The 144,179-nt window shown below is 37.5% G+C and overlaps 1 protein-coding gene and 1 pseudogene across 3 annotated transcripts; both read left to right on the top strand.

Moving 5' to 3' along the window:
* The first annotated feature begins 39,988 nt into the window (after positions 1 to 39,988).
* Calcr (calcitonin receptor) lies at positions 39,989 to 124,398 on the top strand. 3 transcript variants are annotated; one of them, XM_075953693.1, is made up of 16 exons: positions 39,989 to 40,402; positions 40,579 to 40,761; positions 50,644 to 50,751; positions 88,192 to 88,270; positions 92,432 to 92,585; positions 93,911 to 94,021; positions 96,323 to 96,435; positions 98,368 to 98,459; positions 101,602 to 101,728; positions 102,655 to 102,762; positions 112,602 to 112,755; positions 115,679 to 115,739; positions 115,822 to 115,888; positions 116,635 to 116,853; positions 118,183 to 118,224; positions 122,382 to 124,391. In XM_075953693.1, the coding sequence occupies exons 3-16, from the start codon at positions 50,729 to 50,731 to the stop codon at positions 122,649 to 122,651; spliced, it is 1,620 nt and encodes a 539-aa protein (XP_075809808.1). In that variant the 5' UTR covers positions 39,989 to 40,402; positions 40,579 to 40,761; positions 50,644 to 50,728; the 3' UTR covers positions 122,652 to 124,391. The 3 variants fall into 3 exon arrangements, with proteins under 3 accessions (XP_075809808.1, XP_075809810.1, XP_075809809.1); XM_075953695.1 differs by lacking the exon at positions 102,655 to 102,762 and having other exon boundaries at positions 40,298 to 40,402; XM_075953694.1 differs by lacking the exon at positions 39,989 to 40,402 and having other exon boundaries at positions 40,477 to 40,761; positions 122,382 to 124,398.
* An 18,932-nt stretch (positions 124,399 to 143,330) lies between these two features.
* LOC142838494 (nucleolar and spindle-associated protein 1 pseudogene) overlaps positions 143,331 to 144,179 on the top strand; it is a 6,581-nt pseudogene continuing 5,732 nt past the window's right edge.

Raw genomic sequence — 144,179 nt, 5'->3', positions numbered from 1 at the left:
TGGTATAAGTTTGTGTTGAGTTATATCCATTTAAAGGGTGTAACTGTGTGTTCCTATCCCTGTTAATTGGAAAGCTGAGACAGGCAGCACCTTCAGAAGCCACTTGCTTAAGAAAAGCATTAGATTGGTTAGGAGTTTATGAGATATTTTGGGTGACAAGACATTAGAGAAGTTTAAGGGAGTTATAAAGCCCTAGAAGCAAAGTGGTTGTTAGGAGTAACTTAAGAACACAGGAAAGATATCAGGCTATTTGCACGAGTAGAAAAATGATCACACAGACACCAGGATTGAGATCCACTTTTATTTTAAAGAGAGACATAATCCATACTTTTACTGAAGTTCCAGAAACTCTAACACCTCATCCCAAGTGAAATCCACAAGATCACCCTGAAGAAAGAGATCAAGAATGAAATCTCTAAGTTGGGTAACAGTGATCTCTTTTGTGTTGGAAGGAAAATATGAGGGGAGATTCCGGAGGACAATATCGAAAAAGTGGTGGGCATGATGGATCGAGCTTGATGATGGATTCATGAGCTCGAGACTTAGTGATCGGTTTCCGTAACAGCTGCTGCTCACAGGCAGGCTCAAGACTGCTGTAGGCTGGGGAATCTTGTAAGGGCGGAGACAAAATGAGTGCAATGGCAGGAAGTCTCTGAACACGCAAGGGAGTCGGAGAACTTGGTGGAAGTTGGTTCAGGTAGTCTTCAGAAGTCTCTCATCCTGTGAAAGAACCTTGAGATATTACTTAATCCTCTAATCACAGGAGAATTTTTCCTTTAGTGAAAAGGGATCTCGTTGAAGATTACCCTAGGTCTCTACTTGATCTTGTTCCTGCAAGTATTGTTGTAGTTCTCTGTCATCCTGAATTCACTACTAAATATCACTTCTAACAACTATATGGCTTATTGGGATAGGCCACACTTTTGTCACTAATGGCTTTGATGGTTAGTTCCAGAGATGTCCCATACAACACAAGTCAATATGTTCCACAGTTCAATTAAAAAAAATCTGTCTCAAGAAATGTCCTTTTATATGGGACCCTAAAAGGGCTGAGAGATATTTTTGGGGGGATAGATAGACTTGAGAAGTACTACTGTGAAAAAAAAACTGTTATCCAGGACCATTAAGACTATTATATTACCTGAATACAGAGCTCTCTAATATTTGTTACCCCAAGAAAGAACATGAAACTGTGGATACAAGGGACATCTAAACATGTAGAAAAGATTTTAAAGAACAGATCAAGCTGTAATGCAGCATTCAGTTGAGAGTATTGTTCATGGACCATGAATCTTCGTCCCATAGTTTGTACTACATTTAAATCACATCACACATGAACACAAGGCATTTCATTTCAGACGCTGTACTGTCTCCAAGGGACTTGAGACAAAAGGGACTTCTTGGTTCTAAAACCAACAATGAGAGAGTAAGAACATGGGATACAGAGACTAGATTTTCCAAGGAGAAACTTACCAATCTGTGACCTCAGATGAACAAACTCAGTCTCAGGAGGGCTGAGCAAAAGAGAAAAGACAGGTGAGTAAAGAACAAAGAAAAGCAACAGATGCAAATTTACTGAAGACAACTTAGCATGGTCTGCTGAGTTACATTTTGGGAACTGATATTGAAACGAGAAACAGAAACATTCCTTTTTCCCTTGTGTGCTAAGTAGTTAGGCCACTTTGACCTAGCCATATCTTATCAAAGAGTTGTCATATTTTTTCAGGAATTCTCAATGTCCAGGGAAAGAAGGTACTTCTACAAACAGGCCTATGATTGAAGGTCTGCCTTACTGTTTTGAGCTATCTCATGGTCCCAAGAAAGACATTAAAAAATGAAATGCCGTTGTTAACAATATGAACCCAGATGCCAGTTATGCATAGCAGTGTGCCCAATTGTTTAAGATAGATAATCTTTTAATATGCTTATAAAATACACATGAACAGAGGATAGATTATAAAATAAATTGTTAAGTATTTTAAGAATTAAAAATTTTATACTCCATTACCAAAGTGAAGTAAACTTCAAATGATCAAAAAATAAATATATCTAGAAAATCTCCCTATGTATCTAGACTTCATATTAGGTAATTCAAGAACCAATAAAGAAATAACATACACATAAAACTAGAAAAAATGGGTCTGGGTCACCTCACTAAAAATGATGTTTTGTAGCTCCATCCATTTGCCTGAAAAATTCAAGGTGTTGTTGTTGTTTTATTCTGCTGTGTAGTACTCCATTGTGTAAATGTACCACATTTTCCTTATCCATTCTTCAGTCAAGATGCATTTAGGTTGTTTCCAGGTTCTGACTATGACAAACAATGCTGCTATGAACATAATTGAGCACATGTTTTTGTGGCACGATTGAGCATTATTTGGATATATACCTAAAAGTGGTATTGCTGGGTCTTGAGGAAGGTCGTTTTCTAATTTTCTGAGAAAAGTCCACACTGACATCCAAAGGGTTTGTACTAGTTTGCACTCCCACCAGCAATGCAGGACTGTACCCTTTACCCTACAATGTCTCTAGCATAAGCTGTTATCAATGTTTTTGATCTTGGCCATTCTTACAGGTGTAAAATGGAATCTCAGAGTTGTTTTGATTTGCATTTCTCTGATGAATAAGGATGTTGAGCATTTCCTTAAGTGTCTTTCAGCCATTTAGATTCCTCTGTTGAGAGTTCTCTGTTTAGGTGAGCACTCCATTTTTTTTTTTTTGAGTCATTTGAGTTCTTTGTATATTTTGGATAACAGACCTCTGTTTGATGTGGGGTTAGTGAAATATCACATGTATCCACTCATAAGTAGTTTTTAAATATAAAAAAAGAAAACCAATCCACAAATCATAATCTCAGAGAACCTAGACAGCAATGACAATCCTAAGAGAGATATATGTAGATCTAACCTACACAAGAAGTAGAACAAAAGAAGATCTCCTAAGTAAATTAGGAGTATGGGGACCTTGGGAGAGAGTTGAAGGGTAGGGGAGAGATAGGAAGGGGAGCAGATAAAAATGTAGTGTTCAATAAGAATCAATAAAAAAAATTAGAAAATAATTTGAGCCAATAAAAAATGTAAACATCGTGTATTAGAGTGTAATTAAAGTGAAACAGAAATTTTAGTTTTGAATGAAGCTAAAAATAGAAAATCTTATATAGACAGAGAACATTTTAAATCAATGGTCTTTTTTTCATTAGAAACTAGAGATGGTAGCCAATTGTACTCAGAGCAATGGGAGAGAAGAGAATAGTAAATATGAAAACAGAAAGCAATGCCTTAAAAATAGAGGTTCACATGTGTCTCAGTCCTCAGAGCATGTGCCTAGCCTGCTTGAGGACCTGGGATGATGCCTGCCACTGAATGATCTGGGGACAAACTACACAAGTGTAATCTCCACTTTTGGGAGGTAGGGTACAGAAGATGGTCCTCAAGGTTATCTATGAATACACAGCAAGTTGGGGAAAAAACTTGATCTTGTTCTCCAAAGACCAGGATGAGACAAATAAAAAGAAAATTTCAGTACAAATGTATCCTTTTGCACACAGATCAAACTGTGCCTACACTTGAGGGGTTCTCCCACTTGGATGGTGATTCCACTCTGCTACCACTGCGAATCAAAGTGCAGTGAGTTGCAAGGACAGTCTGGCCAGACTCATGCCCACCAACCATGTCAGTTGCCACCTCAAACGGGTGGACCTGATAGCATGTGTCTTTCCACTTCTCACTGCATGCAGGGCAGCAGCTTGCTACTTTTCTGATGGCTCTGGGATTCGGATTGGATTTTCAAGCTAATGAGCTTCAGATGAGCTCTGGGCTTCAGCCAGTGTTATAATGGGGTGAAACTCTTGGAGCCGTTGGCAAGAGAGGGAATGAGCTGTGCTTTGGCAAGGACTTGAATCTTTAAGGGCCAGATGGTATCTTGTGGCAGATGATTTGCAAGCTAAACTCAAGGATCTTGACCACTCTGAGACATGTTCTGCATAATCCCTGCCATCTTCAATATGACAGATTTTACCCCAGTGGGTAACCTAGGTTATCGGTGAAGTTACCCTTAAAGTGGAAGTGTAGTTACTTGAATCTGATCAGATCACACGTACTTTTAGAAGTAGAGAATGCCCCCAAGGAGAAAAGAAACAGATTTTCCTCTACAGGGTCTGGTGTGGCACCGCTAGCCTGGGAGTTGTGAGGAGTGTCTGACAAGGAGTGAAGCTGGCCTCTATCTGCTAAGTGCAGCTCCACCCTGACCACCAACAAGGAAGAAAGGAACACAAGAGAACAAATTCTGCCACAAACCTGAATCATTCTGAGACTGATTTTCCTCTTGAGTTTCTAGTAAAAAATGTCATCTCACTGAAACTGGCCTGTCAGACCCGGAAACCCAGAGAATTCATCCACGCCATAAGTTCAGGTGCCTCAAAACTATGAAACACTTCCTGATCAATTAAGTTGGTGAAACTTTTAAAATTTTCCTATGGAAAACTAAGATAGAGCCCTAAAATATTAACAAACTAACTACAGAAAAAAAAGGAAAAAAATAATAATGCATTGCCAATAAATAAAGAATATAACACCATGGTCAAAAGAGGTTCAGTTTGCATTTGATAAGTTTGCATTAGAAAGGGAAAAATCAACACAATTTTTCATGTTAACAGACTAAAGAAAGTCTCAACACTGAGAATGAAAAGTAAACACAAACTTCTACCCTTACCAAGATGCTCTTTGCAGTTGGTTGCTGCTGGGAAAAGGAAAATTTGTTGTCTCCAATGCTTGTCAGGTGCATCAACCACAACCCTGGGAAGGCCCCATGCCCAGGAGAAGTTAGTCATCAGAAAATGGTTTCCATATGTGTGTGCTTTGCTTTGTTTGGGTGTTTTTTGTCTTGCTAGGTCTTTTCGTTTCTTTGAATTGTATGATATTGTTTTTGACAGAGAGAGACATGAAGTTGTATGTGTATGGAGATGAAGAGACTATGGGAGGAGTTGGGGAATGAGAAGAGATATGATCGAAATACACTGTCTAAAAAAATTAAACAAAGAAAAAAGCTATCAGATCATATCAATTAAAGTTTAAAATAACAAAATTTAACATTCATTCATATCACAACTCTGGAAGAACAAGACTAGAAGGGCATTTCTCATTGTAACCAAAAGCATGTGCACATACTTAAACTCAATTTGGTGCCTAATAACAAATACTGAATATTATCCCACTACCAGGGACACCTAGACAGTCTCAACTCTGAGGATAATGAAACCTTTGTGAAAGGTCACATCCACTGCAATGGACAGATAAAGGAGATGCAATGAGTAGAGCTAGCAAACTAGATTATTCCTAACTATAGTTATAGACATCATTGTTCATAGAGAAAACCCTAGAAATTCTCACCAAAAGGTAACTGTAATTGAAAATCTAGTTTAGCACACTTATGGAATATAAAGAAACATGCAGAAATTGTTACTTGATGCACAGCACTGAGATGGAAAATGGACTTTGGCAAATAATTCCACACAAAGCGATAAAGAATACTATAAATATTCTTAGAGGATGCTCTCAGAGAAGTAGTTATGAATTTATATGTAAGGATTATCTGCATACAAATATTAGAGTGCTTGAGGGAAGCAAAGGGTACCTGGGTAAGAGGGTTGATTCGGCTAAAGACTGAGTTAAGGCCTTTAAGAAAGTAAGTCTGTATCTTTCAAGTGGGTCTACATTGTCAAATCAATCCAGACAAAAATTCCAGCAAATTTTTCATACAGATTAATAAGCTGATAATGGTTTTGTTAACAGAAAAGATACCTATGATAATTTTGGAGTAAAAAAAAACTAGATTTGGAAATCTTTTTTATTTCTTTCAAGCAACCACAGATAAATAACATCACCAATTGGAACAAGGGTAAGCACATATATAGATCAAAACAGAAGAACATGGCTTAGAAACTGACACACACATGTATATAGTCAATTGATCTCTGACATAAATGTCAAGGAAATCAATGAAGAAAATACTTTCAATATTATATTCTATGTATAGAGAAACACTCAACTTTTAATTCACATTATTCTTGAGAGTCTAATTCAAAATTGCTCACTGAGTGACCTAAGGCTAAATACTAGAAGTAAAATACTATTGGAAGGAAATTTAAGAGTTAAGTTCCATGACTACAGATAAACCTTTAACACAAATAAATATTAAAAGTACCCACCATAAAGAAAAATGATTAACAAGACTTTATAAAAGTTGCTAACATCTGTTCCTAAATGACACCACAATTTTTTTAAAAAGCTTGATTAGATTATAAAAATGTTATTAATTCATGTGTTGATTATGAACTTAGAAATAGTTTACTATAGCTAAGTAATAAGAAGGCAAATGGCTCAATCTGAAATTAAGCATAATATGTGAATTGATCATTTACATTAGAAAATGCCCAGTTATCTAAGAGACCCCTACACCATGCACAACACCAGTATTCACGAAAAGAATGCAAATCAAATTACAGTGAATATGTCTCCTCGCTTGCAGAATGACTGAAAGGGGGATAATGGGGAAGAGTAGGGGTCAAAAAATGTTTTAAGTCATGATTTTGTTGATTGTTACATAAATAATTGCATTTTTAAAAACTCATCAAACTCTGCTATTAAATGAATATATTTTCTTTTAGGGATAACAGTGTTATAAATAAAAATAAAATATAAATGATATAATAATGTAGTAAGTATATTTAATACATAAAATTTAATTTAAAAGATCTTATTGGGCCATTTGGTACAAAAATGTATTGAAGCACGTATTTGATGTTATTCAGTTAACTTACTAAAATGATCAAAAATAGAAATAAACTGGTAAGGAAATGAAAGAGAAAATTGACTATGATATAATGCAATTATATGTCAAAACATGTGCATCTATGTGCACATTTTTCCAGGGGAAAGAATATAACTGAAATGTATTGTATGAAAAAATTGACAAAAATTGAGAACTTCCAATGAAATTTAAGTGGCAAGTATTAAGAGTTGAAAACTTCCTGATATTTAAATATATTAACATTTTGACACATTATTTACTTAATATTAAATATATAAAGTGCTTTTTTCTGTAGCAAAAAATAACTTTAAGTATATTCATGTTAGCAAGTAGCAAATATGGAACGGTACAAACAAATGAAGTGTGCATGCTATCAGGATGGAGGTCTTTACAGTGGGTCTATCTATCAATCGGTTCAAATTAAACAATCGATTAAAAACTAGCAAAGAATATGAACAACATTTTACAAAAATAAAAATCCCATAGAGCACAAGCACAGAAAGCACTCTGGCCATAGTATAAATGGAAGTGAACCGCTGTGTTATTTAATATTCCCAGACTGACAGATTAAGTAAAGACACATACTTCCGAGTTTGAAGATATTATACAAAAATAACAACTCTCTTATACATAGACAGAGAAAACATAAATTAAAAATAATTTAAGATACGTGAGGATTTTCAGAACGCATTTCCTGTAATCTGTTGGAAATAGTCTCATGCCATGCACATGCATATTTATCATGGCCTTGTTTGTAAGAGCAGCAAATTGACAACAAAGTGAACAGAGGATAAATAATGACCATCCGTCACGCTTGTGCCATGGATACAAATATAATTTAAAGTGAGTAAACCAAGTGTCACATTTTTTCATGTAGAGATAGATGATAGATAGATAGATAGATAGATAGATAGATAGATAGATAGATTGATAGATAGATACATAGATAGATACATAGATAGATACATAGATACATAGATAGATTAGATAGATGATAGATAGATAGATAGATAGATAGATAGATAGATAGATAGATGATAGATAGATAGATAGATAGATAGATAGATAGATAGATAGGCAGATAGATAGATAGGCAGATAGATAGATAGGCAGATAGATAGATAGGCAGATAGATAGGCAGATAAATAGATAGGCAGATAGATAGGCAGATAGATAGATAGATAGATAGATAGATAGATAGATAGATAGATAGATAGATAGATAGGCAGATAGATAGATAGATAGATAGATAGATAGATAGATAGATAGATAGATGACAGATAGATAGATGACAGATAGATAGATGACAGATAGATAGATGACAGATAGATAGATAGATAGATAGATAGATAGATAGATAGATAGATAGATAGATAGATAGATAGATAGATAGGCAGGCAGATAAGCAGATAGATAGATAGGCAGATAGATAGGCAGATAGATAGATAGGCAGATAGATAGATAGGCAGATAGATAGATAGGCAGATAGATAATAGAGCAAGCTCAAATTTTTCATAATATAAGCTTAAAACATAAAAATGTATTTTCTAAACTTTTGCTAATAGTAGTTTTTAAAATAGAAAGATATCTATTTTATTTATAAAATAGAAAGATATCTAAAATCACCTGATAAATATTGAACACTAAAGCTTCCTTTGTGTTATTGATTGAGAGAAATCTATTACCATACTGTCAATGTTCTGTTCTGTGTAATTAGTCTGATCATAATTTTATGAGGGATAGATTTTTTGAGATTGAATCCATATCTAAGAATTGATCAAACTACAGCATAGTTGAACTTGTCACGCCAACCGTCTTCAAGGTCAATACCGATCACTACATTATTGTCATGTATAGACTGTGAAAGTGGAACAAATTCTTGGCTCAACTCAATTCCACAGCCAGCCCAGCTCCTTTGAGGCTCATGAATAATGTTATTTCTGAAGCTTTCCTCTGACCAGCTTCCAAAGGTAAAACTATAGAGCTGGCAGAGCTTGCCCATAGTGAGTTAACAGCAAGAATGGAAAAATTCAGAGAGGGGAAATTGGTGGACTCTAACAGTCACAGGGGAAGAAACAATATAGCAACTGGAAAATTCTATGACAAATATTATATTCTTATCTATTATGCATCCGCTGACATTTGAACACTTTTATAATGAATGGATGCTTTTAAACAAACACTCTGTGGCAAATTTTCATTTCTTTCTATATGATTACAGTTAATTACTATAATTTGGATGAATCAGAAGTATGACTGTTAAGTGGCTGGAGGGGGCACTGTACTTGTGTGGGCATTTAAAACACGTAGACAAAAAAAAAATGAGATTTAGGTTTATTATTGTCCTTAGCCAGTTCCCACACTGTCACATGGAACTCAAGAATGCACCAATTGGTCATCAACACACTCCACATATTTAACAGAGCGGAATTCTGAATAGCCTCTAAACTTCTGCTTTTAAGTAGTGCCCTTTGGCTCCTGCTGCTAGAAAGAGAAGCAAACAGCCTCGTAATTGTGAAGGCAAGATGTTCTTCAAAGTAGGCTTTTCCAAATTAGACAGAAATTGTAAAGGATCCTTCTAGAACTTTTGAAATAGTGTCTAAGTCAGGGAACAGCAGTGTGAGAGAGGGGATCAAATGAGATCCAAAATGGAAGAGACTCAGATCATCTTACCCATGAATATCACCTGCTGGTGGATATGTAGTGAGCTACACAGTGAGAACACAGGGGAGAAGCTGCAAGTCAGAACCTACTGCAAAGAATGGCAATGCTGTTCAGGAATGGTTGGGTGAGGGTGAATAGACTTGAGAGCAAACTGGATACACTGTATGCCTTCAAGTACTCAAAGTACTGGGTTGGACATGAAGTAATTGTCATATCTGTTTTGACTTGGTTGAATTTATTTGTTGTATTTATTTATTAAGACAAGTCCTTTTTATTCTGAGGTATAGTTTAGGCTAACGTTAAAACCAAGATCTTTCTGCTCCAGGCTTTCAGCTGCTGGGAATACAGCTATGTGCCACTACATCATACCTCCTAAGTTCACTGTTCATACACTGATGGCAGCGCTTCTTAAAAAAAATATTGTTTTATGCCACCATCACTCTAGGCAACTCTTAGAAACTTTCATCTCCTTTAGAATTCTCTACAGATTTTTGAAAAAAGGCAATCTTATTAATGGCTAGCCCAAGTACTGTACTCACAATGGTTGCAGAAAAAAAAAGAAAGAAAGAAAGAAAGAAAGAAAGAAAGAAAGAAAGAAAGAAAGAAAGAAAGAAAGAGGGAGGGAAGGAGGGAGGAAGGAAGGAAGGAAGGAAGGAAGGAAGGAAGGAAGGAAGGAAGGAAGGAAGGAAGGAAGGAAGGAAGGAATTTTAAAAAATCCTATAGCATGGAGACCAAAGCTACACAGTAGACAAGGGTAGACCAGGATACACTTTCTAACCCAAAGAGATAAAAGTATAGCCACTTAGAAGGAAGTGTGTGTATGCATGTTATAGTCAATATAGTCAATACTCTTGCTACTCACTATGCTGTGTTCATAAGTATACGTTGAAGAAGTAAATGGCAATAATGAAGGAACACAATCCTCCCGATGCTCCATGGTGAGCAAATTAATTCTAGTGACTTCTGCCACTTCCTTCTCAAGTATCTAAACACCCTGTCTCCTATTCACCATCTCATGGTAGCACTGGAAATGACTGAGAATGACTAAAAACTTAGATAAGAATGTTAACATCTTAGGTGCTGGCAAAAAGAAGTAGTGATATGGAAGCTGTGCTCCTGATGATCAAAGCCAGAAGATAGAATCAAGGCGAGGGAGACGAACATGAACCTGGTGATGCATTCATCACCCTGTGGACCTGGGAAGAATACAAACTTCAAGGAGACTGCATGGGTATTCTGCAGAATATTTTTCATATCACCTCAACTGGTGTGCTTCTAACAACATTAGAATTTTCTCCTTCTGAATGTCATCTCCTAACAGTTTCACAACCTGACAAAAAAAAAAAAACTCCATGCTTGGAACAATGTGTTAGCATATAGGCCTTGAGAGACATGTACCCCTCCACAAAAGGCACACCGAAGGAAAAGACAAGTTAGCAGAGAGGTCCTAGGCATAGAGCCTTGTAAACTAAACAAAAGGAAAATAAAGTTCATGGGTCTTATTGTTTTAGAAAATAAGAAACTGAGAAGTTTTTAAATTAAGTATTTGAGCACTATAAAATAAAATAAAAAAGTTTTAAGGATGTGTTTAAAAACAAAACCAAAGATAAAGGAATCATTTTGAGGGTTCAATCATCTACTAAATCTACCTATCTTTATAAGCACCTGGGTATCAAATAAATAACCACAGGTTTACCCGTGAATTCAGTGAACACACTCTTACCTAGGTCTGAGCCAGATGTCTCTCTATAGCAACTAACTTTAATATACCTTCACTCTAACAAGAGGGTTCTCACAGCGTTGAAGTCTCTAAGACAAGGTCAATCACTAGTCTATTATAATGCAACAAGCTACTCCCAAATATTAATGATCGAAAATAACGAAATGCCTGAAGTCCAAATACAGTATAGATATGTGAATCTAGATTAGACCCTTCCATCAGCTTGTAGTCAATATGTTTGTGGATTAGTCATCTATGGACATGCAATAAATGGTGTTTGGCATGAAATCCAGTTTTCTTGCCAAATATACATGCACAGAATGTGACAGCTAGCTTTCTCTGGAGCAGGTGATCCAAGAAAAGTAGGAAGTGACCCATGATATCTCTTACTTTATACACAAACCATCATTTTCATGGTATCCTGTTACCTAGATTTAAGTCACAAAGTCTAGGTGCAATAAGGTAAGGAATATTTGGACATTGATGATTAACAGATAGTCACAACTACAACTTTTGAGAATGGACTCCATATCCCTGAACTGGGAAATCAATAATTTGTAATATACTCACAGTACACGAGAGTCCACTGGAGATATTCCTAAAAGAGAAAAGAGAGTAACGTAAGAACTTTTGGTTCATAGGACCTGATGGGAAAAAAAATAAACCTAAGTTTTTCCTATACCTCTGTTCCTTTACTGATGAATCTTAGGTTGCTTCATCTCATACCATTAGATTATCATTACTCTATCGCTTTCGTATTTCTCATATTGATAACCACAACAAACACAACGCACACACGCACACACATTTTTTCTCTCTGCCTGCACATAACTTTAAAAGAAACAAGGCCTAGAATTCTTCTTACCTGTCCACGAATATATCTATTTCCTACAACAGAGGCACATCACTGATATCGACTGAGGCAGAGTTTACGTGGAAACAGTCTCTATTCATTGCGCTTGAAAAAGCCTAGGCAGTACTAAAAACCAAAACCAAAATCAGTCTCCATTATTTACAACTCTTCTATCAGCAGATGTACCTGTACAATGGGTTTCTCTATTTTTCTCATCATGTTGCATGTATAAAAATGTGTTGTTTTAGCTTCCAAAGATTCCACTATTTCCCATCACTAACAATGGAAAAGATGAGATGTTTCCGGTAAATTGAAAGAAAGGAGAGAGAGAGAGAGAGTGCTCCATGACCATTTTCTATTCCATTACAAGTTTTATGAAATGGAAATGGCTAAAATTAGTGTCTCCTTTAATTAAAATTAAAGTAATTATAGTCTGTCCCAACCCCCTTTAAAATTTGAAATATCAAAGAGAAAACGATCAGTCTTCTGAAGCATTGTCCTACAATTTTGTGTGTTCTCAGAGATATTCTAAGTTTCTCAGTCACCAAATTTCAGAGAAGTCTTGACTTTTGATCAAGAAAACTAAGTGTGAAGCATCATATACGAGAAACCGCAATTAGAAGTGGTGTCAAACCGCACCAGTGTATTAGCATGGGGCTGTTATGTACACAGAAAGATGTTGTCTTCATCTATATTCTCACAAAATTACCACCCAAATCCAGAAAACGATAGCAAGATTCTCCACTGTAAGAGAGAGGAAATATTAGCCAAGACCTGGAAATTTAAGACTGATTTTCTGATAACAAAAACAGAACTGATTCTATAGAACCCAACATTGAGGCCAGACAAAAGCGGGTCAGTTTAAGTGACTATTGCGTGACTTGCCTCGAAGTTTACAGAACTTTTTCTAAGCAATGTTCATTACTGAGAAAAAAAAATGTTCCTTCCTCAATTATTCCTCACACGGTCATTTCATCTGTCAATATTATTAATTGCGGTTTATGAAAATATTCTATCCTAATTTGCTTCGTAGGTCATCCATTTGCGTGTTGTTTGCTGACACACTTGTCATTTCTTTTTGTTTCCTGTCAGCCATCCTGTTAGTTGAAGTGTAGAAATTTCTAAATTTTCTAAATTTCTAATTCACATTGCTGAAGTTTATTCCATCGTTGCGAAACTATGGAAATTAACCCTTTCATGGGTCGAGTTCTTTTCCAAATTCTTTGTAGTAAGAGTGGAAGGGTGATAGGCGATACAGAAAATATATAATAACACAACTCGGGCTCCATCTGTTACAATGGATAGATACCGTGAGTGACAAAGATGACAGACACAGATAATGCCCTGGCACCTGTGCCTACTAACGAACCGTATATCTTGGGCCTACTGACAAGCCGTAGATCTTGATATTGGCCATCACCAGAACTTGGAAATAATGAGGAAGGCACATGGTTTTTTGCCAGCTATGGTGATGCATGCACTTGTAATATCCTCATACTCCAGAGGATAAGGCGCAAGGCCAGTTTGAGGCCAGCCTAGTCTATAAAGGAAGATTCTGTTTCAAAAAATATTTTACCAAAGTTAAAATAATCTGGGCTGATGGTAATGGAACTCACCAACTTCCCTTTCTTCTCTTACCAAGAAAACAATTAAGACACAGTTAGGATACTGATACCCGATCCTGAGAACATAGAAAATGCTAAATAATTACAATGGGAAAATAGGAGTTTCTTCTTTTTCTTTAAGTTTGCATTAAAAGATTTTATTTTGGAGGTAATGCATATATCAATGAATTCACGTTCCACATCAATAATTACTCCTCCATCAGATAGCAGGATTTACATAGAGATGAATTTCATAAAAACTGGGGTGTATTTAATTGCTAGAAATAGATCGTTTGGAGCCATCACTAACTATGCAAAGGAGCCACCATGATGGAAAGGGTGCATTAATGCCCCTTACAGTGCATAGGGTGTTTAGTAGTTGTGAAAAACTGTTTATTTTTTAAAATAGAAAGGCACAGTGGCCCTGGAGAAAAGAGATATATTTGGAATTTGTTTCAGAAATAAAAATGCCCTAATCTTTCCTTTATGTACCCACAACAAAAAAAGAATTCTATACAATACTTAAGTTTTTTAAATTATAAGATAAGAGCTGATATTGTTTAGTCTGCTCATTGAGTAATCTTAACTTGATATAATTTTCATCTTAAACTTAATTGCTTGTCTTTTAAGAAGTTTGTATCAGAACCCATCTGTAGGTTCTATTCTTCAATTTAAGAAATTCTGTGCAATGAAACTCAAAATTCGGATACCAGGTTCAAGTAAGAGGAGAAGCCAAGAAAGAGAACCCTTCTCTAAAAATACCAAGTTCTTTCGTAAAAAGAAATATTCTGTTTCTTCTTGGACAAAACCTACCAAGCTGGGTAAAACCGGCAGCTATGTCAGACAGAAACACATGTGCCACCACTTGTCTGTAAGCCGCATGTAATGTTTGGTGCCAGAAGACCAACATGCCACACCGCTGCCCTTACACTTCCTGAGGTGTAGCTAGGAATTAAATGCAGGCTGAAGGAGTAATTGTGTCTTTGCCTGGAATAGGGCCTTGGGGGAGAACACAGGGACGTCTTTAATGTTGTAAGATGCCAGTGTGAGCCTGACGTTGTGACAATATCATTCACCTGATGATATCATTATCCGTATCAGCTAGGATGGGTGTCAGGTGATTGCTGAAGGAACAAGAGTCACAAAAGGTCCAAAGATGAATAAGCCGGTCAGGACATAATAGCTTTACACTAAAATTATAAAGAAATGTTTTATTACTAACTAAATGATTAGCATTTATTTCATTTGAATTTTGATTTTGTTTTGTGTGTTTTTTCTATAATTGTTTTGCTATCTTCTTTTGCCGTCAATTCCCAAATAATCTCCTTTGTTTTGCAGTGATATACAGATGTAGATATTCTTTTAAATGAAATTCTTTCCCCTGAAAGCTATCGGGAGAAAAAACACACAGCAGACAACATTATCCCTCTCTTACTAAAGAAAATGTAACAAAACACAACGAGGAGGAGATTTTTCTTCACTTAAAACATTTTTTCTGAGAAAAGCATTATGTGTAAGGTCAGTGCAAGGATTTATTGGCATGCCTTAGTTGATGTGATCCATTACCCAGCATTATGCATTATCTGTCTCCAGATTATATTCTAATAAAAGGGGAAATAGAATGATCACTTTTTAAGGCCACATTATCTTATTCAATCTTTGGAAGTGTTCATGCATATTGAAGAGAGAATTTAGAATCCCCAAAGTTTTAATGCACCCATATTAAATAAAGAATAATCTCCTTTTTCTGATGAGTTTAATGTGGGAAGAATAAACACTGAAATACAAAGAAAGAAAAACCAATAACATAAGCTGCACTGTCCTTAATATAGAACATGTCCACTTACTCTTAAAAAGCACATTTTGATACACCCTGAAAAATTATATCCAACAAAACACATATACAAATAGCAGGATCATTTTACTGCAGTCCTATTTTCTTTTTGATATAAAAAGAAGATGTATAAAAGGCATGTGTGTGTGTGTGTATATATATATATATATATATATATAAATTTTACATATATATGTAAAATGAATATGCCTTTATTCCCAAGTAAAAGATAATGACCTATTATTTGCTGTTTTTGTCTTTGTGCAGACTAAGATAGAAATATTACTTAAATCACATTTAAAATTTTATATTTCATCTTAATTTGGTTAATAAGAGCAATTTGGTTAAATCTTCTTACAACACATTTTACCTACTCTTTTGACAATTAATATATTTATATCATTTCTTACTCCATTTTTATCATGTATTATGAGAGCCACTTTAAGTTATAATAATACTAGGCAGACTTTTGTGTATAAGTAATTAGGGTAAACAATAGTTTAGCACAAACTGGACCTTACATGTCTGTACCACTGGAATATATGATGAAAGCTTTAGTAGCACTGGCTTGCTTTTTGTTTTGTTGTGTTTTAAAATAAAAAAAGAAAGAAAATTTAGTTAAAAACAGCATTAACAATTGTGATAGTGCTGAAGTTAAATATTCTTGAAAGCAAACCTGAGAGTAAGCTGGAAGCTGAAAAAGCTTAATTATTTCAGTTCTAAAGGACTCAGCATCATTTCTCACATAGGCACTCCAGTCATGTGTGACTGTGTTCCCAACATATAAATCTATATTATTAATCTTCGGATGCCTGAGATGAAATTAGGATTAAACACCTATCAACCACAAACCTTTCCTTAATCACTATCGGATGTTTATAAGATAAACTTTATGAAAACCCATTTGCTTTTACTCATCATTTTATTCTGTATAATTCAAGCTGTCATGAAGAGGTATCCACTTCGTGGACAGAAGTGTTCCCATGCTGCCGTTTGACCTGAGAGGGTGGTGGCCAAAGACTCTGAGCAGATACTGACTTCCACATGGCCTCCAGGAGGACTGTTTGAGGTTGAGAAAGAGCATAGGGAGAGACTGTATTTTGACTAATACTATTATGGTATTTACTCTAAACATGCATCCAATGTTGGGTGATAAACTTAGCAAGCAGGTACACACCTAGAAATAGACATTTACAGTAAAGTTACTATATTCACATAGTCTGATTAGGAGAGAGCTTTTTATTTTAAAACGTTAAAATGAAGTACAGCTTTTGACACTGGAAAGATTTGGGTATCCAAATGATTCTTCCAGATGAAATTTAGAAGACCACTTAAAATTTTGACAAACAGGGGCTGGAGAGTTGGCACAGAGGTTAAGAGAGCTTGCTTCTCCTGAGGAGGACCTGAGTTCTGATGCCAGGACCCACACTAGCAGTTTCAGAGCAATCCAGTATGGCCTTGGGGCCTCTGCATCATCTTCATGTTGTGCATACCCATACAGAAACAAACATAAGTAAAAATCAAAACATCTTTAAAATATACTGTTGAATAAATAAGCATCCCCTGCAGGAAAAGAAATCTAGCCACGTATAGCTGCAGTGTGTTTGGAAAACGATACAGAACTTATTCTTAAGCCATCAACCAAGTGCTCTGAATCCTACATGGAGTCAGAAAAGCTTCTGGAGGTTAAATTACTAGCAGGGATCAAAGGCTGGTGCTGTCCAGAGTCGGTAATTCTCAAGGGGTGGGGAGAGAAGGGGACAAAGCATGGCAAATCTGGAACAACTGGGACATGAACATTGATAACTTATTTCACTGTTTTTTTCTTATTTTTTTAAGTATCCCTGAGAAAGTTCATCTTTATGTTAGGAAAGATTTTAGCAGCAGAAGACTAATGTATTCTACTAAATAGTTTTTCATGTAATCCACAAATATTTATTCAGCATCTGTTATATTCTAAATTTGAGATTTTCATTCAAAACCCAGGAGCAGGAATAAGAGAGTTGAATAGCAGGGACACAGAAGGAGCCTTGCACAGGGTACTGTCTCTGGTTTGTCCCTAAGGAAATTTTTGGAGCCCAGATATTGGCATCAGACATATGACAGACTCTTTAGGATTCAAAGCTTTGTTAGGAAAACTAGAGGACAGTTTTTTTCCTTGCTGTGATTAAAGATCTGGCAGAAAGCAAGTGAAGAAGGAAGGCTTTCACTGTGTTCACAGATTGGAAAAGTGCAGTCCATCTCCCTGAAGAGCGCATGACAGTGTGTAATCCTGCTCGTACATCTGGGTATTCAGTCCGGGCCCTAGCCCCTGAGATGGTGCCACCAACTTCAGGAAGCGTTTTCCTTCTTCATTTAACCCTCCCTGGAAACATCTTCAGAGGCATGTCCAAATATGTATCTTCCTAAAGCTAAATTCAAGATTTATTTACCTAATTAAAATTAACCATCATAACAGCACAACTAGAAATTTTTCTCAACTGCCTATTAAAATCTATGTGATTGAGTGACAACCCCAGAAAGCTAAAACCATCACTGTGTCTCTGTCTTTCCCCTCCTCTCTCTCTCTTTCTTTCCTTCTTTAATTTTTTCTATGTTATTCTTTTCTATATTATTTCTCCAATATTATTACTGCTTGTTAGCTATTATTTTCAGTCTGGACCTCATTTTGCTGACAAAAAAACTTCCTTAACTTGTAAATTATTTGCACAAGACAAGCAACATTTATTTAGAGAGCAAGTTATTCTAGGGATATTTAGAGATAAGCTACATCACTTACATGGATATTCAGATACTCTTCTTTTATGTTTATGCCAACATCTGAAACCACGAAAATTAGAATACAGTGCAAAAACTCCAAGCATCTTTGAAGAGTCAGAACTAACTGGATGGCTTATTTCTATTCCATGTGGTCACATGTAGTCACATTTGGCTCTCCATGAGTGTGTGGTCAACTGTCAGGATGACCAGGGACTGTCCTGTCCCAAATGACTTCACTTATATAGATGTATCTGGTTGGAGCAGTTAGCAGAGGCACTAAGTTCAGCCCCATCCATGTGTTCATGGATGTGTGCACAGCCTACATCACATATTCTGATGCTCAATGGGATGAAGCAATGAAGACAATCCCAGAGTCACTATGAAAAGAAAGAAAGAGAGAGGGGGGGCACAGATGGTTAGGACCGTGGCTCTTTGGTGCCATTAATGTAAAATTGTGCCCCATTGTGATGAAAATAATCTTTTTGTGAAAGTGAAGAATCTACAACAATTCAGTGACTCTTAGCCAAAGACACATAAGACAGAACACAGTCACTTTGGTGAAGTTCTTATGGGTAGAGGAGAAAAAAATTCTAAAGGAAGAACACTTGAACTATAATTCTATCATAAGGAATGGTGCATTTATAAAGCCTATTCCTAAGAAAACTAATCTACCCTGTTCTGTGGAAATATGAACTTTCTTGATAATTAAAGGGGTACATTAATTGGTCTGTAGTACCGCCGATATCAGTGTATGACACTCACAGGTGCTTATAACTTGACAGGGAGAAGTACTGGTGAGGTAGAAGAGAGACAATATGGCAAATTCTTGACTTGCTGAAGTTTCTAGGGGGGTTATTAAAATAATGCCAAAGTATCATGATCAAAGTATGTCCACAAAATTTTTGATGGCATTTGTTTTACGTGGTAAAGTTCTACTTCCCTATCTTGAGAGTGAGCTGGATATACACACTCACTTCTGAGCAGTGTTACCCAGCAAGAGTGAAGGACTGTCTCCATGGGAGGCATCTTGTGTTAAGCATTGGCATCTCCTCTTGGGTTACTCACTCCAGCTGACATCATTGGAACTCTCAGGTTTCTGCAGCCAGCCAGCAAACAACAACTGATTGTCATGAAGTTCAGCCCTCCATCCAGCCAAAGTTCCCAGGGACTGTGGCACTAATTTAAGAATAACCTTATGAGCTGGACTGGGCGGTAGTGGCACCCATCTTTAATTCCAGCACTTGGGAGGCAGAGACAGGCAGATCTCCATGAGTTCAAGACCAGCCTACAAGAGCTAGTTCCCAGACAGGCCCCAAAGCTACAGAGAAACCCTGTTTTGGGTTTTGTAAAAAAAAAAAAAAAAAAAACAAACAAACAATAGCCATATGAAAAGCTCAGAACCACAACTATCCAGTCTTGCCATTCCAGCAAAAAGCTGTATGAGAATATAAACACTTCCGTTTGAAGTGTCTATGCTCTCTGATCATTTGTAACCCAATAACAGACAAAGAATATAGAGAATAGCTGCTAGTATCATTAATCACAAATTCACAAAGTAGAGTGGATCTTCTAAAAGTGCTGAAAATAAAGCTCCCTTAATGGTTCAGGTACAAACTGCAGATGTTGCTAACATCTTCCCCTAAGAGCAAGTCCACTGATCACAAAGGTAAGTTTTCACACCACAGAAGTAAGAGAAGAAAGACAGGCTGGGGCAGGAGCTCAGCGGTAGGGCACTTGCACCTGGCATGTCGGAAACCCTAAGGAGCTTTTCCATGAAGTTCATCCTAACTACCAGATCTTTGCTGGAAAAAAAGAAGGCATCACTTTTACTACAAATGTGTTTTTGATTCTGTGTGTGTGTGTGTGTGTGTGTGTGTGTTGTACACAAACATGTAGGAGTAGGTGTTTCATTTATATCTTGGTTTGTGCAAGTTTCAGGATTCCCTACAAATATCAAAATTTGAGGATGTTCAAGTTCCTTGAATAAGATGCACAGAATTTTCATACAACATATACATTATCCTCATGTACCCTTGTAGTTATTTTGTTACTTATAATACTTAACACAACAAAAATTATATATAAATCATTGTTATACTATACTACTTAGGAAAAATAGCAATAAAAATGTCTGTACATGTTCATAATAATGCAATTCTTTTCCAATACTTTTAATTGAAGTTTTGAGTGGGTACCTAATAAAGCAACCACAGGTATGGAGGGATTATCACATGCATGTGTCATGCAGAGAGAGAGAGACAGACACAGACATACAGACACACAGCACCACCACCACCACCAACACACCTTTATAGCTTCCAGAGAGGCTAAAACATTATTGAGATGATAGTTTGTTCTAAGTGTATTCTCATTTTATTGTAAGTAATATGCAAATATTATATAAAATACTAGAAATGTTTCTTTAAATTAATTGGCAGATCTAGTAAAGGATTGGATAAAATGCCAAGTCAAGCTAAGGCCCTGTAAAATGTGAAGCAACGAAACATTATTCCCAGAAAAGTTGGGTTCTAATAGCAGGAGAAATTCTTTGGGTTCAAAGTAAGGCACATTGGAACCGCCACTTATCATCCCTTGTTCCAGTTTTGTAGGTCTGAACCCTTCTTCCTTTATAGAAGAAGGAAGTTTTGCCAGAGTATGAAATGTGGAATTGGATAACAGCTGACAAACTGTGAAATAATTTCACCACTTGGAATATGAAAAATAAAAAAAAAAACATAGTTATCATTCCCATGACAGCTTAAGGAAGTCTAGTGTGTTTTGTGAAAATTACTTTAGAAGGTAAAATTGTAGCCAGTTTAATATAATGAGTATTACATAACAAAAACATGCAATGATTGTTGGTCTATGCCAAATTCATTATATGATATTATTTAATTTTCACTTTGAATATCTGAGGAGGCAGGTATTTAAAATATTGCTGTTAGCAAAGTTAAAATCATTACCACTAACTCTATTTTACGTATAAAGTAACTGAGGCTTAAAGAGCTTTAGTGTTCAGTCCTGATTATATGGGAACGTTCCCTTTTCACTGCCTCACTATTCACAAGACAGATCACTGGAAATGCTGAATTACTATTAAAAACCACTGCTAAATTCTTATGAAGGATTGAGAGATTTCACCCATAGAAATACTTAAGCCGCAATGATTTCAAATGAGAAAATCGGAGAATGTTGCTATTTTATTTGTATTTTCTGAGTGATTAGTAGTACTCATCATTTATTTTTTATGTTTCCCTTCCCCCCTCTCCTCCCCACACAAAATTTCCAGTACTCTCTTTGTCCCAAGTCTAGGGGTGTGGAAGACATTCTTTGTGTAACCTTGAAGTGCTATTATTTCCATCTGAAGTACTATTATTCCCATTCAAAGCACTGGGCCCCAGTGGTCTCATGTCTAAACAATAGTATTCAGCATCCTGGAGACTATAAACTGTGCCCCATCATGATTGCAAGGGATGTCATTGTACAGTCCTCGCTTTTACCTACCTCCCTAAACAGATGGCTTTCCCATCCACTTCAACTGCTCTGCTACACGTACACAAAGACAGCAATGCGCAGAGTCCTTGGTTCTGCACAGGAATATCAGCGACATCTGCTGTTTGCCTCTATGCAATCCCCTTTACGTAATGTTCACCGGTAGCCTGAGGGAGTTCCTCTAGCAATCTGAGCATCCTTTCACCTCGACAAAATGAAAGTGTGCTCTGCTCTCCTGGGACCATGAACAAAATGCCATTGAGAGAGCTCCTATCATGTTGTCATGATTATTAGGTTCAGGGAGCACGGCTGCTCCTCAGCCCCAGAAGGAGCCCCGTTCTCTCCCCCACTAGACACTACGGCTCTTGATGAAAATAGTTTTGGGTAGGTCTTCTTTCACAACGTATTATGGAATTTCTAAGGAGTCAGTAATTCTAAACTCACATTCAGATGGATATATATATATATATAAGAAATAAAGATCGAAAACCTCGTGTTTAAGGGGACCAGAAGCACATTAGAAATGGTGGTGAAAATTGAAGGGATAACGGCACAAGCTGTGGCCGAAGTCAGATGAAGTGAGACAAGTTCTCCTTAGTGAGAAATACAGATGTCTGTGAGAAGGGGCGAGGTACGTGCTCAGGGGAGTGAGAGCAACAAGCTTCAAAGGGTTTCCTAGTGAGTAAGGCTCACGGACAGAGGCATTCTTCTTCCCAACAAGGGGAGGAGTTTTGTCATATTTAAGTTCATCCCTGCTTTTATTTTAAATTAAATGGCCTTATAACTTATGCTACTCTGTGTTTCCGCCATTAGTAAACTGGGGTCTAGTTGGTTAGTAGATTTAAATCCAGAAGTAAGAAGCTGTAGAAATTCCCATCAATGGCTTGGCAAAGGACTTAACATATTGTTAAGCACTTGATATTAAAACAGCAGTGGAGTGGTATAGTGACTGGCAAGGTCAATGATTTTTCTCCCCGGCCCACCCCCACCCCCATCCACCCTCTCTAGTTGCTATAACAGGACACAGTTGTATTTAAGTGAACAGTTCTAGCTAAAAGACCATATTGTGCAATATTTTACAAAATGATCAAACTCCTGTAACATGAAATAAACAGAAGGTATGTGTGAGATTATGGGAAAGTATAGATCACCTCCAAGAACTCTAATGACATCAGAGTAGCAACAAAAGGGGAGATAGTGTTCCTAATAGCCCAGTAGGTCATCACAACAGCAAGGTCACCTTGCTTACCTCTGACTTCTCTAGGACTACATTAAGACTTGCCTTGCCTTGTGTATTATTTGTCTTTTTTGTTTTGTTTTGTTTTGTTTTGTTTTGAGATAAGGTTCTGTGTTGCTTTGGAGCCTGTCCTGGAACTAGCTCTATAAACCAGGTTGGCCTTAGACTCACAGAGATCCGCCAGCCTCTGTCTCTTTAGTGTTTGGATTAAAGGCGTGCGCCACCACTGCCTGGCACCCGCTATTCTTTACTTTGGAGTTTTCCCAGCTTGTGTATCAAACTCTTAACATGCCCAAAATAGGGATGTTACATTGAATAATTATTAGCTGGAGATATTGCTTAACATTCAATATTAAGTTGGAGGTGAAGTGAACAATGATGCAAAAAATTCAAATAACTTTAAAGTTATAAGTGAAGTTTATCATTAAATTTGGTCTATGAATATCAAGTACACTTATTTAAAAGCTGAACTAGGAAGAATGGACCAATATTAAGTGACAACAGATAAAAATTATCATGAATTTCTCCACGTTTCCAATATTTCATGTCAAAAAAGACAAGTGATGTTCTATAAAAATGTAAGTGCTCAAATGTAACAGAAATATAGGAAGCCATTTTAATTTACCATTTACACTAAAGTGTATATAATTTTCTTTAAAACATACTGCCAAGGAAATATGCTACTTCCAAAAGTAATATTCTTGAGAATAACTCTAATGGTAATATGATATACGTAATGTTAATATTAGGGAGTAAATTGTGGAAAAGCATATATGCTTGTAAGAAACAGTTTCTAAAATAATTCTACATTTGGTTTCAGCATCCCTGGTCTACTTTCCATGTGGGATACCATGTATCCTTTAGAAAAAGTCCTGTTAATGAGAAAAATGAAAATGGCATCAGTGGTAAGATGTAGGCACTGATGTAGGCACTGATGTAGGCAAGTTCAATTACTGTCACAGAGTGGAGAGAGGAGAAAGGAGCCTCACACAGAAACTCTCCTGGCCTCCAAAGGGAACAAATTCATACTGGAACATCTTTCTAGTCAGATTGCAACTCATGTTCACTTTAGTCTGTATTAGTAAGTGTTCACAATTTCCCTACACCTATAGTCTCTATCATTACCTGTCAAGAAAGAGTCTCTCAGGGCTAGAGATTCCTCAATAGTTTAGAGAACCTTCCAGACAACGTTCCTTCTGTTTTCAGCATCAACACGGGACTACTTAGAATTGCCTAAAACTCCAGTTTCAAGGCATCTGACACCCTCTTCTGGCAGCCTTGGACACATGCAGACATAGACACACCCAGACAAGATCCACACAATTACACATACAGACAAATATTTTTGAAGAGTTAATCACAAATGTCTGTCTTCAGGCCCCATGTTTGGCCTAAATTCCATTATCTCCACGTGGGTGTCAAGTAGATATCAATTAAATATGAAGCATAACTTTTATTCCCTGCCCAGTTCCCACCTCACAGACTGGTATGTACTCTGACATCATGGAAGTGCCATGGTCAGATGTCACCCTGATAACGGTTTGTTTTCTTCCTCTTTATTCTCTCTCTCTCTCTCTCTCTCTCTCTCTCTCTCTCTCTCTCTCTCTCTTCTCTTCTCTTCTCTTCTTTCTCTTTCTTCTCTTCTCCTGCTCCTCACCACCCTTTGCCATCCCTCATTATCAAATAGATTTATTTCTGCAAAGTAAGGAAAACAAAAATTCACCTCTTCCTTTTCATGGTCTTTGCCAACAACCACGATCAACCACCGCCACAAAGATTTGTGCCCCACCCACTGGATGTCCTTTACCTGGATTTCATTGTGCCAGCCTCACCCCCTTTCACCTGCAGATGACTAAAACCCAGAGCTGACAGAATGACCCTTTCCCTCCTTAGAAGTCCCTGATGATAATCCACTACAGACCGCCTTTGGATTTTCCCCTCTGCTTATTTATTTCAATGCTCCTATACTCTAACAACATGAAGGAATTCTTTTTTATTTTTTCAAACATGATATACATGGGGCTTTTGACTTATTGAGGACTGTGTACGGGGGTGCATCCTTTACTGTCTGTCTGACACCTCCCATGTCTTGCACATCTATTAGGGATCTTGTCTCTTTTGATAAACTTTACTTTTCTTCCTACCCCTACTAGCATGTCTGTTATTTAAGAGTTTGTTTTATGGATGTTTTCCCATCTTTCGTACATAATACCTGCATTTTACACAATAGGTGCTTGATTTTCAGAGTTTGGAAAAAATACAGACTATTTTTGTTTTATTCTCAAGATAATGACTTGGAATGTGTAAGTACTCAAACCTGGGAGCTATTGATAATACTGTGAGATTTTTATATCACATATTAAGCACACTATAGTCCTTAATAGTCACTATAAATTTTAATTAAAATGTAACCCTTTTCCAGTTAATTAAACTTGTAATTGGCAAAATAATCAAATTTCGACAGATAAACAGTTTTCATGCATATATATTATATGTTAAAAGACAATGATATAATTTTTACAGCAGTAGAGGTTTTGAAATTCCTTCTCTCATAAATATACAGTCACATTAGTTTTCTAAGATAGGAAAGCTGCTCTAAAGAAACAATGAGACTTTACTTACTGTCATTAAAGTGGTAAATCTTAAATAATTTAGCGAGTTACTTTCCCTTTGTATATCAAGTTGTTTATAGATTACAAGCACCCTTTTGAAAAAGTTTAAATATTAAAAAAGTCTATCACACGAATTTAGTCTTCCTAAATAATTCACTCCAGTATGAGAAAATAATCTGAAATTGTTGCCAAAAATAACAGCAAAAACTACAGAGCTCTTTTGAGTTCAGATTCCTCTCTGCTTCTGGATCCAGGAGCTGTCTTTGGAGTTAGGAGGACATGGCTGGATCTCCGGGGAGTTAAAAGGAAGAATAGGGGTTAATGTGATCAAATTACACTGCATGCATGCACGGAATTATCAAAGTCACGTTGTACAGTTGTGCAGTCTCTGGAACTGCTGATGTGCTCCTGAAGGGTCTTCCCCAATGACCTCACACTCCAACAGGAGCAGCCTGTTCAGCAGCAACTCCACACGGAGCCTCCTTCAGCATTCAAATTAGAATCGGCTTGGCTCTCTTTTGCCTTTGATTTTATTTTAATGTTTTTATTTTGAGAATTCCATGCAAGCATGCAGTGTAGTTTGATCACATCAGCCTCTATTCTTCCTTTTAACTTCTCCCAGATCCAGCCATATCCTTTTACCCCTCCTAACTTCTGGTCCTTTTTTCTTCTTTTTTAATGACTCTCTGCTTTGTGCTGCCTACTATTCATAGATATAGGACCATCAACTGGAGCATACCAGGTGCCACACCCTTAAAGAAAGGAAAGCCTGCATTTCCTCCCCTCCACAGCAAGGGATCGGGACTCCAGAACCTCTCATTCATCCCTGACGGAAGATGGAACAGCTGTATTCTGTGTAGGAGTCACAACCTCAGTGAAGGCTTTGTGCGTCAATCCTTTAATGCCCAGAAGGCACTGCTGCACTTTGCTCTGGCCCCTGAAATCTTGCTTTCTTCTCTTCTACGTGTGTGTATATATGTACATATGTGTGTGCCTTTCAGTCATGTATGTTTAATTATGTGGAGGCCAGAGGAAAACTGTGGGTGTCATTCTTCAGGGTCACTTATTAGACCGGAACTCACTAGATTAGGCTGGTCAGAAAGCCACAGGAGTTGGCCCATCTCAGCCTCCTGAGCACTGGAATTATAATATGTGAAGGGCAACAATCCAGGTTTTTTACATGAGTTCTCGGGATCGAACCTGTCTTCATCCTCTCATGGTGAGTACTGTACCAGCTGAGACGGCTCATCTCCCCAGTGTCATTTTTGGTTCTTGATTTCAGCTTTTTGCAATTATTTTTCAGAGAAGCCATGTACTCTTGTTTTAAATCCTTAAAAATTATTTAATTACAGAATATTTGTTTGAACTTTCCAGAGAAACAGAGAAAATAATAGGCTTCCGTAAACCCATGGCCGAAGTTTGAAAGGTCCTAATATTTTTTTCAAAACTCACTTCCAATTTTAATAATTCAAACTCCATTTCTATTTTTAGTCTTACGTATTGGCTTTTTATCATCTTCCACCTAAATAGTAATATACAAAATCCTAGAATGTCTTATTATAGATGCCTCTCAGTGTAATTACTAGTGATTCGGCATGCTTTAAAGGAAAAGCGAATAATTCAAGTTTGCGAAACTGCAGTGTCCAGAGCAGGGCTCCATGAACATTCTCTCTGAAGAGCGAGTCGGCTGTTTGAATCACAGCCGCAGCTGTCTTACTCTGCTTCTGTGATAGTGGAGCAGCCCCCAAACAACACATCAATGAGAGAGCGTGACCACATTCCCACATAACCTTATTTACTAAGCTGGGGGCAGCAGGATCTGGCCCACAGGTTGCAGTCTGCCGACGTCTACAGCAGGCATCGGATACTGCGCAGTTCAGTTCCACTAAACAGCTACTCAAAACACAGATACATACAAAATAAAAATATAAATACTATTTGCAATGGCTTTTAAAAATCTCTCTGGAAAAGATAAAAATTGTCCTTAGTAGCCATTGCATTTTTATTTAACGAAGTTATAATTTATATGCATAATAACACAGATAAAGATAAGATTCTTCCTATTCTTTTGCAAGTGAACATAACCATCTGACTATAGTTCAAGCATTTTTTATTATTTTGTTATGTGTGTGTGTGTGTGTGTGTGTGTGTGTGTGTGTGTGTTTGTATGTAACGACTGACAAACAAGGCCAGGAAAAGGTCTCATATCTCCTAAAACTGTAGTTACAGACATAAGTCAACCACTGCGTGGATCCTAAGAATCAAATATGGGTCCTCTGCAAGAGGGGCCAGTACTCTTAACCTCTGAGCCATGTATCCAGCTCCATCTAACATGTTTTTAGTAAGAGAGAAGTTAGGTAGCTTCTGGAACCTTCTATAAAAGAAAGTTACCATATACATATACCTGTTAATGCTTTTTCTTCTACGATCTATAGCCTTCAGCTTTTGGTACCAGAACTATCTTTTCACCCACCTGAACCTGTGACCCTAACAATGGAGACGGAAGCTGAAAGCAGCCCAGAGCTTTGGGGACTGTGTATAGGAGGACCCTACTAGCAATGTTTTCTCTTGAGCATCTATTTTCATATTATTCTTGAAGACAAATTAAACCCTAATATTATTAGCCACGCTTGGATCTTTGCTAGCCCTTCAGGTCTCGCAGAGTAGGCAATAAGGCAAAACAGTTCCAACCAGCCATCTTCAGCATCCTGGTCCTAACTGATTCCCTACCTTCTCACTAGAGTCTACATTCTCACTTTTTTTTTTATAAAGAACATTTTGGAAAAATCAACCATTATTTATGTACGTTAAGAAATGTATACAAAATTTAAGGAAATCTACGACTGCTCGCAGCAAAGCCTTGAAATAGTTCCGGAAATGAAATCGTTTCTAGTTTCCTAAACACGGTCAAAATTAATGTTTACAAGCAGACTCATGCAAATACCAAAACTCAGTGTTTTGCTCAAACTGTTCTGCTACTCTGGAGAATGCTTCTGTTTAGCTGTACTGGCAGAAGCTATCTGTACACAGGTGCCTGTGGTTGTTGTTCATGCTGCTGTGGTTCCAGCTGGAAAAGGAGACTGCAGCCTGAGAAAACCTGAAGAGTTACCAAGGCATGGAAACCGTGTATCCCAGACCTCTCTTGAGTTTCCTATCAAATACCCGGTTAGACAGAACTCCTGGGTTCCGAGGAGGTCATTTCACACCATTTTATATAAAGCGCTTTTATTTACTAGATCCTGGACTATGACCAGAGTTGCATTCTAAAGGGAATTGCAATCTCAATTTAAATGTGATTTAAGAAAAGAGAAAGATAAGCAGATACTATTAATATTTCTACAAGAAAAAGCTAATGGGTGAAATGAAACAGAATGTTAATATTGCTTATCACTGACTATTGAGGTTACAGGCAATTCATTTCTTCCTTTTATTTTCCAAATATCCTGCAATGTGTATCACCCAATTTCCTGAAATACTTTATTAAATAAACAAAATAGATATGAGAATTAAAAATATTAAGAAAATTATTATGGCCAAAAAAATATCCTCCAGCAATTCTCACTTATCTGTATTATAGGAAGACAGCCGAGCTACAGTTACCTTCCGAGGTCAAGTGAATGCATTCTACTCATTGTAACCTTGAGGCTCCTCTCAGCTTCCTCCTCTGAGCAGTGGTACCTGGCCCTCGGAGCTGAGAAGAAACTGCAGACTGAGTTGAGAACTCCTGGACATCAGTTTCTGCCTGATGAATAATCACTGCACATCATTGTGATAGCAGATATTCAACGCTCCGCGTGTGGTGTGGGGAGCAAAGATGAATAAGACAACCGAGTGGTAAGAATCATACACAATAGTGACAGTGTGATGTTCTCCACTAAAGAGGTGCAAGAAGTGCAGTGGCAAGTTTTTATGAGTTGTGCAAGGCAGAATATTCCAACGTAATGAAATAAAGAAATATTCTGATAAAGAAAATAAAAATGGCTGGGCGGTGGTGGCACATGCCCTTAATCCCAGCACTCAGGAGGCAGAACCAGGAGAATCTCTCTGAGTTCAAGGCCAGCCTGGTCTACAGGGAAAGTTCCACGATAAACTTCAAAGCTACACAGGGAAACTCTGTCTCAAAAACAATAATAATAATAATAATTAATAAAACATCAAATTCCAGAGCTCCTTACCCCAACTATGTGACCCAAGATACAAATTTTCTTTGTATTACAGGTTCAATATTTTTCAACTAGATATTCCTGTCTAAGAAATCTGCTTCTATAAATTGATGCAACACTTTGTCCATAAACTGATCTAATTTCTTCAATAGCTATAGATTGAAGTTTATAAGCATGCATGCACACTTATGTGCTTACACGAGTATGGAATAAAACATAAAAATACCATATTTAATCTTAGTTCATTTGCAGAATACAAAAACAGTTATTTTCTTTCCCATTTTTTTCTGTTGAGGAAATGAGTTACAAAATGAAGAAGGAAGTTTTCTAAAGTCATTTGACTATGTATTTGAATGACTTTGGATATTTTACATTAAACAATGGCGTATGAAGTGTGTTTCAGAATGAGCGCCAACCATGAGCAAGGTACAGAAGTAGATAAGCAAGAAAGCATGAGAGAAGCCACACATGACCCTAGAAATAGTAAACTCTAGATCCATGATTTGAAGTTTCTATGCATTCCACGACATTGATCAAAATTCTTAACTATTATAATTACCTACAAAATAAGACCGATAAAACGTTCCTTTCAGGGTTGATACAGAGACCAAATAGCATAATGCATGAGACCTGTTTCGCAGTGTCTGACAGGTGGTAGACCGATATTTTATCAATTGGTGCTATTATTGCTATGCAAATGGCATACACTGACCAGATCAAGTGCATGGGGAGATAAGAAACAGACAATAATCGACTACAATGCCATTTATAACCCAGTCTTGAAGAGTCCCAGGTACCTGGCCATGAAGTTTGGAATCCTATAAACAGTTTGAGAATTCATCTCCAGCCAGCATTAACTGTTGAAATTTCTGGAACATTCACTTGGTAATTAGGTAGAAAATGGTACTGCATGGGGACCAGGGGGTAAAATATAAAAACATATATAAACAAGTCCATATTCACAAGCACTGATACTAACTACCCAGTTATCACACTACTGAAAATTCTAGAAGGAAAAAAATTCATTATTAAATTCTAGAAGTGCCAGTCTCTATAGGACTGAAATTATGTATGAAAGAAATTTTAAGCATGAAATGTCTGAACTGCCTTTATTCCTTTAACATTCAAAGGTTAATAATCATATCAGTTACCCATATTGGCTGCAGGAATGTTCTGAGTTATTAAATGTTCTTAGGTATTAAAGATACAATCAGAAAAGAAAAAGACAGAAAAATACGAACTGAATTTTTAAGTTTGAAATCAACTCAATCGAACACTTACAAGCTAATAATACAAATCAAGCACATTTGCCAAGTAAACATATGTTGAACATGGAACGTGAATTTTCTGTTTTCTCAAGGGCTTTCTCTCTATAGTACAATCACATAATTATCATTTTGTGGCATTTTTAGTTGCATAAACAGAGGCTCTAAGAAATTAAGCAACTTGTCACCATACACAAAGGTTGTAAACAGCTCAAGACAAGAGTGGAAATTGATATTTCTCCCTGTATTGTTCGCTGAAAACTGATAACACTGTTACCAGTCCCACTGCAGCCCTCAGCACAGCTCAGGAACTGTCACCACCATTGCCGCCACTGAGCGGACACTATCTCCTATGGTACGCACAACCAGAGTCACAAACTCTGTTACCACGGATGCCCACCACCATCAAACCCTAGAAGTACCAAAACTACCCTATACCTCCACGACTGCCTTGTCAGCACCATCTATCTCCTTGCCAACAGGTGTTTCTTCCCTTAGAAAGACTAGCTTCTGGGGCTATGCGTAGGAGGCGGTCTCCTGTGCCCATGTGTTGCAGACTACTTCCCACTTTCTCTTAATCAGGTTCCGTGTGGTCAGATTTATATTGAGGTCTTTAATCCATTTGGACTTGAGTTTTGTGCATGGTGATAGATATGGATCTATTTTCATTCTTCTACTGGTTGACATCCAGTTATGCCAGCACCATTTTTTGAAGATTCTTTCTTTTTAGATCCCTTGTCAAAAATCAGGTGTTCATAGGTTTGTGGGCTAATAGCCTGGTCTTCGATTTGATTCCATTGGTCAACGTCTCTGTTTTTAATCCAATACCAAGCTGTTTTCATTACTGTAGCTCTGTAATATATAAAGAACTCAAGAAACTGGACATGAAATTCTAATTAATCCAATTAAAAAATGGGTACTGAACTGAAAAGAGAATTCTCAACAGACAAAGTTCTAATTGCCAAAAGACACTTAAGATCATGTTCAACCTCTTTAGCAATCAGGGAAATGCAAATCTAAACAACTTTGAGATACCATCTTACACGTGTCAGAATGGCTAAAATCAAAAACATCAATGATAGCCTATGCTGGAGAGGATGTGGAGCAACAAGAACATTCATCCATTGCTGGTGGGAATGTAATCTTGTGCAACCACTTTGGAAATCAGTGTGGTGGTTTCTCAGGAATTAGGAATTAATCTACCTCAGAATCCAGCAATACCACTCTTGGGAATATATACCCAAAGAGATACCCAATCATACTACAAAAACATTTGTTCAACTATGTTCAAAGCAGCATTATTTGTAATTGCCAGATCCTGGAAACAACCTAGATGCCCCTCAATGGAAGAATGGATAAAGAAAGTGTGGAACATATACACATACACATTAGAGTACTATTCAGTGGTAAAAAATAATGACATTTTTGAATTTTGCATGCAAATGGATGGAAATAGAAAACACTATCCTGAGTGAAATAACCCAGACCCAAAAAGATGAATATGGTATGTACTCACTCATTAGTGGACTCTAGCCCTAAACCAAGGACATTAAGCCTATAGTTCTCAAGCCTAGAGAAGCCAAATAACAAGGTGAACCCAAAGAAAAACATATATAGATCCTCCTGGAAATTGGAAGCAAACAAGATTGCGGGACAAAAGTTGGGAGCATGGGGTGGAGGTAGAGTTGGGGGAAGGGGAGAGGGGAAGAGAGGGGGGAAAAGGGAAAGACTGGAGAGTGCTTGGGGGAGTGGGAGGGTAGAGATGGAGGAAAGACAGATATAGGAGCCAGGAAGAAGATACCTACATTAAGGGAGCCATTTTAGGGTTGGCAAGAGACTTGGCTCTACAGGGAATCCCAGGTGTCCACGGGGATGTTCCCAGCTAGGTCCTTGGGCAGCAGAGTAGAGGGTGCCTGAATTCACTGGCCTTGCCCCACTATCACACTGATGATTATCTTGAATATCACCATAGAAACTTCGTCTGGCTACAGATGGAGATAGAGACAATGTCCCTCATCAGAGCAACGGACTGAGCCCCCAAGATTCAGTTGAAGAGCAGAAGGAGGGAAAAGACGAGCAAGGAAGTCTGGACTGCGAGGGGTTAGTCCACTCACTGAGACTCACTGTGCCTGTTCTAATGGGAGCTCGCTAAATCCAGCTGGACTGGGACTGAATGAGCATGCAATCAAACCAGACTCTCTGAATGTGGCTGAAAATGGGGGCTGACTGAGAAGCCATTGATAAAGGCACTGGGACTTGTTTCTACTGCATGTACTGGTTTTTGGGACCCTAGTCTATTTGTCTATTTGGATGCAAAGCTTCCTAGGACTGGATGGGAGGGGGCTTGGGCTTCCCACAGAGCGGGGTTCCCTCTCTTAAGGAGGGAGGAGGAGAGAGAAGGGTAAGTGGGGGAGCAGGAGGGGGAATGGGAGGAGGGGAGGAAGTGTAAATTTTTTGAATGGAAAAATTTAAAAAAAAAAGACTACCTTCTTTAAAGCCAAGGCTTTTTTCATGAAAATTAAATTCTGTTGATTAAACCCCCAAGAATAAATTTCTTTCCCAGCTTCCTGCAATTGTCCTCACTATATCTACCTATAGATCATTGCTAAATTATTATTAAGATTAAACAAAAAACAGAATCAATCTTATTTCATGTAGTCATACATCATTAAATCTTATAGAATAAAACATATTTACAAATCATTGAATCTTACAGAATAAAACATATTTACAAATTCATGCAGTGTATAAAGCAATGCGTATATCTGAGGGAAATAGGCGGACTGTGCTGCTGCTTTAAAGATAACTACAAATCAGCATGTAAAACATGCGACCTCTAGAGAAATTCTGAAGCTCATGTCTGTTGCACAGCATTAGTACCTGAGTTCGGGTTCCGTCCCCTGAACCATGTAAAAGCTTAGGCCTCTTTGTTTACAGTGGCCATTCCCCATGCATGGGAGGGATAAACCAGAAGAATCATAAGGCTTGCCAAGCAGTCAGTTTAGCAGATTCTGTGTTCCAGATTCATCGAGAGACAGAGACTATCTTAAATAATTAAGGTGAAGTACTAAAAATGCACTCAGTGTCACACATCGACCTCCATGAGCAAACACACACACACCACACACACACACACACACACACACACACACACACACTCTTAGGGTGGGGGGCACCCACATACACAAGAAAAAAACGCAGACAAAACACACACACACACAGGGTGGGGGCACACACATACACCACATAAAAACGCAGACAAAACACACACATGCTCACTCACACACAGGGTGGGGACACACACATACACCACATAAAAGCACAGACAAAACACAGACATACACACACATGAAGAAAGAAATGCAGCATCTCAGGGTCCACTCCTAAGGTATCAGGGCGAGACCGCATTGCATCAACATGTCCAAGTAGTTTACAGCACTTCAAACCTAATGTAGGATCAACGCTACCTCCCTTTGCTAAAGCAAACCTTCTGCCCATAGCAGCAGGTGGTTTTTGTACAGCTCCTCATGTGACACCTCAATTCAGATTCATAAGAAACATAAACATTTCCTTTTGAATAATACTTTTGGAATAGAGACAGTTTCAAGAAGGTGGGTATCTAGCTGGTCCATCCCTGAGGGATAAAATTATAAGGAATCTTGCTTTAAGAAAGGGGAAGGCAGAATCCATCAAATAGAAATTTTGAAACCCGGGGGTAAAAAAAAAATCATTTAAAAAGGTCTAGGTAACGAGGTGAAACAAGACAACAAGACACCAGATAGAATGTGTTCTTTAAGCAGAGCAGTACTGAAGAGGATGCTGGAAAATACTGCCCCTTTGAGGTGGAGAAGGCAAAGCTGGGAGAAAGCTGTGGCCGAAGTGTCAGCAGCAGGTAAAGAGGCTCTGAAGGCACAATTTCACTCTCTCTCCCGATAGCAACAGCCGTCTGTAATCAACTTATTTCCTGTAATCAGCTTTGAAGAATAGCAACCTGGGTGACCCGAGTAGTCCAGCATCACCCCAGGGATGAAATCCATGATCCTTCCTAGTCCCATCCCACCATACAACCCTCTCCTTAACACCGGAGGTTTCTCTGCTTTTTTGCAAGTTGTGCCTCTGAAAAAAATCTGTACACCTTTGGCACCTTCTCTGAAAACCTCTATAATTAAAATCTATTCCTGAAATATTTATAGATGCCTATCGTGGGCCTCTCCTGCTATTTAGAATCATAAAATTGTGTTATTTGTTTTTAATTAAGAAAGAGGGCCTATGGGAAATGAAGCAGGCAGTCTGACCCTGTACCTGCCCTTAAGTTCAGTGTGTTTCTTTCTCCCATGTGCTCTCCTACCAGTCAGCACTGGAATTGAGGGGACAGGTGATCCCCATTCTTGCCTTAATTGAAACACTGCCATCCAGTATGTGGACGAATTAATCAGCCTGCCGTCGCATCTTGGTTACTTTGTCAAAACATCTAACACATTCAGCAGCTGCCTGTGCACCTGTACAACCGTAATGAAATATGCCTGCACCGTAGAATTAAGATAAGGCAAGGCTATAGATGGCTTGGTAAAATGAAACAGTGCCGGGTAAGTTTTCAATAAAGAAAAGCTGATTGAACCCTGAGGTTTTTTTTCACTATAATACAGAAAGTTAAGAACTCTAGCTAGTAACGACAATTTAAGGTTTTACTGTAACTCTTCGGGAAGTTGTTTATTCCTCTTAGCACTCTGACAAGATACCGTGACAATATAAGCTAAAAGGTCAGTATCATGCAAGAGTTTTCACTACTAATATAACTTAATATGAAATATCCCCGGAAGTGCAGAAAATTGTGGCTACTCATCCCACACCTCCTATCGTCCAGATTCCCAAGAACAGACCAAATACAGCTAAATTACAGAAAACCTTTTACAGAGACACACATGCCCATACAGGCACAATCCCAAAATGAGTAGATCCCTGGCCAAATGGTATCTCTAAATCAGGGGTGGGTGACAAGCACATCATGAGGACTTTCCTAGGTGCGTGTGCGGGCTCAGCTCAGGGACAAGCTTCCCTGACACATAGAACAACATTGCCATGCTGACCTCTCAACTGTCTGTCAGCAAGCTCCGTGAACGCATCGGTGTCTGAAATTAAACACCGCTCCTTCCCCCTACTAGCATGTAAGCCCTAGCTGCTCAATTATTCATGTTTGTTTTAAATGAATGGACGCATGCATTTGTTTTCGCAGATTTTTCCCCCCTGGATCCTGGGTTTCTTTCTGGAATTCTCTTTATAAAACAGGAAGCATCTATTTCCCAACTTCATCAGACATGGACTAATTAGTTTCCATTACTGCTCAGAGTGGATGGTCTGCCTATGCCTCCTACTACCGTTATTTATTCACTGAGTTAACAGTTAACCCAAGGAAAGTTTATATTACGTATAATTAAGAAAGACATTTCCAGGTTCACGTGGAATGTGTTGTTGGGCTTTGCTTTAGTTTGGTGTTTTGCTTTCTGATGTCAGGGAATGCATTCTGCTGAGAAATATGACTGTGCAGCCCCCTGTGAGATTCGCCAGCTTCATTCAAAAAAAAAAAAAAAAGCCCGAAAATCAAAGCCGACTTTCTTCCAGAAAAAGCATGATCTATCAGGTCAAAGTTCAAATTATTTCAAGGGAAAAAATTATTTTTCACCAAGGTGAATTATTATTCTTGCTGTCATCTGAAGTCTGTAAATCTGAAGGGTAATTACATACAGGATAATCACCAGCTGCTGTGCGCGGAAGGAGGCTGGAAAGAAAACGCTACATGTCCTTATCGAGGCTGTGGGCTTCCCGAGGGTGGGAAGAGCATATTATACTATTTGTATCCCACAGGAGTGGCTGGCCCAGTATATGACAGACCCGAGAAATAATAAATATGCTTTTAATGTACGAAAGCTTTGCCTATTAGGAATCACTAAAACTACAGACTAGGTCTCTGAGAGGAACTTTTTGTCTAGATATCTTGTAAAAAAGAGAACAAACTCACAGAAAACAAGCTAGAAAACAGATTCAATGAGTGCAATACTCACTGTTGGAGGATTTAGTCCAGAGTCCCAGTGCCCACCTGCCCAGCAGCTCGTGCCTATACCCCCAGTGATGAAGAGCAGATTTGAGCAGATCCCAGGAGTTCACTCGTTAACTGACCGGCAAGCTCTTTTCCTTATGCGTGGCAAGACTCCACACTCCGGGAAATGAAAATTGGGAATTTTAAAGGCAGGTGGAGTTTGTCTCTAAAGCAGTTAGTTCTTCCGTCTCCAAACACGTAAGACAAGATTGATAGCTGACTCTCCCTAAACTCACAGCTGCCTAAAGGACAAAATGTTTAAAGAGGGGCAGGAGGAGGACGGAAACCTCCCATAAAGCTACAACATTTTTAAGTCAAAAGTAATCAGTGATAACTCCGGAAATGTAGGGTTATCAGTTGCAAGGTGCTATTCCAGAACAGCGCTTTGATAAACTTCTTTCATTCAAAGGTCTATTTACAAACAAATATAAGCCATCCGGTTTGAAAAGCAGCAGCTCGGCACACATTAAGCTTGGGCCACCTTAGATTCCGACCGTCAAGAAGAAATCTATTTTTCTCTGCAGTCCAGTTCAGACATACATAGAAGTGAGACTGAACTTTAAAGGAACCATACCCATGCTTTCCCCAAAACAACACCCCCATCCTGCTATGTTCTACTCTATTGCACTGCATCAGCTGTAGGAAAAAGCAGTAGCTCTCAGAAGGATCAGCAGCACTAGGCAAAGCCTTCTTAACTGTTTGTCCCACATCCACCTCTGCCCTCTGGGGACCACATAGAAAATAATTTGGAAGCATTAAGACAATAACAGACTTATACTTCTGTGATTTCAGGTGCATCCAACAGGTGCGTAGCAATTTTGGTATTAATAACGTAGCAGGAAAAGTCGGTTTAAACCCCTTGAGAGACCAAAGTCTCATCCCCGATCCCACTCCAACTATGTTGCCTTCCCTGAAATCTGGCTATAATGACTTCTTGCTTCTCCATGATTATTTCTGACACAATTATCACCCCAATTAGAGGAGGTACCTTTGCTTACATCACATGTGGTCTGAGGCTTTCTGACATACGTACGATGTTCCTTGCTAATTCTTAAACACTGTTTTATCTGAGTCATGTTAACGCCGTGGCTTTACTGAAACAAGTTCAATCTGCTCTCAGAATACTACTGTTTGTTACCAATAAGGTAACATGCCCAAGGATCAATCAATCACAACAACAACAACTAGCAACAACAACTAGCAACAACAACTAGCAATCTCTGTAGTTGTTGGATCACTCGGGTGCCAAGGCAGTGCCACTTCCTCTCACCAACGGCTTCCCTAATTCATTGATATTTTAGTGGTTTGGGCTATGAAAGGAGAATTCTCAACATTTGACCCCCAGCAGTTGTTATAGGAGATGCTTAAACAATTTTAATAATTCTGTGCTGTTTGTACCCAAAGAAGGCAAATAAGCTATCTATCAAAAAAGAATTCTTAAAAGAAGGTCTGATTAGATGTCGGCTGGCTAGCAGCAGCTAGGAAATCAGAGAGCCAGTGAGGACGGATGTTAAAACACGTAGTCAAGATTTGCATCTAAATTATGAATTTGGAGGGTCTCTTTTAATTTTTATATTAACACAAATTAATTAAAAAGAGAACGTTTCACGTACAGATTTTGTTTATGTCACTCCGTATGTTTCTTTGCAAACCTCCTTCTCAACCGAATATCCAGCCCCTTTCCTTGTCACATTTCATACTCTTAACAATATTATTACCACTTAGAGCCCGGAAATGAAGGTGAAGACTCTTCCCCTACAGTGGCATGGTGCTTTAGGTTTGAATGCAATGCGTGATGAGTCACACTCAGACCTCTAGGTCACCAGACTGATGTGGCAGGGAAAGGGAGGGGGCATATAGAAGCGGGAGCCTGCAAAGAGGACCCCCAAGGAAAAGCTGTTTGCCCCTGGACCCTGTCTTCCACTGGGACAATGAAAGTCCCAAACTATGCAAATTAAGGGCCCCTGTAGTCTCGCTGGGTTAAAGAGTCAGGGTTCGAATTAGGAAAGAAGCACACACACTCTTGACTAGAGTCACTGATCTCCCAGGATGGAGGAGCAGCAAGAGCTGTGGCCCTTTGCAAAGACACCTGCATCTCTGTTACCCAGAACTGACCAAGCTTAACCTCTGAGTGCCTAGGAAAGTGTTTTGTGCTGCTCTCTGCCTCCCCGTCCTCACCCCCATCCTATTATTACTATTCCTTTTGCTCAGGTGTGTTGGTAACCTCGACGGTTACAGCCACCTTACATTTCTGGGACACACAGGTAGCTGCTTTTTCTTGAACAGTCTGGGAAAAAGTGTCTGCTTCTGCCTGGCTGCACTCAGCTCCGGACATCAGGAGGTGGAGGGCAGCCCCCCATTGGAAGCAACTTGCCTGCCTCCCAGGGTGTGCCTGACAATTCCCGCTGAGCCCCACCTGGGATCTGGAATCGGGTTGTCCCGGGCTCCTGCTGGCTTTAGAGGAATTGTCCTCCACACCAAGTCAGGCACCTCAGACTCTTTTCTTCTCTGTCACCCATCCTAAGATACTTCACCAGCATCATCTTCTTCGGTGAAGAGAATGTGTCCCCCAAATCCAACCTGCACCCTAGATTGCGCCTGCCCAAATCCAGAGGGGTCCAGGGCTTGCTGGAACCTCTGGTCTTTTCTTACCCTCTGCCTCCGGGCTCCTTACTCAGCACTCCGGGTCTTGGTCAGCTGTTTTCTCACGCCCCCACCCCAATTTTACTACCGCGCCCCACTACATACCTCACTCTCTTCTGGGTCTCTGGTGTGGTGCCCTGAGTGACCACTCTCGGAACTACGGTGCCACTCTCTCTCTGGGATAGGGTTCTTTGGGAAACTCACCTCCCTATGGAATTTGCATCCGCCGGGGAAGGGGCTGGACTCCCAGAAAGCTGCCTCCAGGGACGGGTTACGATCTCTCTGCCCAATCTGTCGACCCCCTAGTTATTCCCTATTCAAGGTCTAACTGGGGTCCCTTCCCTGCTTTCCTGGGCTCCCAGCGCAGGGGTATCGGGAACTCTTGGGGGGTGGAGCAACAGCGGCGAGTGAAGCCCCTCTCCCGCCGGGGCGCGGGGGGGCTGGAGGAGCAGGAGCTGCTGCTAGCCCCTCCCTCCGAGGGCTGGAGGGACTGACGTGTAGGGAGGGTCCGGGCGGGGCCGGCTCTGCGAGCGTCCGTCCCCCTCCTCCGCGAGTGGGGAGGAAGGCGGGGGTGGCGCGCACCGAAAAGGACTTAAGTCGGAGAAGTTTGCGCACAGCCTCATCTCCGGGCGAGCAGAGGCAGGCTCCGCTAAGGTGAGCCTCCCGCGCTTTGGGGAGCAGAGAGCAATGGGGAAAAAACCCTTGCCTTGAGCCTAGCTTACAACCTTGGGCTTTGAACCTATCCCTTCAAGGGTTTAAAGTGCCTGGAAATTGGGAGGGGAGCAGGAGAGTGCTCAAGACTAACCCAATTTGCTCTCACATTAAACTAGGAAAGCCAGCCCCCCCAGGACCCTGGGTGGGCTGCACCTTGCAGCTTGCGGACCCTCCTGGTTGGACAGGTGCGCACTTCCGCACCTCACCCTGAGACTGGCATTCCCTGCCAGGGAATGCCCAGTGAAGCCTGAATTCCTGAGACGCCTGAGCTTCCCAGACACCCAGTGAGAGAATTTCTGGTAAGATGGGTTTGGGGCTGGAGTGAGTGGGATTTAAAGATTTGGGGGTCTCAGAAATAGCTAGAGGAGTTGTGAGATTGATACTTTGTTTTTTTTATTGCTAAATTGTAATTTGATTGTGATGTTAAGGTCTCTTGTAGCGTCTCTGTTGTTTGGGCTCGGCTGCTTCACTGTACCTTGATTAAAGAAAAAAACAGGTGTCTTGGAAGGTGTTATAGTTTACAATTTTGTGTTGAGAAGCTCTCTGATTCCAAGTGAGTTTTATAATATTGTTCATATGAATTTTCTTTCAAAAGTTTTAGTCTTCATTCTATTGAGTTTAACAATTTCTAGACTTAAAGTCGTGGTTTTTCCCTAAGAGGTGTTTAGTAACTAGTAGAGGACATCGGCATTAAGAAAATGTGTTTTTGCGTTGTTCTCAGTCTTGGAACAGTCTTGAAATTGACTACAGGAGTGAATGAGGTTGCTTGTTTGGTCATGTTTTTTTTTTTCTTTTTTACAAAGAATTACTTTCCAACAATCATTTATGCATAGCAGCCATTCTTCACAGCTATTAGGGAAATCTGCCGTGTACATAGTTTCCAGAAGAGCCCTCTTCTTCATGACGCTCTTTCCAAGCCGGGGTGAAAGACATCAAGAAACATTTCAACAAATTAATTCCTCTTCTCAAAACAGTCGCTTTCCTTGAGGTGCAAGGAAATGCGAAGTCAGAAATCAACAATGCAATTAGATTTGTCACTAATTGTGCCAGTTTTGTTTCGGGAATCTGCTTAAAAGTTCTGTAAGATAGCTTTAATCCAATAGGATACATAAACAGAAAAGGGGGGCAGGGTCTGCTGGAATCCACCACCACCTTTGTGGTGTAAGTGGCTCTGAGAAAACCCATCTAATCAAGAATATTTGTTGAAATTATTGGGCAACTAAGACTAAAATGTTCAAAATAAGCTAAAGGTTGACCACCTTCTTCCTGAAGCTCATGTTAAATGTCCGAGTGTCCAAGTTTCAGTGTTTGAAATGATTACAGAAGACAAGTATTTTACATAGTCAAGCCGATTGACTTGCCGTTCAAGACAAAGTGGGGATGCTTTTTATGCTTTGACATTTCTTAAAGACAATTTGTACGAGCTTGTTGCTGGCCTAATAATTTCAGTAGTTAAAGACTTCATCTTTAACAAGTTGGGATTGCTGGTTTCATACACTTTTGTTCTGAAAGGAACTAGGATACCCGGGTTCGCAAAGCCTTCCAGTTTGCCAGTAACCACATTCATTTCTATTCTAACAGTCCCATCTGGGATTTGTTTTGGTTCATTAATGACTCTAATCTACAGTTAATTTTTAGAACTAAAACTATGAGAATAACATTTACCATGTTGTAAAAATGTTTATTGCTTATTCACCACACCAACACATTGAAAACAGTAAACTGATCCACAAGAGCATATAACAGCCTTGGAATTGTACTGTTTCATGATGCTTAGATGTAAATTTAAATTTGTATAAGTATGGTTCCAATTTCCCATTATCTTGTAGTTTTGGAAGACAGCAGATGAATAAAGATAGCCTTTACGTCAAGCAATTATTAGTAAAAAAAAATGCTGTGGCATCTCTGTTCTTCATGAACACCTCACAGACTTTTTCAATGTTGGCTTGAATAAAAATGCTGTCTCTTGTTGGTGTTTATTACAGTAAAGGTAAAGCGATGATAAGGGGCCAGTGATGTCTCCCTGATAACTTGAACTGCTGTTCTCAACTTGAGCCACAAATTAGAATCCCTGAGAGAATTTTTGTTTAATAAAATAAAGGTGGGGGGGAAGCATGCCCGACCCTACCCAACCTAATTAAACTAGAATATCTGGGGAAGAGGTCTATCTATTGATATATATCTTTAGGTGATTATAACATGTAACCATGAATGATGAGAATCAGCCGATACAGTTTTCCATAAGATTTGATAGAATCTATTAATGTTGGAGGGTCTTAGAGACCATATATGCCACTTACTGAATTGCTGGTCTGATCTTGGATTTTATAGATTAATGAATGTTGAAAGATCTTGGTGAAAATAAAAATCATTTGTTATGGTGTCTGTCTATTCTTTCTTTCCATGTATGTGATGCATATAACTTGGTTTTCTAATCAGAAGAAAGATTTTATTCCTTGATGTTAGATGTTTAAATACTAACAGATCCCAGGAAAATATGTTTTCCCAGAAAATGAGCTATCTGCCCATCCAGAAAATGCTTTAGTGAACTGTAACGTGAACTCTATCTCCAGTAAATATTAAAAAATAATGCTTTTCAGTTTGATTTCCTTTTGCTAAGATTTATATGATGCACGGTGTGCAAATATATACCTTTTGAAAGGTGAGAAGGAAAAAATTAAAACCCATCCTCCCTGGCATACCAGGTAACATTCTGGGTGCCAATTGTGTTCCAGTATTTTCATACAAATTAATTTTGTAAAATTCATAATAAACTTTTGAGGTTAAAGAAAACCTCTGCCCTGATTTTATATATGAGAAAACTGAAGTTCTATTATGCCTATAAACTGTCTTAATGCCACAAGTTAAGTAAACTAAAGATGTGCTCAAATCCATACCTTCTTATTCTGAGTTCAACTGTATCACTAAAGCACACCTTAAATGAATATTTATATTGTTAAAAAATTTAAAGACAGCATCTATTTGCAAGTGACAAAAGGTAAGAGAAAGATTCCAGCACAGCTGTGCTCGGGCAGGACTCCTGGCTCCTCAGTGTTCGGCTGCACGGATCGGGCAAGTAATTCATCCTTTTTAGTTATAAAAGCTAAATCTATTTAAAAGATTTTTTTAATGTGGATTAAATGAATTAATAGTTGTAAAGCACTTAGGTAGTTGCTTTGTGCATAGTAGGTTCTATGTAAGTGTTATATTTTAAATGTAATTTATTCATAAACATTTTGATTATTTACTAAATGCTAAGTATTGATTCAAGTCTGACAGTACATTTAAAAAAATCATATCTTTGTCCTAAAGGAATTTTTTTCATCTATAGAAAATAAGCGTACATAAATAGAATGATTATGCCACTCAGAAATTGGCATTTCTTCTATAATAAGGATAATTAAAAGCATGGTTTGCTACGGCAATTACGTGATTTTCAATTGTTGATTTGATCTTCCAGTGCTTTAGCTGATGAAAAACCAAATGGTAATATTTTGTGTTGGTAAAAATGATCCTGGGTTGTTTTAGATTTCACCAATACACAAAAATCACATACTTCTGGCTTCCGTGTGTAAGGCTGGAAAACTGATCTATGATGAGTGTATGGATCTTGAAACTTTGCGTTTTTCAAGTATATCGTGGTGTTGGAGCATTCAGGAAGAATCAGTAGAAAATGACATTGCTTCGTATTCCTTAAGTGCAATTTTCTTAAGTCAGTCTCCTCGAAGCAATGTGTATGTGTGGATTTAGAATATAGTTCTCTTTTTATTCCTGAAGGGAAAAAAAATATTTTTTAGGAAAGGAAATATCCATCAAAGGGCACAGTAAATGTCCCTGGTACCAAGCTGGTTTGGAAGCCCCCTCTCCTCCGAATTTGCTTGCTAGTCTGTGCCTGCAGATCCACTCCACTGCTTGACACCTGTAGGCACCCGAGGGCACTTGCGGCATAAGACGTGGCCATAATTAAAGAAATAATGGGCACTCGTGTCCTGTGTATGAGAACAGTTTAGCATCTGTAAACACGAGTTAATTCTCAGGAAAAAAAATAAAGTACCTGATTCAGTGCAATGCAATCAATATTTCTGTAATCAATATTTAACTCTATTGTGGCACTAGAATTTCTTTTTGGCAGTGCATGCCTATTTCGCGTCCTATCAATTCTCAAGGGTACTTTGAACTTTTCTGACGGATGCTATGCTTTATCCCCAGCTCCACAGCCACCCCTTTTATGGCCATTATCAAAATATCTAACTATTCTCCCAATATTCAGCCACGTCTCAGTCCCCGTGTGTTGAATTCACAAGACAAGATTGCAAGCTTTCGTCCTGTCGTCCTCGGTTCATAATTATTCAGTGATTGCCGAGGATGTAGCCCCCTCTTCAGAATATTATTCAAGATACTTCATGACATCCCCCCATCTGACTTTTTTTTTTCTTTCCGTCAATGAGAGGGAGAAAATCTCAGCAGCTCCTTAATTCCAGTTCTGGAGCTGCAGTTTGACTAGAAAAGTTGACTCCAGGTTTAGAGACTATGCTTCTCCTTCAACCTTTTGCCCTTGTCTGTCAACCTTGGTTTATATTCTGTTTCTTCAAAGCTGCTGTGGTGGGGTATGTGTGTGTGTGTGTGTGTGTGTGTGTGTGTGTGTGTGTGTGTGTGTGTCCGTTTATATATTGGGTCAGTTGAAGACTCTTTTGCCTTGGTTTGTTTCCTCCTGACAGTTCTTGTCTTAGAGCTCTGCGTGATTTGTCTGGAGCTTCGAAATCCAGCATTTCAGATCTAACCTGTTCATCCTTCTGTTAATTCTCCACCCCAATAACACAACAAATTTTTGCCGTGATAGGATCACTCATATTTCAACACTCATTAAATAGTTAGTAAATTCTTATTATGTTTTAGTCAGAGACTACTATGATAAATCACAGTCCCTGATTTGAGGGAACTAGACAGACAAACTAACAAATGCACCGCCACAGGTGACCTTGGTGCTCTGCAGTGGGAAGCAGGGATGCTTCTTAGGGTAGTGATCCTCTTAAAGAGGACACGAGTTGGTACTGAAATGATCACACACAAAAAGCCGGAAAAAGGAAGGGACGACATTAGTTGTGTTGCACAAAAGAGATTATATATACACACATATATAATACACATGTATATATACATATATATGTATATATAATATATATATTAAAAACAAAAAGCTTGAAACAGCATGTTATTTGGGAAGATGCAGATATGTGGTTTGCAGGCCACCGATAACATACCAAGCAGCTAATGTGCCTGCTGAACTAAAGGGATTGCATTTTATCCTAAAGACAAGGGGTTAAAAAAAAATAATGTAAGGGACAACAATGGTCAAACTTCCCATTTGAATGAATCACTCTGTTGAAAAAAATGGGAGAAAAATTAGGTGGAAAGTGGGATGGATACAAATTAATGGAAAGTCTGGAGCCTTATTGCCGTTAACAGAAAGAGAAATAATTAGGGCCACGTGGAGATACAATAGTACAAAGCAGTATGGAAATTATTTTAAAGGTAGCATTTTAAGTATTTAGTCAATGATAAATTTGGAGGTGAGACGGATGAAAGCCCTGCCTCGTTGTATGAGGAAATCTAGCGTTCCTTCACAGATAACAACAGACCTACGGCGTCAACCACCTAGCATAGACGAGAAGTATTTGGAAACAAAAGGATATAGAGTTGAATTTGCAGGGGGAGGAAGAAACATGATATATTTTGTTTTATGTACATGGTGGTGTCCCATAGAAGTAAATATGGACGTTCATGCCTCAAAAGACTATGATACTAAATTTAAAAAAATAGAATAACTTCAGTGCAGTTTTAGCAGCTAACAGTAGAAAGGAGTTAAAAGAAAGAGGAAAGAAAAACATCAAACATAGGAAATTAAAATGAAAAGCTAAACATTTAAGGCATAGCCTTTGGGGACACCAAATTTTCAGGGACAAATGGAAATCAAGCCTTCCAAAGACACGGGAGGCTAGATGCGCAGGAAAGCACAGAGCCAGTGGCTCCATGGCAGACAGAAAGAAAACCAACAGGAGACAGAGGAGGAAAAACGCCATCACAGGCTGCAGCCTGGGGTGCCTGCTTCAAGGGATGGAAAAGGAGGCATGAGCTGTACAGTCATTTCAGTTAGTTTGAAAAGCACTTATCTCTCATTTTTAAAAACTGTACAACCTCAAGTTTCGCTTAAGTGCTGCTTCGTTCTTCGAGTCTTCTCTGACAGCCACTGACCCCTCAAACAAAATGTAGTATTACGGCCATCTGTCAGTCTTTCAGAGACTCCACAAACTCTGCGTGTTGGGGACAACGTGTATGTGTGTGTGTGTGTGTGTGGTGTGTGTGTGTCCACACATACAATATGTGTATAGCATGTTTCCTTTTATTCAATATATTCTCTTTTGACATTAATTCTCTGAAACAAACTTTCTAAATCTCTTTATTCCAGTAGCACACTGGGGGAAAGACCAATAAGGGCTTTATAAATTCTAGTCCTCTAGGAACTCTAGCATTTCAGCGTGCACAAACTCTTCTCAGACTGTTTATATACTTAGAAGTTGTATAACTAAGTTTTTAGGATAAATGTGTCAATTTTCGGATGATAAGACGAATCTATTCTAACTGCTTTGTGACTTGTTTCTTTTTTTGTTATGAATGCATGTTAACTTTCCTTCCTTCCATTCAGATTATGCAGGACAGTCCTCCATTTGTTTCATCTCCCCAGCAAATCCAGAGAGCTATCTATGTTCGTTCTGGGATACGTTAAAATTTATTTAAACTTAGCTATCATGATGCTGGGATTTATTTTTTCCTGAAGTGATTTTTGTCACAGTGAAGTTTGAAGTTTTATTTTAAAGAATTAATTTGTGATTGTCCTGGAACTTTCAGATACTTCCTCCAAATCAATAATCTGTTTTCGTTTTGGGGCTTATTACACACATTTTCCTTGTTCTTCAGGGAATAGGTCGAGCATCACGACAGACAGCCAAACATACAGAACCATATCCAATGCCCCTTACCCCTCTACATCACAAAGAGAAGAGGACGGCTATTGCATATGGGGTCTGCAGACTTCGATTACTGCACCCACACTGAAGATAGCTTTTGAAAATTAAATCTATACCAAATATGGGCAAGCTGCTTTTTCCAGTCACTATTCTGTAAACAATCCAGCCAAGCACATATTTAAATAGCATGTATAGTAGCTGGGCTGATGGCTCAACAGTTAAGAGCACATACTGCTCCTTCAGAGAACTGAGTTCAATTCTGAGCACACATGTCAGATGACTCACAGCTGCCCATAACTCTAGCTCTCGGGGGATCTGATGCGACTGGCCTCTACAGGAACCTGGTCTCACATGTGCATACTACTGACATATACACGTACACATAATTAAAAATAAAAAGAATTCTTAAAATAACATTTATATTATAGTTGTTATTACATGTAGTCCAGAATGACAGGAAGGTGTTTGGATTACAATTAAATACTATGCTATTTTATATATGGAAACTAATTGTCCACAATTTTTGGTCCTGAAACCAATCTATCATGAATTCTGAAGGACAATTATAGCTCTGCTTCTTGTCGTAGGATGAAGCTAATTGGGTGCTATTTATACCTTTTGTGGGCAAGGGTGTTCTTATTTTTCCAGTACAGACCAGAACCAGAAACAACTCCCACTAAACAGAAGATTTATCTTCTTTAATCTAAGTCCTCCAAGTTTGGGAGATACAACAAAATGGTAACTACAGTTCATGGTGGCCCACTGAGTACTGGATGCAACACTATTCAGTCACTTCTCAGGACACCCTTATATATCCTGTGTCCTTAAAGAATATAATAAAGCCCAGCCCGTTGATGAGGAAGCAGGATTAGAAACTTGCCAAAATTCATGGATCCCTGAATATGGCAGAGCTACAACTCAAAACGAATGTTGACTAACCAACTCCAACTAATGGCAATTTATGGTGACTTTGAGACCTTAAAAAAACTATAATTAGAATATTAATCATTGCAATGGTCAAGCTTTTGCAAGAGATGGAATGAGGAGCCCACCTCCACAGGCATGACTACTGGTCTACCTGCAGACTGTAATCCCAGCACTCCACCCAATGGGATTACAGGCATACTATGACTGTATTTACCCCAAATCCCAGCTTGGAATAGTCCAAGTTCTGCCTATATTTATGGAATGTTCTAGATGCCTAAATATATTAGCAGGGCATTCCTTCACAGCAACGAAAATATGAAATGTAATATTGATTTTGAATTCCAGGCTTTTATTATTTAACCAAGTCCCTTTTTAAGTAGTCATCAAAATGAATTTACTAATTATTAACAGCAATTTGATGGCCACAAAAGATGAAAACTCTTTACACTTCCCTGGAGCTCAAAATAACAAATGCTTATCCTGTTTATACAATGGGGGAAATGGCCACTTTATAACAATTAGTAGTGATTCCTAAAGAAAAGCTTGGCTATTTGAGGAGCTTTTCTCTCTAGAGTACTCCTCGTGAAGTCATCACGGTCAACAAGGGCAAAAGAAAAGACAAATTGTACAGCTGCCAAATTTAATTGTAAATTGACTCAATTCATATACTAATTAACCCAACTATTTAGCCCAATGTTAATAATTTTTCTATTCTTATGTGGGACAGGTGGAAGTCTGGCCAGTGTAAGGGTGTCCTGAAGAAAATATTGATGTTTATGAACATTTGGATGGAATCTCTTTAGTCTGAGATTCAAAGACGTTCATGGCACAGAGCACACAGTAAGGCAAATGGCTTCAGCACCTTGCCTGGGCCTACCACAAGGCTACAAGGTCAGGACAATATTAGAACACTTTTTCATCCCTAACATCACATAGACTGCAAAAATGGCATTAAGGCAAAACCCCAATGAAGCAAATGATCATAGCTCGGGGGCCAATTCAGGAAACATAAGAATTTACTAGGTTGCTTTTTTTTTCCCCATTGAAAATAAAAATAATTTTATTGCATCCCACGAGGAAAATACATATTCTTACAAATTAGATATGTTATCTTAGTGAATATAAGGTCAATGAGAAACTTGGCTTTTCTTTTTTTGCTACTAAAATATTAATATCTAGGCACATTTGAGGAGTAGCAGCTTGATGTCCAATTTTAATGTTATGATCACATTGAGCTGCATTTTAATATGTTAAAACGACACTTCTGCCTTTAAGGTGGAGCCAATATGTTTTTCTTGGTAATTAATATTTGACCTTTATTAAATTAGGAATCCAATGCTTTCATTGGGGAAAAACGACAGCAGAAGTGTCATAGCCCCCCCCCCCCCAGCAGAAGATAGTATTTCTGTCGGGAGAATCCCATCCTTTGAATCCATGTCCAGTACTCTCTGAGGGACTGATAGAGTAACTGGAAGGCATAAGCACTTGCGGGAATCCTCCTGCTCCACTGCACGCCCAGATGAGCAGAGAATGAAGCACGTGACCTCTCTTGGTTGTTCCATTTAGTCTCCTGGTAGGTCCCGTCCTTTCAACTCACACAGTAAGCCTGTGTGGCCCAGATGTAAAACTACCCAAAGAAAAGCCTTCCCGTGTCTCTCTTTTAGTCTCTTTTTATACTTTTCCACGCTCAAATCAGCTACTTTTTAGAATTCATTTTACAGATCGACAACAGTTCCCCCTCCCTTCCCTGCTCCCGCTCTCCCCTATCGCTATAAACCTACCAACTACTATTTTTTTTAACCTTGTTCCCACAAATCTTGCTTTCTTCATGTAGGGAAAACTGTACTTAACTCTCTTCAGGAAAAAAAAATATATATAGTCATCCATAATGATGTTTTCTTTGTGTTGTAAGTCTGAGTGTTAATTTCAAATGTTAATCTTTATACTATAGCTAAAAATATTAAAGACTTAATAGCCAATGTAAAACTAACTGAAAGGAAAAAGTATTCTATCACTATAACCAACTTTTAAATGATAGGTTTTCAAACTTAAGGATGAGTTTAGAGCAGTTAAGAACTTGTAAGACACGACGTACACAGAATGGGGATATTAATTAAAGTATCTCAATAAAACCATAATGATAACGATATCTACCACTTACATAGAGCTCTCTACGAGCCGCTAACATTCTGTGCTTTTTATTGATTTTAATGCATTTGATATTTACAGTGTCCACCTAAGGTAAGTGCCATTAGCGCACATTCCCCACAAGAAGAAACCGAGGGAACAGGACGGCGGCACATAGGATCTGAAAATGGTTCCAAGGAAATTCAAAGCGTAAGTAAATCAGAAAATAAAAATGTACTTACTATTAAGTTTATAACAGCCAAAGTTTATTATTTTAATGTAAAATGTCTTTTACTTTTGCATTCTGTTTGTCTTTAAACAACAGATCCATGAATTTCTGTCTTGGAAAATATACAGAAATAATACAATTTTTCCTTATTTTCCATATTTTCCTCTCCAGCTCTCATGCTTAGACCCAGGCCTGTTGCATCCCACTGTGCACTGTGCTTTACCCAAAGTGGAAACTGTCCTTTCCCAGCTTGGCAATTCCATTCATAAAAAGCAAAATCAAATGGAAACAAGTTGATTTAATTATTTCAAAGATGCAACTTCTATCAAAAATATAAAGCACAACTCGATATAACACGATTTTTTAAAAGAACCTTAAAACTACATTTTACTTATTTCCGTGAAAACTAGTCAGAAACCCATGGTATCTGTGGTTTTAATGATGTGGAGGGGGAAATAAATGTGTGGGCACAAAATAGCAAATGAAAATACATTGAATTTTAATTGGTCTAAAAATGGTCAATTTTCCTATTCACTCAGAGATGATAAACTTTCCAAGTTCTATTTTGGAGAGTGACAACTCTTTTCCATGTTCCCTGAACAGTCTCATTTCCCTATCTGATGACTGCCTAGGCACTTTGTGTTCTTGGGCAAAACAGGGGTTGGGGTAGCAATAGAATGGGGACGGTCCACTCTGAAACTCAAAGGAAACTGTATGTCCTTCACCCATGCTCAGGCTACTGTCTCGTGCAAGTGATTTTGTTTACTATGCTATTTTTTTTTGTTTCCTTACCATACTTGCATTTATACTGATTTCAACTCTTGGACATTTAGCTCTCTTACACATTTCTTGTATTCTCTATTGTAAAATGGGCTTAATTTGAGATTTTCCCCTAGTGTGACAGCTCAATTATAGAATAGTAAAATAAAAACTATTGAAGTAGAACATACCTATTTTACACCAAATTATTCAGTTTCCTCAAGAATTAGGAAATTATTGGGTGATTGTTAAGAAATTATTAAGATTCCAATAGTGCAGGAGGGTTCACCTCTCAGTCTTACTCCATCATCAGAAGCTGCTAATTTGCAAGAGATAGTCTTAAAATGAAAAGGATGTGGTTTCAGACTTAACCACAAGTGCTGGTGGGTAGGAAGGGGGTTTGAGAGACAAAGCACCTTGAGGAGGCTAACCGGGCAGCTGGCAAGGCAAACATGGTGGGAGAGAAGTTGGAGGCTTGCATTTCATACATTAAATCGTTCATTAGTGTGATTTCTCCTTCCTGTCATGGGGTTTCTAAGCAGAGATCCAGAATAGATACTGTGTATTACAATTCAGTTTCAGATATATGTTTGCCAACAATATATGGGCACACATTGTCTCATTTTAATTGTACAATAGCCTGGAATGGATATATTTTTTATCTCCAGTTCACAGATACTACGACTGAAATTTAAAGAAGCCAATAGGAATAAGTTAAAATTAAGAGGTTAATTCTCATCATTAGTAATGTGCCAATGCAATCATTTTTGACTGATATAAGTGCTTACTACAACAGTTCTTGGAAGAATTATACCGTTTAATTCATGCAGTAGGCACAGGTGGTCTCACTTTTCCCAATTAAGGTCAGAGGGTTATAAAGATTTCAGATGAGAAGAAAGGTCATATAACAAAAGCAGAGGCAGGATTTGAACCCAGACTCAACACATCACACTATAGTCTGAATCCCTACCCTGCACTCCTAGGAAAAATCAGAGCTTATATGCTTGATCATATCTACTTGGTGCTGAGTTTGTGGCTATTCAGGGTCCCATGTGGCTTTTAATTGAAAATAGTTGTTCTCAAATGTGGTCTTTAACCCCTGGCAGAATTTCACTGTCTGGTAGAAAATAAAAAGAAGTTCAAAGACAACGTCAAGAACTTCCCTAACTACTAAAGCCTTTCCCTACAAAGGACTGCCCTTTGTTCTGCGAACATAAGCTTCCTTTTGCAGAGCAATCATGTCCCTTTTTAATCTAATGAGTTTCGGAATGGCTGATAATTATTTTTAAACATACTAATTAAAAATTTGTCAGTCCCCTGCCTCATACTTGGGACAATTGGAGAGAATGGTATAACTCATATACTATAAGATTCTTACCTCTAAGAAACAGTAGAAAACATGTAAGAATGAAAAGAGTTATCAAAATATATTTCACAGGTTTCCCTAAGACTTAAGCTTTATGCTTAAAGTCCATATGCTTTCTGGTTTTGGAAGGCAGTTAAGGGAACCAGTATATAGCTGGAAAAGAAATGACACTATCCATGTCCAATAGACTGTCATAGAATATACATATACAAAACACCTGAACTCCAGCTGAGTACTATACACACAGCCATGCAGTGTCTCACACTCTCCTTTGATAGGCACTTACCACTGTGGAAAGAAATGCTACTTCAACAGCCATGGTGGTGTCTTCTTGAGAATACATAATGATAATTATATATATACACACACACTGCTTGTCAGCAGTGTTTGGCCTTTCTTATGCACAGATTTCTGAATATTTGATCTCTCTCTCTCTCTCTGTGTGTGTGTGTGTGTGTGTGTGTATGAATGCGTGCATGTATGTGTGTGTGTGTGTGTTTTTCTTTTCTATTGTGCTAGATATCAAACCTAGAGATAAATACATATCAGAATAGCACCCCTTATATATTCTTGTTATTATCTTGATCCTCATCTTACAATTAAGAAATGTATAGCTCAGATTAAAAGGTGAGCTGAAACACCTCCTCTAGTTAGTTGAGGGAGTAAAGGCTTTACTCTTTGTTGTCCTATTCCCATTCTCTTAATCCTCTTCTCACAGTTCTGCAGGCATCACAACCTTTGTTTCCACGGTAGCCCTGTCATAGTCCTGCTGATGGTGATCTCGGATTCACATGGTTTGAGTTTGCCTCCAGCATTCTGAAAATGTACACCTTATATGTCCTTGTACATATGGGCCCACCATGAGAGCTTCTCAGTAGAAAAACAGAAGAAATCTAAAATGACTAATTATACATATCAGGATAGTCAGGGGAGCTTTAAAGCAAACTCACAGAAATTATACGAGCTCATCAGACGACATAAGGAAGACTCTTCAGTGCATAAAGAACGTTGTAGCTGGAGGGCATAGCTTTAGTTAGAAAATAGAACTCAAACGTGAACAATGGCTTGATATCTGTAAAAGAAGGTTCAGTGGATGACCAGGGCAAACCAGATACGTTTGCCTAAAGTGCAGATCCTAAGTTTTCTCATGAATCTTTGGTTTGTGGTTAAGTTACCTATACCGTGACCTGATATATCAGGAGTACAGCACCATTTTAATTGTTGATAGGAGATTTAAAAAGTTGCATACACTGATTCCTTAAGTCAAACACACTTTTTTCCACCCTAGTACTAAAGAATACAAGGCTTCTGTCTTTTTAAAAAGAAAGCAGAAGTGTGCTGTAGCTCAGTCCTCAGAAGAAACAAATGAGGAAGGAAACCAATTCCTTTTCCTTTCTTCCATGGGGCTTGTTTTTCTCTTAATGTAGCAATCTAGTTCTTGTTCAAGTTCTTTGGACATCTGGAATTTAAATAGTGACTTCTAATATATTCAAATACAGATTCATATAGAGTATACACTGTGTTGTGAGAATGAGTATCTTAAGCTTAAATTTTTCAGCATATGAATTATGTTTCATACCTTCTTGTGATCTGAATGCAAAATGCAGCAAAGAAATTGTCACATGGTGTGTCAACCACCAGATATAATAGCAAGACTGGGTCCCCAGGGACAGTCAGCATTATACTAGAGAAAGAGACCAGTGTAAAGTGTGAACCAGGCAAAGGGAGAGAACTTGGAAATTTTCAGCCATTATACTAATTTATGAAAATGGCTTTGAAATATTTATGCTAAAAGACAAAAATATTTCTTCAAAGATTAACTTTGTTCCATTTAAAGTAGTGAGTAGCCATTTTCAAAATGCTTTTTCAAGTGCCTGGGTACTTTGCCAATACCTCCTACCGGCACTAAAAAATGAAATAGAAGAGACATTATGGCCTCTGTCTTTGTGACTACAGGTCCATTGCAGAGAGTGGAAATAATGTGGATCAGATAATAGTTTATATTTTTAATATAAATCCTTTTGCTAAACCACAAAAGGGCAAAGGCCTTAGCCTGTCTACCAAAAGACTGTGGAAGACACTTCCTGATAGACATCTGAGAAAATAGAAGCAGCCCAGTTGCTGGAAGGGACTGGTGAGCAGATGACTTAGTCTTTAGCAGACAGGGTGGGAATAGAAGAGATTGCCTCATCAGCATCCAATAATTAGAACATTATTCACTTTGGTCCTGGTAAAAGATTCTATGGAAACTTGCCTAACTTTCACTAAATTTTAAAGTTTTAATTTGTTAACAGTCTTGTGATGCTTTCAACAACTTCCTTTTTATCCTTTTTACATGGAGGTTGATGTTTCAGGCAAGGATTTTAGTACACATCTGATGTTTTAACCTCCCAAATAATCTCAAACTACCAATCTCATTGCACCAAAGCAACATTTCTAAATCTTAAATCCAGAACAGAGTTTGTCAAATATCAGAATGGGAGCCCCATTCCCAGGGTATCTGATCTTGGCTAAGGTAGGCTGACAATTACAGTTTTAATATCTGGTATGTTACTATGTCTTCTCAGTGTTCCTGGTCAAGCTATGACATTCACAACCCCCAGGCATGTGTGTGTTTGAACCTGAATTTCTCCCTGCCTTCCAATAGCTCTAGAGATTTTAGGTTGACTGCTAGACCCACTTCTCCAGGCCTAGTTTTTCCCTTGACAGTGAGAAGGTCAGAAAAATACTGATACAATGTAGTTGCCTCTGAGGGAAGCCTGCCTGAGGTAGGTTGCTTTGTCATTACTCAAGCTTCTAGCATTTCCTTTTCTTCCAGAATTTCCATTACTTCTTTTCCATGTGTCTAAATTCATACCAGGAACAAATAAGTTAACTTAAGAAGAAATTGCCACTTGTTCTACTTAAATATTGATTAATATAATTTAGAAGCTATATTTAAAAGACTGCAAAGTACAACCAGATACAGGAAACTGAACTGCTCACGGTCTATGTCTTTCCTGAGCTTCAGGGAGGTACAGAAGGAAGAAAAAACAGTTCTATTTACTTCAAATGAGCATTCATCTAGATCTTGAAAGATGAAATTTTCAAGGAATAGTCATATTCTCTCTCTAAAACAAATAGGAGTGTAAATGATTTTCTTTTAAGTGGCAAAGACAAATAGGCAGTACCCAGCCATGGCTTGAGAAATGGGAGCACAGCATAGCAACATGACTTCCTTTGAAACTGCTGCTGTTGACGGAATCCTTATGTGAAAAGCAAGAAATACTTTATTTTTTTACTAAAATTAGATGTAGGGCAATTGTTACAGGAGTTCCTGTGCCTTTTGCTCTGTTTCTTCTCTTTGTAATGGTTTAATAATTGAAATAGCTGAAGTGATAGCAGAAAAGTCCAGGTCTAAATAATCTAAGGTTTCCGTTGGCTTATTCAGGTTATCCACTGTCTTAGGCAGTGTGGTACAGTGACAGAAGAAAGACAGACCACATATCCCGGCAAATGTATGAAACTGAAGGCAGGCAGAAAGTACACACATAAACACATACATAAATAAATAATCATTGAAATAAAATGTTGAAAAGTGAGGGATTTATTTTATGAAGGGTCAACATGCCATGAAGCTGAGGATAGAAAACCAATGGGATTTGTGCAGAAAGGGGGAAGTTAATAAGACAGAATAAGTGTCTAGATACATATTGGAGTTTAGCATATTATCAAATAAAACCATTAGGAAAATAACAATTATCAAAAAATACCTTCTACAATATTACAAATGAATGCTTTTTGTAGGAGAAATATAAGAGAATATTTTTATAAGCCAAGATCATAGCATTCTAAGCAAAACACAAAAATGATGATGGTATTCTAATGATGATTATGGCTTAAAGAGTATTTCCTATGCATCAAGCAGACAGATTTCATTTTAAATCACATACAAACACACACACACACACACACACACACACACACACACACACACACACACACATACCATTCTAAGACCTTACAATCTTTGCCTTAATTTTAGCACTCAAGAAACAAAAAACTGTTCCTTTCTTCTTATGTTTTCATTAGCTCCACTTAACCGTTCTGTAACACATGCACACATCTGAACACTTCTCTGTAAAACACAGGCATATGCAAGTCTTACTTGCCAACTGTAAAAAGTATACTAGTAAGTATTGCTTTTATCTTCACTTGTATATACACAATCTGAGAATTAGCAACATCAGGGAACTCCCAAAATCATTCTCAGAAATGAAGCAAAACAGAAATTTGAACTCAGATCTGCTTGAATGAGATAAATTATCAAACATAGGGAGGGGGTAAGAAGAGTTCCTATAAACTTAAAACAAAGGAAAAATATTTTAAATGGAAAACTTGTAAGCAGGGAATTGCAAAAGATGAGAGAAATAGTCAAAGTTATTATAGTAAAGGACCTAACCTCCTTAGTTATTAGGGAGACCCAGAAAATATTGTTGCTGACCCAATATTTCTACTTATTTTCTCCTTAAGAAAATTGTGAATCTTTTGCCCCTGCCTTTTAGTGTCTCTAGAATGTTCTTTCTATTATTATCTGTAATTCTTCAAAAGTGAATGTTGCCTACACACAAAGAGAGGACCCTGAAATGTATTATGAAGATACTGAACAGCACTAGAAAGATGTCCCTTGCATATTAAGAAAAGAAATTCCAAGAATTATATATCTAAATGGAGAAATTATTCTGCTTACAGTGTTATACACTATATGTGCAAAAGTACACGGGATGTTGGAGTTGCTAATTAGCTGTACTCCTAAGAAGTTATATTTATGAACTTGTGTCAGCCTACTTAATGTGTTCAAGTACAAGGTAAAGTTCCCCTTAACTTACATTGGAAATATAAATTTTTAAAATTTTGTTAGAAGAATTGTAAACAAGATATTTTAAAATAAAACCCATTTTTAAAATGATGAGCACATAGCCAGGTCTTGGGGTGCAATGAGATCATGCTCTGCAGATCTAGACTCTGACAGCAAGCGCCGAGCATAAAATCCCATTTCTATGTTCACCATCCATGCCTGCTTTGCTATATTAAAGCGGCCTTGCCCTATTCTTGACAAACTCAAATATCTGCTAAGTACATAGTTAACTTCCAGATAACTAGTGGATTTAGGAAGTCATCCGTGCCATGCCCAAGCCCTTTTCTCTGTATGTTTCCTCTCTGTTAAAGGTAAATTTTATCCTTTTCACACAGTTGAAAAAGACCCCAGGGAATACATCATGTTTTAACTAAAATGGAGCACAAATAAGATTTAAAAATAAAACAGAAAGCAAAAACAAAAACAAACAAAAAAAAGAAACCCTATGTCTGCCAGCCAGCCCAAGTCTAGTTTGCTTGTCATTAAATTCTTGTTTACCAAAGCTCTTTTTCAAAGATATGACTATGGAATATATATTAGTTTGTCATTTCTGTTTGTTTGAATAGACTTGATAAGCACTATGCTGTGCTTGATCTGTGATTCTCTGATATTATTACTTGCCTACATCAATAAACATTTTACAAAGTCTTGGATTCAATATCTTTCCTTGGACAACTGCCTGAAAGGTTTTGCAAAGAACCGGAAGACAGGCATCACCCAAACTATTGCCTTGAATGCTATTCCATAAATGGCTTTTCTCACATGTAAAACTCATTGATTCTGAGGTACCAACCTTGTTCTATCCCACTACTCCAAATGACCCCAGGAGTGTGCGGCCTACCATTCCCTCAGTCACTTTAAGGATAATGAGTTCACCTTCCGCTTGCTTCCCCACAGCTCCTCAGAGGCCTGAGTTAACTGGGCTTGCTCTGTTTTGTAGCACGAACATGGTGGGGCATAGCTGAAACCTGGTCACATCAAAATCCTCTTCTGACAGCTTGGACTCCCGACCACTTACTATTTCCCTAGGGGATTTCCCAGCTCGATGTAGCATTCTGACAAAGGAGCAGTCTGTACTGTTTATACAGAAAATCCTATCACCCATCCTAGGGAGGTGGAGCCTTGACATTTCCCATAGCCAGCACCTCCAGACTGCTTGGTACAGTAGTTAACAGTAGGGACTGTGATGGCGAGATTCTCAGGTCTAACATTCCGCCCTATTTACTGGCAAAGTGGCCTGCAGGAAGCAGTAGTTTCCTCATTAAGTAGGGCTATTAGTTCCTGCCTCTCTGGATCACTGTGCCACTGCAGCAGGCTCTGGGTGCGTTGACAGTGTAGAGTAAATGACCAAACATTCCGGAGAAGTGAGTAATACATAACAGTGTCCCACATGTCCGTATGTTACACGTATGACTTGACAAACGGGATATCCACCGACTCTGCTTTTATAATTTTGATGTGTCCTATTCCTGAAGAGGAGACCTCCATTTGTATAACACAGGCATATATATATACTTGGCTTAAACTAGGAACAATATGGCCGATTGGTCTCAAAGTTTCTTGCCAACCGGCAATTGATGCATTCTGTGCCCTGTTATCCTGCAGTACCGCCCCACACACACTTCCTTAGGTCTGAGATTCTGCTTCGTCAGCTAAAAGTGGACTATTACATTAGCAGGGTCACCTTTCATCATGAGCCGCCTGTACTCTCTCACGTCTGTCTCATTTACCTTCCTCCAGCCTGGACCCCCCTTCTCTTAGAAAGGCATGTATACCCAGCATGCTTCTACATCTTCAAAATAAAGCACAGATTGCCTTAAAGTGTTGAACACTTCAGTCAGTTTCTAAGGAGTGGGAGTTCATGATAAATAGACTGTTGAGTAAACAAAGCTTCAAACAAAGGTTATTTTACAATCAAACATAATCTGTGCACCAACTTTCATAGTTATTTATTAAAATACACACCGTCTTATAAATGAAAACCTACATGAAGCATTGAAGCAAAGTCTCATGGGAATTCATCCAACCCCATTGAAAACACACACTACGTAAAACGTAAATTACCGTATCAAGGTTTATCGTTTGACCCTGGCAAGTTTCAAAGTTGATATTAAGGTCCAAATTTTTTGAACAAGCTAACATAACAAAAACAAAAAATGGTTGGCTCATTTTCTTAGGATTTTGATGTTACAGCTGTTTCGAGAAAGACACCAATGCCTCATCTAGGTACAGGAAGAATAAGTGCTACACTAAAAGCTTGGTTGTGGCCACACTCAGCCCTGCATCTCCCGAGTTGACCCTGGATCACAAAAATGTCTCCTTGAGCCATCATCCATAATGTAGATGTTGTTAAAGGGCTCTGCCAACCCTGTTGGAGGTCCCACTTTATTCTTCATTACCATTACATTAATCTTCTTCTAAGCTTCTAGGGAAAATAAGAACCCACAAGAGTAGCTTTTTTCCTTTCTGCAACATGAATTTATAAACTTAGCACCATAAAATGCTAAGGAACCCTGCTGACAATCTTACTCAAACCTCCACCTGCCCAGGGATCCTCCTCAGAGCTTCCAGGTCATTCCCTTACCGAACAACTCTCTAACAAACTCACACTGCGGCCCTTCAGAGACCGACCTTCACTCTCCTCCCAGGGTACCAGTGAACATCTTGTCAATGATGTACCTCCACCAGGAATGAAATTTGATAAGAAAGGAGATACCAGATTTAAGAGGGAAAATAAACCTTAGTTTTGTAGAAAGTACATTTTGCTTTAAAACTTTCGCCTTCTGAAATAATACCATACTTGTCAAAAGCAAAAGCAAACCAAGGTTCTGGGTTCTATCAGGCAAACAGAAAAGCATATTCCTCTGTTGTCTCTGTTCCATAGAACAAATGTGTGTGCATCTTCTCTAGTGAGAATGAACTTCAGGGGTTGTCAGACATCCAAACTGAACATGGTCTATCCTGTGCAGCTTCCGTGTCTAATGTATCAGAGGTGGATTGCATAAAAAATGATAAAAGACTTCTATTCAAGCTCCTTCCTCATCATATTTTCTAATCACCTGTTTAATGAAATTTACATTTTTATTCAATAAAGCACACTAGTAATATAATACAGCAATACTTCGTGTACTGAGATAATGACAAAAGATAAATAAATGCAATTATCATTAGTACAAAAACTGTAAAACAAACATAATTAAACTATGTTTCAAGCCAGGGAGTTAGAAAGAAATATACCAGATCAGTTCACAAAGATTGCCTTTTAACCTTGGTTTGTTTTAAGGCATGCGTATGTGCATACCAGAGAAGTTTAATTGTATAGGTGCATACTAATGGAGTTTAATTGTGTATGTGCATACCAGTAGAGTTTAATCTGTGCCACTCATAATCTCTACTGAGTACCTGCTAGATCTGAGGTCTTGAGAGGGTGTGTTATCTATTTTAATTCCACGGCCGCTCTGTAAGTTAGATAACTCACCTTGTAGAGGAAATTAAAAGTTTGGGAGGCAAATTAACAATGGCCAAGATCACTTAGCCTTAGCTTATGTCTTCACAGAAGTCAAGTCTTCGTATTCTCTCTGACTTTCTTTGTTTTGGGTATAAATACTTAAATTTAGTGGCCTTTTTTATTGGCACTAATGACTATTTTACTAACTGCTAGTTGAATTTTTCCTCACTTGTGTTGTTTATATGCACAGACTGTTTGTAACTTTCTATTCCATCTGTCCAGGAAATATACCACCCCCAGACCACCCCCAAAAATAAATAAAATAAAATTTTCTAAGATGTGTTTTCCCAAAACGACAGGTGATAGTATCTAAGACATCCCTACAACCTTTGAGAAAATGCTCTTCATGTTTACCCCAATACTTATAAATGAACTTGTTATTGTGGCCATGGAATAGATCTAAACAACTGGCTCTGAAAAGCCCCATGAAAGAAGGTTGTGCTGTTAATATTCTTGTTTGACCATTTTAGTAGTGTTCTGAATATGTAACTCTCATTGCCACAACATAAGAAACCTTTAATAGTAAAAGGAGCACAATTTGTTATCAAAGAGTCCAGAGGGTTTTGACTCTGTAGTTGATTGCCAGGGAGAAGCAGACAAGATGTCCAGCAGGTGGCACAGCGTCAACACTCAGTGTCCGTTGTGTTCAGAGACAGATCCTTAAACTTGGCTGGAAGTCTCAGAACAGATTTGCCTCATAATAGAGTATTTAAATATTTACCCAAGGTATTTAGTTTATTTTTATATTTTATTTTATGATCCAATAATTATGAATTCAAGTATCTTCTTTGGGGCTTAAATGTTAATTTGTGATCCCCTTATGTCTGCCTGCTATAGATTTATACTATGTATATATATATATATATATATTTACCTTTTTCCCTCTTTTTTAAATAAAAAAATAGCATATAAAACTTGAAAATATGACTTAAATACTACAGAATTTTTAGTAAACATCTTGTAAATTTGCAGAACCGAGAACTGGGGGTAACTAGTACCACTGGTATCTCCTCTGCATCTGAATTGTACTCACAGCTAGGCGGACAACAGAAGCTCAGATCCACCAGTCATCCAGACAATTCAGATGAAAGCCACCAGCGCAATGTAACTATTTGAATGTGTTATATAGGTACTTTGTTACCCTCCCCACACCAGTGTGTGTGTGTGTGTGTGTGTGTGTGTGTGTTTAATCTAAATAGAAACCCTGTTTAATTCTAAAGGTAGTCCCTCAGCTTTGATTACATTGGCAGCTTTACAAATCTTTTTGTCTCCAGATTTACGTGTAAAAGAAAAATAGCATCATATGGTAGTGAACTGCAAAGGACTAAATGTCCAATATTGAGAAAAATAGAAAGAATCTCAGCTCACATTTTGACATTTGTGGTATTTACTGAGAACAGGGCAAAGGATAACTGTCACTGCTGTGGAGCAAACCACTGCACTCAACTATGTTGCTAACGTGACCTCTTCAAAAGATAAGACATAGAGTGACTGACGATATATCACTCAGTTTAAAGACCTTTGCTGTAGCAACATATGGCCATGGCAGAGAATGTAACTGCCTTGAAATTTGTGTCCAAGTACTGATTACTGCCTATAAATCAGAGTCAGTGACAACACGGGGCTGCAGTGTCTTTGGTTTTTATAAGCTCTACATTGTAAGGACTTCATCATGTCTTTGAGCTACACTTGGTTTCTATAGCCCGCTGGACTGGGCTGGTTCTCCGATCAGGCCTTTAGTTCTCATTTTAGTTTTTAACCTTGATTATAATTCTTATCCTAATATTTTTCTCTCAGGGAACTTTCTATGAAAAATGATACCCCCATTCTTAGCCTCAAGAGAAGCCTTAGGATCTGGGATCATCTTCTAAAACTGGATAGTTACAAACTAAGCAGCTAACAAATTAATAATGCTCAAAAAAAAAAGAGTTAGAAAACTCTGGAGAGCAGATCTTATCCTCTCTTTTCTATCCAATACACACACTCTATTTTCCTAGGTATTGTGGGCAAACGTTTCGGGCACATAGTGTTTTCTTCAGGGTTTACTGTCTGTGTCTATGCACTTACAGTCTCTCATTCGATATAACTGGAAGTGAAATCAAACTTGCAAGTTTAGTGATGTGTGTTGCCATTTTACATGCTTTAGCTGATGAGGAAAAACTCACAGGAGTGTACTGAGGAGGATTCTTGTTTGCACTCCCGTCCTCAACGTTGTAAGCACTGAGTGCGCGGTCATGTGAGGTCAGTCTCCGAACAGCAGCAAAACTCCAGTGTAACTTTAGGGAGTGGACGGTTATTACTGTTTAAACTTTTTAAAAGTTAAAAACACTGTGTCAGAAAAAAAATCCAGCAAAAATAATTGGAAATAAAAGCAAAGCAATCCTAGACTCAGAAGTCCCATGAAGTCATCTCTATCCCTTTTGCCAGCAAAAGGTCTTTTTTAAAACATGTTCTCAGGATCCTTGCCAGTCTCAGCATCAGCTGCCCCAACAATGGGGCATCCGTCATTTCCCTGGCAAAACCCCATCCAAGTCCAGCAAGACGATGGCCTTTGACCTGAATTTCTCAGGAAATATAATCCCAGCAGTAGGAATACACCACATTTGATTTCTGTTAAATTCAGTCGCTTATAACAAATTTACTTTGTTGGATCTTCTGAATCTGGAGGCAGAATTTGCATAGGTTAGTTTAAATTCTTTTAATACGCACCCTTTTTTTTAGTCATTTTTCCTTCCTAAATCTTAATTTAACAAAACCAGCCCTCTCCAGTGAGCAGGAGGCTGAAAACGCTTCCCAAAGATAGCCACATAAGGGTCGTGTTTTATTAAAGAACCGCTGAGGTTTCTTTAGTCCTGGTAAAAGTATCAACGGGAATGGCCTCTGTACAGACTGGATCTCCGAGTTGCAGAGACACTATGAATTTCCTGCGTGATTTATTTTATTTTTTTCCATTTTACCAATTTAACACATAGCGGATCCAACTGTGTCCAGTACAGCATCATAAGGGGGAAAGTCAGGCAGCAGGGCTCTGCCGCGTGTTCTCTGCCCTCCTTGAAGTCTGAGGGGAGTGTAGGACAGCTAGCAGGAAAAATGAGCTCATATTCAGCCTGGGAAAGCTGCAACAGAGCCCTTCCTCTTGCTCTGCATGAAATGAGCCCCAAGCAGCGTGAAATCCCTGACCGCAGGTGTGGAGACGCGCTGTGACATAAATATCTTTGCTGCTTAGCAGTTGGAGGACGGCTGTGGGAAGATTTGTCACGAGCTTCCCTAGCCAAGTGTGGCTTTCTAAAGAAATGGTCAGTTTGGGTCCATGGCTGCCAAGGCTTGAATCCCACTCCAACTCCCAAATAAAGGACTCATAAAGCAGAGATAGAGCAAGGTGCAGGTAAGGAGGGCTCAGGCCTTCTTATCCAGAGAAGAAAAGGAAGGGGAAAGAGCAGACAGCAAACTGGTGTGGTTGAAAGTAAGCATTTAAACTCTTTTGTGGGCTAAAATAACACTTCCATCAACAAATGGATAGCCAAAGGCTAAATTATATGTATAGGACAAAATTAATAAAAAAATACAAATACACACTATAAAGCAATTGAGAATGTAAAAAGAAGTCTGAATAAAAAATTTCCCACTCCCCTCCCAATGAATGGGACACATAAATTAATGTAGTAAATATACTATAATTGCTTATTGATCCAGAAAACTTACTTTATTTCATCCTATTATTTTTTTTTGGTTGTAACAGCCAACCTTACCTTAGGTTATGGCACACCGTTTCAATTTTTTAACATTTTCTTCATTTTGGTTGGTATTGGGTAATTTTTCTTACTTTACTCATTTCTGGATCATTTTGTGTTTACTTTATTATGAGTGTAAGCAGGATTCTATATTAGTTTTTTTTTTTTTTGGATTTTTTGAGACAGGGTTTCTCTGAAGTTTTTGGTGCCTGTCCTGGAACTAGCTCTTGTAGACCAGGCTGGCCTCGAACTCACAGAGATCCACCTGCCTCTGCCTCCCGAGTGCTGGGATTAAAGGCGTGCGCCACCACCGCCCGGCTTCTATACTAGTTTCAATAAAATTAAAATTACTGTGTATTGAAAGGAGAATAGATCCCAAGAATGTTTATTGTTAAAATTGACATTTTCTTTTAAAATTTTCTTGTAGATTTTCTGATTTCCATTTATTTGTTATTCCACATATTCCATTGTTTATTTTTAATTTTCCCAAAATATTAAAGGCAGAAAACCCTCCAGCAATTATTTAGTACTATACGTGTAAATAGATCTTTAACAGGGAAAACCACAAATAATAACAACAAATGTGGGAACAAGCCATCCCCCTCCACCTTCAGACCCTCAGTTTCAATTCTCATGCTCTTTGATCCATATATATATATATATATATATATATATATATATATATATAGTACTCATGTTGATGTTTCATTCACAAAGCTAGAATTTGGTTTTGTCCCTCTGGAGCCTATAATCCAATCTGTATCTATTGTTCAGCCCATTGCAGTAACTTTGCATGGCAGCCACGTGTAACAAGTTATAAACTGAGAACACATCTGATTCCTTTCAGTTTTCAGAAGACAACAGTGAGTTTTAATGCCAACATACTTCTCAGCTTTCTTAATGAAAGTGGGTTTTTGATGCCAATATCGAGGAAGTTTCTATTAAATCTTTCCTGATCAGTGATGAACAAAAAAAGTGATGCTTGCATTAAGCTGACCTGAGAAGAATCCGAAGGCTTGTGATTCTGATTCTCTTAGACCACTTCGGTATAATACAGAAGCACCTTTCCTTAGTGCTCTCTTCACATTTGTTTATTTTTTTAATTTTGAACGCAAATTGAGTTATTTTAAAATCTAAATGAACAGGAGAACAGAGTTTAATACATATTAAATTGCTGGTAGACAATAAAATTGCCTTCGATTTTGCTTTAAGCCAATGATAAGAAAGAAATATATTGAGCTATAGTAAGATGAAAACAGGGGCACCAGTATATGGCGAGGAAGGCTTTGCACTGGAGCTTAGTGGACACCCCCAGTGTCATCCTTATCACAGCCGTGACTTCAGCTACAGTGAAGGTGAAGCGGCTGCTCCTGGCCAGGGGCATTGCCTGCTGTGCACCCAGGAGGCTGCGAAGCCACCTCTGCTCACCTCTGGATTCCTACTCCACCGACCTTTATGTTGCTGCAGTGAACTGAAAACTCACCAACTCCAAAGTTGAACTACATGCCCCTCGAAGTCTGTTAAACGAATTATGTTCTTGATCTACACCAACAAAAACTAAATTTCACTTGCCGTAGCAATTAAGGTTTTTGCTCATATGACCCTAGGGGGGCAGCTTATTGAAACTGAAGGCAACAACTCTATTGCCTCTCCCAACCCCCATTCTCCAAATCATGGCATTTAATGTTGCGATACTATCATTTAATTCATGGTCCATGTTGAAAATCCCCGAATACTTTCTCACATCAGAAGAAAATAATTGCAAAAGAACGTGCTTAGCACCAAGGACAATAAAGGGTCAAGATTTAAGGAATGTAAGCAGACATAAAAATGTGTCCTCCTAGTTGAAAATTGTTTAATGTGAAGAATAAAATTTCACCTTGTTTGAGATACACTCATGATGTAAAATACTTTTTAGTTGTCAACACTTGGGTCTAAAGTAAACTATGTGTTGATATTGCAGGAAATATTGATTATACTTGAAGAGATAGAAGTTAAGTACAAAATGAAGAACCTTAACTCATAAAATTTTAATAATAGTGAAATTTGCATTCATTTTTTACATATTCACAGAAAAATTATGGATGAATTATTAATGGCATATAAATAATATTGGGAATAGAAAGTTAGGATTTTATCACTCAGTAATTTAATAAGAGGGATCAAGTGTTTAGTTTTCCAAACTTCAGTCTTCCTCTCTGCAAGATGGAAATAGCCATCAGCCTCTTGTGGTTTTTACATAGATTGAGGCATTCCATGAAACAGCAGTACAGATTTTTTCTTTATATGAATATTGGATAGTGCTCTATGGAATCTCCTGTATCACAGCACTGCAGGTTCTTCGGAATTGGGAAGGCTAGATGTGTTAGATGTTTCTTACAGTTGCTATGCATTTCTTCAGTATATAATTTTTCCAAAAAAAATGGAGGAAGAGAAAAAAAACACAATAAATCTATTGCTTCACCAGATCAGTTTTCTCACAGGAATAATGCTTACTTCTCTTTGGCTCCTGGGCATACTGGAGTCAAATGAAAGAAAGTCAAAGTTTCCTCAATGATTTGACAGTACTTCTAAGGCAATTAGGCCAAGTGAGTTTAGTTCATGGGTAGCTTGCCAAACTTTACTGCTTTAGCCAGGATCTGAGAACATATCTTTCACCCCAAAGATAGAAATACTCATGAATTTTTGAGATTAGGGCTTTGGACGTGAGCAATCAATGCTCTGTGATATAGGTTTGTATTGGATTTCTACAGATAATGATTTGGGTCTTTTGATGAAGTCACCTCTGCATTTACATCGTGAAGAATTATATCCATAGACAACCTGTCCTGCCTTCCAAACTCCAGCCATATGGATCTGTTCTAACTTAGGGAACATTCCAGTGTCCGAAATCAAATGCTTTAATAATTCTCTTCCATGCTTATCAGCCACTGACTGAGATTTTGGCTCAGCAGACAGAGCAATTATACAACTCGCTCATTTTAGTACCACCAACCCATCGGCAATGACTCCTTCAAGTAACCGACACTCCCTGGCAGTGGCAGTTTCTTTCATTCGCAGCTCCTGAAAGTTACCTTACTGTTATAAGGCAATAACAGAGGTTCAGCAAGCATCAGACCAAACAACAGGACTTCTCGTGTTGAATTAGGGATTAATGGAGAGTGAACAAGACCAGACAAGCTGGGCAGAGCTCTCGTCATGTCCTCAGCACTACTACGTTCCTGCGGCTGGACCCTGTCAGGCTTAGGAGCTCTTAGAGACCTGTGGGCGTGGCCTTTGATTTGGCCTTGGGAGGAAACAGTTTGGTGCTAATTCCTCTGTGATGATTAGCACGTTGTTAAACCTAGCTTCACAATGAGTTTTGGTTGGGAGCTTGTTAAGTACCTCTTTGAGGAATCTCAGCTATTCTAGGATAGAGAATTTCTCCTTTTTTCTGTTTCTAAGTTGCCATATGAGTGGTATTCACCTTTGACATTGTTGAACTGGAAACTGGCATGAGAATTGAATAAAATTAAAGGAATAGGAGGCTAAATATAAATAAAGACCATGTATATTTGTACTCCTGTGGAGTTCTGGGGTTGGTCTGATGAGTATGAAAAGATAAATTCAAAGGAGATTTTAAAAATTGTATATTGTCTGTCTAAATTGAATGTTTGCTCATTTCACCTTGTCTTAAGGTGGTTTATGACTTTCTGTACTATTTGGTGTGATAGTTAAGGTAATATGCAATTGAATGAAACATTCCTGAAATCTTAAGGCATAAAAGGCATAAAAGATGGAGGTGGAAAAATCAAAATAGTAATTTGTGCATAGATAAAAAACTTCAAACCACACTCAGCCCACCCCCCCACTCTTTTTTTTTTTATTTTTATTGAGTTCTACATTTTTCTCTGCTCCTCTCCGTGCCTCTCGCTTCCCCTTCAGCCCTCTCCCAAGGTCCCCATGCTCCCAATTTACTCAGGAGATCTTGTCTTTATCTACTTCCCATGTAGATTAGATCTATATAAGTCTCTCTTAGGGTCCTCATTGTTGTCTAAGTTCTCTGGGGTTGTGGTTTGTAGGCTGGTTTTCTTTGCTTTATGTTTAAAAACCACTTATGAGTGAGTACATGTGATAATTGTCTTTCTGGGTCTGGGTTACTTCACTCAAAATGGTGTTTTCTAGCTCCATCCATTTTCCTGCAAAATTCAAGATGTCATTTTTTTCTGCTGTGTAGTACTCCATTGTTTAAATGTACCACATTTTCCTTATCCATTCTTTGGTCGAAAGGCATTTAGGTTGCTTCCAGGTTCTGTCTATGACAAACAATGCTGCTATGAACATAGTTGAGCACATATCTTCGTGGCACAATTGAGCATCCTTTAGATATATACTCAAAAGCAGTATTACTGGGTCTTGAGGAAGGTTGTTTCCTAATTTTCTGAGAAATCGTCACACTGACATCCAAAGGGGTTGTACCAGCTTGCACTCCCACCAGCAATGCAGGAGTGTTCCCTTTACCCCACAACTTCTGCAGTATAAGTTGTCATAGTGTTTTTGATCTTGGCCATTCTTACAGCTGTAAGATAGAATCTCAGAGTTGTTTTGATTTGCATTTCTCTTATAACTAAGGATGTTGAATAGGAAAAGATCTTCACTAATCACATCAGACAGAGGTCTGATCTCGAAAATATACAAGGAACTCAAGAAATTGGTCAGCAAAAGAACAAATAATCTAATAAAAAATGGAGTACAGACCTAAACAGAGAACTCTTAACAGAGGAATCTAAAGTGGAAAGACACTTAAGGAAATGTTCAACACTCCCCAAATCTTAATTACCCCAACCTTTTAAGAAATTCTTCTTTACAGAATAAAATTTCACTTAAAATCCTGATAATGCCATGTAAATGAGTTCTTAATTACACCTATGTCAATTCTAATCAATTCAAAAATAAATACATTAAAGGTAAGAGTTAAGCATCCCACCTGTAACCACACAATGCTAACTTAAATATAAATGTAAAAATAATAAATCAATTTGTACATTTCCACTTTATTTTCAGGAGAAACTTTTCTCCAATGACATCCAAATAACTTTCAGGAAATTCGTGAGTTTTCTTTGATGAGACTCATATGGGGACCTATGGCCTTACTTCACAATTTCAAGGTCAGCAGATCCTAAGCAAAGAATGCTTACTTCTAAGAGGTTCATGAGGGTTGTCCAGTGGCTGTCTATGCTAGGGACCACCGAAGAATCACTAGTCTAACTAAAGAATCGATTATTCTTCTAGAATTGGATTTTCCAGCAACCAGACATTTAGGAAGTTTAAAATCATCCAAGGGATGTATGCAAAGTATAGGAGGTTGTATAAGATGCTTTTAGTAGCATCAGTAATCCCATTTGTCTCCGTAGATTGAGAGGCTGTGTCCCCGATGCCCATGGACAGTCCTAATTTTCTCAATCAGAAACTTTGCTCTGCAGCACCTGTGTGACTAATCGCCATCTGGGCTCTCTGGAGCCTTTGCTAAGAGCAGAGCATGTCACACATCTCTAGTGAATTTTAAAATGCGGCACTTGTGGATGATCTTCAACATTCTGTATTTTAAAGAAATTATAGACCTCCTGTCCAATATGTTACATTAATCCACCAAAATAAATTTGACCCAGCACTTTTGTATGCTGGGGCATTAAAGTTAAATTAAAAGGTGGAAATAATCATGTAGTGAATGTAGTTTCCAACAACGAAGACAAAATGCTGGTCAGCCCTGCTGAGTGTTCAGATAACCTGGCAGTCAGGAAAGAAGATGTAGTCTTGACTATTTTTAGTTGTAAAAACAATAAAGTGGAGTGTTTTGATTTTATAAATTCAAAATCTCCGTTTGCTCAGGCTTCCTATTGGGAATCCCTTCGCCTCTCTGTGTGCTTCCTTGCTTCCATAATGCAGCATGATTGTGTTACCCTACCTCCTAATTGAGGATAATATAAAAGAGTCGTTGTCCGAACTTAACTTTTAAAATAAAAATAACAGTCAAAAGGCCTTTTAGTATACACGTGTTCAGTTTGGCTACCCAACTTGCTGAGAGAACCTACTGTAAAGGGGGACACTGATAAAGAGCCTTGGAAACAAGGCCTGTGTTTACCCTGTAAAGATACAGAAATGCTTATTTATGAGTCAAAGGGTAGCACAAATTGAACTGTTATTTGAAATACGAAGGGGAAATTTGCACTTTATTGTGCCAGCTTCCCAGGGTCTATTCAAAATGCAATGGCAATCACTGATGTGCTCAGACCTATGTCTACTTTCTATTACCCCATTTATGCATTGTGCAAAAACTAACACCTAACGTTTTACTTTCTTAAAACTGTGCCTTGGATCTATATTTTAATAAGCATTATATGACTCCCAGATATAGGAAATTAAAGCATGAAATTAGAAAACAAATTAAAACATCCCTGATACACATCAGATAAGTGTTTTAAAATTGAATGAGGCAAAAAAATTTCTATTTTATTTAAAAAGGGATTATTAACTCTACAATAAAAAATTGACTATGTTAACTAGAAATATAATGTGTTAGATCCCTAGAGTCATAAATACACCGTATAATAAATATTTTTAAAATATGAGAACCCATTATGAAAATTTTTACTTGTTAGATTTTTAGTATCAGAATATTGCTGCTTCAAAAGGCACTAATCACATTATCAAACTATCAAATTAGATTAGAAACTGGCTTTCTACCAGCTATTAATTGGGAATTTTTCCTAAATTCTACTTTGATATTGTGGCTCAGATTTACAAAAATAAAATCAATTTTTAGGTTTTAAAAAGTAATCTGTAGGGGTTATGCTCCGTGATGGAGCGCTTTTCCTGCAAGGGCCACGCACTCTGTTCAGTTTTCAGCCTTGACAAATAGATAGATTGATGATAGATAGATAGATAGATAGATAGATAGATAGATAGATAGATAGTAGATAGAGAGATAGAGAGATGATAGATAGATGATTGATAGATAGATGATAGATAGATAGATAGATAGATAGATAGATAGATAGATAGATGATAGATAGATAGATAGATAGATAGATAGATAGATAGATAGATAGATGATAGTCACTGTTAGAAAGAAATGAAAAAAGAAATCTAATTTTTTTCTGAAAGTGTTGCCATCGACATAGATAATAAAATTTTTTTTAAAAAAGTCAATTATTTAAATACTTGACTCTTTACTTAATTGCATACATTTTCCGTAACAACATGGGGAGATTTATAGAAAACAAGACAAGGTGAATGAGTTGAAGACATCCCAAATTGTTCTTGGCTATGCTTTAAATGAACTTAGTTCTCTGTATAAACTTCTTAAGTCCTTTGTGATCTGCTTTATTTGCTCAAAGGGAAAATTTGGAAGGAATTGTACAAGTAATTACCTTTAGCTATAAAAATATAAAATGTTCACCATTTTAAGAGAATTTCTTTACACTTTAAAGTTTCTGCAAATGGGCCAGTCAGCAAGTGAATGCCCCTGCAGCTAAGCCTGAGACGTGAGATCTGTGTCCAGGGCCACATAGTAGATTTCACTACAGTAAACAACCTAAGGTCCAAATCTATGCCTACATATGATAACCTTGCAGTATGTTCTGAGCAGTTAATTCTTGAATTATTACATATACAAAACTTTAAACTCTGTAAATGGATGTCAACCACAAAACACAGAGCTCTTTAGTGGAAGATCCTAATGAGTTCACAGTGGAGTTGTGGGTCACATAAAAACCACGCAAATGTGCTACCTACTTATTTTTATTACAAACTTGGAATTCACATTTTAAAGGATTAAATTAAAGCCATTTTACGTTGTAACAAGGGGCAATGTTCCATATATCAAATTGATTTCAGCAAAAATTTTAAGACTAATAAGTAAAAATGTTAGGCAGACCGCTACTCTAACTCTCACTAATGATGGAAATTATAAGCACCCCCATATTCGCGTGCCATTACTTTGCGGAAATAAGAACTTTCAATTATAGTACAACCCCACAGTCTTATTTTAGAGGTTTTATGAATACTGAAATAATTCTTTCAGACTCATTTAGATAGAATTTTATGACATGCTAATCTGTGGTTAAATTGAAATAAAAAATAAACAAAATAAAATGTTTTAATGCACCCTAAAACATCATATTCAGACCGACATTTTCTGAGTTGCTTTTAAACTCAAAGCTGTCCGTGGTCATTTTTTCCACTTAACATTGAACTCAGATTGCAAAATATATCTATACTTTAGAGATTTCTTTCTTTAATTCTAATTTGTATGTTTTAAAAGAAAACTATTTTTTTCATTTTACATACCAATCCCAGTTCCCACACCCTCCCGCTCCCATTCTCTCCACCGACACCCCCAACCCTCATCTACTACTCAGAGAGGGTAAGGCACATTGTTCTGGGGAAGGTCTAAGACCCTCCCTACTATACCTGAGCAAAGTATCCATCTAAAGAGAAAAGGTTCCCAAAAAACAAGTACAAACAGTATGGATAAATCCTGATACCACTGACAGCAGCCCCTCAGTCTGCCCCAATCAGACTAGAGCAACTGTCAACCACATTCAGAGGGACTAGTTTGGTCCTATGCTTGTTCCTTCCCAGTCCAGCTGGAGTTGGTGAGCTCCCATTAGCTCAGGTAGATTGTTTCAGTGGATGAACCCATCATGGTCTTGACCTCTTTTCATATTCTCATTTCTTCCACTCGTCAGCTGGACTTTGGGAGCTCAGTCCAGTACTCCAATGAGGGTCTCTGCCTCTATTTGCATCACTAGCTAAATGAAGATTCTATGGTGATATTAAAGATATTCATCAGTCTGACTACAGGACAAGGCCAGTGCAGCCCCCTCTCTTCTATTGCTTAAAGTGTTTGCTGGGGTCTTCTTTGTGGATTCCTGGAAATTTCTCTAGAGCCAGGTTTCTTGCTAACCCCATAATGTCTCCCTCAATCAAGATATCTCTTTGCTTGCTCTCCCTCTCTGTTCATTCTATGAAAAATGTCTGTAGTTGTTAATTTTTTACTCCTTTGGCTCTTTTGGGGGCCAGATACTCATTTCCCAAATAAATACACAGAGGCTTATTCTTACTTATGAATGACCTTAGCTTGGCTTGTTTCTAGCCAGCTTTTCTTATCTTAAATTATCCTATCTTTTGCTTCTGGGCTTTTGTCTTTTCTATGTCTGTATATTTTTCTTTACTTATTTCTCTATGACTTGCTGTGTAGCAGGGTGGCTGGCCCCTGATGTCCACCTCTCCTTGTTCTATTTTGCTCCTTCTCCCAAATTTCTCCTTCTATTTATTCTCACTTCCTGCCAGCCCTACCCATCTTTTTTCCTGCCTTGTTATTGGCTGTTCTGCTCATTATTAAACCATCAAGTGTCTTAAACAGACAACGTAACACAGTTTCACAGAGTTAAACAAATGCAGCATAAAAGTGTAGGCGGAGGCTGCTCATTCCTTTCTGGGAACTCAGACTCAAAATAATGACATAGAAATCTGTATTAATTGAAATATTGTTTAGCCAGTAACTTATGTGTATTTCTGGCTAACTCTTATATCTTAAATTAACCTATTTCTATTAATCTGTGTATTGCCCATGGCTGTGGTTTACCCATTAAAGCTCCATCCAGCTTCTGTCTCCAGTGGGACTACAGGGCTTCTCACTGACTCCGCCTTCGTTCTCCCAGCATTCAGTTTAGCTTCCCCCACCTAGCTCTATTCTGCCCTATCATAAGCCATAGCAGTTTCTTTATTCATTAACCAGTAAAAGCAACACATATACAGGACTTCCCACACCATTTTGCCTTTTCTCTTTAAATAAAAAAGGAGTGTTTTAAATTTAACATAGTAAAAATTACATATAACAAAACAGGTATCAAGCAAGAATTACAGTTACAATATTTATATCTCCTTATCTTTTATCATAACTAAGAAAAACGATAACTATCTATTCTTCAACTCCATCAAAGACTCCAAAAGGATATAATATTACCTAAGTAAACGGGAAGTGCACTGTAAGCAACTCTAAAATTCTAGAATTGACAGAGAGAGATCACTGCTTGGACAGTCACCCAAAGGGCTTCTGTAACTTTGCGGGCACCTATCTTCAGTCTACTGGCTGATCTTTCTATGAAGTAGGAAATTTCAAAGACAGTTCCACCTATTTTGGCAGTTTTTCAGTTACTTTGTTCTGTGTCCTGCAGACTCTTTCGTGAAGCAGGAACCCTGAAGGACAGTCTCACCTTTAGGCAAGTTCAGCAGTCATTTCTCTGTGGGTCCTGCATGTCCAGTTCATACAACGTAACATCATGCAGTTCAGGCAAGAGCAGTTTCTTGCCTAAATGGCTAACAAACTTCATGAGGAATCTCTTCAATACACGTCATCCTCTTGAAGTAGATTGGTACTGCCAGGAGCAGATATGTCTCATGTCATAAAAAGTCCTAAATTATTAAAACATTTTAAATGCCATATTCTTTTAGTCTTTGAAAGATCTAAAGACTATCTATCCATCTGAAATATAACTCTGTACATCTTATAAAACCTAACTAACCCGTCTACAAGCTTGACTATTATAGATGATTCTATTAATCTATATTTCTTAATTATACATTTTTAAATGAGCTGTACAAACACAATACCTTAATCAAGAGCAGAAATATATACATGTAACAAAATTGACCTTAAATTTGTATCAATAAAGCAAGATCCATGCCAATGCAAATCTCTATAGCATAAAAGAATGCAACACATCTTTGCATCATTAAAACAAATATTCCCCAGCATAAACAAATCTAACACAACGTAAATTAATATTCTATAACACATGTCAATAGTATGTATATATATTATTTTATCAGAATCAAACACTTTAATCAATGTATGAAAAGAATATATGCAAATAAGGCATGCACACCTAAGCAGATGCTGGACATGTACCAATGTAATGACAGCTATACATAATTGCCCCTGTAGTGTATTGTATAGGTTTCATCCATCATTACTAATCAAGTGACATTTTGCAACTTGGCTCTTAGATTTCTATCTAGCCTTAAACATATGGTAAGCCATGAGAAAGCTTTTTTTCTGATGAAATTTTCTTTTCCTATAAACAGGTCCATATCTGCTGCCTCCCATTAATGGTTCTCATGATGTACATCTGAGATCACACATGTGAAGTCCATTACAAAACATAATAAAAATGCAAAGTTTAAAATAGTTCATTAGTGAGAATGCTAGTCTTCATATAAACCCTACTTTGCCCTTTTGAGTCTCTACCTATATAAGTCATCTGCCCTTGTCGTGTAAGGGACTCAGACAAGTGGGAATGAGCATGGTGTCTGCTCTGGAAAAGTACTGGGACTCTACACTTGAAATTTCAATATGTTGTAATAACAAGAAAGTCATCCACTCACACAGAGAGTTAACGGCTTTTTCTCATTGTGTGGAATCTGGATATGTTACTACTAAAAAGTGGATCTTCTTTGTCTTGGCCACAACTAGAATAGCAAATTCTTTTATTAGAACGAAATCTCATCTTAAACAAATAATTCAATTAGCAAAATCAATGGAGATTAGATCCCCACATTGTCAGTCTCATTTACCCTGTTTTTGAGACAAAATAAAGTATCTCATGCTTTATTTTTAATGACTAAACAAGAAACTGGCTTATGGGTAGAGGTCAAGTGCAACTTCATAAAAAACCTTGATCTCTGAGTCTATTAAAGATCATAACACCACATAAAAGATTAGGAAGTGGTTGCTTGAGCAGTTACAAGATCTGGGGAATGGCGAGTTTCAAGGGTCTTAGATATCGGCTAATAAAACCCTTTCATTTCATAGATGAGAAGTGGAGGGTTGTGTTAGCTAGCCTAAGATGACAGATCACAGAGGACAGGAAAACCTCAACAAGACTATGAGTCAATATCATTATGAATATCGTTATATGTGATTCTCAAATCATATACAATCTTTAAATCTTCATCTAATTTCACTTACAAATCCTGCTGAATGGATTTTCAGAACACTAAACTGCTTTCCCCACGTCCTCAGACACAGAATTGGTGATAAGACTCCATGAATGATTCCCACAGATCTGAAAGAGAAGAGTGGGAAAACTGCGAGGTTATTTATTTCCCTTTTAATCTGCCAATGGGAAATTCTTTGTTCAGTTGCATCCAGAATGTATAATGCTCCCAGGACAGGTCATTGTAGTTCTCATTCATCTCTTTTAAACCCCTCTGTGCTTCATTTTCTTTGTTTGTAAAACGGATGCTAACAGGACCTACTGCATCTTTGCTGTGAAGGTTAAATAGGATTGCAAATCTAAAGTGTTCAAACATTAAGTACCCATAATGTAAGATACTATTATTCCCTGGTTATCATTGTTGTTTTATTCTAAACCATATCCTCAATGTCAGTTATTGTCTTAGTTCTATAAGATCTCATTTATTATTTGTTTTTTCTTCTTCTATAAGATTTTAAAAGCTTTCCATATCTCTGGCTATTATGGGACCTCTCTCTGAATCATTACATTCTTACTCCAAAAGAGAAACGGGAGTAGGCTCCAGTCATAGCAGATGCCAGTGTCTAAATATGTCTAAATATGTATTGGCATGCCAAGTGTTTCATCGAGCTATCTTCTTGAAGTTTACATTTACAGCACAAGATTGTCATTATGATGCCCATTTTTCAGATGAGAAAATAAAGCTCCATCTAACTGATGCTACCTCAGCTACACAGATGGTTAGCCCTGTGGCCCTGTAGCAGGGATTCAGAATTGTTCATTCTAGGCTGACATCTGACAAGTGTTACTGGGTTTTTTTTGGGGGGGGGACCAACATAATTCAATATAGTATTTTATAATAATTGTAGAATTGTTAAGAATAAAACTCCATATTTCTGATATATGTAAATATAAAAACAGAAGAAATAACCAATTGTCCTGTATTGTGACTTTTAGGAGTGGATGCTATGCCAAAACCTTAATTACTTTAAACACTTATTAACATAAATCATCACATTGCCCTTTCTTGAAAATAGAAATTGTTTTCACATCGCCAGAACATTTGACTATATTAAGTGCCATTTGGTATTTCTTACATACCAATTTTCTTTGAAGTGTCTTGGGAGAAGTTGGGTTCATCTACAAGTGACAGGCAATGTATCAGAAGAGCATTAACAGTCAATTCTGGTGTTCCCACAGTCTCCAGTTTGTGTGTGATATTTTGTTATGCTATATAGCCGGCTCTACTTTGTCAGTGAGAGAGCAGAGATAGCAACTCCTAGGGACAGCAACCATTGCTGGGATGGGGAAGGAGCTTGTAAACCATTTGTGTTGCTGTTCATGAGGAAAAAGATTTCATGAGAATGATTTAGGACCATGTAATCCTCTTCAGAATCCTATGATATTCTTGAGTGTGCAAAAGGCAGGTGTGGGAAAACTGTGTGAGGCCCTTCAATAACAGCCCAAGAGTATTTGCTTTGCAGACACAATTACCTTTTAATTAGACATTTTAGGTTGTCAACACAAGTCATAATAATTCATGCCATCAAAAAAACTATAATTATCTTAAGTATTGTAAGATCTCCTACTAAATTTAATTCAGGAAGAGTGTATCCCCCATGTGTGTACCCACCACATGGTTGCTGATCCCATGTAATTTTACGAAGGTCTCATGAAAGTTTCTAAGCTTCTGAATCACTTGTATTTCATATAGTAACAATCAAATGGAAGACTTTCCTAACAATAAACTAATGTGAGGCACTGGGGAAAATAAAAACATGGGCTTGGACGTTCTCAGATGAGCACCTTCATCTCTCTGGAATGCAAGTGACTTCCTCTAAAACTGGGTACCTGACATCATGGTGGCTAGAAAGCAACTAGCATGAGACCTGGTTGCACTAACTCTCCAAGCAAGCTCTACTTCCTTCGCATAATCCCTGCGAGGCATACTCAGCTGTGCCTGTAGAAAGAAGAGTGATCAATACTCAGCCTGTATCCTACTCATCCCCAAAATGGTTGCAATTCATGGGTCTACAGAATATTGAACATGACTGGTTTTAAGATAAAGGACTATTTCAACCAGAAGACATTTAAAATAGGGACATATACACTTATTCTCAATTAGGGAGATCTGTTTGCGCCCCTTCCTACATGCTTTTATATAAGCAGTGCATGACTGTCCCCCAGACAGATCGTTTTCTTTGCTGAGTTCAATCTGTTGTTTATCCTATTTCGTTTCATTGCAGATATTTGATATTCATCCCTAGAACTTTCCTTTAGTACTTCATTAAATTTTCCCATGTATCCTGAAATTCCTTATCATTTTATTTGCAATAGCTACCATTCATCACCATGCTACTAGCTCATTTGTGTTTAATAATGACTTTAGAGTATTGACCGGTGAAGTCCAGCAATTGCTCTGCCATTGGGTCTGCCTCTAATTGTTCTTCAAAACTGTAAAGTATGAATTATAGTTTCCCACCTCCTAACATTTAGTGATTATTTATTGTGATTGATTCTATATCAGTATGATCAGTAGATTCTTGGTGAATTACTCGTTATCAAAATACTTGCAAACCTAAAAACAGAAGCTATCCATTTCCAAGGATTGGAAATTTAATTAAAAATCTTCTAAATAGTAATTTATCCTACTCTCTTAAGGACTATCTTAAGGAATTGATATTACGCCTTGAGTGTACTGAACATTTGTCAAGTATATATAAGCTATAGAAATGGTTGTGAAAGAAGCACTCATGAGCCCAGCCCTGCAGTAAGACCCTCAACCATGCAGGCAAATCCCTCCCCAGTCTCAGAAGCAGCTACTGTTTGTTATTCTAAACTCTCTAGTTACCATTGTGATTTTTAAACTCATTTGCCACACAGAGAGAGAGCTTTTGCTCTATCTGCAGTGTTTCATACTTAACCTTTGGTCTCTCTCAGACTTCAGGTGCCACCTCTTAAGTAGCCTCTCCCTCCTCCAGGCTTCCTCTTCCCCAACTCATCCTCCAAGGTTGTCATGCCGTTCCATTTCTTCAGAGGCTCCCAGATGTTCTGATCCAGACTTAGGGATGAAGAATTTGACTATGTAAGCCACACAATATTCAGACATATTTTTACTAATATGTCTTAAACGATTAAACAAAATGCCGTTAGGAAAGCCTTCTGTCTCACTAGAAGATGTCCCTTTGCCCAAGCAGACCAAGGTTGAGTCTTCAAAGAACTGCGGCAGAGATCCTTAGGTGGTACTGGGGGATGAGCTCCATTAAGGAACAGACAGACACTTAGTATTCCCCGGGAAACTTTACCCCAGGAATTTGGGACAGACAAAGCTACTTCAAACCAGGACAATATGAAGCAGAAACATGCTATGTCATGTTCCCTAGGAACGTGTGTAATACCCACTGAGCCAATACCTTGAGTTTGGGCCTAGAAACCAATGGACCCATAAAGTTTTCACCCACACTTGAGAACCCCTTGTTTCCACTCATGAAGCAGAATTTAAATCCTCTGTTCCTGACTTGCATTCAGATCTTCTTGTTTCCTGGGCAACTTTTAAGAGTTTCTATAATGTTTTTGTGTCTATAAAGTAGAGCAGATATGTTGGTACAATTTCCTTATTCTTTTTTTCTTCCCCATGAAAATTACAAACTAAACTGTTTGCCTTCCATGTCAGAATGCTGTTACTATGCAAATGTAACTATGATTATCAAATTATCATTAATATCCCACTCACCATCTTGTAATTAAAGCTTCCAGTGAAACAGAGATGGTTATTTAGTTACATTGCCTCGTTTAGAGCACCCCGTTGGAGAATCATGGAACTCTTAACATGGCCTAATCGCTTGTCAAATCTCAAAGTTCCAGTAGTTTATCTGGGGGTAAGGGATACTTTTATAATTAAGTGTAAGATCCTTGATTTTTTTTTTTTTTTTGGTTTTTCGAAACAGGGTTTCTCTGTAGCTTTGGTGCCTGTCCTGGAACTAGCTCTTGTAGACCAGGCTGGCCTCGAACTCCCAGAGATCCGCCTGCCTCTGCCTCCTGAGTGCTGGGATTAAAGGCGTGCACCACCACCACCCGGCATGATCCTTGATATTATATTATATCTTAAATATTATAAATTAAGTAACACCCAAGTCAACCCCAAACTGATTTCTTAAAAATGAACATGAATTCTAAAATATATTTCTTAAAGATATTTGTCATTAAAAACTTTAATCTTGTATTAAAATAGCACTAAACACAATGATAAGTGATTCATATGTCATAAATTACTCAATTGTAAAATTTTTGTATGTATTTCTTACTGCTTACCTATTGCAATGGTTTAATCTATAAATGAAGATCAAACCTTTTTACATGATGTATGACCTTTATCTGTTGGTGCCAATATGCATTTTCTGTTTGCCTATGATCATCGTTTATACTTTTAAGTACCAAATATAAACAATGTGGTCTTCTCCATTTCTGTCATTATTAGACTTCATCGGGTAGATGAGCTGAATGAGTTCCCTTAGAAGATCTCAGGAGAAACAACAGACATGTTCTGTTCTTTCCTAACAGTGTGAAGTTATTTTGTTTTCGGAAATTTAAATTAGTTTGTTGTGCTAAATGGGGAAACAATAAAGTTTTCCCTAATGATGAAAGAAAGGGAATGACAGTTGAGGACACTGAACCCTTAGAACATGTAACTCTTGGGTTTTAAAACGTGGAGGTATGATATAAAAGTAGGACAGAGAGTAGGGCATTAGAACATCATGAAGACAGACATAAGTTACCATAGACACCATGAGTGTCTGCCCAATATGGCAGAGTGGAGAGAAAAGACAATGTTTAATAAAGGAAGTATTTGATTAAAAAAATTCTATTATCAACTGAGTACCAAATATTGCTGACATTTGATAGTACAACTATCTTGCGACCTGTTAGAGGTTCTTTATTTCATAGTCATGGGTTTCTTTATTTCCAGTATGCATATTACAAAATGTTATTATTTTGAACTATAATTAAATCTTGTAATAGTAACATATATATTAAGTGAGGCAAATATGAGGTGGGAGGGGATTTTTGTTTTGTTGTGTTTGTTTGTTTTTATTTTTCCCCATTATAGAAAATTTCTAATGGATTCAACTAGTGGTAAGAATTAAAATGGGAACGTTGGACCGTTTTCTGTAATATTACTGATTGTGATTTGACTTCATTCATGCTTTGTTGAGAGATATTTTTAGGTATCAAAATTATCTTTCATTGGCCACTGAGATTCATTCTCCTTTATACTTTTGTAATGACAATTCTGAACTACATTTTAACACCTAATCACCATCAGGGCTCTTTTAAGGAATGCAATTAAAAAGCCAATTCAACATTCCTTCTTAAATATTGATAATTAATCCTAATTCATCTTTTAGAGCAGCATGCTCATGATAGCAGCAATTAACCTTTTGCTGTAGAGTATGGTTCACACTAAAATGGATTCCCATTGGCTAAGGTGTTTTCTTTTAATGTATGAGTTATCCTTACAAAGGACTGCTCTCAGTTAGGTTATAAAAATAATTCCAATAACCCCAATTAAAATCAAATAAGTTCAACTTTCTCTGTTCTCATCTTCAGTTTCCTTTTTCTTAGTTTAATTTCTTAAATACTTTCTTATTTATGAATAATAATTTCATATAAGATACTATATGTATTTACATCATTTCCACTCCCCTACTCCCCTTCCAGTTTCTAGTGTGTCCCCTCCCCTACTCACTCTCAAATTATTAACTTCTTTACTTACTATTTTTATACACACATGACATCCTTTCTTATTCTGAGCTCTATAGATCTAACACAGGGAACCTTCCTTCAAGGAACACTAAAGAAAATAGTGCAAGGCAATATAGTTCATAATCTCATCTCTTCTGTTTTAGAAAGCAATTTCTATTGAGAATTCTCTGTTTAGTTCAGTACCCCATCACTCATAAGTGGATATTAGTCATAAAAAAGGACATTGAGCCTATTGTTCATGATCCTAGAGAAGCTAAGTAATAAAAGTGAACCCAAAGAAAAGCATATATAGACCCACCTAGAAACTGGAAGCAGGCAATATCGCCTGACAAAATTGGAAGCATGGGGGCAGGGGTAGAAGGAAGGGGAGAAGGGGAAGAAGAGGGGACAAGGGGAGGGCTGAGGAGAACTTAAGGGAATAGGATAGTCGAGATGGAGGAAGGACAGATATAAGAGCAAGGAAAGAGATACCTTGATTAAGGGAGCCATTATGGCGTTAGCAAGAAACCTGGCTCTAGAAAAATTCCAAGTAATCCACAAGGATGACCCCAGCTAAGACCTTAAGCAATAGAGGAGAGGGGGCCTGAACTGGCCTTGTCCTGTAGTCAGACAGATGATTATCTTAAATATCACCATAGAACCTTCATCCAACAACAAGTGAAAACAGAGGCAGAGACCCACATAGGAGCACTGGATTGAGCTCCCAATGTCCAGTTGAAGAGTAGAAGGAATGAGAATATGAGCAAAGAGGTCAAGACCATGAGGGGTTGGTTAATCCACTGAGACAGTTTGTCTAAGCTAATGGGAGCTCACCAGCTCCAACTGGACTGAGAATGAACAAGCGTAGGACCAAACTAGTCCCTCTGAATATGGTTGACAGGTGGGGCCGACTGACGATCACTAACAGTGGCACTGGCATTTGTCTCTGCTACATGTACTAGCTTTTTGGGATGCTATTCTCTTTGGATGTAAACCTTACTCAGCCTAGATGTAGTGGGGAGGGCATTGGACTTTCCACAAGGAAAAGTGCCTTACCCTTTCTTAGGATTAGAGGTGGGTGGGATGGGAGGGTGCGTGGAGGGAATGGGAAGAGGGGAGGAAGTGGGAACTTGAATTGGTTTTTGTTAAATAATAAATAATAAAAAATTTCTAGCTTTATGAAAATTTGAAAATAAAACTGGTTACAATCTTACCACCTGAAGAAGTTACAATATTGTTTTCACAGTCCTACTGTGAAATCCTATGTGATATATTCTCTCTGTCCTCCCTCTCTCTGTGTATGTGTGGTTCTGCCTTTCTAGCTCCCTTGATTGTTATTCATTACTTCTTTGCTTTTCCCCACCTTCTCCCTCCTGCTCATCCTCCCTCTCTTCCCAGTTCTCTTTCTTCCTCTGATGAAAGTACCAATAGATATGTGGATATAAGGAAAATATATTACATGAGCAAGTTATTACCATCTTTCTTCCTAAACATGTGCAGTAGCATTTTGTATTTTTGGTACTATTGCATAAGAAAAGTAGACCTCACCTTACAATAGACTCATTTAGGACAATCACCCTTCTATTAATCTCTTTTTAAATAAATATTGAGTCTCATTTTAAAGGTAAAGACATCTCTTTAGGACTGATTTAAATATTCTCTTCTATAATTTTATGAGGGAACTAATTTCTAAGTAGAACTTCAAAATGTGCCTTTGGGTGTTGTAAGAGCTTACATTTTTGTTCCCAGCTGCCCAGACTCAAAATAACCACGTGGAAACTGTATTATTTAAATTGCTGCTTGATCAACAGCCTAAGTACATTGCTAGCTAGCGCTTATATCTTTGGTTAACCCATTTCCATTATTTTATATTTTACCATGAGACTTGTGGCCTACCTACCAACAAAGTTCTGGCTGGCAGCTTGAGTCTTCCTCCTTTCGTGGATTCATGGCTTCTGGCGACTCTGCCTTCTTTCTCCCAGCATTCATTTTGGTTTTTCTGCCTAACTCCGCTCTGTCCTATTACAGGCCAAGGCAGCTACTTTATTCATTAGTCAATAAAAGCAACACATAGACAGAAGGACATCCCATACCAGTTGGGGGCAGAGGAAGTGACTCAAGTAATGAAGTACAAGCATAGGGGCTTTAATTAACATGTCTAGAATCCACGTTAAGATCTTAGAAGTGCAGGTATGGCAGAGTGCACTGGAAACCCCACTGACAGGGAGGTGGACAGAGGTAACTCCCTTGGTTCACAACCCAGCTAACTGAGCCTATCTGGCAAGTTCCAGGCCAGAAACAGTAATAGACCTTGTGTGACCTCTGGCCTCCAAAAACATGTCATTGGTTTTGTTTCCCGTTTTTGAAATAAACCATGAGACTAAGTGGTTTATCTTTCTGTAATTGGTGATTATCTGTGCATTGGTGGGTGGGTAAATAGCACAGGATACTTTACAGTCAGATTTTCTGTTCCTTATAAATACCAAATTTGCTATGTAATAGAGAGCTCCTTGAAAACCATTCTTCTATTGTTAAAAGACACACTGTAACTGAACTGCAATTAACCTGCAGACATGACAGAGAACCTCCACAGCATTTAACAACGCATTAATTAATGACAAGATAAGGAAATCACTCAAAATTTTTTTTTATATTTGAAAATTCCTCTAAGTTATGAATTCATTGGAAAGGGATTCTGCCCTTATGCCTTTCTAAATTATTTCAATATTCATTTTGCCAGCGTTTATTTAAATTGAATCAAAATTTATAATTCACGTAGTCTCTGTGGAAGTATTTGGCTGGCTCTATTTCCCACATGAGAAATCAGGGAGTAGGCATGAATCTTACTACTCATTCTTTAATAAAAACAGCTTGGTCACTTCAGCTAAAAAGTTCAATCGCAATATGGAAATTGACTAAAACCATTGCTTTAGATCGAAGCCCCTCCGATCAGAACTTCAGATATTAGCTGTTTAGATAAAGGGAGGAAAGAACTGATTTGGTGGAAACTGTTCGCATCACCATGTTTAATATTTAGAGGTCCAACTTGATCAGCCGTCCCTGTGCCATTATTCTCACTTAATCTCTTGGTTTGTTAAAGCAACCCAGTTAACTTCACGAAATCTTTGGAAGTGTTTGACCAATCAGGCAAAAAAAAAAAAAAAATTCAAGTGGTTTAAATTTCTAGAAAATGAGTCATTAAATAAAAAGAAAGTTTAGGTTGGTCCCAAGTTTGTCATTCAGAGAATTTATGGATAATTGAACAAGCCTCTGGTATGGAAAATACAAAAGGGTGGAGGAAAATAGCAATTCTGACTTACTACCATTGTGGTATGGCGAAGACAGTTTAAAAACTCACAATCATAGGTCTCTCTTATTTTGTTAGCCCACAAAAAACACCATTATGAATAATGGGAATAATCACACTTAAATGATCAGGAGGGGTGCCGGACATATATTAAAAAGCAATTATCTGAGTGGAGCTCGAATCAAGAAAAACGGCCAGGGTATATGGCACATATGCAAAATGGCAAAGATTGTATAGTTAAATAAGTTTCCTACATACTCAGAAGCCTGCTTCTATAGACTTGTTTGCATCATATGAGAGGCTTTCTGCTCAGGCAAAGTTAGTCTCTTCAACTTAGTATTCTTCAATTAGCCTCTCTCTTATCTCCAGATCCTGTCTGTAGTTTCCCTTCCTTGTAGGTCTTTGCTTTCCACAACCCTGCTTAGTTTTCCTATTATATGTCAAAACATAAACCCTACTCTGGTCCTCTTAATCAGAAATTACCTGGATCTGTATTTTCAGTGCTGATGAATGTTTAGTTCAGTCTATATATTTTAGTTATTGTTCACATCATAATTTAAAATGCATACCACCTCCTTAATTCTCCAAAGTGTCTCGCCCAGCTCACCCACGTTCATCACAATGCCTTAGAATATAAGCATGTATGTGTCTACTTTACTAAGTGGATCAATCAATACTAATGACCAATAGCCAGAATATAAGGCGGCATTTCAAAATGATACTTTGTAGTTCCCCTTTATTGTTGCACTATTATGTAAATTGAGTAAAACTTACTCTTTTAGAGAAGCAAGTACATGATACTCACTTTTTAGACTCCAATTTAAATATGTAAGCAAAACAATGGGTGGAGTGTTAGAGGTAATTATACCATTTAAGACGCAATCATAATCTCTCACCCCTAATAAAAATACAGTTTCCACTCAAGTACTAATAATGAAAATGTAGCATCTATTAAAATTATCACCTCTTTATCATCTTTATAGGTATCTGCAAGTTCATGAGAATCTGTTGGATATTTGTGACAGAGCAATCTGTTCTAACTCTTGGGCTCTTGAGCAGGGGCAGTGAGCTCTTGAATGATGTACTCATTCTTTGCCGTGGAAGAACTTTACTCTCAATAGAAACTTGAAGTTTAAAAGAAACATATTTATAAAAAAAATACTTGTCATTCTCAAATTACTTTAGGAGTTAACCTAATGTTATTTATCTTTCACAAACCACAGATTTTGTTTACTGATGGCCAGAGAAATGAGTTCTTCCTGATGGCCCCATTGCAATATTCACCAGTTCCCACTATTGACACATACTCTCCAACTCAGCTGATGGTTCTTGATTTCTTAGAATTCCTGTATTTCAGTTATGAAATGCAAAGTTGTTAATATAAGTTTAATCTTCATATTTATTGTTATGTTTAAGCTTCAAAAATACATTGTATATGTATTATTTGTTTTATGCGTATACCAACTGTAATAATTAGCCTTTTAGATTAGTAATAAAAAATATTGAAATTATCTCAGTGAAAAAAGTTTTAATGGCCTGATTTGAATATCTGGTGAACATTCTAGTAAGTATTGTATTTTGTTTCCTATTGCTTGTTTTATAGCATAATACACATGGTTTGCTAAACTTGAGAAATAATAATAAATTATACTAGTTAGTGCTATTATAAAGTTAGTGCTAAAATTGTACCTATATACTTCTTGATATTCTAAAATGTATTTCATGACCTGGTTATCTTATTCATACACATTTCCCCTGGCTCCCTGCCCCCATATGGTCAGTTATATATCTTTCCTTCTTTCTTATAACCTGTATTAAACTGTTCATTCAACTTAAAACATTTTAAATCCAGGAAATCTCATTTGAGCTGAAAAAAATGTTAATAAATATGATCAGAAATTTTTTAATAGTGTCTTAAGGACACCAGTCTGGTTAAAAGAAGGGCCAAATGTAACATGTACCTGCAAGTATGTCATGGGCATAATAGTCTTGTTTCCATATGTTATATTTAGTGTGTCTAAAGAGGGAATGATGTAAAGATATCTGATCAGTACATATTTTTAAATCTTTGTTACTTTTATATATCTCCAGGAGAAGGGGGAACCTTCGCAAACCGAGGTTGAGGTTCCATTTGGTGAACCGGTTCACTCTGCTGCTCCTGCTTCTTCTCGTAAGTGGAGAAAAGTATTCCACTTGTGTTAGTAAGTGTGCACAGTAGAGAAGAGTGTCTGAGTGTTGAAAAGTATTCCACTTGTGTTAGTAAGTGTGCACAGTAGAGAAGCGTGTCTGAGTGTTGGTGAACTGACAATTGCAAGGAATCCAAAACTTGGTTTCTTCAAACTGTCATTTTTCCTCACATTTGTTAACAAGTCTTTCCTTTGAACCTTTGGTCATTTTAAATATCATCATAGTTTATCTAGACAGTTGAGTTCCACTTGTCTTGGAAAAGTCAGTAAGAAACTGAGTCACCTCCATAGTAAAGAAAGTTGAGAATTTTCCTGAATCTTTGCGTGGTTTTCAAATGTGAGTTTGAATTGTGGCTTCTGAACTCTTCTATACTTTTAAAACATCCAAATTCCGCTGAGTAGTTGTGGTGCGTGCCACAAAAAGAAAAGAAAAAAAAAAGAAAGAAAAAAAAAGAAAAAAATCTAAATTCCATCAGTCTAGTGACTGATTTCCGATATATTTCTGATCAAAACTAAGACTCTTCAGTATTTGAGGAACCACTGGCACATTATATAACTTCATGTTGCTTTATTCATAAAGATTTAGCTAGTTAGAAGTTTAATTACTTTAGAAGGCACTATCAGTGTCTGTTTGTATCAACATGCCATCACATGACCTTCAGTATTATCTAAAAGGGAGAGGAGCAAATGAAGGTCATATTAGAACAACATTGAAGGCTGAATCACAGTTGCCAATAAATATCATTTAAAATCTCATACTCTGTACCCAAGCAGGGATTGAAATGGGTTCCAGAACATCATTTATCTATTCCTTACCATATAGTGTCAGGTTTGCAAGTCCACCTAGACTCCTTCACCTGTATAAGTAAAGAAAAAAATACTGCCTTTTGGTAAAGATGAATCTAATTTGAGAGGGAATGTTTGTAGATCAAATAAATGTTTATGGGAATGTCTAGCCATCATTTTGTACCTCTTAGTTTAATAATCTGCCAAAGTAGCACATTATTTAAAACTAGTGAAAATTTCTTTAGCAAAATATAATTTTATAAAATTAACCCAATACTTGTACATTCAGGTTACTTCATATCATAAATCTAAACAAGTCCCTCAATGAGAGTGTTGGAAGGTAGACAGTTTTATTTTGTTTATAAATGCCTAACCCTTACATAACATTTATGAATGTAGAAGTATGATATTTATTGATCATAAAGCACATGATTTGGGGCATAATTTTATTTCTTAGTATTTTCATTATTTAAAGCAACTTTTAAATTTAAATATGTTTTGAAAATATTCTTTCCCTCCCTGGAAGGACTTGGGGAAGAAATAGGTATAATTTTTAAAAATTTGATACACCAATTCCTTTCAAACAGCTTATTTATTATTGATATATTTCAGAAATAAATTTAAGTAAAATACTCTTAATTATCCTAAACCATCACTTTTTACATAACTTTCACAGATTAATGTGAAAAACTACTCACACTATATTTATTAAATTCTACCAACTCATTTCCCAGTTTGTCCTTCAAATAGATTTTTTTTTGTCTTTGGCCAAGCACCTTCCTGTGGTCTCTTCTGCATCAATCACACAGTGATTGCCACTCCCTATGGGCATAGGACTGTGCTGGTCAGCAGGGAGCACTCAGACAATGCTGGGAGGATCACACTGGCAACAGTGACGATACCGAGGAAAACACAGACAGAAACAAGATTCTTGCAGAAGTATTTTAATTTTTGTTATTCTTTGTCTGCGTAGTTATGCCCCCCCCCCCCCAGAAAACAGAACACAAACAGGCATCTGATCACAGTTGAAAAACAGGGTTAACACACTAGAGCACTGCGCCTCATTTTCAGTTATACAGAAAAACATAACTCAAAACCACAAGTAATTGTAACATATACATTCAGTGGTAAGGATATTGGCATGGAAATCTTATTAATTATGCCAATTTCTAAACCTGGCTAATATTCTTTCTTACAATTACTACTTTAATTGTTCTAACTTATGGGTTATAATGGGATCATTTCATATGTTAAAGTTAGTAATGGCTCAAATAGGCTGTTTAACACTTTCCTCTCAATTAAATGTTTAGAAAGTCAATGAATGCATAGTCTTTTGTGAGCAATTGTGCCTGATACAATTACATGCAGTGCTGTCTTCAGCACAGTAGCACGGATCCAGAGCAAAAACTAAGCAGAAGTGAACTGTTTTGAACATTCTAGGCTGAACACACTCTGTTACAATCGTTCTAGAAACCACTGGTAACCACTCAAAAAAAAAAAAAAACCTGATTGTCCCACATCAAATTAGGAGTTACCTTAACATGTAGTCGTTTTATTTGAGATATTTTCTTTCGTCCTTCATGTTCAGTATGAATTAAACCTTCTAGAATGTACGCTCCATGGGGGCAGAAACCATGCTAGTGAATTTGCTGCTGAGTTTTGAGAGCCTACTAAAGGACCTGGCGTAAGGGAGACGTTTAGAGTATTTACTGCAAAAATACAAAAGTGTAATGCCTCACCTGCTGACTGCTCTGTGGCAGCTTGGTTGTGATATGTGTGATGATACCTTCTGCAATCCTCTGGAATGACACCACATATATGACAGCTGAACTGCTACCTAGAACAACAATTAAGGTGTTGGTAGGCAGATCGGTAGGCGGGTTATGTAACATGCTCATGTCTCCTTGCCACCTTTGTAAGCACGGCATCGTGATAGCATAAGCACAATATTTAAAATTAGTAGAATCTCTTCACATCTTCCATACTGTCTGATTGTTTCATGGTATCACTGCTGGCTTTATTTTTCCTTCTTACTGTTGAAAATAATGCTATCTCATTAGTAATTTATTTGCATGCAATTATTAGAAAAGTTTAATTAACAATATGAAAGTTGTAAATATATTGTTTTAAGCAGTACTAATTTCATGTTTAGAAATATGTCATATATTTCTCTATCTGCATTTACACATTTCTATCTGCCTATCTATCCATTCATCCATCTGTCAATGGAGTACCCAAGGTGCGTGTAATTTTAGGAAGAAAGTCATTGAGAGATTCAGGAACCACTGGGAACATCCCACCTTCAGTGTTCAAGCAAGGACCAGACCAGGAGCAGGTCCAGAATGCCGTGGTTCATCTGACAACAGAGGTTCTGATTTTATTCTTTCAGTGTTGAAACAACCTCTACTGAACCAAGCTCCAAACCAAGTTCACTGGAGTTTGTTTCAGTATTGGAAGAATGGTGAGTGTGAGTCGACGCCAATCAGCACAACCCCTCCGGGCTCCTGCTTCCATGCCATCCCCGCGCCTCCTGACCCGCGTCAGGAGCATGCGCAGCACTTGTGTTTTAGACTGTGCGCTCCACGGGAGCAGGATCCACACCTGTTTGCTTCAACACTGCATCCTCAGTAATGCTTGGCTTGTCGTTTTCAGTAAATAGTCACACATACACACATGTTCAAAAGCACAACTTGTAAGAAGCTAAGACCTGAGGCAGTGATGAAGTGGAAAACAAAGTCAACTTGTTCTGAAACCTGGTGTACCAATATAAACATTCAAGTATTACCTTTGCTTTCCTCACTGAACATGAATGACCGGGTGCAGGTCAAGTGCTCGTGGAGCCAATATGAAGAGCTTAAAGACTATTATTTGGATTGTTCTGAAGGATAAATGAGGCAAATTTTGGCAGAGCATATAATCTAAACCTGAGCAAAATATTTACAAAAGGGAAGCATATTTATTCCACCATTTCTACGTTTTTTGAATATGTGAGCTATGATTCTTAAGGTTCCAAAAGATGGAAAAGTTGGCTTAATAATGGAGATGTTTCAGAAATAAAATTATTTGCCTTGTTTATGTGTAAACTTTCCAAAGACAATGAAATTAAAATAGGAGATGGTCAAGGTGTGTGTGAGTGTGTGTGGTTGCCTTATATTCTTAATAGCAAATAGATATTGGTACGAATATAAATGGATAAAATATGAATGTGAAATGTAACACATTTAGTATAGAATATTTCTGTGGAATTATGCATAAATGTTGCTTATAGAATAAAAAAGTTTTTATACTTTCAAAATCACTTTTTTTTACGGGTTACTTTATAACCTACTTTTTAAGTAATGATTTTACCTTTTACACAGAACCCAACTCCAGCTGTTCAGGCCCCTACCAATCTCAGCGAACCCAGCCCTACCAATGAGGCATTTCTGCGCACCCTTGGGCGCAAGAAGCTGCTGGAAGCCCAGTACGGCTGCTATGACAGATTACAGGAGCTGCCCCCTTATGAAGGAGAAGGTAAGAGAAGTCACGTGAACCTATATGTGAAACATTTAAGAGCGTTTCTTCCTAAGGTCTACGGTGATGGATAGCTGGAACTGAACAGATTCTCAGTCCCTGCGTTATGACGTGCTTGTCTCTTTTGTGCAGCAGAAATGATTTCCCCCTACTTCGTCTAACATCATTTTGGCTGTCATTTGCCCTTCCGACAGAATTACAACAATAACACAGCACTCACACCTAATAAGCAGGAACAATACAGGACTGAATAATGGCGGGGAAATGGGAAGAGATGAGCAGAGACTGCCTGAGGCAGAACCTGGTCAACCCCTGTCTTGTTTGGATTAATTAGGCACATCTTTCCTTCGATGTCAATTCATTGACAACCTCTGCTATCTTTTCTCTCTTGCTCCCCCACCCCCAGTCCCATGGGGAATAAGAAGAGGAAAGAGTTTGCCTCCGGGAGCATTGTTAATCTATGTCCTTCTTCTTTGAAACAGCCTAAATATTTTCAGGGCTAAGGGTAGTCTACTGCTGTGGAAATTCCAGAGAAAAATAAAAATGAAGAATGTTTGTTAGCCAAACTTAAAATGGCCTTTTAATTCTCTTCCTTGTCTCTGAAACACTTAAAAAATTCAATTAAGACTTTTGCATAACTTTAAACACTCTAAAACAAAGCTACTTAGAAAGGGAGAAATGATTAAGTATACTCTACTAATGTACAGTTTTTTAAGTAATAACTAAACAAAAAGTTTATTAGATGCGTCATACTGATGTATTTTACTAAATTAGAAAATATCCTCATCTCTATGTAAATTTATTTCAGATGTTTGTGGAATTAATTTGTGTCATGAATTTTGATAAATAATGCCCTCACCGAGTTTTTCTTCAAACTGCAATGCTGAACGTTCCTTGACTTGCATGTTACAATTTAAATCCAGCTTCTTGGGTAAACACTTTTTAAAAGGTTAATTTTCTATAAGTAAAAACTTATAAACATACCTCAGATCCCATTTGACGATTTCTGAGCAACACGTTCTATTTCCTCATCAATTAAATAAATGGACAGAAACGCAATATTTAGGGTTCCTTCTTTTATAAGAAACCAACCTCAGAACTTCTTACAAAGCAAAACAAGAACCTGCCTGTCATCCAGTGAGATATTTCTCCACATATACTAAAATCATCTGAAAGTTTATTTCCAAAGTAAGAACGGCCCATTTGAAGTCTGGTTAGTCCTGATTGCAGGGGTAGGGTCAGCCCTCCTTATGAAGACAGCTCCCTCTACACAGTCCTGTCGTTAGGTCGCATCTTCCAATGTCAACTTCTCTCTACACTCCCAGGCCTGTATTGCAACCGTACCTGGGACGGGTGGCTTTGCTGGGACGACACACCAGCCGGAGTGACGGCCTTTCAGAACTGCCCAGACTACTTTCCGGACTTTGACGTGACTGGTAAGGTCTTAGTTTCATTTACGATTTTTGTTATGACTAAAAATGTGTTACGTGGACATGTAGAACCAAATGCACCTCTGAACTATGAAAGTTACATACAATATTTCACGTTGACATCACCTTTCACGTTGTAACGTCTTTTCATACTATGATTATCCTTTTATACTTACAGTATCTAACACAAAACTGCGTCGACTCTGACTCAGCATATGATCTTGACATCCCTCAATTAAGAATTAAATATTTCTTAATCTTCGTGCAAACTTGTACAGATTGTATATTCATAACTTTTAAGAGAAGACACGTTGATTTTTCAGGTCTTGATCCTGTCACATACATATTGTAGATGCCAACACAGAATGCTCAAGCAGAATGACAGTCTAGGAGGATCAGGTTCTAAATGACATGGGAGGTTAAAGGGTTAATGTCACTTATTTTAATACTGTCATGCATAGAGATCTGAAATTTAGGTAGTTCCATAATCAATACTTAGAAATAGTACAGTGGCATATGGGTAGATTCTCACAGCCTCAGTCCGGAACTATACAGAAAAAAAAAATGTGAGTAGAAAATGGCATTGGGCAAATTGAATCTAATAAAAGATGAAGAAAATCCAGGCCTAGAAGTGATTAGGGGCTTGGCAGGCCAATTAACTATACCGAACAGCTTGCTTTAGGAAGCATCGTACAGCAGATGAGTTTAAGAAGGCAGACACCAAAGGGTTGTGGGGGTAGTTACTTACTACGGGAACTGCCTGGTGAGAGCCAGAAAAATCACACCCAGCCACCAAAGAAAAAGAAACATCTGTCCCACTGAATTAAATCTAGAAGACGCTGAGAAGGATACATAAACTTCAGTTATAAAAAAGGTCCAGATGAGAAAACGAATCTAGATGGGATCAGCTAGAGACACAACATATCAGTTTCTAGAAAAAGATGAGATATTTTTGCAAAAGTCAAACCATTCTGATCCAGCCAAAGGGGTTTAAGTTTCTCTAGATCTCCATAAAAGCAGATATGAACTTTTCTCTGAGGCAATATTTGGAAAATACTTTAGGGGCTTTCTTCAAGGAAAGATCTCACTTATTAAAGCCAAAATCCTATCCCAGAACAATAGATATAATCAAAGTATAATTACAAGGGCTTCTTTTAAAAATAATGTGAAACGAAATAAAAAAAAAACCAGTGTAGGCCAGACACTTCCAGGAATCTTGTTCTGGAAGGTGCTGTATGACGGAGGATTCTGAGCTGCATGCCTGTAACTGAAACCACAATGCTGCGGGATGAGAATCCTTCAAGCCCTTATTATCTCTGTCCAACACATGGCGATTCATTTATCTTGATCTGCAACTTCATTTAAGGTGACTTGACTGGAAGAAGAAAGCTGTTCTGCAATTGAGAGTAGTAAGCCGGCTCAAAACTAGCAAAGAGCTCTTGCCAAAGTAGCTATAAATATTAACTTAAAGGCAAGGTTTTGATAAGCAAAGTGGAGATTTCCAGTCATAGGTCTGTCTTTTCAGTCTAGTTTTTAGATGGATCCATATTAGCTAAGAGTCAAAATCACTTCTAAAGAAAAAGACATTTGTCTTCAACGCATTTCAACTCCTTATGATTTTTTGTTGACATAAGGCTCCATCTTAGTATCACAAAAACACTCCAGGGAAATGTCAAGAGGTTTCGTGTTTGAAGAAGTGCTTGGTATAAGACAGATGGGGGTGGGCTGAGGAGTCTCAATCAGCAAGTTTGTAAAGGCAGGAAGATGTGAGTTTGTTCCCCAACACCCACATTAAAATCTCATCACAGAGGCACACCCTCATATCCCAGTGCTGGGAAAGCAGAGGCAGAAAGATACGTCCACGTTATCCAAATTGGCAAGCTCCAGGTTCATTAGGAGATCATGTCTCAAAGCATAAGAGGGAAAACAATTGAGAAAATTTACAGCACACCTACCTCTGTGCTCTGCACACACCGCACACACACACAAGAACATACACACACACACATATACAGCACAAAAGCAAATAGTGAACAAGTAAGTTCAGTATTGGATTCTGAAGAGGACATAGTTTACAGTAATATGGTAGAGAGTAAACAGGAGCATTTACCAAGGGGGCTTCTGAGACCCTGTACCTAGACTCACTCTATTACAGTAAATGCCAAAGTGGCAAGATGTCCCATGTTATCTCTATGTTTGTGTTCTACAATTTGATTCACTCTTAGGAATGGCTTGTGAGCTTTAGGCTATTACTTTTCTTCTTTAGATTTGAGATATTAATGCTCTACCATTCTGTTCCATTAACAGAAAAGGCTTCAAAATACTGTGATGAAAATGGAGAATGGTTCAGACACCCCGACAGCAATCGAACCTGGTCCAACTATACTCTGTGTAATGCTTTCACTTCTGAGAAACTGCATGTAAGCTCTACTTAAAATTTTAGTCTTGGATGAGAGTGCCATTGTTTGTACTTAGAAATGCATGCAAAACTATGAAATATCTGTTACCAAAAACCAACAAACAAAAGACCAACAGATTGCTATGTAAGGAAATAGGGTTTCTTAAAGACATTAGAGAAAATAGCATTTCCCTTCTTGTTGGTACTCAGTAGCAATACTTCTGCTTGAATGTAAAATTAGGCCAGTGATGATAAAGATAATTCTTTATACACAGCTCATAATGGGATTTCCTTTGGTGCCAAAAATTAGGCAGCATTTTTAAGGGACTCACTAATATCTTCCTCCTCCTGAGAGAGTTCCATAACCTCCAGTTTTCAGAAATCAACAAGTTAAAGTTACACCCTCTTAACACACATGTTGGATATGATCTCAATTTTACTATTGCATATGGCGAAGCTTCCCATTGATCCACTGATATATTGACGGCAGTACAGATAATTTCCAGAGGTGTTTACTCCAATTTGATAATACTTGTGCCTTACAGGCTGTGAAATACTTTTAATAATATCTTGGCTTTAAAACTCTTATTTAAGTCCCTTGAGGAGGGAAACATATGCTATTTTGTCTTTAGCTACATTAAAAATCTGAAGATATTACTAAATCTACCACTAGCTCCTTTACTGTGAGGGCTGGGAGAAATGACATTGATATTCAGCTGTAAAGAAAATCTCTGAAGGATCCTGCTAGCTACCACATGGACCAATCATTTCCTTCAAAGAGAGACCTGTGCATTAAGTCAGAAACTAAAAGCACTTCATGCTTTGTTTAGCTTTTGAAAAGTTCAGAAGCATATAAATGTTTTCATTTATTAAAACTGAAAAAAAATAACAACAACAAAACCAAAGTAAGCAAAGACCAGTTGACTAGTGGGTCACCTTCAAGATCAGATGAGGTCACCAAAGTTTTTTGGCCCCTTTACAAAACATTTAACTATTCCACATCATAGATATATGTTTATTCTCTAATGGAGAACTAGTCACCTAATGAAGTTTGATGGAAGTGATATAACCATGTCGGGAATTTCATGAGTGCATGTTAATTAGGTTCATATGACTATGTTAGTTAGGGTGTTAGGAGCAATACAAATCAATAAAAGACTCTCGCTGCTGCTGTTTGACCTCCTCAAACACTTGACCACATGTAAGAAAGATATGGCTGGGAGAAGAAATACTCTCTTTCAGGTACCAGATGTGAAAAAAGAAACTATAATGTTCTGAATTTACTAAGGAAAATATTCGTTTGAGTAAGCTAACATAACAGCAAGAGAACAGAAATCAATTAATTGTGGCCATCAAAAGGATAGAATTAGCAAATTGCTTACAAGGAGAACGTTGGCTTCTTCAGCCAAGAAAACACTCATGGAAATTTTTCATTTTACTTAAATTGATATAGAAAGGTATTATCTCCTTGAATTTAGAGTAAAATAAAAGTGAAAAGCTCTGCCACCAACCTCCCTAATCTCTCTGAGTTGTTCTAAGTTTCAGGGTTCAGAGGAATCTGGAAAGGTTATTCATCTACACTTAAGTGAATTTGACAAACCTGTTGCTGAATACAAGACCTTAGGAGTTAAAATCCACCTAGATTGCTTACTAAGATTAGGGATAATAGCTTTTAATTTATTAAAAAATCACTTCTGCAATATTTTAAATGATTTTGTGTCAAGAAGTTTTGTTTTTTGAAAGTGAAAGTGGTCCTTTGAAAGTTTGTTTCTATGTACACCATTAATATAGAATAAATAATTTCATCCTCTGAAATATTTGTTATAATTTTAAGATGCATTTTAAGGTGTAAACATTTATTGATTTATGCCTACATTTAGAAATAGAAACTACTCTTTCTCTTCAATTCACGGTTTATCTTGTTAAATGATTTTCCCAACTCTTTCTGCTCTAGAATGCATATGCCCTGTACTACCTGGCTCTTGTGGGTCATTCTTTGTCGATTGCTGCTTTGATTACTTCCCTGGGGATCTACCTGTTTTTCAAGTAAGCACATTTAAAATACCGCTTTGCTTTTGTTTTAGGGTCAACTTTATTTTGCATCTTTATTCTCAGCAAGACAATATCATAAGAAAGTTCTTGAAGTGCCACCCTTCATTACTTATTATTATTATCATCGTCATTTTTCACTTACATAAATAACAGTAACTCTTGAAAGAGTAGAGTTATGGGGATTGTGGGAGCATGATAAATTAGCGAGAAAACTGAAATGAACTAAACATACTTTGATCTCTACTCTAAAGAGAGCAAGATCTATTCCTTATCATCCTCAAAGGCAATGTGTCTCCTTCCCATATTAATTTTGCAAACCCATAAGGGCCCTGTGATCATACAATAAAAATTCCTTTGACACAGCTAAGGTTCTACCGTGGACAGATGAGAAAAGATCCTCTCTTTTCTTTTACTCACACATCCTCAAGTTCAAATGCAGCTAACCTAATTATGAGTTGTATGATAAGTGAATTTAACCAGAACGTAAGTAGGACCAGCAATATATGAGAGCATCCCACTGAGAAGGAAGAGTGCATTCTGACTTTCTCTGTGACTTTGACTCAATCAAGTAAGGTCAAAGAAAGCTTCTGAAAGAACTTAGTTCATTGCCCAGTGCCAATTTATTGACCTTCTTAGTTGTTGTTCAAACAATAACTTTCTAAGATAATTGGGAACAAAATTCCAGTGAAGGATTTAACCTAAAGTTGTATCTATATACTTGGTTGTATTACTTATGATGAAGTTATTAACTTGGAAGAGAGAAAGTTTCACCATAGTGGGGAAATTTAGTATGATAATTTTGTATTTTATAGCATGCATCCATAGGATATGTAAGACATTAACATGTGGTAAGATTGTTACATGATAAATATTAGAAAATAATTCTCTAGAATAAAGGCAGGAGGTACTGCATTACCCTTTTATAAAAGTTTTATATTCTGGCATAGTATCTTTCACCTAAATGTTTACACTAGCTTCAGTATAAAATTTAAGTTCTTCTATATTTTGTTGCATCAAATAAGACTGCTGAGGAAAAATGAGAAGTCTGCTTGTTCTCTGTGAGGAAATAAGAGCTAAATACCTAAACAGCAGCTAAAATTCTGACATGGACATAAATAGGTGCTGTGGAAATTCTGTAGAATTCCCAGCTTGTGGAGAGTTATTATTTATTTTGTTCATGTAAATATTTCCTCCTTAGATATGCCTATCACCAATAGTTGACAAATACAAAAGCCAAAATAGGTGAAATAGCCTAAGGATATTGTCTGGCAATATACATCTGCTATGACTTCACCGATAGGAGTCCAGAAAGATGAGATTTGAAGACACAATGGTTTTATTATAAAAAAAAATAAGCCATCACAGCATGATGTCTCTGCCTAACCTAATTCAAATGGTGTACTTGTTCCTTTAATACATGAACAATTAAAGCAGAAACAAATATGAGAAAAACACTGCAAAAATAATCTTACTATTTAAGGCATCATATCCTCTTTAAATGAATGTATGTAAAAATCTTTTAAATAACTATATTTTGTATTATGAACTCTTGGAACTGGAAACATGGCTCATGAGTAAAGAGCTTAGTGTGAAAGCAAGAGGACCTGAGCAGAGGTTCCCAGCGCCCATGTAAAAATCCAGGTACAGCTCGTCTGTAGCCCCAGCACTAAGGCATCAGGAGAGAGATATGGTTGCTAGAGGCTCAGTGTCCTCAGTGTCCACCCAATCTAGCTGAAATGGCAAGCTCCAGACTCAATGGGAGACTATGTCCCAAAAAGTAAAGAGCAATCAGAGAAGACTCAAATATTAACCTCTGATCTCCACACTCATATACACACAATTGCATCCCCAACCCCTCCAGACTCAGGAATACACCTACATATATTTCAAATCAAAATAAATTCGAAATGCTGTAAATTGAGGTTTCTCTGTCCCTCCCCATCCCACAGTCGCTTCTAACTAATCACTCAGAGGCTTTGTATTAATTACAAACTGTTTGTCCTAAAGTTCAGGCTAATTACTAACTAGCCTTTACATTTAAATTAACAAATTTCTATTAATCTATGTATGGCTATGTTTCCCTGGCTTTAATCAGTCTTCTGGCATCATGCTTCTTAGGCTGCTGGTTCATTTCTATTCAAGCTCCGCCCTTCTCTCTACCTATATTCAGTTTGGCTTTCCCGCCTAGCTATATTCTGCTTTGCTATAGGCCAAAGTAGCCTCTTTGTTAACCAATAAGAGCAACATATACTCACAGAGTAGAGAAGGTTATCCCACAGTAAAAGCTTATATACACAATGAACCTTTATTAAAATAAAACATCCATAATTTATGCCTCATCTCCTGCGTTACAAGTGTAAATTTAAAGTAATCCACATGTGCGTTCTTTATTGTAACACCACAGTAACACAGAAACTGAAAAAGTATCAGTATGGATAATCTGGTATCTAAATTATTGACTGACACAAAATAAATGCAATATAAGTGTTTGGTATAATTATCATTGCTATCATCATTATTGTGTTTGGTACTAATAATGACTGTAGAATAACACAAATTCTGGAGAGCTTTCCTTGAGTTCCAAATCCAAATAATTCTCTATGTTTAAGGTATGTTACATGCATTTGAATATATAGTGACTTATAGATAGAATAATAGAATGCTAATATGATTTTCATTAAAATATTACCCTGATAATACTAGAGATAATTAGCCCAAGGGGAGAGCACATCCTTAGCAAGATACTAATCCTCTACCGAAACAAGGATTCAAAAAAAATGGCCCCTAGCACTTTGAGCCATGGCTACATTTATTATTTTGTGTGATTATAATTTTGAATATTTTTTATTCTTTCACTTTTCTTGTGGTTTTATTTTAAAAAAAATTCAAAGGTGGGGTTTTAGCATCATGCCTTTTAATGAAAACTGTTGTGAGTCATGATGATTTATTTGTTTGCCATGGTGAAGGGCAACTGAGAAATAAAGAGACATCCCCAAATTAATCTCATGGTGTGATTGCTCTGCTGTGTTCTGATCATTATAATTGAAAATACACTTTTAATGCTAGCAATTGATTCTCTGTGTCTTGTTGCTTTATCAGTCCTCTTCTGTTTAATCTCTTATTGTTTTTCTCCCAGGAGCCTGAGATGCCAAAGGGTGACGGTGCACAAGAACATGTTTCTCACTTACATTCTAAACTCTATCATTATCATCATCCACCTGGTTGAGGTAGTGCCCAACGGTGATCTGGTGCGACGGGATCCAGTAAGCACTATTGGGTTTTGATTTTAATTTTATAAATATTAAGTACCTATGAATATTAAGCATAATGCCAAAGCATGACTTAGTTAGTTAAAGTATAATCATAATTAATTCTGAAGTTGAGTTTTACATTAAGAAAGCCTATCAGTGATTCATGAAAGTAATTGTTACACGTTAAATGGGTGGGGATCTTTGAAACATAGGTAAGTAAGAATTATGCACTGAATCATATGTTTTATGACAACCCAATAATTTATCAGTGACAATGATCTACTAATATCTATGGAAATAATACTGAGCACTTCTTGGGAATACAAATAATGCTAGACATGCCATATCAGTGGTTTTCAGTAAATCCCAGTTTGCCACTGATTATTATATATGGACAAAAAAAAGCGATTGTTATGCTCTTAGGGTGTGCTTTTGCAGTCACCTCAGCTGTAAGCCCTTGTGCATGGACTCAAATAAATCACACAAATATGGTCAAGTTCTATGCCTACACACTTGGAAAAGATCCATATTGACATAAAGAAATAAAAAAAAACTTAAGGTCTACCAGACAGACATTCATGAAACTCATGTCATGTGCACCATTATTCTATGTATTATTGAGAACTTGTCATTTGGCTCTATCGCCTAGAACTGCCATGGATTCCTTTTGCCAAAATTTTCCTGAGGGTTGCTTATGAAATTCACACCTGTCTTTAACATTCTTTCTTCTTTCTCTTAGACTGTGCTCCTCATAATACTTTCTAAATGTGTCTACACTTTAGTCAACTGGGGAAATAGAAATATTAGCTAGTTACTATTCGCATGATGCTGAAATTCAGTTGCTATAAAGTCAATTACAAAACAGTTTAATGATATAATGATTACATTGCATATGAAATTGCCAATATTTGATCCTTTCTGTTCTGAAACATTGACAGATGCAAATATTTCATCATAACACACATATGTGGACAATGCAGTGGGAACTGTCACCACTCTTGCCCCAGAGTGCAGAGGGAAAGATGGACCCTAATAACAGTGAAGTGGTATGATGAGGACTGGCCTTCAAAAACTCGTGACTCTGTCTCCAGACACAACCAACCTGGGACAAAACCACAAGGGGGGAGGGGGTGGGGGTTTGCTTTCTCCTATTTCATTCTCATCTACTAGTTTGTGTAGAGGGTCTCGTTCACTGAGCTGAATCCAGAAACTGGCGATCAAGGAAACTTTAGTAGATGTAGATAGATGTCTATATGTTTCCAGAACAGTGGGAATGGGGAGGAGAGGGAACCAAAAAGCAGAAACTGGAACTATCTAGCATAAAGAACTGGCCAGGGCATATTTTAACTTTTGTTTCTCTGCTTAACTGTATTATACGAGCATCTGTAGATAGCCTCATTTTTCAAATCTGGCATTTGACAGTTATGCCAACCCAATGACAAAAATGCGTGAAATCTGCCCAGAGCATGCATCCTGCATAACAGTGCATAGCATGGGAAAGAAGCTTAATTTGGCTTCTAACGAAACCTACAGTGCTAATCACTTGCCATTTGGATATATTCAGAAATGCATTGTGATTCTTCTTTAAAACCCCTGCCATCTGCTAATGGACACAAAGTCTTATCTTACCTGATTGTGTAATCAAATGGATTTTCCTTGATGACTTTTCTTTTTAAATTCCAACGGATTGAAATAAAATTAATCTCATTTATTTTAATGCTAACATTTCCAGTGAGAAGTGGATATTACTCTATATTTAAAGTTAGAAAACTAAAGTTCTGTGAAGGCAAATTTCTTTCCTGTTATGACTACTTGGAGATAGGATTCAAAACTAGCCTAATCTCATTCAATCCTATCTCTCTTTTCTATACTCTTGACGGTCTGTTATTTTCTTATGTTCTTGAAAAAAAAAAGCAGTCTCATCCATTGCAATGATTCTCGTCATTAGCCATGCATAGTATGGTTAATTAATGAGCCAACTCCATCAAAGTAGAAGCAATGCACTAAGCATCTCTCAGGACTGTCTGAGTTTTGGCTTTTTCATTTCTCATTAAAGGGTGGCACTTCAGTTATTGAATAACCGACCACACTGCCCTGGGACTGGTGCTCTGTCACACTGTGAAGTACTTAAGCTCACAAAGAGATTTTCTCCCATCTGCTTAGCTTTCTCCCCTGCTGTTCTTAGCAAAGAGGACCCTCACAGTTTGTAGGATCTTGCTGACCTTATTATCATCTTGAAATAGTCCAAAAAAAGCTAGTCTCTACCCCATTACCAAGTTTACTATGAAACTGTAGAAGCTAGTGCAAACTTAGCCATCTAATGAGAATAAAAAAACCAATAAACCAACAAAAAGCCTTGCTTGTTCTTAAGGAGTTGCCCTAGACCAAAAGAAGGATAATACTTTTAGGATTCCCCAAGAGCATAATATTGTTGTAAGCTCACAAGGTTTCTGCTAACTCTTACCAAGTGGCTAAGTCCTTGCATCTCCATGCTTGTCATTTCCAATGACTTTATTACACAACTTCTTGTTCATAATAGTCTCATTAACTGTCTTTGCTAAATGATTTCCCTTTCATAAGCTGTCTTAGTGGAAGACATGCCAAGGCATTCTTCCAGTCAAGCTGTTCTTAGCCATCACAAAATCATCTGTGTCTATCCTGCGGCTCCTCCATTGCCTAGAACCTTTATTGAAGCTGGTGAGCAGATGTCTGGAGGGCTGGCCTGGCCACTGCGCTGCTGACTTCCTGGGAAAATGTCAACGAGATCTTAGGAGAGCCAGAGAAATAAACAGGACACTTTCCAGTAGCATGTAGATAAGAGGTTGAGTCTCTCACATGCCTTAGAGCAAAGGAAAAGAAGTTTATCCTGGAGGCATGAAAAACAAAAAGCTGGTTCTCACATCAGTACCTTTTTAATCTAACAAACTCATTAGTTTAGATATATAGGAATAAATAAAGAAAACACATGGTCCACTATAACAAAGAATTAAGTGTTTACTGAACACTCAAGATTCGAATGCTAGTCTTCAGCCTGGGCAGAAATGATACTATTAGGTGACAATATGTCCTTCTGCTGTCTACTCCTTTGTCTCTAGGAATGAACCCGGGCACACACAGCATAACTGTGTTTTGCAGCCACACTTTGTAAGAGTCTGTAATACTTTAGCCTGTTTTGAAATGTGGCTGTTTTGATCATGAAAAAAGAAAAGAACACAAATCTGAATATATTTCTCCATGGATCTAAAAGTGAAACTTCCTTTTGTCTAAGTCTAGACAAAATGAGAATGGGCTGCCAGTATCAGCTCAATTACATGGTGAATAGTAATACCACAGTGTGTTTTCTTTCACAATCCCAAATGTCTATCTTATCCCTGAGAGAAAGCATGGAAACCCAAACCTCTCACCAAATCATTTAAATAGTATAGGCCAAAAGTCAATGATTTTAATCTAAAGGTGAACTCACATCCATAAAGTGCACAGCCTACCCCTCTCCTAGAAGAAATAAATGAGGGGATTTGCTTCAGTACTTTTCCTATTTGAATACTTGCTGCTTTTCAGTGAGAATTGGCTAAATCAAACCCTCCATAAACAAGCAGCATAGCACCACTCGAAGAAGGAAGCAAAAATTGCTTCAGGAATTTTCTTAAACAGGCATATTTGAAAATTTTCTGGTCCTTGAAGCTATCTCTGGAAGACACAAGGTGAAATTCTATTATCTCACCTTGCAAATGTAGTTTATTACAAGTATATTTATCAAAGTCCAATTTCTTGGAAATCATTTTTCATCCAGAAAATTGTTTCTGTGGTTCTAGTAGACCCCATTTAAGTATGAGTAAAGAAGACATGTCCCTATTGCCAGAGATTGAGGATAATAAAATAGATGGTAACATGGAAGGTTCATCTGTTTTTCCCAAACTCCATTTTTCTTGGCAGTAAATTTGCCCTGTCCGATGAGACAGCCATGCCACCATATAAAGCCTAGGGACTATGTTCTCAATCGTACTAAGCTGTAGTAAGAAGGAGCCGGCTGTGTCCCGCCTGGCTCCCAGCTGCCCAGCACAGCCCACCATCCAGATTCCGTCTGCCCGGCTAGCTTAAACCCCGAAATAACAACACAGAAATTGTATTAATTATATTACTGCCTGACCCATTAGTTCTAGCCTCTTATTGGCTAACTTCCACATCTTGATTAACCCATTTCTATTAAATCTGTGTAGCACCATAAGGTCGTGGCTTACGGGGAAAGATTCTAACCTAAGTCCATCTCGGGCAGAAGAATCATGGCGTCTGCCACACTAAGCCATATGCAGAATCATGTATTTAAAGTTACTTTAAGGTACTGATTTGAACTATCTCTCTTTAAAAAAACAACAACAACAATCCAAATAGTAGAAAATGAAGGTTTTCCCTCACCATAAAAAATAGAGACAAGGAGGGGAAAAGGGTGCAAATAAATAGGAAAGAATATGCAACAGAATGTTATTGACATTGTCAATCTACAAATATTTATTGAAATATCAGGTGAACATTATATAAATAGTCATAAACTGAAGAAAAGCTAATTCACCAGTACACTTTCCATTTCAAATAATAGGGATATCTGTCTCCTTTTAAGAAGAACACAGTACTTAATTTTCAAAGACATTTTTCTCTCCTAAGCAAACTAAACCAGTAAAGGGACATATTTTCCATCTTTGTCCCTGTTCTCAAGCCAATGACTCAGTACCCAAAAGTTTTTCTATCCAATAACTAAAGTAATATATTAAAAAGAAGAATTTCATTCTTGATGAGAGAGGTCAGCTCATCTCATATGTCCCAAATGTGGTGGTACCCCTTCAATAAGATCTTTGACGTAGTTGTGAAGGAAAGAACATAGAACATCCCACTCAACAGTGGTGAATCTCTGTGGCTCTGTACCACCTTTTCCGTCAAGGTAGTCACTTTCTCCCTCCAAAGTTTTTGATAGGTTTATTATTTCCTGTATTACTAAAGATAAGATTCTTATTCCTTCACTTCTTCTATTTTGTTTTTTTTTCAAGTTAAATTCAAAATAACTCATGCCATAAATAAGGGCTGAATAGATCCTCAGTTTACTGAGTGATGTGAAAATTGCCCATTGTCATTAAGCATTTCATTCCCATAATATCTAAATTTTCACTTTTCTTGTTCTATCTGTTCATTCAATGATCTCTATGTAGAGTCAAGAGGCAGCTTTTAAAGCATTGTTCCTTTTGCATCTGAACAAAGCTGCCAGGATACTTGTCATTTTCTAGAAAGAAATATCTGTCTGAACTTTCTGTCTGATTCTAAAGCGGACAATACAGGGAGATTGGTTCTTACTGGAAACCCTTTGCACCTCAAAAGCTGAGACAATCAGATTATATTTTTTATAGCATCTTATCTAAGTAAAGGCAAAAGAGTCCCAAGCTCAAAAATGGCATGATTTTCTTCTGACATTCACTTGTCCACAACAGTTGAACCATCAGACCATACCAAAGCATCATCCTAAGAGGTTACAGAAAGGTCAAACTGAAAGAATTCTCTGCATCTAGACATTGGGTATTGGAAAGTCCATGGTGAAAAAGACTGCTCCTTCCCAGCCAAAAGCTGCTGGTACAAGGCAGAACATATAAACGATGGAGAGATAACTGAAAAAAGAGACAGGAATGGCAAGTCCACATAGATTAAACTAAATGGGGTTACCTATTTCAATATCCTCTGGGAATGTAGACTGGAAACAAACAGATGTGATACATTTGCTTGTATGCTATTATGGGCAATCTACTCTGGCCTACTATTCTTCAGTTTACTTAAACAGCAAAACCGGTTCTGTGGTGAAAAATATGTTGTTAAAATTTGGTTTATTCTTATCCAGCCATTATAATCATCATAAAGTGTTATAGATTATATGTCTAATATAAGAGAAAATGGTTATGGCTGAGTAGTTTCTATATTGCATAATATTTGAACAGAGCAATTACAGGGCCCTAAAAGTAAAGGATATTCTTCTCAGAAAAGTGAGGAACTCAGGTGCTCTCTCTCTCTATCTCTCTCAAGATAGATAGATAGATAGATAGATAGATAGATAGATAGATAGATAGATAGATATAGATATATTTTATCCGACCATATATGTTCAAAGGAATCCAAGAGTATTAGTAGATCTAAAATAACTCAACTGATATTTAAGTTACCAACAGTCCAACTGGGAATTTATGCTTTGGATTTAACTATGTAAAGTACCTATTCAAACAAACAAAATGAGAAAACTTCAAAGGAATATAACAGAATCTAGACTCTAAACCAGAATCTACAACATCCCAATATTTATGATATCTAGAAATAGTTCAGAGGTACCAGATAAAAATACAATTTTAGAAAATGTGGTGTACTGTCAAGAGAAAGGACAGCTGGGTTTGAGTATTCACACCTGAGATCCTAACACTCGAGAGGCTGCAACAGAAAAGTTTCCATGTGTGTCAGGCCTGGCTGGCCTACAACAAGAAAGAAGTAGAATTAAGGTCAACTGTTATTTAACCCAGATGTTAAATTATCAGACTATGTGCTGGTCACATGACTATGCTAAAATTGTGAGTGAATAATGAAAAGACAAGAAATCTTAACCAGAAAAGTTGAAATTACTAAAAATGAACTACATGGAAATCCTAGAACCAAAAAGCAGAGGAACTGAACTTTAAATATATGACATAGATTAGCTTATGTGCAGGACAGAGACCACAGAGGAAAGACTCAGCGAAATCAATGCTTAATCAAGAGTAACTATCCAATCTGAAGAATATACATAAAATACCAGGGGAATGAGGAGTTTTCGAGAGCATGTAAGTCACATACATAAAAATTCAAAGTGCAGATATCATGCATACGATGAAGAGACAACAAAGAACTGGCTGGAAACGAAATGAAGCTAAAAATGCCAAAAAAATTCTAAACTTTATGAAAGATAAATTCTCTTAAACAAAATTCACTTCCTGAACAAGGAATTCAGATTATTAGATAAAAAAGCCATAATTCTTGCTGCACATACCCTAATTTTAGAAGATACCAAATACTGAAAATACACCACATCCAATTTCTTTAGTTTAGAAAGTCAATGCATGTAACAGGAAAAAACCAGAACATTCTAAATCAAGTTCAAGACACCTTTATTAATTTAGTCATAAATATTTTAAATTGTCCATTTGACACCTGAAAGTTGTTTTGTAAGTTTGTGGAAAAACAAGCCATAGTGGAACCATAGTATATGTTTACTTAGTAAAGGAAACTAGAAAATTGGGCTAATGGAAGTTAAGTGTGGACCACTAGAGAGTGTCTGTGTACAGTCAATGGAACATATGCAGACCTTTTTTTTTTTTTTTTTGCAAATTGCTTTACAGTCAAGCAACTCTTCTAGCATGGACACAGGAGAAGATAACAGGATTTATTTGGGTGTTTTATTTAGGGAGTGCCATCATCAGAGGGTACCTTTTTCGGATACTTAGAAAACATGACAAACATCCAAATGCAACCAACATAAAAGTTCAGGTCTGGAGAGTTTACCCCAGCATTGTACATTTTCTATGGATGTCAGCAGCCTGTTCCCTTCAGATACGTCCTGATCTTTACAAAGATTGCCAAGATTTTCAGTACTATTTTATTAAAATTAAAGGCCCTGAACATTGTGTCCACTCTTGATAGACAATTCTGGTTTATGTATTAAATAATTATATTAATTAAGGGTTGAACAGTCAGCTGAGCTACTCGATGAGCCATATACAAAGTCATATTCATTTAAATTGAATAAGCATCTGTTGCTCACCTATATTTGAATATTATTGGATGTAAGTAGTGGAGGAGTCAGACATATAAAGATGACTCAGTTGCATATGTAACAACGACTGCAGGCTCACTCAATGTGTTAAATTAAATTTTAAAATTAACCTAAAAATTGAATCAACATAGATCGCAGATCTTTGATATTTTCACACATCAAGTTAAATGTTTAGAAATTGAATTATTTATTCATCTTTGTGGATCAAGTAAACATAGCTTCACCCTCCTGTTTTGGTATTAAAGTGAACTAATGAAATGACATCTTCAGAAACTCCAAGGAGATGCAAATAAACATCCTGAATGACTGGAGATCGCTCAAATGAGCAACAAAGTCTGTTTCTGTTTTAAATACAAGGCTTGGAAGAAGTAAAATTTGAATTTTTAGATCAGGAAAAGGCATTTTGGAGTTAGCACACTAGCCCATTTAAAATTTATTTTGAAATGAATTTTATGTAATAAGCCATTTAGTCTTAAATGTTTGCCATATTTCCCTAGGAACTTGTTTGTCCCTCAATAACTAAAGAAAGAGGAAAGAGATTCTTTGTATCACTCTATTTTGTTTTAATATTTTCATAAGGAATTGAAAAGTAAATTTATAGACAGCCACCTTTTTTAGTATAAAATAGTCCGTATTGCATCCCTCCCCCCTCACCATACCCTCAAAAGTTCAAAGGCTAAAGTGTGAGCAGAGTGCTTTACAGTACCAACCAATGTGTTCAGCTTTGACACAATCTAATACTCCACTCCTTGCTGGTTGTCCACAAATTGAGTAGAGAATTTAATGTTCTTAAAAACAAGCCCCTCTAGTTGGCTTTATTGATTCTTCTAAATGCCAGACTTTGTTATGTACCTGAGAAAACAACTGTTAAAATAATTTAATAGTCAGATTAACTAGAAAATATATATATTTCTAGAAGTCATTGTGCATGATTACATTTATTTGTTTACTTGTCTGTCTTGCCACCAGAAGGTCACTCCCCTGACCATAAGCATTGAACTCTGCAAGAATAGAACCTTTAAGGAATATATGACTATTATTTTTAATTTTCCTTTGATACATTTGTTATAAGACAAAACAAAAAAGTCTTGATATACTTATGAAGAAAGTAAGTATTAAATACATTTCTCCGAAGTAGTGGCTTTTGTGCTGTGGGCCAAGCCTTCAGTATTAATAAATCAATAACATATGTATCAAAAAAGATGTCTGTACATAAAACATATAAAACAAAAGTAATGTAGTGGTTGACCAGGGTCTCAAAGAGCCCTCACCTTGTATTATGCCTAGGTGAACAACTTAATGCTTGCTAATTCAGTATTTATAATGACTTTCAGAAGGTAAATACTAAAAATAATGAAAATGAGGTTGGTTAAACATGAAACCTCAGCTACTCTGAATCATGTAGGCAAAAGGCCATCTCCACCTACTTATCTCTTCCCCTACAAGAGAAAAGTCACCACAGCCTCTAGGAATCCAGGAGAAGCTGGGATTTCAAAGAGTAATCTTCAAAAGCAATCTAGAATCTCAACTGAATTTCTCGTTTTACTGATATGAATGTCAGTGCCATCGTAGCAAGTACTTACTTAGTAAATACAAAACTGATGTACAAGTCAATCAACTAATCTTGGTAAGGAAGAGAATCTGATGGCAAGCACTGCAAGGTCAGAAGTGTTCTTTCCCAAACCATATATAGGTATTGCTTTAGATTTCCTGACATAGTCTATTTTCAACATTTTTATTCCTCCTGGTCTGAACCAGAGGTTGATACTACCTTTGAAAGCTTAGTAGCTACTTTTTTATGAACCAACCCGGTCTTCTCCTATGAATCCTGAAGGGAAATGAAACATAGTAGAATACATATTGGCTCAACATATCGCTTCTCACCAACCAAATGAATTATAACTCTTATGCATTCAATAGAAATTTACAAGCCCAGAAAGGTGCTTTGGATGAAAGTCACTTCATTTCATTGCTTTATGAAAAAAAGATTGAAATCCAACTAGACTCAAAGGTACCCCCAGGAGGAGCAATGTAATAGAATACATATCATTCGATAAAATAATCGCTGAGCAAACAGCCACATCCTTTTATCTAAAATCAGAATGCTGAGTCTAGTTGTCATTGTCTTGTGGTTATTAGAAGGTAATCAATGCTAGGTGCCCTCAGGTAGGGGTTCTTACCTAGACACATTTTGCTCCACAAAGAACACGTGGAACCATCTGGAGCCATGATGCGATAGACATCAGTTAGTTAAAGGGCAGAAAGACTGTTAACTGCCAACAAACCTAGGACAACCCTTCACAACAGTAACCAGTTGTCTAGCTCAAAATATCAATGTTGCCAAGAAAAGGAACCCCACTCTAGAAATGACTAGGAAATAACAGGATATTCTGTTATGTGGTTTGTGGTTTTCTTATACAGATGGTTAAGAGATTTAAGTCTATACTGGTATGCTTCCTAAGTCTTCTCTGAATAGTCATTGATCCTAATGTACAGAGAGGATTTGACAAACACTTGGTTCCTAATATAAAACACAGGATTACCTCTGAAACAAAAGCTGAGGTCAGCATGGGCTCCAGGTCTATACAAGATAACTTTCTCCCTGGCCATCTCCTCTTTATGGTTAAGAAGGCATGGCTGACAGACCCATCAGCTTCAGAAGCAGCACTTAAAATGTCTCGGGTTATTTACCTCGTGGATCACAGGATGAGAAAATAGTACAGAAGTTTAATGTCAAACATTTGGATGAAACTCATTAGTTTCAGACACCTTGTAGGAAAATGAACTGCTCTAGTCTAGGTAAGTCTCCAGAATTTAATGGAGAAAAGAATATTCTGTGGCCTCAGCTTCATTGCCCAATGTGGCTATTTTCATACAGTATTTGTTACTAACATTCTGTCCCTTTTATTTCTAAATATAGAAGGCATATGTTAACAAATACTCAGGGTAATTCTTGAGAGTTCAATGCAGATACGTTGGCTCATAATTGCACTCCTCCCTTTATCACCAGATTTATAACCATGCCTTCCTCTAAGTTTCTTCATTTCTTTCTAACAGATAAGTTGCAAGGTTCTGCACTTCTTTCACCAATACATGATGGCTTGCAACTATTTCTGGATGCTCTGTGAGGGGATCTATCTTCACACTCTCATCGTCGTGGCTATGTTCGCAGAGGAGCAACGCCTGTGCTGGTATTACCTTCTTGGCTGGGGTATGTATTTCATACAATTGACTTTTGAGCTAGATCCAACTGGATTCGCATGTTTATAGCCTTCTTCTGGTCTTGATTTCAGAAGACACAGTCAGCATTCTCGTCTTTAACACGGCCTCTCTCACATATTTCTGTCAGGTCTAGTTGACTTATTTATTTGAAATAAAATTGATGGAATTTTCTCCATAAGTGTGTTTCAGAAGTATCTCTCTGTCAAACTCAGAAAATATCCCATGAAAACAATCACTAGCTATAAATTTATTCTCACCTATGACGGTCAGACAGAGACACGGAAGGAACATTTACATTTTTCTTTCCATACTGGTGCTCTGTAAATTAATTATAAAGCTTGTTGGAAACTTTGGCTCAATAGAGATCTCTACTTAGCACATTACTAACACAAAGAAAAAAGAAATGAGTTGTTTACCTGTATCAATAAGGAAGGAATGATAAGTAAGTATTTATACAATACCTTAACCTTCCTTGATAAGTCAATATTTAAAACTTCTTTAGCATGAGCCAAGTAGAATCAAAGAATATTACACTCACAGTAGCCACAGAGAAGAGCACTGCTAATCAGTGCTGGCTAAGGCAGTAGATCTCTTGTTCAGTATTCTCACCACAGAAAATAAAAAGTTTCAAAAGGAAGGATTTGCTTCTTATAGATAGGTATTTGGAAAAACAGAAAGTCAACTATTGGGGCCTGCCAAAGTCTGTTCTCAAATTCTACCCAACACACACACCAAAAAATAATAAATAAATAGATAAATAAATAAATAAATAAAAATAAAGAAAGAAAGAAAAAAACTAAACTAAAATCTACCACATTCCTTACCATTAAGAAACTCAGAAAGCCAAATACAACTCCCCGAAATAAATATGAGGCCACAGAGTAGCACATTTTTAAAGCAGTAGCCTTCATTTATATCCTGACACAGTTTTGTCTCTGCATGAGAGGAAGACAAGTGAAGGGAAGCCCAAACAACTTCTCAAGAAAAACATTTCACAGGAATGTTAGATGTAATGGAACAGAGAAAACTGTGTTGGGCAATATACGACTTCCTTTGGAAAATACTAAAACAGTAGCATAGGTTCTAGGATTTACAATTTCAATAAAATAACGCACAATTCATATCTGAAAATTCTCTTCAAAGTTGGGATACAGAAACTGTGCACCCCTCCAAAGCTAATTTCTGGGAACTAAATTGTCCTTAGAGGACATCAGAGCCATCTGTGTGTAAAGTGTTTCCAAATCCAGAATCTAAAATGGAATAGAACTCCAAGATTTGTGAGAGACATAATAAACCTATCCTGTGGCTGAACAACCACAAAATCAAAGCAGGATTCTTCCTGGATGCCTTTTTCCTCATCCGTGTTGCATCACGAGATATTCGGCATCTCAGATATCTAAGCAGCACCATGCCTTCAGGTCGTTTCCTGCTCTGACTGATTCCCCTTTCTATAAAATGAAGAAAATCTTTCTAGTGGATTTCCATACTGAACAAATAGAATTTCTTTGATTTCCTTGTTTTAGGAAAGGAATCCATTAGAATAAGTATTGCTCTTATTTTCACTGTCATTGGTAAAAGAGAAAAGGTTGCTATAAGTCTTGGGGACTAGAGAAGCAGGAACAGAGGAAAAAAAAACCAAAACTTTGTATTGAAAAAGCCACACTAGCCATAGGATGGTGTCTGGCCACAAAAGTTAGATGTAGTGTCTCCCCCAATCACTAGGAAACATGCTTTTCTTTAAGTGGAGTGGGCGCGTAGTCTCTAATTCCCAAATACCTATTTTTTTGCTGTCTTAACCTAAGATATGTACTTCAAAATAAATCCAGAGAATAATTTTGAGTCTTTGAATTCAAATGAGGAAATGGTCTGTTAGAAGCACTGTGAGCAGCACAATCATATGTTGTACTAATAGTCCAGCTTAAAATTATTTTTAAGCCCAACATGTAATCAGTGGTATGAATTATTTCATTTAAGCATTTAGAAACCAATATTATTTTATTTGAAAACCTTTTCACATAAGGTTTGAGACCTTTTCTTTTTGTATCTCATTTACTAAAATTTGAAGGGTACCAGCTTAATTCTTTTCTGAGACATATTTCATAACCTGACTATAACAACAAACCTCTTTTTACAGATGCTTCAATCAAATCAAATAGTATTATCATGTACTAGGTACATCTGAGTATAAAAACAATCTTTTCCAAAGGAAAATTATTGCATTGAAATACATTCTTGGAAAAAAAACATACTTTAACAATATGTAATTTCGCTGGCTGAATAGATAGTATCTGAATTTTTCTAAAAATAAAGCTAAAGGGAGTTTTGTTTATCTTTACTAGTACTTTGATTTAGTCAAGGAAGAGGATACTACACTTCCTCTATTAGCCACAACCAGAACTTAGAGAGGTAGAAATACACTGGCTTCTCTGAAACACTTGCTTAAAAGGAAACAGGATCAATGTGCACAAAGTAAATAAAAAATAAAATACCCAAAAGAAATCATATGAATATTAAAGATTTCATAGCAATTAGCATCCCACGATACATCCCTTAAGGATGACCCAAAATCTCACTATATGAGAACATAATTCACACAGTGAAAGACTTGCTTGTTCCAGTCCACAGCAAAAACATCTTCAAAAACTTAACAGTGTTAGGAAGGATCATAATACAAGTTACAAGGTACCTGCTGTGCCTAGGAAATGGCAAAAAGCTTTTAATTGGATGTTCTTAGCCAAACTCCACAAGTCTGACTTGACCAAATAATCTGAATACAAACATATCAGGGGAAATATCTTGACAGGCAGCTCAATTTGCCACTGTCTTTGTGACAATGCTACCATTATCCATACAATTGTAGGTAAGCTCTTGGCATAGGATCCAAGTTTGATTTGTGCTTTTCCCAATTTTAGGGTTCCCAGTGATACCCACCACCATCCACGCCGTTACCCGTGCTCTCTACTACAACGACAAGTAAGTGCACACCAGCTTTGAAGTTAACGTATCCCACAGTGAAAGCATGTTTGTACTGATGTGCGCCCTCGCTTCCCTGCAGTTGCTGGCTGAGCGTCGAGACCCACCTGCTCTACATCGTCCATGGACCCATCATGGTAGCTCTGGTGGTAAGGACCGGTTTCTCAAGATATGGTTATCAGTGCCGTCACTCAGCTTTGTGACTATATTTCTATGTAGCACATGTACTATAACTGCAAAATAAAGTTAATTGAATGCCGTTCTATCACATAGGAACAGATTATATTACTCAAAACAATGTTAATTTTAATCCCTAAGATAGTTTTCTTTTCTCATAGTAAGAAAAATTAAAAAAAACCACTCTCCAGTTTCTAAACCACACTCTGCACCTGCACTAAGGAGTCGCCCGTTAGTAACTGGGCCGCTTGGATTGCCATCCAGGCTGCGTCTCGGTCTCTCACTTAAGAAAAATTTGATCGGCTCTGGGTTTGAGCTGACAAAGGCCTTTGTGACAGCAAGTACGGGACAGATTAGGCGCTGTCACATCATCGTGCCCACAGCAGGAGACGGGGGCTGAATGCTTATTCTCATCTCCTTTTATTCCTTTATTCAGTTGAGGACTCAGGTCTAGATAATTCAATTACTATCAAAGCTCTCATTCCTGTCTACATGTTTTACACAATGGCAATTTCTATGCTAGGAATTTAAAAATTCACTCTGAGCACTTACAATTAAATTATTTTAAAACTTTATTTTCAAAACTAATCTTCAGAGCCAGAAAATCTGAGGTTCGGAAGATGTCGACTTGCTTTATTTTAAAAGTTCTCTAGTCTCTGATCTGGCAGCCTATCTCGAATGACAATAATGGATTATTTGCTCATACGAATCTTTGCAGGTCAATTTCTTCTTTCTGCTCAACATCGTCCGTGTTCTTGTGACCAAGCTGAGGCAAACTCATCAGGCAGAAACCTACATGTACCTGAAAGCTGTGAAGGCTACCATGGTCCTTGTGCCCCTGCTGGGGATCCAGTTTGTTGTGTTTCCCTGGAGGCCCTCCAACAAGATTCTTGGGAAGATCTACGATTATTTCATGCACTTTCTGATTCATTTCCAGGTAAGGAAACCAACATGCATGTTTACTCCGTTCTTTATTTTCCTACTAGGTTCATCTGATGAAAACCCATGATTGCCTTTGTAAGATTATGTTCTTAAAAGTCAAAACTCACAGCCTTCAACTCAGCAGACGCAACCAAAACTTTTGAAGGAAAAGAGATTGTATATGACATTTGTTTCCCCTTTATTGATATCATAACCCTCTACTGGTCCCACCCAGGCAACTAATTGTATATCTAGAAGGTACTAAGCATGTCTTTCCTAAACCAATGTGGTTCTGGAGTGATGAGAGGAACACATTTACACAGAGCTGCCCATGCCTCCTGCTCCTTTAGCTCTCCTTGTCAGAATCTATCCAGGACAGTTCTGGGACTGGACAGGAACAGTGGACCTGGGTTTCTCATAGAGGAGAGCACTGAGTGAACCACCAGAGCAGTCCTGGGCTGCACAGTTAGCCAACCTAGACAAGTGAATTTCATTTCCACTCACTCCGGAGCTTTGGGCCAGCTCACAGACTCTACTAAAGGCAACCGCTCGGCGCTTTGAGAGTCAAGTCAGTCTGGCATGAAGAGATTCTCAGGGAGAGGTTCTAAACCAGGATCTGAGGCAAGAGTTTTTCTCGCTCAGTTGTAAATTTCAAATCCACTACCTTTTCTCCAACTGCCAAGGCCTAATGTGAGGAGAAGGTCAACGTTAATTAGGTTAAAAATAAATCCTGGGTGTTTCTTTAATAACCTAAGCTATTGAGATCATACTTAAACCTCAGCACAAGGCATCTTACGAGGATTAAGCAAGGCCCCAAATGAGTTTGGGTTTCTTAAAGACATGTTCAGGACTAATTCCCAGCTTCATACTCAGACATGCAAAAGGTTTCTCTGATGGCCACAGCTTTTAATTCTTAAGGTACAAAACTTTCCAAATCCACCAAAGCCAGCACACTCACCAAAACTCTCCATGTTAAACAGAGCAATAGATTAAGCAAATCCACTAGAGCCCTTCTAGTTGTGAATCTTTACAAGAAACACGTTTCTCTACCGAGAGAAGGATTTTTAAATTTCTTGTGCTGAAGATTCGCCCCTGGTGTCATACGTGGTAGGTAAATGATCTACCACTGGGCAGAAAATAGTCTTCTCGTGGAAATGCTTTTGTGACTTATCACTGAGTGAAAGAGGTAGATCATTATTTTCTCTGCCTTTCTGTTTCATCAAACCATGACATGCTGTTGCAATGGTGGAATATTCCTCTCTAGACAGTCTATGTGTGTTGATTTCAGGAAATGGCATCAGGCAAATATAGAGAACTTCAAATACATTGTTTCTTTTCCTTTTAGGGATTCTTTGTTGCAACTATCTACTGCTTCTTCAACCATGAGGTAAGCATGCATTTCCTGTAATGCTATCACTCATTTATGTAAAGTCAGCGTTTTACAGTTTCCTAAAGACCACAGTGCAATTTCTCTAGATCTCCTTTCTGCGTAATCTCATAAGGGTTTGTGAGTAACGGGATAGTGGGTTTTTTCTACCTCTTCAAGCTGAGTCTCGGCTACAGGTGCAATTACACATAGGACACAAGGAGCGTGCTCTGTTCACACGTTCTTTAGTTGCATGCTGAGTGGGTCACCATGCTCCACAGCAATGGCAAAAGCCATTCTGACTTCCCACAGAATGAGAAGCCATACACCTATTCTTTCTGGAAACTCACGCCTGGGCTGCAACAGTCAGTGTGTTTTCCTATTTTCCAGTTGCTTTATGCCATTTTAGACCATGTATTCAAATGTTTTGCAAAATGACCCTGAAGTTGAGGCTGAAAAAGGATTCTCAAAACACACGCAGTGATTGCTGTCGTGGAGTAAAGCCTTATAGGAATATCTGGTTCAGTGTACTGCAGAAACTGCACAACCGGGTTACTCAAATAGTTTCAGCCAGAGTCCACTGTCCTCCAACAGAATATTGACTGACAGGTCAATTATAAAATATGAAAGGAGAGCTGCCGGAGCCCCAGAGGTTCTTCAGTGAGCCTCTGTGATCGCAAGGAGTACAATTCGAAAGTTCCACTCAAATTACACGTGATCAGTCTAAGCTCCAGAAAAAAAAAATGTTGTTACTGAGCCAATATCACAAATACAGTTGTGACAGCCATAACCAGAGTCCAGACTTTCCGACTCCCAGTTAAATTAATTAAATTTAAATAAATTATCTCTATATATGTGATCCTTCCCTAGAAAATGTACTCTACTTTCCCAACACCACATAGTTCTAATGCACAGGTTTCTGTCATTGTAAATTAATTCCTGCCAAAAGTAATTCTACTAAAAGTAACTATGACAAATCATAGTTTGGTAAGATTTGACCAAATACTATCCTGTTAATATTTAGAAACATTTTCTAATCAATTGATAGCTAATACATGCTGTATTATTTATTTAGATAATATATAATGAGTATCAAAATACTTGCCTTCTTTGTTACCTGATGCCCATTTCCAAGTCCAACTTAGAAAGAAATTTATTTTTCATTTTTCACTGGTACATCTTCCTCTTTTACCCAAAAGTTTGTTCCCCTATTTGGCAAAATGTAGTTGTGTACTCATGATTGCTAAGGGATGCACTAGGAGTCTAGAATAAAAATGAGATGGCCTTCTGTTTTTTGCTGATAGAGGAACCTCTAGCCCTCTTTTCATCCTTTGATAGTAAATACTGAAACATGAACATGGCTTCTATCATCCCATGGAGAATACTGCACCATGAGAATACTCTGTGAAAGGAGACTCCTGCATTTTGAGTTGTTTTTTAGTACACAAAATAAACTTTTTCATCTAAAACATTATAAAAAAAAACAGGGCTAATAGAAAAGTCAGTCAGAAGGGCCAGGCCTTATAAAGCACAAGAGGATTGCACTCATCTATAAAAATGCTATAATATTTATTGCGTCTTAACTACAATGTCACTGGGAGTCTCAGACATAGAAAGTAAACCCAAGGGGTATTCTTGACGGTTGAAATAGCTGGAATTTATTGCATATGTTTTCTCTGTTTTTGAAACATTTCTATTTTCATTAAGATCATGTAGCTAGAGGAAGGTATAAGCGTGACATTTCTAATAATACGAAGATGGTATGCTAGGCCAAATATAGTATCACAGTCCCCAAATATCAGGCATTGGGTCTCAGCTGGACATTTCTGCATTCATTTTCCCCTTCTGTCATTGACCTCAAGCAAGGCATTCACACACACTCATCGGAAGTTATTTCTACCCACATCTGGGACAGGTATGTCATGAGATTTTTGCCTGGCTGAATATTGAGTTTTGGCAAAGATCCAAGGGAATAATAGGTCCACAGTGCAATGGCACAAATTGAAATTTTAATTCTGACTTAATATGAACATGTTGCTTCAGTGATTACCATCATGGAAACAAAGCCTTCTATAGAGGGTGCATGGGCAGACTAAGAGCGGCAAGTAGATAAGGCTGTGACAGAGTGACAGCGAAGGGGGAGACTGAACTCTTTCTTTCCATTGCTGGAGGGAAATCCCACCTTTCATGCTTCCGCACATGAGTACATGTGCTTATAATAAGCTTAACAAGGAAAAAGAGAGGCATCCCAAGCATGCAAATCTAACCAAGAATATTTCAGTATAATGTGTGTCTCCCCAAGTACGGGAACCAAGCGAGGACAACCATGTCTTTAGACCAACAGACCAAACTCTCATTCCTCAAGTTCAACAATAAATAAAGTGATAAGAATCAATGAGAAAAAATTAAAGTTATTTGTGCTTGTTGCTTGTTCACAATGAGCAATAAACATATATATAATCCAGAATGTGATGTGTTATACTCCTTACACATTTCTCCTGCTTTCCAGAAGTGACAAAAGTTTCTGGATTGGGTTGGTTTTGCTTTTTGTTCAAGATCACAGGGTTAGTGCCCTTATTCTTACCATCAAAGTACATTCAGTCCATGTACCAGATCCATCTGCTACTGTAAGAGATAATTACTCTTATTAGACTATAGCCATTGCAGTGTCTGTTGCATGCTACTCAGGGCCTGTTTCTTATGTATACTTTATAAATGGAGGCAGATTGTCATCACTACACAAAAGAATAGCTAATAAACTTGGAATGCAGCTAGAGAAGGTGGCTGACTTCCTGTAATAACAATTTTTAAAATTAAAATTGGCGTCAAATCTTTCGGCCTAATGTTGAACTGGGTAATTCAGTATATGTGGATGTTCTAGTGGGGATTGTGAAATGGCAGGTAAGGCGAAAGCAAGAGGGGTTTTTATTTCCCCCTCTTGGGGCACTTATGCCAACTATCACTACATTTGTAGCCATCTGCAATAGTGCCTCTAAAACTTCAAGTAAGGTTTGGCTGTAAGACAAGCCTTGGTATTTAAGAGAAACTGAATTCATGGAAAACTATTGGTTTCCTTTCTCCAAAGATACTGAACTGGCATCTCTCCTCGTTTCTCAAGAGTCCATTGATGCTTTCTAGATTACAAACCTAACATGGAAGGGTTTCTCTACACTACACATAAAGCCAGGTTTCCCTTGGAACTCGGGTTCTGCCACATTGCAGCTCCCTGACTGTGCCCACATGGCATAGTCTAAGCCCTCTGTTCTGTGAGTGAACAGGAACAGTAGTGCCCATGGAAGGAGGCTATTGCGAGAATTAATTAATTAACGCAAATCAAGTGATTACAATACGGTCCATGGCAATCAGTGAGTACGTGGTAACTAAATGCTTTACGCCATCCCTCGTGCCTGTATGACTGTTATCAAGGCAAACTCCAGCTGCATGGCATGCCCTAGCCGTTAGCATTTCAAGATTTGTCTCTCTGTCTGTTTAAGATATAAATGAATCTAAAATGCTACACCCAAACACGTATAACCACAGTTTGTCTGAGAAGTCCTGGATTTCAAATGATCTGACTTCTAAATTATTCTGATTGGCTTTTGTTTTGTTGTTTTTGTTTTTTTCTAAAAGAGACTAAAGTCTCGTTTTTAAAAGGTTTTCGCTGCCTTAGAGTTTTATCTGGAACACCTCATTTGGAGCCTTGTTTGGTAAGAGTAAATCCACAACATGCGTTTATTATCATAAAATTTTAGGACTGTGTTGTCGTTTATGGATACATTTTCATGATCCACAAGTTAAGATTTGGATGAAATCATGTCTTAGCATGAATGGCAGCAAGTAAAAATTTTCCTAAGTCTTCTCCTCTAATAAGACCTACCTACTACATTATGAGACCAGTCAACCTTCCTTCGCAGGTGCTGGGAGCAAAGACGGAAAACTTTACCCCCAAACCAAAACCAAAACAAACAAACAAAAAATGGCGACTAGCTTGCCTCTTGTTGCTCAGACTAGTAACTTGCTTCTTTGACTGGCATATTGTTATTCCAGGGTGGAATATTTTATAACTACGGTATAAACTCTGTCCTTAAAGCAGATCTACAATTTAACCTCCATTCGCCCCAAGAGTCAAGCATTTAAGCTGACAGTCATTAAAAGCAAGGATCCCTTTGTTCTTCCAGGTGCAAGTTGCTGTGAAACGCCATTGGGCAAAGCTCAAGATCCGGTGGAGGCAGCGCTGGGGAAGGCGCCGACGCCGCGCCAACAACCGCGTGGTCGCTGCTCCTCGCGTTACAGCCTTCGCTGAGCCTGGTGGCCTCCCCATTTACATCTGCCATCAGGAACCGAGAAATCCTCCAGTCAACAACAACCCAGTCCAAGAGCGTACTGAAGTGATTCCCTTGAACGTCATCCAGGAAGACCCTTCTGCCGTCCCCGAAGACTCTGCTTGAATGTGAAGCTACGCCATTGTGATCCTCTGAGCCTTCATTTCCTGGGTGAAGATAGACCATGCATTTCAAGTGATTCCCCATCCTCCCAGGAGCTGAGCATATCATTCGTGAAGAATTATTAAGTGAATTTGTCCATAGTGATGTTTGAAGAAAGTTATTCTTGGTACTATTGCTTTGAAAGACTGTCTAGGAATAGAGTCTCCCGCTGCAACTTGGGAACTCTATCATTCATCTAGGACTGAGATGCCAGTGTCTAAGAATGAAGGCAAGGTATCCAAAAAAATGCCACTAAATTGACCTAGTTCAGATACAGGGTGCTCCTTGTTAATCTTGAGCCATTTATACCTTTGAGAAATTAAAAAAAAAAATACACTCTATATATTTTTAATTTTAACACTAGACTTTGAATTAGACTCTTTCTAATTTGGCTATGGATCTAATTTTTAATTTTTTTATTTCAATCAATTCCTATATTACATTTTTACCATCCATACAATGTAACTGCACAAATAACATGACCTCTGAAAGATGATGTGACTTTTAAACATACAGACAGAGATGACCTGTGCACTGGGCAAGAAGATAGACTTTGAATAAAAAGGCATTTAGAGTGAATTGCTTTTGGATAATCCTGTCCACCAGGAAGACCCAAATACTGTAAAAAATGGATCTCAATGTTGGATGGGCTTGGCTCACTGGCATGTATAAATTGGGAGGTCGCCAAGAATCTATCACCAAATTTTTCACAAAACTGCCAAAAACATAATTCTCAATGAAAGAGAACACTCTTTAAAGAGAGTTTTCCACTTTCCTAAACTACAAGATTTATAAAGCAAATCACTCCAAGGTTTATAAAGCAGATTACCTCTTGCCCTCGGGTGCTATCTAGCAGTAAGAGATAGATTTGTTTATGGCTGGTAATTAAAAGACTCCATACAAGTCCATTAGCTTTCTTACACCCAGCTTCAAAGCTTAACAAGATCTCTGTATTTTCTGGGAAAACTCAGAGTGGCTAATTACAAATTAGTTTCTAGTTGACCTCCTCTTTGCTGCTATCAGCAAAAGAGAGGGAAACACAACATAAGACTTCATTAGCCACATCTCTATTCATCTTAGAACACAGAGCTTCTCACCAAAACCCAGCATTATATTTCTGCATTTCTCTTTACTCCCCAGTATAATATTTTTAAAGATCCACGAATGAACCAATATCATTACTGATTTTTTGATCTGCAACAGCAGAGTTATCATTATTTAATTTATATGCTAAATGAGGAGTTTAAGTGAAACCCTCTGAATCTCGGCCCATCTATGACATGTTTATATCATTGCCTTTCAGAAGTGATTTAGTTGTGTAAAGACGAAAATGACTGGTTCTGGTTACATATTTAGTGCACCCAGAGGAGACTGTGTTTTCCTAGTGACCGTGGACTTTGGATACTGAGAGCCTGACTCCTTTTCTAAATGTAAGGGAGAATTGAAACGAAGGTGTTTTTTTTTCCAATTACAGTGTTACATGGTGATGTTCATATTTATTGTTTACAAACATCAAACACATTGTATTTCAGGCAGCTCTGCTACAAATGTGATAATATATTGCTGGAATATTTGAGATGCTATTGTGCTGATGTAGTAGGAGCTGATGAAATCAAACTCACTTATCACAGTATTGCATGTAATACCTAAATTGTGTGAAACGCTTCTGCTGTGTACATGTATAAATTAATACAGAGCATATTGAAAAGACAAAAATGTATATTTGCATATTTTTCTAGAGAAATATATTTTCATCTTTCATTCATTCATCTTGTCTCTGCTCATTCCATGCTTCCTTCATTTCAGCCATAAACTACCAACATCCCACCTTGTTGCTCTTCTGGAACGGAGAAGGATCGAAAAGCATAGGTTAAATGATTTAGATGTATCAAAAGGTCTTTATCTTTATTAGTGTAACCACTTTCAGTCTAACCTAGTGATACAGTGCTCATATTCTTGATAGTATGAAACCATCCATAACTGCCAGTCTTTTATTAGACACATTTGGGAATTATAGCAAAGAAATCCAGGACAGGAAAGTATAAAATCCTTTTGTTATTATTATTCTGGAGCCAGACTTGCTTTGTCCAGCATCACCTCAGATCATTAGAATCGTTACGATTACAAGTTTCTAAAATGATTTAGGAAAAAGACACAGACTTAATAAACGGTAACTAATTAAATACCATTAGAATGAATTAAGGCCACTGTTCGAAAGATTTTTCAGATCCCGGAAGATATGGGAAAGCTGAAGATTACGTGAGCACTCCTGAACTAATAAGAGAAACAAGGGTGATATGTAGACATAGCACCCTAAACTGCTGCCTCTTGAGATCTGGGAATTTTTTGAGGAGGGAAACACAAAGATGCATTTCCCTGTATGGTCCAGAGAGCAGAAATAACAAACTTCAATACCCTTGAGATCTTGAAGAACCAAACTAATTTCCCACACCATAAATGTAATCCTTCTTGTGCAAGAGGTAGCTTAGATTTTGTAATATAAAATCATCTCCTTAGATTGTCTAATATAAAATGGCTCAAAATTATCTTAGTGTACAAGAGACTATTATAATCCTGAGGGAGTGGAAGACATTGGAAAAGACATTAGAAAATGGTTATCACCATGAATCATTCATTACTCATTGGTACAAATGTTTCATATATGTCCCATCCTACCATAAGTCTAACATTTATTGTTTGTGATGGCTATTTATTTTCTGTGTCGGGATATAAATCAAAACCTTCTAAATAACAACTCAATCATTGATAGTCTGAGGGTGGGAAAACAAAATGGCCTGTGTTGTTGGAGATGGTAGCTTAATGTGAGGTCTCCTTCCAAGTAGCATCAGAGTTCCAGACATCAGAAATGTTCTCCGAACAACATCTGCATAAGGTTTTATCTAGGACTCATTTCCTAAACAACAACGTGGAAAACACAGTCCTTCCATGGTAACATTATGGCTCATAATGTATCATGTGACTTAACACTTTAGGGTTTAAAATGAGGTGGTTCATAAAAAGTAGAGATCAAATACCACATTTGAAAAGTAATCACGTACATGCAGAAAAACCAGATTTATTCTTTAGAAAGAAAAAAATCAGGAGTCTTACTCCTACCTCAGATTTAGGTAAAATGGATGTCATAGTTTGATAACAGGTGTGAAGCTTGGGAAAATGACATGGAAACATAAAGAAGAATAACACTGTTATCACATTGGCAAAGGAAGTTAGGAAGCATTTCCTTTTTTAAAAAAATTAATAATTTATTTTATTTTTTAGAAAGAAAAACTGTCATTTTTGCATTTTACATACCAATCCCAGTTCCCACTTCCTCACCCCCTCCCATTCCCTCCACTTATTCCCCCCACCCCATCCCCCATCCACTCCTCAGAGATAGTAAGGCACATTGCTTTGAGGAAGGTCCAAGGCCCTCCCTACTATATATAGGCTGAGCAAGGTATCCATCCAAAGAGAATAGGTTCCAAAAAAGTCAGTACAAACAGTAGAGATGAATCCTGGTGCCATTGTCAGTGTCCCTACAGTCTGCCCCAACCAGACAGCTGTTACCCACATTCAGAAGGACTGGTTTGGACCTATGTTGGTTGCTTCCCTGTCCAGCTGGAGTTGGTGAGCTCCCACCAGCTCAGGTAGACTGTTTCAGTAGGTGTCCTGACGATGGTTTGACCTGCTGCCAGTTGTGGGGTGCACTCCAGTAGGAGTTGCTGAAGGAGGTGGAGACAGAAGGATCCCAAGTTTGAGGCCAACTGGGCTACACAATTCTGAAGATTTTTTTAAATTTATTTACATATTTATTTAGTGTATAGAGGTGCTTTATCTGCATGTATGCCTGCAGACCAGAAGGGGGAATCAAATTGTGAGCTGCCATTTGGGTTCTGGGAACTGAACTCGGGACTTCTGGAAGAGCAGCCAGTGATTTTAACCACTAATCTCTCCAGCCCCATATTACCAAACTAAGAACTATAAAAACGTTCCTTGTTTGTTTGCAACAAGGAATTAATTTTCTTTCAACATCTCCAAATAATCACATGAAGTGCTGAAGAAAAGTACCCTTGAAAATTTAACAATATTTTATCTGAAATTGTTTTTAATGCTATATCATCCCTCGCTTAGATTAACAATGTATTTGAGGATTTCAGATTTTGTTTTAAGTGTTGGCCAACCAGTCCCTTATGGTCCTGATCAATGCCTGTTTTCTACTTAAAGAAATTCAATACCTTCTATCTTAACTTTCCCAGAAGCCCTTCCACTGAAACTCAAACTGGGCGATCCCTCTTTCCCTATTGACCCGCAATTCCACCTAATGTCACTGCCATCTTCAATGCTAAAGTGATCTATTATCTTTTAATTAGGAAAATTTGCCTCCAAAGCTCAGACTATGTTAGTTCAATAGAAATTCAATAAAGCCAGTTGAAATGCCTTTCATTTAAAAAAAATCACAAATAGACAAAGAACTATGTCTCAGTTCAACCCTGCCAGTCAGGCTAATACACAGATCTCTCATACATGTACCATGCTCTGAGGTACAGACTCAGCTATAAACTCCAAAATTATCTACGCAGACAAGTAGGTAGTTAGTCTATGTGCAGCAAGAATTTTTCTGGATGTGACTTATCTCTTGTGCCAATACACTGTGACCTTTGTGTGCTATTGTGGGCAGATGGGCACCGTAGGTCTTATATAGCTAATAAGATGCCAAGAAGATAAACATCATTCAAGGAAACACTGAACTCTATAAAACAAATCAATAACCACTAACTCTTCTACTTTTCATAACACCTGGTCCACTCCTTTCTCCCATTTTAATGATGAGAACACTGCATAAAGAGAACTTGAAGAACTTGTCCACACATCACAGTTAGTCGTTATACTAGTTACTTTCCTTGCTACTGTAATCAAATGCCTGATAAGAGTAACCTCAGGGAGAAAGGATCAATTTGGTTAATGGCTTAATAATGAATAAAATCGTTGAACTCACTGGTTTAAGAAAAAGACACAAAGTTGGGATTGTCACGTATTTGGGGGCTGGGGAAGAGTTGGATGGGGAGGGTGTGAATATGATCTAAATAAGAAAATCTCAAAGAATAAATTTAAAATATTATAATTTCTATAATCTTGACATCTTGACAGGGAAGAAACCACTGCAGAAAGTACACAGAACAGAAAATGCACAAGATGTAGGGCAGATTTCAAAACTTCAAGGCATACCCCATTGCCCCATTTCTTCCAGCAAAGCTCTCCTCCTAAAGGTTCTGCAGTTCCCACAACAATTCCTGAAAGTCGAGAATTAAAACATAAGCTCGTAAAACATTCTTCCTCAGTCCTCAGTAGTGTCTGAGCCAAGATTTGGCAAAACTCCTTAACCCAAGATTTTAAACTTGGCATTTTTGCTTCTCAAATATAATTGTTCTATTTCTTCATTTTTTTTTACCTTTAAAGGACACAAAAAAAATTCCAAATGGTTAAAATAACAGAAGGGATTGTTTGTACTGCATATGGTTTGAGTCCAAAATTATCTTAATTTTTGATTTGTAGATTTAATTCAAATATAAGGGCTCTGGATGAGATGCATATGCAGTTTAAAAGTTTGCTTCTAAGACTAGAACAACACTGCAATGGGCAAACATGTATTCTACGCAAATATGAGGAACTGAGTTACAATCCCTAGCACCAATGTCAAAAGTCATTCATGGCCATAGATGCCTATCATCTCAACACTGGCTGGCAAGCGTTGGGGACAAGATTGATGGAGATCATTGACCCGTCAATCTAGCCGGAAAATAGTGAGTCCCAAGTACAGTGAAAGACCCTACCTCAAGGGAATATGGTGGAGAGTAAGAGAGCAGGACTCTAAGCATCCTCCTCTAATATCCAAATGTGTGTGAAATCCAAGCACACACAAACACACATGAGTGCATGCACACACATTTTAAGTTTTCTTCTATTCTCACAGTATTTGGTTGCAGCCTTTCTGTTTGAATGTGACTTTTATGAACACATTTGGTGTCTTGTTAGTATTTCTATTGCTTTGAAGAGACGCAATGACCATGGTAACTCTTCTAAAGGAAAATATTTCATTGGAGCTTACTTACAGCTTCAAAGGTGTAGTTCATTATTTTCACAGTGGTGTGCAGGTAGACATTGTGCTGGAGAAGGAAATGAAAGTTATCCTTCTTAATCCACAGGCCACAGGAGCAGCAGTGCCACTGGCTTGGCTTGAGCATATATAAGACCTCAAGACCTGCCTCCACACTGACAAAATTCCTCCAACAAGGCCCCACCTCCTAATAGTGCAATTTCCTATTCAAACACATAAGTCTATGGAGGTCATACCTATTCAAAGTACTGCCTTTGGGAAACAAAACATTTTGGGAAACTTTCCATAATCAATAAACACAAGGCACTTGCTGGAAGCTTGGGGCTAAGTAGGCAGGGCTATATTTTGTGCTGTTTGAGGCATTGTTGCAACCGAAATATATGGGGTGGTGAAAAATGGTGAATATCACTCACCCAATTAATACTGTGAATGGTCTTATTATATTAATTAATTAGTTTTCTATTGCTGTAAATATACTATGACCAAGGTAACTTATAGAAAAAAATTGATTTGGATCTTGCAGTTTCACAGAGCTGGAGCCCACGACCTATCACAGCAGAAAGCATGGCAGTAGGCACACAGGCATGGCAATGGAGCAGTAGCCAGGAGCTTACATCTTGAACCACAAATAAGAGTCAAAGAGAGCTAACTGGGAGGGGCAATGGCTTTTGAAACCTCAAAGCACATCTCCAGTGACACAACTCCTCCAGGAAGCCAATACCTGCTAATCCCTCCTAAACGTTCCCATCAACTGAAGACTGGAATTTCAAATATATAAGCCTACGGAGGCTGTTATCATTTAAACCACAACATTCTTCTCTCTGACCCACATAGGCTTACGGCCATATCAAAATGTAAAATACATGTGGTGCAATTTCAAGTGTTCCCTCAATTTACAATCTGAATACATTTTAAAAGCCCAAAGTCTCTGCTGGGACTTAAGGCAATTTGTTAATTGTAATGCTTGTAAAATAAAAAGGCAAAGTATATAATATATATATATATAGGCACAGAATATATATTACCATCCCAAAATACAGGAATGGGGGGATAGTGAAGAAATACTGGACCAAAGCGAGACCAAAACCCAGCAGGGCAAATTCCAAAACCTACAACTCCATTTCTGATGTCAAACGTTTAGATGACTCTGCCTTTCCAGCTTTGCTGACTGCAATAAGCTTCTCTTCCTTGAGCTGGTTGGTTCCACTCCCTGTGTGCAGCTCTCCTTGGCAGGGATCTTAAGGTTCTGGAATGTCCAACATCTTGGGGTCTCCAAGATGACCCAGGCTTCACATTCACAGCCTCATGCAATGACCTCTCATGCAGGGACTCCACTGCCACACCATGTGTGGCCTCAGTGGCTTTCCTTACTCATGGAAAAAGATTTCACAACCCCTTTACTCTTGAATCTTTGACTACTCTAAAGCCAAGCTCATGTGAACAGCACCACCAAATTTGGTTGCTTACTTGGGATGGAGCCTGACTCTTCCCTGAATTAAATTTCCAGAAATTGTCCTTTGCTGCTTTTTATGAAAAACATCCCAGGCCTTTCTTTTTAACAAACTTAGGTGGGTGAGATCTTTCCCTGAGGGCAGCTGTCCCCTTATCCGTATTATGTCAGACCTCTCTCTATCTCTCTCAGCAAAAGCCTTGGCTCCAGCATTAAATTTCCTGGTGCTCATTTTCACCTCAAACTACACAATTTGAATTTCTTTTGACTCTGTTCATCCTTTTCACTGTAGACCTGCATAAGAGAGATTGCTAATGACAACTCAACAGATCAACATTAGACTGGCTTGAAAACTTTTTTTACTGAGAAAATTAATCCAGTAGTTTTAAAATTAGCTTCAGGCAGATTCTTAGGACATGGGAAAAGGCAGCTACTTTCCTTGTGAAAATCGGGGGGAAAGGGACCCATTTTCTAACATTACTAATACTGTTCCCCTCTGAAACCCCTTGAGATGGGTCTTTGTAGACCACATTGCTCTCAGAACTTTTGTGATGCAAGTTCCAACTAGGATGACTCACTAAGCCATGCTTAGAGTGTTCAACATCTTCCTTAATCCAAAGTTCCCAAGTCTTCCATGGTCCTCCCCCAAGCAGCATGGTCAGGCCTGTCATAGTGATAGCCCACTCCCTCATACCAACTTCTGGTTTAGTCATTTTTTTATTACTGTGAAAAGACTCCATGACCAAAACAACTTATAGAATAAAAATTTGATTCGAAATTTATAGTCTCAAAGGGTTAAAGTCCATGCCCACAATGGTACCAAAGTTATAGCCAAGAGCTCACATCTTGATTCACAAGTGAGTGTCAGAGAGAGTTAACCGGGACTAGCATGGGCTTTTAAACCTCAAATCCTACCCCCAGTGACACTTCTCCAACAAGGCCACCCCTCCTAATCCTTCCTAAACAGTCTACCAATTGGGGACCAAATATTCAAACACATGAGCCTTTAAGCCTAATTGTTTCTCCCAGGGTTCATGGAATGCTCTCAGAGAAGTTCAAAAGCCTCAAAGACCAAGGAGTTCACACAAACAGATATACATAAAACAGCTACCCAGGACTTCATGCCTCTCTTTTTCCTCTACCGTTTTAACCTGTGATAGTTTTCCTCATCCTAATGTCTTTATCCACAAGGTTCCATGAGTGTTCAGATTGAAGTTTTCTTTTTGGAATAGCAGCAGAAGGAAAGACCCAGTATAGTTCTTGGTGACTGCACCTTCACCCTTTGACTCACCTCCTTCATTTGCCTTAAGTTAACAGAACTCAAAAAGTTAAACTCTGGCCTTTAGTCATTCCCCCATAGACGTTAGCAATTCCCAAGAAGATGCTTTCAGGACAAGTCCACTAGAAGCTTCAAAAGAGAACTAGAAGGCACAAAGTATACCAGCTGTCAGTGGCCAGGAAACACTGATAAATCCAGAAAGCTGCAAAATGTATGTTGGAGATGTTGGACCGCTTCCAACACAAAAGGAAAGCCAGGGATCATATTAAAGAACCCAGTGGGACTACAGGCTATGTAAAAGCAATAGCTGGAATAACACTAGGCATAAGAGTTGAAATAAATACTATTTAATTAATAACAATGACACAACTTTTAAATAAATTAATGAAATGCAAAATCAGAGTTTTAACCTTTCTAGGAAGAAATTTTATTTAAAAAGCAGAATATAAAAACTGAGAGGCAATGATGGAAATCTCATCATCTGGGACTCGGCATCAGGGCAAAAGCTGCTCCCAAAATAACACAGAAGTGAAAGTAGAGAGTTGGACACATTTATTAAAATGAGATTAAAAAAGCCCCACGACTTGATTTAAAGACTAGGTAGAATAAAGGAGGTTAGTAGAAAATGGAGAACATGTCTATGTTTTCTCTCATATGCAGAATTTAGATTTAAATTTATAAAAGCAAAAGTCTAGTTGTGGAGAGGTGAGGGCAGGAGGGTTAGGGGACTTCCATAACATTAGATGGGAATGGGGTACACATACGCGTTTTCAGGAAAAATACTTATGTACATATAAATGAAGTAAAAAATTTTAAACTCATAGGAGAAGTACCTTTCTACAATCCTAAATCTCATTTTAAAGTAGGGGATGTTCATGAGTATTTGTTTTTAATATCAGACTGTTCAGAAGTAATGTCAATTTGACCTATAAAAAATATTTTTTATGAAAAGATCTCTAATAAGATTAATCGAAGAATAAAAATTGCTACTTTAAGAATATTCAATAAGAAGATAAACAATAGGCCACAGAGTGCAAAATAGTATTATCACTGTGACATTTGTATGCTCATTAATAACCATATTTTAAAAATTAAAAATTAGATTAAACCAAAATTTAGATTAAAAACTAATTTTCTAAATTTATATGGAAAAATAAACAGAAATTAAAAATCTTGAGTGAAATAATAACTACTTTCTTATATGATGTGACTTTACAGATACATCCTATCAAATATACTGAGGAATAGTTAAAATCATTCTTAAATTTTTTATACGTATTCCAAATATTCCACTTGTTTAATTAAGGGGGCAGCATAAGTCAGTAAGGCAATGCTTACCAGTAGTTTTAGAAAAATACACCAACATAATGGGGCATGTGGTCCCATACAGATAGAAGATTTCAGGAATAAGAATATCGGTCTATAAAAGTGAATCCATACATTTAGAATGCATAAAGAAATGCTTTGGACAAAGAAGTATGTCGTGTACACGTTATAAGCTAAATCCGTCTCTACTGTCTACAATAAAACTACCTAACCTTCAAAGCTAGAGCCACCTTAGAGTGAAAGGGTGTTCTAAGCAAGCAGGTTGTCACTGATCTAATATCTGGCAAAATAGACTTCGAACTAAGATTAACCATAAGAAACAAAAGACATACTTCATTTTAATTAAGGGAACAATTAATCAAATAGACACTATAATCACACACACACATCTACCAATTTGGCTATAGACACTTTGACAAAAAATGCACTACTGAACTTAAATATGTAGATTAATTTCAGCTACGTAGGTGATTTCAATAACCCACTTTCTCCAATAGACAAGTTATCTGAATAAACAATAAACATAAACTTTAAAATTAAATGATATAATACAGCAAATTTACATATGCCTACAGAATATTCCAACTGAACCTCAAAGAACACTTGTATTCAGTAGCCAATGGAAGTTTCTCTAAAAAAGACCACACACTTGGTACCATAACTAACTTAATTAATTCAGAAAAACTGAAATAACTTTATATATTCTGACAATATAGCAAAGTTTAAAAGTCAACAGTCATTGTACAAACTCATGGAGATTAAACAACTCAGTACAAAATGATGGATGCTCAAGAAAGAAATCAAGAAACAAATAAAAAGATAATCCCAGAATCAAACAAAAATTAAAACACAACAGAACAAAATTTCTGGGACACATTAAAACCAATCCCATGAGGGAAATTAGCCATAAGTACCTACATTTTAAAAACATAAAGATAAAAAATATCAGAGACAAAATAAAAACCAACTGCTTCCATATTTCAGAATTTAGGATAATCTAAATCTGTATTCCTGGATCATGTTCAACTTCAAAACCTGTCCCTTATCCCCTTTGAGGATAGAGAAAATCATATAATTTCATCAGTTAAAAGCAAAAAAGGACATCATATCAAAGACTCCATTCTTCTACCACTCATGGACTACAAACTCAAGTTGATAAACTACCCCACATAAAACACATGCCTACTGTGTCTGAGAATACATTCATGTAGTCTTCAGAAATGCTGGGTCTTCAACACCAATGACAATCGAGTACCCAAAGTAACTGAGCATTTCTCTCATTTTTCATGTTTCCCAAAGGCTTTATAATTAGATTTTTAAAAATCATTTTATAATATTTGCTATTTCATTTGGTTCAAAGTGATAAAATAATGTTAACTTTGGTTTTAATAAAGTTACAATAAAGTAAGATATTAACCATGTTTTATTAGCCATAATTGCTATTATGATTGTTTACCCCAAACACCTATGTTATTCAAAACTAGTTTTCATACTGAAAAGAGACAACTATTTTTACTATGTTGATTTTTAAAGTACATTTCCAATTATTCCATAAAATTTGGATATTTTAGATCCAGTTTTTCTTTATTTCTTCTCTTCTTTATTAAGCTATATATTTTTCTTCTCTCCTCTCCCATGATCCCCATGCTCCCAATTTACTCAGATCTTGTTCATTTCTATTTCCCATATAGATTAGATGCATGTATGTCTTTCTTAGGATCCTCTTTGTTGTCTAGGTTCTCTGAGATTGTGAATTGTAGGCTGGTTTTTCTTTGCTTTATATCTAAAAGTCAATTATGAGTGAGTACATATATTTGTCTTTCTGGGACTGGGACTCAATATCATGTTTTCTAGATTCATCCATTTGCCCGCAAATTTCAAAATGTCATCTTTTTTTCTGCTGCGTAATACATGTATCACATCTTCTTTATCCATTCTTCAATTGCGGGCCATTTAGGTTGCTTCCAGGTTCTGGCTATGACAAATAAAGTTGTTATGAATGTAGTCGAGCCCATGTCCCTGTGGTATAATTGAGCATCCTTTGGGTATATACCCAAAAGTGGGATTGCTTAGTCTTAAAGTGGGCTATTTCTTAATTTTCTGAGAAATTGCCATACTGATTTCCAAAGCAGCTATACAAGTTTGCACTCCCACCAGCAACGGAGGAGTGTTCCCTTTACCATACATCATCTCCAGCATAAAGTATCGTCAGTGTTCTTGATCTTGGCCATTCTGACAGGTGTAAAATGAAATTTCTTGTTTTGATTTACATTTCTCTGATGGCTAAGAATGTTGAACATTTCCTTAAGTGTCTTTCAGCCATTTTAGATTCATCTGTTGAGAGTTCCCTGTTAATGTCTGTACCCCATCTTTTATTGGATTATTAAAAATTTTGACAATCACTTTCTTGAGTTCTTTGTACATTTTGGAAATAAGGTGTCTGTGCTGATGGGTTTATATTTAGGAAGTGGTCTCCTGTGCCAGTGTGTTCAAGTAACTTCCAACTTTCTCTTCTAGGTGGTTCAGTGTGGTTGGTTTTATCGTGAGGTCTCTGATCCATTTGGACTTGAGTTTTGTGCATGGTGATAGATGTGGGTCTATTTTCATTGCTCTACACATTATCCAGTTAGACCAGCACCAATTGTTGAATATGTTTTCGTTTATCCATTTTACATTTTATTCTTCTTTGTCAAAAATCGGATGTTTGTAGGTGTGTGGATTAATATCTGCATTTTCGATTCGGTTCCATTGGTCTTCTTTTCTGTTTTTATGTCAATACCAAGCTGTTTTCAGTACTATATACCTCTGTAGTAGTTTGAAGTCAAGGATTGTGATTCCTCCAAAAGTTCCTTTATTATACAGAATTGGTTTTGGTATCCTGGGTTTTTTTGTTTTTTTTCTATATGAAGTTGAGTATTGTTCTTTCAAAGCTTGTAAAGAATTTTGATGGGATTTTGATGGACATTGCATTGAACTTCTAGATTGCTTTTGGTAAGATTAACATTTTTACTGTTAATTCTACCGACCCGAGAGCATGAGAGATCTTTCCATTCTCTTGTGTTTTCTTCAGTTTCTTTCTTCAAAGACTGAAAGTTCTTGACATACAGTCCTCCTGCTTGTATGGTCAGAATTACCCCACGATATTTTATGTTATTTGTGGATATTTTTAAGAGTGATATTTCTCTGAGTTTTTTACTCAATTCATTTAACATCTGAATAAATGATGATTTTTTTAGTTAATCTTGTATTCTGCTACATTACCAAAGGTGTTTATGAGTTGTAGAAGTTCCTTGGTAGAAATTTTGGGGTCACTTATGTAAACTATAATATCATCAGCAAACAGTGAGAGTTTGACTTCTTTTCCGATTTGTATCCCCTTGATCTCCTTCTGTTGTCTTATTCCTCTAGCTAGAACCTCAAGTATGTAACAGAATGGATATGGAGGGAGTGGACAACCTTGTCTTGCTCCTGACTTTAGTGGGATGGATCACTTTGAGGTTTTTTTCATTTAGTTTGATGTTGACTGTTGGTTTAATGAATTTATTATGTTTAGGTATGTTCCTTGTATCCCTGCTCTTTTCAATAACTTTATCATGAGGTGATGTTGTATTTTGTCTAATGCTTTTTCAGCATCTAATGAGATTATCATGTTTTTTTCAACTTGTTTTATATTTATTCTTATAGCCCCTCACAAGTGCAGGCCTTGCCACTCATCAGATAATCTTATTTTGCAGCAGATGGAAACCATTACAAAATTCACCACGAGTCAAAGAAGCAAAATGGCAATACCAACTGATGTGCCAATGAGGATGGGGAAAATTTCACAAGACCCTAAGCTCTAGATGAAGAGGTACTAATAATTGATGGTTGCAGAGAAAGGGGAAATCGGTCTTCTCCAGGGTGTAACCCTCTGGTAGGTTATCCAATCCCAAACAGTCAAGCCTAAACATATATGCATATGAGTAATACATAGCGGACAGCAGGCTGTGTTTGAGTGTGAATTTTGTGTGTGTGGGTAACAATAATAGCTAAAGAAGAACTGATGAATTTGAGAGGTAGTAAGCAGGACAAGGAAAGAGTTATAGGGGAGAAAGGAAGGGAAAATGTAAATATACCACTCATATATATAATTCTCAAAGTATTTATATCAAAAAAATAATGGAGTATCCGTGCAGTAGAATGCCATGCATTTCTTAAACAAAGGAATGTGTACTTCTATATGATTTTCTTCAACAAATAGTATTAAATGAAAAGCAAGTTTGTGAATAATGTTGTGATTTGAATGCGAAGCACTTGCATAGGCTAGCATTTGGTCCCCAGCCAGTGTCAATGTTCACGAAAGTTGTGGAACTTTAGGGTATGGGGCTATGCAGATTGCTAAAGACAGGCCTTGAAGCTTTCTAGCCCAGACCTGGTCTTTGTTGACCCTGTGCTTTCTAGGTATGGATGTGATATAACCACGCAGCCTCCTGCTCTCTACACTGTGTTGTCTCTGTATGCTGCCATGTCTTCCTTGCCATAACAGACTGGATCCCTGAAGAACTGTAACACAAAGTAAACGACTTTTCGTCTTAAAAAGAAAAGAACAAAACAAAAGAAAACCAGGAATATAGATGAAAGAAATTCACCCGCAGTCAGGCAGAGATTACAGACATCAAACTACAGGAACTCTTAAGAAGTAACCATTTGATATGGGATTCTCCTTTGTATGCTGTGAATACCACTGATTAATAAAGGAACTGTCTTGGCCTGTGATAGGGCAAAAGAACAAAGGTAGGCAGGAAAAACTAAACTTAATGCTGAAAGAAGAAAGGAGGTGGAGGCAGGGAGACACTATGTAACCCTGTCAGAGACAGACCCCGGAAATTTACACAGCAAGCCACAGCCATATGGTGATACACAGATAAATAGAAATTAGTTAAATTAACATGTAAGAGTTAGTCAATAAGAAGATAGAGCTAATGGGACAAGCAGTGATTTAGTTAATACAGTTCCTGGGTGATTATTTGGGTCTAAGATAGATGGGCAGCTGGGAACCAACAAGTAGCTTCCTTCAACAAATTGGTGCCCCATGTGGCTAACTAAAATCCACTTGAAACCTGAGAAAACTTAAAAAGTAATTTTAATCACAACAGAACAAAGTTAAGCACGGCTTTATAGTAGCCAGCATTTTGCTGGTGGTGTGCTAACTCCTTTAAAAGAGGATTTCCTGATTCAGCTGTAGTGGGAAAAAAGACACTCCATTTTGTTTGTTTTTTTTTTTTTTTTTTTTTTTGGTTTTTCGAGACAAGGTTTCTCTGTGGTTTTGGAGCCTGTCCTGGCACTAGCTCTTGTAGACCAGGCTGGTCTCGAACTCACAGAGATCCGCCTGCCTCTGCCTCCCGAGTGCTGGGATTAAAGGCGAGCGCCACCACCGCCCGGCCAAGACACTCCATTTTGAAATGCTGGCTTTATGGGCCACGCTGCAAGCATGACCTCTGGCTGTTCTAGGAGACCAAATATTTGCATGGGGTTGGTGAGCCGCATACTGTGGCTTGCTTGGTGGCAACAGGGACTAGTTGTGTGCCTGAGAATGGCACTGTGGGCATGGCTCTCAGCAGCAGCCAACAACTCTGACATGCTAGACTGTGCAGAGCAAGCAGAAAGTACCTTATATACCATAGTAATGGTGCAGTTTAATTTTAAGAAGCACTTAGCATTTTAAAAAGTGCTCTGACAGCAAAGAATTACAGATATGCAATAAAGACAAATCCAGATGAGTCATAGTTTTGGATAAATATACGTAGACTTGGAAGAAAGAAGAAAAAAGTATAGAGAGTTATAAAATAAAGTTAATGCTTTAAAAAAGTTAAGTCTTTAAAGAGACATAATACAGATAGTCATAGATTAAAAGGAGTAAAGAAAAATACGCCATGTAAAAATGAAAAATTCACAGAGTCTGGATTATGTATATTTTTGTGTTATTTTTGAATTTTTGACTGTGAAGGAGCTAAGTACAGAGAGACAGTTCACTGTATGGGCTGATAAGCTAAACCAGCATGTATATTATAAAGGTATCATGACTTCCAGATTTAGGTCTAAGGATGGAGGTCTTTGATGGAGTTGAAGAATTTATAGTTATAGTTTTCCTTAGGTATGATAAATGATAAAGTAGGTATAAACATTGTAACTGTAATTCTTGTTTTCCTCCTCACTCCAGTGTTGTCCCCTTCATTGGGTCCACCTTAGCATCCCATGAAGCATTCATTCTGCCACACTTGATGGAAACTCTTCCCACCCGTGTTGGGTAAGAGTAACTCAACTTAGTCTCAAAGTCGCTGACTTCTTGGTGAAGGGCAAAATCCGCCTTTGCTTAAGCCTCATTAGGCATTTCAGGTTCTCTTCTATGGGTGCTCTTTCTTTCCACTTCTATAATCCAAAGAATTTCCACTTTGAGGAAAAAAACAATCATCTTCCTCCTGCTATTGATAAGGTCACAGGAAAGCTGTGGAATCCTTAGCACTGATCAAAAAACAAAAACAAAACAAAAAAAAAACCTCCCTGATCCTCTATACCTCCATTTTTATACCCTCAAATAGAACAATACTGGAAAACTTGGTTTATAAAATTTGGTAACCTCTAGCATAAATCATGGTTCATGTGTTCACTTATTATGTAGGGGTATCAGACACCTAACATTGTTCTAGCGTGTTGTGGTGTCTGGTTAAGAGTTATTTTAAGAGTTATTCTAGACATATATGTATTTGAATTACGGACTTATTATTGAGATTGAAATTGGTATATAAAACAATACAGCATCCAAATTTGAATATAACTTAATTCACATGTACCACACCAATTGACTTGCATCACACTGTTCATTTGCCTAATGTAGACAATATATAATGCCATAACAATTTGAAATTTAAATTAGGTAAAATGTTTACATAACATGTCTACATATTATGTTTGCATAATAAACTTCATTGACTCATTGAGGGAAGTCAACAAATTAACTTCATTTTTTTTAATTGTCAGATAGATACTCTCATTGTCAATTTTCCAACATTAAATAGGAATTCATTGACAGATTTAAGCAGACTTTCTACCTCAAATCTTCTTACCACACCAGCTTGATTTAATGTGACAAAGCTTGAGACATAAATAGATAATTCAGGTGGACATTCTTCTCTATTGACTATTTCTAGCTTTTAAAACCTAGTAGAGATGGTAGAAAATGCCTCATACAGCACTCAGGTACTTTCTTGGTGCTGAGATATGTACCATACAACCTGAATAAAATAATCTGTGCTTAGAATTTTGACTAGCAAAATTATAATAATTTGAAGATCATGTAAGATTCAATCCAAAGTTTTAAGTACAGATATTAATAACTAAATTTACAGAGATTTATGTGCTGGAAACATGGTGACTGTTAAGTTCCAAAGACCACCATTAAAATGTATAAATTATCTTTGTCCCCAAGATGTTCAAAATTTTCACATTTGCAGGCATTTTTAGTCAATAAAATAAAAGAAACATTGATTTAAAAAGTTTATTTATTATGCTGTGCTTGTGTGTCTATAGCTTTTCAGATTACTTTTGTCATATTCATACTCACAATCTTACACATTAAAAAGAAGAAAAAAGAAGCAATTGAGATTGTAGCAGAAATGAGAACATTGCTTTGTCTCTCCTTTAAGAAAGAACTGGCTGTCCAGGTATGTGATTAGTGGACAACCAACTACTGTAAACTCCTTCATGTTCCTTCATCATTGTAGCTGAGAACACTTTTCAATGATAGCCCTGGCCAGTACAAAAATGTCATTAAAGTACCTTAAAGAAGATTCTAATGGATAACTCATAGATAAAACCTCAAAAGAGCATAGAAATCCTTGTATATTTTAGCATTATTCCAATCTTCACAGTCATCTCACATTTAATACAGCAGAATTTTTGAAGCTCCATCATTACTATCCAAACATTGTCTAATCTCATAAATGAAACAATATCTTTGCATATTTCATTTACCTTCACTTGGTGGTTATTGAGTTCTGTAATTACAATAACAAATGCATCAAATGACTCAGAAGTAAATCCTTCTTATACACTCGTCCAAGTGCTTCTTAAGCATGAGCATGTTGATGAGCCAACTAGATGCTGTGAAGATGCAGGATCTTCGTCAATGAGTCTAGAGCAGGCATTCTACCACCAGGGGATCATCTGGGTCAAGCTAATGCTAATTCTGTTCCTTGATCAAATCTTTTAGCATGCCATGAGTATTGAAAGTACTTTACAGAGAGAAAGAGGAACATGGCTTTAGAGACAAGCCAATGATGATGGTCAGAGGCTATGCTAAGCACTCTACAGCTATCATTTCATTTAATCCCCGGGAAAACCACATCAAAGAAGCAGTGTTCCTTTTTTGTATGTCAGAAAATTAAGCTAACAACCCCTCAGTGACACGAGGTGCTGTGACTAGAGGAGAAGCAATTATTGTTTGCTCCTAATTAAGATTTTGAGAATAGACTAAACAGAATGAAACTTCACCAGGACTATGCAACTCAGGGATGCTTCCCTTAAAAGGAATGAAAACAACAGAATGAGCAAAGTTTTAAATTCTTAGTCTCCTCAATATATTCGAGGTGAAATAAGCCTGTGCCACACTTTAGTTACTAAAGGCATATTATTGATGTGGGAGTGATTTCTTTCTAATCTGTTGCTTTCATTGGTTAATTAATAAAGAAACTGCCTAGGCTCATTTGATAGGCCAACCCTTAGGTGGCTGGAGTAAACAGAACAGAATGCTGGGAGAAAGAAGCTAAGTCTGGCAGTCGCCATGATTCTCACTCCTGACACAGCCGCAGGTTAAGATCTTCCCTGGTAAGCTACCTCATGGGCTACACAGGTTATCAGAAATGGGTTAGGTCAATATGTAAGAGCTAGCCAATAAGAGGCTGGAATTAATGGGCCAGGCAGTGCTTAAAAGAATACAGTTTCCATGTAATTATTTCGGGTAAAGCTAGCCGGGTGGTGGAATGCAGCCCAGCCCACCAATCTTATTACAACATATTATTATCCTTCTTAATAAAAATATTTTTCATGTGTGAGATCCTGTCATGTTAATTCATAATGTTTATGAGTTTTGAATGTTCATGAGCAACATATACATGTTACATTAACCACAAGATACAACATCGAAGGTGTTATTGGGATGAATCCTAAGCATTTACATAGTTGCTGAGTAAGTCAGCCTTTACAAAAAGAACTCCTATAGAGTCTCTTTTCTTTTAGTAAGGATGGAAAATGACGAGTGACATTTGTACTTCATCTCATTTAAATTACCATCCTTGCATCTACAAGAGGAAAGAGCAATGTAGCAAACTAGGACCGTGAGCCAAGAAAACAGAATCCAGATGTTTTCAAATTGCTTTTTTTAAATAAAAAGTACTAAAAGCAATTTTTAGTTTAACAAAAAAAAAACCTACTTCAGTTACATTAATTACAAGTTGACAAACAGATAAGGAATGCATTAAACTTTTTAATACACTCTCACAGAAAAACATCTTGAACAATGTAATTTCTGTATTTATGACAACTCTTACTGAAACTGGCAAATTAATGAGTATCTGCTATTGCCCTAAAATGGTACTGCACAATGAACTCTCATCTATTTTTCAGTTTGCAAAATCTAGGATTTTACAGGCTGCCTGTAGAGTCTGCTTGTCAGTTGAATCACTTGCCCTTTCTTTAAGAAAACTGAATAGCATTGGGAAAATGAGAAAATCAAAATCTAGTTTCTCTTATTTTTTATTGTACATTATAAAAATTTCCTTTTGTTTTCTTTCAACTAAAAATTCAAAAAAAAAAAACAAGAAGTAAAGCAGAACCTCCATCCTTAAAATGTTTCAAATTTCTAGGTCCTTCCCCCTCTGTCCATATCTAGGAAGGTGAACATCCAAACTGGCTAGGCTCCCACAAAGCCAGCACATTGCGTAGGATCAAAACCCCATGCCATTGTCCTTGGCTTCTCATCAGCCCTCATTGTTCGCCATGTTCAGAGAGTCCAGTTTTAACCCATGCTTTTTCAGTCACAGTCCAGCTGGCCTTGGTGAGCTCCCAGCTCTTTGGACTGGAGACCGAGGGGGAGAGGAGGGGGAGGAGGGGGAGAAGGGTGGGAGGAGGGGGAGAAGGGTGGGAGGAGGGGGAGGGAAATGGGAGGCTGGGAGGAGGTGGAAACTTGTTGTTTTTTTTCCTTTTCTCAATAAAAAAAAAGACTGCAAAAAAAACGTTTCAAATTTGAAAAAGAAATTGAGCCATAGCTCTTTTGTTAGTGTATGCTATATGGTTTCTATGAACACTTTCTTTCCTGATTGATCCATTTGGTAAAATAATATTGATCATTTGGGATAGAGTGTTGCATCTTTAATGTTTCTTTTAATTAGAGCACATTAAAACCAGAATGTTCATTTTGTTTGGAAACAGATTTAAATAATGGAAGGTAAGTGAGGTTTCCACATCATGGCCCGGCAAAGACTTCCAATCCTTCTACTCCCAGCTATGAACAGAAAAACTTGGTCAAGCCCACATTTTTGAAGACAGGTAGGACTAAGTTGAAGGTCCATGAATAGCTGTCTCTCGGTGCCAGCCCTTTATTCTGCTCCAAGGTAATAACCAGAAACTCTGGAAATTACTGCACATATCCCAGATTCCCTTCATAGCTGAATTCCCATTAAGCTTTAACAATGGGAGTACTGGCTGAAGGTTTAATGAATACTTTCAGCATCCTCTGGTGAGCTGTGGATGACAACATCAATGCTTATCCTACTTATTTTTAAATTCTCTCAGCACCTTCAGGACCATTTCCACTGGGCCCCTTCAGAACTGTCAGACAAGATCTGCAGCAAAGATCTAAGCACACGGAAGCTTGGGCTTCAGTCATACCACTAACAACATCTCACTCTGTGTTTCTGCTCCCAGATCCAAGACCTCTGAGGCCCTCACCTCTAAAGGTAAGCATCAGCTCTGAATGTGGGGGAGGCTATCTCTCCTGTGACGCGTAGATTCCAGGAATTAACTAACTCTACCCACCTTTCCCCATCATGTTTCTACAAGACAGCTGAGAAAGCCTCTTCATCATCCACCTTTACAATGCCTGAGCAAATCACGCGTTGTATGTCCTTTGAGTGACTTAAGAATGATCAAAATATTTCACATGAAGTCTATCACATCAAGGTCTACTGCCATTCCATTAATAAGAGATTTATTGATAAACATGACCACAGCTACACATCTGCAAGAATATTCTAGAATACACTATTTCTGCTCGCATTCCATGAGCAT

Source organism: Microtus pennsylvanicus, chromosome 19, assembly GCF_037038515.1.
Source record: "Microtus pennsylvanicus isolate mMicPen1 chromosome 19, mMicPen1.hap1, whole genome shotgun sequence".
Lineage (NCBI taxonomy): Eukaryota > Metazoa > Chordata > Mammalia > Rodentia > Cricetidae > Microtus > Microtus pennsylvanicus.
This window is presented reverse-complemented; position numbering and strand designations above follow the sequence as displayed.

Bases quoted from the DNA above. Each gene is read 5' to 3' on its own strand.
- Calcr (XM_075953694.1), top strand. From the start codon at position 50,729: ATGGTTCCAAGGAAATTCAAAGC. The intron at 94,022-96,322 runs GTAAGGTCTTAG...TTCCATTAACAG, and splicing joins TCCGGACTTTGACGTGACTG to AAAAGGCTTCAAAATACTGT. The intron at 115,740-115,821 runs GTAAGTGCACAC...GCTTCCCTGCAG, and splicing joins GCTCTCTACTACAACGACAA to TTGCTGGCTGAGCGTCGAGA.